The sequence below is a fragment of the Diplotaxodon limnothrissa genome, linkage group LG23 (genome assembly GCF_057381915.1).
Source record: "Diplotaxodon limnothrissa isolate DT_005_m linkage group LG23, D_limnothrissa_male_GT1.1, whole genome shotgun sequence".
Classification (NCBI taxonomy): domain Eukaryota; kingdom Metazoa; phylum Chordata; class Actinopteri; order Cichliformes; family Cichlidae; genus Diplotaxodon; species Diplotaxodon limnothrissa.
In genome coordinates, this window is record NC_140617.1 from 49,308,766 (window position 1) to 49,452,944 (window position 144,179).

The 144,179-nt window shown below is 43.1% G+C and overlaps 2 protein-coding genes and 2 pseudogenes across 2 annotated transcripts; 2 read left to right on the plus strand and 2 right to left on the minus strand.

Moving 5' to 3' along the window:
* Positions 1-16,618: 16,618 nt before the first annotated feature.
* On the minus strand, positions 16,619-18,928 carry LOC146609008 (uncharacterized; annotated as a pseudogene).
* A 5,169-nt stretch (positions 18,929-24,097) lies between these two features.
* LOC146609009 (uncharacterized) lies at positions 24,098-43,547 on the plus strand. The gene is made up of 7 exons (XM_085348702.1): positions 24,098-24,166; positions 24,760-24,840; positions 25,462-27,311; positions 41,655-41,963; positions 42,005-42,092; positions 42,662-42,871; positions 42,975-43,547. Exons 1-7 carry the CDS (start codon positions 24,122-24,124, stop codon positions 43,545-43,547), a joined length of 3,156 nt encoding a protein of 1,051 aa, XP_085204828.1. The 5' UTR covers positions 24,098-24,121.
* LOC146609010 (uncharacterized) lies at positions 43,544-94,026 on the minus strand. The gene is made up of 4 exons (XM_085348703.1): positions 93,958-94,026; positions 93,284-93,364; positions 90,814-92,663; positions 43,544-43,829 (listed from the first exon to the last, which is right to left on the minus strand). Exons 1-4 carry the CDS (start codon positions 94,000-94,002, stop codon positions 43,544-43,546), a joined length of 2,262 nt encoding a protein of 753 aa, XP_085204829.1. The 5' UTR covers positions 94,003-94,026.
* A 2,318-nt stretch (positions 94,027-96,344) lies between these two features.
* On the plus strand, positions 96,345-98,891 carry LOC146609011 (uncharacterized; annotated as a pseudogene).
* Positions 98,892-144,179: the final 45,288 nt, after the last annotated feature.

A 144,179-nucleotide genomic window follows, 5' to 3' on the forward strand; every position in this document is an offset into this window, starting at 1 on the left:
TGTAAAAATATAATATAAGCTCTGGCGGACTTGGTTCTATGGTAGGTCTTAAAGGGTTAATGTAACACTCATAGGGGTTTTCTCAATCACTCTTTGTCTGTCCCCTCACCTAGGACCAATTTGCAGTGGGACAAATTTGTCAGCCTCCCTGACAACATAGACCCTGGCATCCCCAAGACAAACAAATCCCTCCCACATGATAAGGTGGCAACTCACGGAAGGGCATCAGAAAACAGACAAAGAAAACAGTTATAATCTGAGAACATAGCACCAACAACTGTATAGTCCAGTAAAGTAAATGGTAAATGGCCTGCATTTGTATATTCACTGCACAGTGTGGGTTAGATGTTACGGTATCCCTGTTATGTGATGTCTTCTCTTTGCAGGGAGCTAACGTCTTGCAGTACAATATTTCCCATGCCTTTGAACTACATTGATATAAAAATGTCATTCATGCCTCTGTTCTCTTTAAATAAAAATGAGGACTGAGAGTATAGAGACGAGGTGACACCTTTTCTGGTGCAAAGGGAATAATGTCTGCTAAGGTCTTTCAATATGGAAATGAACTTGTTATGGGATGCTGCTCATGTTGTGTTGAAAAAGGAGCAGGAAACAGAGTTATTAAGACTTGCTGGATGTCACAAATTATCCAAAATACAGGAAAGCATTGTTGTCAGCACCACCTCTCCTTTCCATGTTCTTCTGACTCTTGCCTATAGCAAAATGAGCAGCAGCTCAGCTCTAGCATCCAGGTGATGTTATGCTGCAGTTGGGGAAGGGGGCACAGATAAGACTTGTATCTGATGCTGATGATTCTGCTTGTGATTGCCACCTTACCATGAGCCCATTAGTACTCTGGCATGCCTGTTGTTATTTGGCTGTAGCTGGTTGTTTAAAGCAATAAGCTGCCTTTGCCAGAACAGGTGCTGAAACAATTTCTCCTGGCCTGTAGCCTGAAATGTGCTCAGTTAGATTTGACTGCGCAGAGTAACTGTTTGATCAGCAGATGTCCATTATTTCTGAACATACCACACACTTACTACTGTTTCTTATTATATCCACATTTGAACAGTGATGGGATGGCGTTACAAGTAACGGTGTTACTAATGGTGTTACTTTTTTCAGTAACAAGTAATCTAACTAATTACTATTCCTATCGTTACAACGCCGTTACCGTTACTAACAAGAAAATGCGGCGCGGTCGCATTACTATTTTTCAACAAACAGACGGTTGAAGCTGTGTTCAGTTTACCGCAGCTTATATCAGCTGCACGGAAGTAGCTGTAAGTAATCTGGGCGCTACAGCTTTAAGCAGCTGCACGCTCCCGCAGACAGCAATCACTTTCTAGCACAACATCTGGAGCTAAGGGAGCAAAACAATCGCATGAGTGCTGCTGTTTGACTGAGGAAGAATAAAGTAGTCGTGGTAAGACAATCACATGACCACTTCAAGATGACAAAGCAACAAGGTGACATATACCCGTTTATAGATTGTGTTGATAGGCCAGTAAAACCAAAGTGATATATGATAAACATATACGCGCCGTTTTTTCCTCAACAGTTTCGCCACGTTGGCTGTCTAAGGACAGCGCAGCGAGACCTCTCTGCTTATGAGCGAAAAAAATAAATAAAAAATACAGCCCTTTTGTGTTGATGGAAAAATGCACCATGTTGACCAATCAAAAAATTATATGGCAACATGACATTTGGTTGTTTAGGAAGAGGGGGAAGATTTAGGAGTGACGGTGAGAGAGAGAGAGAGCAAGAGAGAGACAGCAGAAAAAGAGAGAGCGAGTTTTGAGATGTGTGAGATTTGTGACGTTTAGCGTGTTTGGAGTGTGTAGTTACTGTGCTGTCTTGTGTAGTTAGTGTGTAGTGTTGTGGCTAGTGTTGTGTTGTGTGTCAGAACAATGAGGCGACTGCTGTCTCCAGGTAGAAACAGCAGCGACACACCTGCTGCTGTCAGACCTGCAGGTATCAGGCTGTGATGTTTCCTTTATAGTGGACAGAAATATTTGCAGTGGCACAAATAATTTGTAGCATCTTATTGAAGAACAGCTGATTGTTCTGTAAACAGTTTGAAATGGTTATTTTAAAAGGGTAAAAGGTAAATGGCTGCAAATAACTTTGTTGTTTGCAAAACTTGTGCATAAGATTTTAAAATTGACAATTTATATTTGCATTTAAAGTTATGAAATATGATTCAATAAACATGTTTGTGGTTGTTACAGTAAAACTATCACTTTTTCTACTCGGATTTTATGTTCTGATTTTCGATCAATTGTGTTAATACAGTTTGTCAAAATGAAAACATGACTATAAATTCAGACACGTGAGGCTGTGCTGAAAAGAATGAGACCAAACAAGGCAAATAAATAGTTTTTAAAGGTAAAATGTAGAGGAAACATCAAAAGTCATTAAAAATGGCCAATTATACCCTGGACCCCAGAGGGTTCAACATTTTTTTTATAGTAACGCAATAGTTACTTTTCAAGTAATTAGTTACTTTTAATCTTGTAACTCAGTTACTAACTCAGTTACTTTTTTGAAGAAGTAACTAGTAACTATAATTAATTACTTTTTCAAAATAACTTGCCCAACAGTGCATTTGAATGTTTACCCTGACATTGTTAAATAAATTTTAAAGCGCAAAGTTAAGTAAATTGCTATCTGTCCCTAACACGCGCTTGCTCTGGGTGCTTTATTACCACAGGGACCATTGTTACCTTCAATCTCCACTTCTTCTCGAGCTCCTCTCTGTCCTTGGTACTTCTTGATCTTCTCATGTTCTTTTTTCCTGATGTTGCTGTCACTCACTATAGCTACATCTATCAGTATGGCCATCTTCTTCACTCATGGATGTTTGTCTCATCATGGACAGTGGCTCTGACACTGACTAGTCCTTGGCCACCTTCATTCCACTTCATCTACATGTCACGGGTGTATGCTAGAAGAGAAACCCTTCTAAATGGGAAGAGCAGCAGGGGATGATCACCGAAACAGAAAGACGTAAAAACCCAATTAAAATAGTGAATAAAAAATATATATACTGTAACCGACTGGGTTACAAGTTAGTTTGACTATTGTGTTATCAGTGTTTCAGAATTGCCACTCACTTATGACATAGTTGAACCACACTGGCACCAATTTGATTTATTGAGTGTCCTTGAATGTGTAGTAGTCTAGAGGCCGTTTGGCCTGTCAGTCAGATCAGGTACCTATGACAAAGAGTCAGGAGGAGAGCATGTGTGTGGTTGGCTTAGAGTATTTGGGGGGGGAGGGCGGGTATTAGAGAGTCTTGTTGTTTGTGTGTGGGGGGGAAAGGAGTGCGTGTTGAGAGTTTGTTTTGATTCAGGAGAGCGCATTTTCCCTATTGTTTTGATGTTGGCTATGGCCCACAGTAGCCTGTGTTACTGTTCTTCATAAACATCCAGCAACCGGAATACCGTGATGATCCACCAAATCGGCTGTAGATGCTGGCAATTGCCCTGGGACTTTTCGGGATGTTTCCAATGGATACTCCAAGATTAAGCGGGAACCCCCAGTGGATGCTCACGGACACCACTATGCCGCTGGAAACCAGAGGTTTGCAGAGCACAGAGACTGGGTGAGACAATGGGGATGATGAGAGGGACATGTCGATGTATAGAAACACTTTCTGTGCTTCCATGAACACCCCCAGGTATGATGGCAAGGCTGACTGGGAAACTATTCATGCGCAATTTGAACTGTTGGCCAGGGCTGGTTGGTGGTCTGCTTTAGAAGAAGTCCCTACAGCTAGCTATGTGCCTTACTGGGACAATTATGATGCTTTGGTCAGGGCTCTGAAGAGGTGGTTCAGTTCTTGCTCTGCTACTCCCGAGCCTACTCCACTCCGAACTGTGCAGCCGCCGCTGTCCGGGGGAGCACATTAGGGATCTGGCTAATGACATTGAGAGGCTGGTCCACCGCACCTATGCCCACATGCCCCCCGCCATCCAGGGCAAATTAGCTCGGGACCACTTCCTCCAGGCCCTGCTTCCAGATGAGCTGCAGATCCAGACACTGTCAGCCTATCGTAAGTCCCTTCAGGAGGCCCTGGAGCTGGCTACAGGGAGAGAGAGTTACTGTGTGCTGGGACTGCTAAACCCCTGACTCAGCTCACTGGGCCACTGCAAACGGGGGCTACAAGTGGGACTGGACCGGACGCCACTGAACCCGCATGGGTGGAGGTATTGACCCAGTCGGTGAGAGCTATCACGCTGCGTGGGGAACAAAGACCAAGAAGGGGGCCGAGGGTCTGCTGGGGATGTGGACGGTCGGGCGACCTAGCCCGAGATTGTTTCCACGCCGGCAGGGATCAGGGAAACGACATGGTGTCCGCCTAACCGGGACAATGCGGGACCATGGGCCTGTGTCCCGACCTCCTTTACATGTAGGGACAACCCAGCTCGGGGACCACGGGGGTGCACAGCACCCCTGCAGAGCTGTGGATGGACAAGTGGAGCGGTTTGTTTTATTGGGCAGGACTTGGGTTGGGAGCTGCTGGTATGCCCCATTAGTCATGAATGGACTGTGCTACTCAGCCCTGGTGGATACCGGGTCTTAAGCGACAGCTTTAAGACCTGATGTGGTGGGAAGGGGGATACCATCCTCCCTACCATGGTGAAGCTGCAAACTGTCAGGGGAGAGCGGGCCCCTATGCTAGGGGAAGCGGTGCTCACCCTGAGTGTGGGGAGGAAATCAGTCTGCTGCTTGGCATGGGTTGCAAACCTGGAAGACTGCATACTGGGGCTGGATGTCCTTAGGGCACTGGACTGCTTATTGACAAAAAGGGGGGGACGCTTTTGTTCCCTGATGGGTGTGTTATTCAGATGTTGAGGCGGCCACCTCAATCTACGCCCACGCCATTACTGGACTCATTGAACCATCCACCAGCCCCTGGGCATCCCTGGTCATTATGGTTCCAAAGGAAGTGAAGGATGACTGGCAGTTATGCATAGATTTCCAGCCTTTGAATAAGGTGACAAAGAAGGACCCATATCCTCTCCCACGTATAGATGAGACGCTTGACAAAGTGGCGGGATCCTCATGGTTCTCCTCCCTAGACCTACGCAGCGCCCTCGCACCAGAGGCCAGACCAAGGACTAAATTACCATAAGTCTCTGCTGGTAATCAATGCAAAGTTCTTCCTTTCGGCCTCTGCAATGCCCGTGCCACGTTTGAGATACTCATGGATAAGGTACTCATTGGAATTCACCACAGAGACTGTGGTGTCACTCTGGCACAGCTGGCTGCCAGCGGAGCTCACGGGCGCGTCACTGCAACTCCCCCTGGCGTCTGCTCCGCGGCTGCTGAGTGAGCCCTCATCTGGGACTCTCTTTCTGGGACAGTGGCGCGGCTGCCCCTCTGTTGGTCTTCCTTGGTCTCTTGTGTTCTGGGGGCCTCTGGATGTCTGGAGTTTTGATCTCCTCCATACCTGCTTCATGCCCTGGAGGACGGGGCTGTGGCCCCCCCACACCCTCTAGCAGATTATTACATGAAGGAACCTTTTAAATACAAGCGCGTCCATGCTCACAGGTGTACACACGGGTGATCACACCCACAAACTACACCCTTTTTGGCTCCTACCTCAAAGCACACTGTGCGCTGTCGATCTTACGTGATGCACAATAATGTTTAATATTGAGTATTTACTGTTATATTTCCATAGATCATCGCGATGATGTTGTTTATTATATTGCTCTTTTTTTCTGCTTGTTTTCTCTTTTTTCTTTCTAAACAAGTGATCCAGGTGATTGACAGATGTATTTTTCATCTGCTTATATTGTTGGCTTTTGTTTTTTTGCCCTTTATCACCATTCCTCTTCCCCGCTGTTTTTCTTTCCCTCTTTCTTTCTCCCCTTCCTTTTCCCCAGTCAAGTCTGTCCCGTATTTAGCAGGTTAAAATAAAATAAACAATAAAAGGTGAATCAAATGGACCATTACGGCAAGCCTGGGTTGGTCGATTTGGTAAAGTAAATCCGTTGGGCATCTTTCTTTGCCTTTAGACAACAATTCTGATGGCAAAAGAGCCAAACGGGACAGGCAAAAAAAAAAGAGAAAAGAAATGCTGCTTCATGTGACATGAGGTCACGTTCCCGGGCCACGGACTGGGGGCAGGTGGCGTTGGCACCATGGAGGATAAGATCCAAGCTGTGAAGACTGGCCCACCCCAAATCAGTGCAGTGCTTGGCATCCTACTACAGAGGTTTTGTAAGGGGTTTCTTCTGCATAGGCACGCCACTGTTCCACCTGCTGTAACAGGGTGTTACCTTCCAGTGGACAGTGGGCTTTCAGGGAGCTTTCACCTCACTGCAGGAAGCCCTAGTGGGGGCCCCAGTGCTCTCTCCGCCTGACCCCACACTGCCCTTTGTCCTTGACACAGATGCCAGCAGTGTCAGATCTGGTGCAGTGCCAGCCTAGATGATACCCGGCGGGGAGAAAGTGGCTGCATACCATAGTCGGCCTTCAACAAAGCTGACCGCCGCTTTTGTGTCACGAGGCGGGAGCTGCTTGCTGAGGTATGTGCCACACGCCACTGTAAGTACTACCTCGGGGGCCTCCACTTTATGGTCAGAACTGAACATGCTGCCTTGCAGTGGCTCATGTCTTGTAAGGAGCCAGAGGGGCAGCTAGCACGCTGGATCGAGGAGCTGCATGCTTATAATTTTGAAGTTGTACACAGACCTGGGGCCCAGCACAGAAATGCAGATGCGCTCTCCCGCAGACCCTGTGCCCAAGACAGATGCCACTACTGTGAGAGACAGGAAGCTCAGGAGGCGCCCAATTGGTGCCCAACTTACATTGTGCTGTGATGGGGGTAGAGGAACAGCCACCCAGTCAGAGGCTGGTTGCTGTGGATGCAGCAGAGTGGAGACATCAACAGGAGGATGATGCTGATATCAAACCAGTGCTTGGGTGGACTGAGGAACAGCGACAACCCCAACAGGAGGAAATAGCCATGTTGTCTCAGGCCACAAAGGGACTCTGGTCCATGTTTAATGCCCTGCGGCAGTACAATGGAGTGCTGCAAAGGGGCTGGAAGGAACCAGCTACGGACAAGATGAGGTGGCAGTTGGTGGTCCCGCGGGCCCTGCAAGAGATGGTGCTTCACGCAGTGCATGGAGCCCCAGGGTCTGGCCACTTTGGTGTCACTAAAGCCCTCTGCCGCCTCCAGCAGCGATGCTATTGGGCCCGTTATAGAGGACTTTTGCTGCTGCTGTAACAGCTGTACAGCACGGAAGGGGCCCACAGCAAAATCCCATGCCCAACTCCAACAGTTTCTGGCAGAGTACCATATGGAGAGGGTGGGGATGGACATCCTGGGTCCTTTCCCTCGCATAGAAAGGGGAAACTGCTATATCCTCAACACTATGGACTATTTCAAAAAGTGGCCAGAGGCTTAAAGTTTTCCTGACCAAGAGGCCGAGACGATTGTGGATGCTCTGGTGGAGGGGATGTTCAGCAGATTTGGGGTGCCTGAAGTAATTCACACAGAGCAGGGCAGGAACTTTGAGTCCTGTGCGTTTGCGGCCATGTGCGAGAAACTAGGCTCCCATAAGATCCATACAACACCCTTCCAACCACAGAGTGAGGGACTCGTTGAGAGATTTAACCGTACACTGGCAGAGCAACTGGCGCTAGTGACAGCTAAACATCAACGTGACTGGGACACTCATGTTCCCCTGGTCCTCATGGCATATCGTTCGGCGGTCCAGGACTCCACCTCGTGCTCCCCTGCCCTCTTGATATTTGCCAGGGAGATCCATACTTCAGCGGAGATGAAGATGGGCTGACCCCCTGACGCTGATGACGATCAACCAGAACGTGACTATGCGCGGAAGCTCCAGGATCGCATGGAGTCTGCTCATGACTTTGTTAACAGAAAACTGACAAGTGCGGGGGTGGGGCAGAAGAGGAACTACGACATCCATTCCAGAGGCTGACATTTTGACGCCGGAGAACTGGTCTGGGTTTACAACCCCCAGAGGAAAAAGGGCAGATTCCCCAAGCTGGACAGTGACTGGGTTGGACCCTGTAAGGTCCTGGAACGCCTGAGGGAAGTGGCGTACAGGGTACAACTACCCCCATGGGAAGGAGGGTCACCCTGCACTGGGACAGACTGAGCCCCTATCGGGGCACGGCCACCTTACTGGGACAATACTGTGGGCCACGAACAGACCTGGACTCCACCCCTACAGATTCTTCCATCACCACTGTGACTCCCCCGGCTGTGAGCCCTGTGAGTCCTGGGCCTGTGGTCGCTTTGGATGCAGCTCCTTCCACGCCTGCTTCCAGGCGCCTTTGCCCAAGGAGGCACCATAGACCACCAGGCCACCTGAGAGACTTTATCCACCCTTGGGACTTTGAGGGGACGGGGTTGTGTAACAGACTGGGTTACAAGTTAGTTTGACTGTTGTGTTAGCAGTGTTTTGTGTTCAGAATTGCCACTCACTTATGGCATTGTTGCACCGCAATGGGATTTACTGAGTGTTCTTGAATGTGTAGTAGTCGAGAGGACATTTGAACCTTGTGCTATATTAAAATAATATTAAAATAACATCAGTAGATATACAAACTTTAGTCTAAGTTTGTAAAATGAATGAGTGAAATATGTCCAGTCAGGAGGTAACATGGATTCAGCAGGTTGGGGAACTCTTAAATTGGTTGTAATGTCTCAGTGTGGGGACAAGAATAGTATCTCACAATAATTTCTGTTCAGAGCTCCAGTAGATTTGTTTTAGTGTTGCTCTCTGTGGATGTACGCAGCTGAATTCAACCAGATGTGAGCAGATGTTTCATAAGCGGTCCTGGCTGATTTCATCCTTTACACTGACTGTTTACGCTGTCTTTATATTAGACACTATACAGTTGGTGTGAAGGTGGAATTCAGTCAATGGATCTCAGCATCATCAGCTACAATGTATATGAATCTCTGCTACACTTGATGTAACCTAACGATGAAACCACAGCCACTGTGCACCAGTCACACACTGTCCTTTACTTTAAATCCATCACAGTGCAGCAAACTAACCTGTTTGTCCTGCACTAACCTGCAGAGGATTTTCATGCAGCCTTTACAAAACTGTTATTCTGCCTCAGTTTGTTTAGCAGCAGGTTTCACAATATGAAAAAACATAATGTCACATGTACAGACCCAAGAGCTGATTTAAAAACATGACAACTTACATGTGAGCTTTACATTTCTCCTGATCATCCTTCCCTTTAAATCTAAGCTCTCTTCTTCCTCTCCTGTCTTTCTTATCTTTCTCCATCTCTGAGTGAGGTTAGCTCTTTCTTTTCTCTCCCTGTGAAATAAGCAGCTGGACACAAACAGTTTGTGTGTTTGCTGATGTTTGTTGAACTCATAGAAACATTACATTTGAAATTACCTGACAGCAAATGTTACTCCCTTTATGCTCACTCCTCTTCAGCAGAGCTAGCTAGATGCTGAAGTACTGCAACCGTGCCTAACAGACACCTGCAGTCGCTCTGGTGTTGTGGCAAAAACAGTAAAACAGTGTCCCACTTTAACCTCTGACTTTGACATGATCTCTTTTTATGTGACATCCGCTGGTAATTAATAAACAAACAGGACTGCCTTTCATGTGATTATGTATAGTGTTACACCCCGGCCTAGGCAACCGGAGTGCAACACGAAAAAAGTAAATATAAAGAAGAAAAAAAACCCCACAGAAAAAAACCCACTAAGGCTCTCCACCAAAATCCCAAAACGAAAGTATCGACAAATCTATTTACAGCTATTTACAACAAACTATTTATTTACAACAAAACACCAAACTATTTACAACACGGGGGAGATCACAACCATGACACACTGAAACACAGGGTTTAAATACCTAGAGGGAGCAATCAGGAAAATGGACAACAAGAGGGAAACAGCTGGGGCAACTCAGAACTGACGAGACAGGGAAACGTAAACTGAAAACACTAAGATAACACAGACTTTCAAAGTAAAACAGGAAACACATAACAGTCACGCCAAAAACAACACACTGACAACACCGAAACGTAACAATAGGCTCAAATCAGTTTGATGTTTGAATCCTTGCGGTCATGAAATGTGTGCTCTCCTTGAGTATTAGTGCTCCCTGGTTTCCATATGTTTTGGTTTCAGTTTTGTACTCCCTGAGTTCCAGAGTAATGTAGCAATAAAGATTGTAGACAGGTTATTATTGCTCAGTGTTACTTTGATTTCTAAAAATTTCCCCTTCTATAACTGAACTGGAGTATGGATTTCTAAACCTGAACATTCTTTTACTGTATATTATTTTAAGTATAGTCTCATTTTATCTATGCATTATAACTATGGCCTAATATAGCCTTACCGGACTAAAGGTTAATGTCCCTGCACTTGTATTTGGCTTTGTTTTGTGCTAATAGTGAATGAAAGACAGCAGCCTGCTTCAGCCTTGATGTGTTTCTCCCCTCTCCTCTGCTGCAGCTCATCAGAGGAGTGCAATTCAGAAAAGTCTCCAGTCAAAACAATAACACTTTCTGAGGCTGCAGCCTGAATGATGTAACCATTTATGTGATTGCATCAATGGAGGACAAACCAGTTTCCAATCCAGAGCCCAGCAGTGTAAAATGAAGCCATTATAGTCATTGTTAGCTCCCACGTTTGGATCTAAAGGACAGAATGTGTTGATAGTGAATATTATGTTTTCAGCATTTTGTGTAACCTCACCTCATTTAAAACTCAATAACTCAAAAGTAAACTGAGAGTGGGAGTTATTACAGAGTGTCTTAGTCTCTCTGTTGGCAATGTAAAATGCAGGCTTTTAAACATGCTATCAACAGTGGTCAGGAAAGTAACTCTTTGCTCTGTTTTTATTATATCATTTTACCGGGGATTTTGTTGTTGTTGATTTTTGGTGGTGGTGGTGGGGAGGGGTTAATCTTAATTTTTATAGGTAGAAAAACTTACTGAGAAGGTATTTAAGAATTGAATTTAAATATATTGTAACAATGTCAGATCAGGTGCTAGCTGTGTGCTAGTCACTTGTTTTTTACTTGAAATGTACTACTTGTCAGAAACTTGGGATCATTACGGTACATCATGTAATTCAAAACCAGTTTTATCCATTTTGCAAACAATATAATATAAGATCTATAATTCAATTCAATTCAATTCAATTCAATTTTATTTATATAGCGCCAAATCACAACAAAAGTCGCCTCAAGGCGCTTCATAGATACAGAGAAAAACCCAACAATCATATGACCCCCTATGAGCAAGCACTTTGGCGACAGTGGGAAGGAAAAACTCCCTTTTAACAGGAAGAAACCTCCGGCAGAACCAGGCTCAGGGAGGGGCGGCCATCTGCTGCGACCGGTTGGGGTGAGAGAAGGAAGACAGGATAAAGACATGCTGTGGAAGAGAGACAGAGGTTAATAACAGATATGATTCAATGCAGAGAGGTCTGTTAATACATAGTGAGTGAGAAAGGTGACTGGAAAGGAAAAACTCAATGCATCATGGGAATCCCCCGGCAGCCTACGTCTATTGCAGCATAACTAAGGGAGGATTCAGGGTCACCTGGTCCAGCCCTAACTATATGCTTTAGCAAAAAGGAAAGTTTTAAGCCTAATCTTGAAAGTAGAGATAGTGTCTGTCTCCTGAATCCAAACTGGAAGCTGGTTCCACAGAAGAGGGGCCTGAAAACTGAAGGCTCTGCCTCCCATTCTACTTTTAAATACTCTAGGAACAACAAGTAAGCCTGCAGAGCGAGAGCGAAGTGCTCTAATAGGGTGATATGGTACTACAAGGTCATTAAGATAAGATGGGGCCTGATTATTTAAGACCTTGTATGTGAGGAGCAGGATTTTGAATTCAATTCTGGATTTAACAGGAAGCCAAAACAGGAGAAATATGCTCTCTCTTTCTAGTCCCTGTCAGGACTCTTGCTGCAGCATTTTGGATCAGCTGAAGGCTTTTCAGGGAGTTTTTTGGACATCCTGATAATAATGAATTACAGTCGTCCAGCCTGGAAGTAATAAATGCATGAACTAGTTTTTCAGCGTCACTCTGAGACAGGATATTTCTAATTTTAGAGATGTTGCACAAATGGAAGAAAGCAGTCTTACATATTTGTTTAATATGTGCATTGAAGGACATGTCCTGGTCAAAAATGACTCCAAGGTTCCTCACAGTGTTACTGGAGGCCAAGGTAATGCCATCCAGAGTAAGAATCTGCTTAGATACCATATTTCTAAGATTTTCAGGGCCGAGTACAATAACCTCAGTTTTATCTGAATTAAGAAGCAGAAAGTTAGCGGCCATCCAGGTCTTTATGTCTTTAAGACATTCCTGCAGTCTAACTAATTGGTGTGTGTTATCTGGCTTCATGGACAGATAGAGCTGGGTGTCATCGGCATAACAGTGAAAATGTATGCTATGTCTTCTAATGATGCTGCCTAACGGAAGCATGTATAATGTAAACAGAATTGGTCCTAGCACTGAACCCTGTGGAACTCCATAATTAACCTCAGTGTGTGAAGAGGACTCTCCATTTACATGCACAAACTGGAGTCTATTAGATAGATATGATACAAACCACTGCAGTGCAGTACCTGTAATACCTACAGCATGTTCTAATCGCTCTAATAGGATATTATGGTCGACAGTATGGAACGCTGCACTGAGGTCTAGCAGGACAAGCACAGAGATGAGTCCACTGTCAGAGGCCATAAGAAGATCATTTGTAACCTTCACTAAAGCTGTTTCTGTGCTGTGATGAGCTCTGAAACCTGACTGAAACTCTTCAAATAAACCTCTGCAGATGATCTGTTAGCTGTTTGACAACTACTCTTTCAAGGATGTTTGATATGAAAGGAAGGTTGGAGATTGGCCTATAATTAGCTAAGACTGCTGGGTCTAGAGATGCTTTTTGAGTAAAGGTTTAACTACAGCCAGCTTGAAGGCCTGTGGTACATAGCTGATTATTAGAGATAGGTTGATCATATTTAAGATCGAAGAATTAATTAATGGCAGGACTTCTTTGAGCAGTTTTGTAGGAATGGGGTCTAAAAGACACGTTGATGGTTTGGAGGAAGTAATTATTGAAGTTAACTCAGAAAGATCAATTGGAGAAAAAGAGTCTAACTTAACATCAATGGTACTAAGAGTAGCTGTAGATAATATTACATCTGTGGGATGATTACTGGTAATTTTTTCTCTAATGATAAAAATTTTATTTGTGAAGAAGTTCATGAAGTCATTACTAGTTAACGTTAAAGGGATGGTTGGCTCAAAAGAGCTCTGACTTTTTGTCAGCCTGGCTACAGTGCTGAAGAGAAACCTGGGGTTGTTCTTATTTTCTTCAATCAGTGATGAATAGTAAGATGTTCTGGCTTTGCGGAGGGCTTTCTTATAAAGCAGCAAACTATTTCTCCAGGCTAAATGATGATCCTCTAAATTTGTGACACGCCATTTCCTCTCCAGATTACGAGTCATCTGCTTTAGGCTACGTGTTTGAGAATTATACCACGGAGTCAGGTACTTCTGATTAGAGACCTTAGTTTTCACAGGAGCTACAGTATCCAGAGTCGTACGTAGTGAGGAGGTGAAATTATTAACAAGATAATCGACCTCTGTTGGGGTAGCGTTCAGATAGCTGCTCTGCTCTGTGTTGGTACAGGGCATTGAACATGATAACATAAGATCTATATTTTTTGCATGAAGCATTAAAGTGTTGAGTAGAGGACAAGAAGACAAATATCTGAGAGCATGTTGTTTAAAATCAGCATCAACAGTGAAGAGGCAACTTTGGGATGCTGGAATTCTGGAATGGCAAATTTGAAGAGAAAAAGCCATATCAGACTGGACAATAAAAACTGACATTGGACATTGGAAGACAGCTTTTTGGACAGATGAGTCAAACAGAATTTGTAAGACAAAGAACAGATAAAAGGATGCAAGAACAGTGCTTAATACCATCAGTAAAGCATGGTGTACCGGTCTAGGGGAGCTCTGGAGGTGGTAAAATAAGACATTTGGGATAGTGGATGGGACCTTAAGAAAGGAAAGCTATTAAAAGGTTTTGCAGCACCATGGACCATCCTATGGATAGCAGGTTAAACACACCTCCAAAATGTGTCTACAATATTTAAAGAATAAGCAGTCATTTCTTCACTTATTCCCGACACACTTGCATTTAAATCCGGCACCCCGTCTCTGTCTACCTGGCCTGTACCACTACATGTGCTTTCCTCTGAACGTCTGCCCCCCTTCCAAGACTTGGATCACATCTTTATTTTGATGGTGTGCCCATGAAAATAAAGTCCCACACCTGCCTGCATGGATTCTCAGCAGGGTTGAAGATTCAGCTCCCACAAACCGACAGGCCATTAATAATTGACATATGAAATTGTCTCGCGGCCCAGATGTGTCACTTTGGTCACAGATGCAAGAGAAGCTGGTTTCAAAGTTTGAAAGACCAGAGGTAATCCTAAGGTGTTATTTAACACTTGTAGTGAGATCGTTTTTGTTTTGGGTTTTTTTTTCGTTTTGGTCACGGTCCCTGTGAGTTCAGTATAATCATATTACTGGTCTTTGATAAAGTCCTTGCTTATTTTTAAGAATGATGTCATACAAACCAATCTCAGTTACTATTTATTGTTAATATTTTAGAAAAGCTTGGTCGTTTTGCTGTTTGTATTTTGGTTCCTGTAGAACAGGAAGATAGCTGAGGACAAATGTGATAGTTAAGTCTTAATAGCTGCCATCTTGACTGTATTCAGTCAGAGTTGTTATCAGACTGACAGCAGTCTGACTCCGTCTCATGGCAATAGTCACATAACTTTATCTTATTGCATAAAACTGATACTGACAAAGTTCAAATTTGAGGATATGATTTGCAGTTGAAAAAAGGTGAAAATCATAGTACATGTTATTATTGTGCTCAGTATATTACAAAAATTGTAAGAGTGTGTATTGCTGAGTGTCTGCTGATTCCTACCTCGGCTGTCCACGTTCCTGAAATGAGATTTAAAAGCAAATTTGTTTTTAAAACCCCCCCTAAAGATTTCATTTAAGTTGTTTTTGTTTGAAATGTAGGAGTCACATACACACTTTTGTAAGAGTACAAAGGAACAGGAGTTTATGGTAAATGGACTGATTCTTATATAGCGCTTTTCTAGAATAGAATAGAATTAGAATAGAATTCAACTTTATTGTCATTGCACATGCACAGGTACAGGGCAACGAAACGCAGTTTGCATCCATCCAGAAGTGCTTTAGTGATATAGATATATTACAATATATATTAGCAATAATATAGATATGTGAGTATATTACAGAAATGGGTCTATTATGGTATGTTATAATGTACACGGTATGAAGTATGTTGTGAATATTCTATAACTATAAGTATGTACAGGCTGTAGTGAGTACAAGCTATGTACAGGCTATGAACAGGATATAAATATGAAAAACTATACAGAATATGAAATAAATAACTTTACAGAAATCTGAGATATACAGCTATACAGAAATGGGAACTATGCAAGTTGTAAACAGTTGTAGGATTAAAGATTATCGAATGTACAGAATGATTATTTACACAGAGCTATACAGTAGTGCAGTTAAGATAAGTAAGGGTGTAGATAGTTTCTACAGAGGCTATATAAAGTGCTGGTGGTTGTGAGTGGTGGTTCAGTCCATGTTATTATTGCGTGTTTGAGGGTACAGTTGTCCATTGTGGGTGTGTGTATGTTCAGTCCATGAGTTATACACTGCAAAAACCCACCTCCTTAATACTAGAAAAATACACTTATTTTTGGTGAAGATTTGCTTAAAACAAGTGAAATTATCTGCCCATGGGGTAAGTGATTTTTTCTTAATAAGATTTCTTGAAATAAGAACAATATCTAGATTTAAATAAAGCTAAAAATAAGTATTTTACACTCATTCCAGGGAACAAATTAGAACAATTGAAACTTAAAATAAGCTTTAACCACTGATTGTAGGCCACAAATAAAGATAATAAAGCTAAAAATAAGTATTTTACACTTATTCCAGGCAACCAATCATGGCTTGAAACCTAAAATAAGCTTTAACCACTTGTTCTAAGTAAAATGTTGAAGAAATTAAATCTGAAAATAGGCATAAAACACTTATTCTAACAAACAAATCAAGGCAAATAATCTAAAAACTAGTACATTAAATCATTTTAAAGATATTTCTTCTTTTTAAATTTAGCTAAACACTACTTTAAAATTATATTGCTGATTAAGGACAAAACAAAACTGAAACAGAGTAAAAGTGTCCATCTTTATTTGTCCACTTTAACAATAACCTGCAGATAATAAAGATACAATTGAACAGTACAGGTCCAACATTATGAGTTTGTTTAAGTGGTTTCAACATTTCAACAGCCTTAGAGGTTTCGCCATTGCCCCATTAAAATTGACGAGTGACATAGGAAGACCACAAAGATTCTAATTTCTTCCGAATGACACCAAATACCACAAAACTTGTCTGGGTGAGTAAATGAACATTTTCCATTTTAGAAATAAGACCCAGATTGAAAAAAAAAACAAAAACAAAACAGAAGTGCCCTCTCCTAATCTTATCTGAAATTTACACACTACTTTCCAATAAATGCATGCCATTCTGCCAGGGCTTTTCTGTAAGATGATGTAGTGTCATGCTCATGAATGGCATCCTGGAGAACTTCTGTCTGAATGACAGACAGCAGGGTTGCCACGCATTTGGGGTAAGTCAGATGGAGTGCATAAAAGTATGCCATCACATATATCATAGCCTCACCAATTTTTTCTTTGTCAAATGTTGTAACTGGTAAATTACCAACAGCAATGACACACTTGCAGCCATCGAACATCACTACTGGACATGACAAGCTTCGTTTCTGGAGGACAGCATCTGGATCTTCTGTAGGCTGCAAGACACAAAAGACATGACAGTCAACATCTTATGTTAATTGTATGTTTTTTTGCTGGGATTTGGTCATAACGTTGGAGATGTCATTATCCTGTTCTTTGTTGGTTACACACATTTTATAGTAGTTTTGACTTGTGGTTTATCAAGCGACTCCTTATGTGACCACACTCGTGTACATTAAATACGTTATAAATTAATGAAAACAATAAATTATAGATTTAAGTCTTTCGGCTGAAACTGAAAAAGCATTTTTGAGTCATGTTTGACCGAAATATTTTGTTTGCCAAATTTTCTGTAGATCTCTATAAGCAAATTTTATAAAACTTACCTTCAGGACATGTAGAAATGCTTCAGAAGCATTCCCCATCTTTTTTGGTGGATGGGCAGGTGTGGGAAAGAGGAAGAGCCTTCATCAGTGCAAGGTGGGCTTCAGCTGGACAAAGCAGAAACAAACCTTCATAAACATAAATTTTAAAGGATGAGAACTTTGTATTCAAATGGTAAAACTTACTTTTGTCCATGGTCATTGGTGGATTCATTGCCTTCTTTGACACACCGTAGAACTCTACCCTGGAGCAGAATTCTTCCCATCTCAGTTTTACTTGACTGATGAACTTGTTGTTGTGGGGATCCAAAATTCTGTGAAGCTCACCCAACGCCTACAATAGGTTTAAAAAAATAAGTAGACAAATAAAATCAAAATAACTTTACTACCACACCAAATATATTTGAAATTAAAGTGATTATTTATTAACTCTTCCAAAAACTTACATGATGCAATTCTTTAAAGCATGGATATGCATCCAAGATGAGGCAAGCTCTGTTCTCCTCTTTCATGGTGTCTGAGTCAATGAAGGATCTTCTGGCTTCAAACTCGAGGTCTAATAGCTGGGACACATCTTCTTGGTTTGGTTTTGCCTTCTTACACATTTCTTGTAATGTTTTGTAATGTCTTGCTTGTATTTGCCGACTATCCTTGTCAGCTAAGATAGAGAGAAGTACAAGAGCATTTTGGTTTTTCATTGTTACTGAAGTAGACTTCCACAAAACATTAGCTACTACTGGCTGTGTGTTGATAACCATTTTACAAAATTACTAGTATGTACTCACATGAAGTGGAGGCATTGTCAGAATTTCTGACAGGTGATAACAGAGTAGATGCACCACTGGAAGAACTGCGATCAGCATCTTCATCATCAGCTTCTTCATCCCTTGGGTAGAGGTCAGTGAGCCTTCTCTTGGGCCGTCCCCTCTCCGGTGTTGGTCCTTGCCTTTTTACTGGTGTTTTCATATTTTGCAGCCTTTTCTCCTGGTGAAAATACATATATATCATGCCCCCTGAACAAAACAAAATGATTTATATATGAGACACAAATACAAGAACTTACGTGTTTTACGCTTGCATCATTATCCTGCAGCATAGGATAATATTCCACAACTTTTTTAGCCATTGCAGTGATTTCGGTCTTAGAGGGGGATTGCTCCATTTGGCCTTGGCTTGCTCTCAAAAGGGACACCATACTTGTGATTGTATTTCTCACCAATCTGCATCTCAGTTCTTTTGACATGACGCATGCCTGTTCCCTGCCGGAGCAGGCCAACTCCAGGTAACTCTTTCGGCATTGCTCCAACTCACTGTCGGTGTACAGAACATATTCCGGAGGACTGGGGAGCTGCAAGGTTTTCAGCTGGCTTACATTAGCATCAGCAGTTGGAGGGCCTGTTGCAACTACCCTGGGTGAAGAAGTTGTTTCAGGTTTCTGTGGTAGCGGATGGTCTTCCTGGTTTAGGGTGAGAAAATAAAAATGTCAAGTACTGCTAAAATAAAAGCATACTTTCTGGAGATTAGTTGAACTAAATATTTTTTACATAATACCTCAGGATGAATTATTGACCACACATGTTTTCTTCTGAGAAAGTGCTCAGGCCCAGAAAAAAGGTCCCTCAGATCATCACGGGTCAATGTTAAAAGCATGCGCTCGTCAATGCTTGCAGCTAACAAAAAGACAAACACCAGTTAAACTGTGCAAGCACATAACTGCACAAACATAACTGTTTTTTTAATATGTCTATATATATATATATATATATATATATATATATAAAAAACACCCAGCACGCCCCTGCGGGCGGTTTATCCTTCAAGCTCGGGTCCTCTACCAGAGGCCTGGGAGCTTGAGGGTCCTGCGCAGTATCTTAGCTGTTCCCAGGACTGCGCTCTTCTGGACAGAGATCTCCGATGTTGTTCCTGGGATCTGCTGGAGCCACTCGCCTAGCTTGGGAGTCACCGCACCTAGTGCTCCGATTACCACGGGGACCACCGTTACCTTCACCCTCCACATCCTCTCGAGCTCTTCTCTGAGCCCTTGGTATTTCTCCAGCTTCTCGTGTTCCTTCTTCCTGATATTGCTGTCATTCGGAACCGCTACATCGATCACTACGGCCATCTTCTTCTGTTTGTCTACCACCACTATGTCCGGTTGGTTAGCCACCACCATTTTGTCCGTCTGTATCTGGAAGTCCCACAGGATCTTAGCTCGGTCATTCTCCACCACCCTTGGGGGCATCTCCCATTTTGACCTCGGGACTTCCAGGTTATACTCGGCACAGATGTTCCTGTACACTATGCCGGCCACTTGGTTATGGCGTTCCATGTATGCCTTGCCTGCTAGCATCTTGCACCCTGCTGTTATGTGCTGGATTGTCTCTGGGGCATCTTTACACAGCCTGCACCTGGGGTCTTGCCTGGTGTGATAGACCCCAGCCTCTATGGATCTTGTGCTCAGAGCTTGTTCTTGTGCTGCCATGATTAGTGCCTCTGTGCTGTCTTTCAGTCCAGCTTTGTCCAGCCACTGGTAGGATTTCTGGATATCAGCCACCTCCTCTATCTGCCGGTGGTACATACCGTGCAGGGGCCTGTCCTTCCATGATGGTTCCTCGTCTCCCTCCTCTTTCTTGGGTTTCTGCTGCCTGAGGTATTCACTGAGCACTCGGTCAGTTGGGGCCATCTTCCTAATGTATTCTTGGATGTTCGTTGTCTCATCCTGGACTGTGGTGCTGACACTCACCAGTCCCCGGCCCCCTTCCTTCCGCTTAGCGTACAGCCTCAGGGTGCTGGATTTGGGGTGAAACCCTCCATGCATGGTAAGGAGCTTTCTTGTCTTTATGTCAGTGGCTTCTATCTCCTCCTTTGGCCAGCCTATTACCCCAGCAGGGTACCTGATCACGGGCAGGGCGTACGTGTTGATGGCCCGGATCTTGTTCTTACCATTCAGCTGACTCCTCAGGACTTGCCTGACCCTCTGCAGGTACTTGGTGGTTGCAGCTTTTCTAGCGGCCTCTTCATGGTTCCCATTCGCCTGTGGGATCCCCAAGTACTTGTAACTGTCCTCTATGTCTGCAATGTTGCCTTCTGGTAGTTCAATCCCCTCAGTTCTGACTACCTTCCCTCTCTTTGTTACCATCCGACTACACTTCTCCAGTCCGAACGACATTCCAATGTCATTGCTGTATAGCCTGGTAGTGTGGATCAGTGAATCGATGTCTCGTTCACTCTTGGCATACAGCTTGATGTCATCCATGTACAGGAGGTGGCTGACAACTGCTCCGTTCTGTAGTCGGTATCCGTAGCCAGTCTTGTTAATGATCTCACTGAGGGGGTTCAGGCCTATGCAGAACAGCAGTGGGGACAGAGCATCTCCTTGGTAGATCCCGCACTTGATGGTGACTTGTGCTATGGGCTTGGAGTTGGCCTCTAGTGTTGTACGCCACATCCCCATTGAGTTCCTGATGAAGGCTCTTAGGGTCCCATTGATCTTGTACAATTCTAGGCATTCCAGTATCCAGCTGTGGGGCATTGAGTCATAGGCCTTCTTGTAATCAATCCAGGCAGTGCACAGGTTGGTCAGTCTGGTCTTGCAGTCTCGGCTGATTGTTCTGTCTACCAGTAGCTGGTGTTTTGCGCCTCTGGTATTCTTGCCAATTCCTTTCTGTGTCCCGCTCATGTATTGACCCATGTGCCTGTTCATCTTAGCCGATATGATGCCTGACAGGAGCTTCCATGTAGTACTGAGGCAGGTTATTGGTCGGTAGTTGGAGGGGACCGGTCCCTTCTTGGGGTCCTTGGGGATCAGGACCGTCCGGCCTTCAGTTAGCCATTCCGGGTGTCTCTCGTTAACTAGCAGCTGGTTCATTTGTGCTGCCAGACGCTCGTGGAGTGCAGTCAGCTTCTTCAGCCAGTAGGCGTGAACCATGTCGGGCCCTGGTGCTGTCCAACTCTTCATACTGGAGACCCTTTCTTGGATATCTGCCACTGTGATGGTTACTGGACCCTGTTCAGGGAGGTCGCTGTGGTCAGCCCTCAGATCCTCTAGCCACTGAGGATTGCCGTTATGGGTTGCATCCTTCTCCCATATGCTCTTCCAGTATTGCTCCGTCTCCAGCCTTGGTGGTGCTGTTCTCTTATTGTTCCCTTGCCACTGAGAGTACACCTTTGCTGGTTCTGTGGAGAACAGCTGGTTTATTCTCCTGCCTTCTATCTCTCTGGTGTACCTCCTCAAGCGGCTGGCCAAGGCTGTGAGTCTTTGCTTGGCAGTTTCCAAGGCCTCAGGTATGGACAGCTTGCTGTATATATATATATATATATATATATATATATATATACATACACACATATATATATATATATATATATATATATATATATATATATATATATATATATATATATATACATATATATATACACACACACACACACACACACACACACACACACATATTATCAAATATAACCTTTAAGGACAGATACTGTAACATAATCCAGCTTCTCCATTGCTCAGTCACCTGCAAGACAAATGTTTACAATTAGTGTTATGTTAAAAACATTTGAAAAGTTGAATCTTAATTGAGTCCCATGAGAATCAAATTGATTCACGTCAAAGAATCGTTTTGATTGTTCAACATTTTTACCCTTTTTAAAGCTATTATAGAAAATAAATGTCCAGACAGCCCGGCTGAGGTCTGAAAGGGTTATACAATATTGCCCGGTGAACTTTTACTCACCCAGATTTGTGTCATTGAATTTCATCAATAAGATTATGCTGACTAGGGCTGCCAGATCATGCATCCATTGGACGTAAAATGTACAGCTTATTGCACCAGCAGTATCTGCTCTTACATAACGATCATTAGCTTATAGCTTTAAGTGTTTAAGGTATGTGCTAACTAAAAATAAAGGCAAGATGATAGTTTATTACATTTTAAAGAAATTTGCAGATTGCTCATTGCTATCTAAAATATAAAAGGACACCGGAGTATATTCTCCAGCATCTCACACTTCTGATAATCAGTTGTCTGCTTGACGTTTATTCAGCTGTGTAAAAACTATAACTTTAATCTCAGCCAAACCGATTTACTCAGGAACAAATAAAATACTGAAAAAAACCAAACAATAACATTTTTAAGTTATTTAAGTGACTTATATATCATGTTTCACCTGAGTAGTGAAAGACGGCGGTGGATTTGAAAATGGTTCGCCCGGAGTCCGGTGTTCTCACGGCTCTAGTGAGCGTTAAACCCCGGCTAGCTATCGAGCTAGTGGGTAACAGACGTCTCCGAAAACGTCGGAGCGCTTTTGAAAATATGTGGTGTCTTGATAAACTGTCCAGATATTTGAAGTTTACACGGCTACATTCTCGCCTGAAAATATGCTAAACGTTTATTTTGTGACCTAGAAAGAGTAATAAGAGAAATTTTAAAACTAACTAGCTTCCGCCATTTTTGGAAACTGAGCTAGGCCGCGCTATGAATTCTGGGATACAGCTTCTTCTTCGGGGTTTAACGGCAGCTGGCATCCTTGTACATACAGTGCTGCCATCTTCTGTTTCAATTTTGAATCGATACACAGCGCTACTTGTTTTACCAACCAGCCTGATTCTTGAATAACACTGTTTTGAGCCCACTTTAATAAATCCAATTAATATCAAAATATTAATTTAAACCCACACCTTGTGAGGGAATTCAAGCAGCTAGTAAATCAGTCAAAGACAATTGGAAAACCCTGAATGTGGTTAATTAGCTCTCTTGCTAATTGAAAGAAATTCTCAGTGTGCCTATTAACTTAAGTTAATACAAACGGCTAATACTGCCCCTTATAAATAGCATAGCTAGGAATTCTCACAACATTACAGTAGATACTTCACTAAATAATGTTCTCTGAACCACATGCGAGGGCTGCTAAGCTAATGCTAGCATCCGTTAGCATGCTACATTACTCCTTCCCGCGCTCAAATTAAATTTATTATTCTGTCCGCTTGACTTTAAAACAGTGATTAGACTACACACTACTTACATTCGAAAAATTAAAATTGCTTACCTCTCTTTCTTGACGAAGTTTTCTCTTACAGTTTTTCTTTCAATGCTCAGGTGCAGAAGATTCCTGTGACTCCAAATTCAAACGGAGTTGGGTAACAACTAACATGGAACACGAAGGGGGTGCACATCTCAATTTTTGCTTCTATATACAATTTGGTGGTTTGTACGTTCATAAAACACAGTCAGTATGATAGGTAAATTTCTTCTTCATTGATTTAAAATAAACTCTTATAGGTGTTATTTCATTTTACCTTATTTGTGACCATTTTTTGTTTTTACAGCTCCAGTTTGTAATACCCCCCTCCCCCCATGAACTTGGTATTTCCCAAACTAGCGCGGCAACAGCTCCACACTGCAACATATTTTTTGCTTGACTTTAGTCTAATACAATGGCCTGTTGGAGGTGTGTGATTTGCTTCGTCTTTGTGGCGTTAACATTGAAGTCTCTCTTAAGTCACATTAATACTGCACACAGTCGCAGTCCAGATTTCCGTGTCATTTGTGGAGTCGATGGATGCGCCGAGGATTACCGTGTTTTCAACTCGTTTTACCACCATCTCAGACGCACACATCCACAATACATCTCCACTGGGAACCCGCCTACAGGATGGCTGACAGCCTCATCCGATGCAAATGTATTAGGAGGCGAAAATTTTGGTACAGCCATTTTTGCCGACTATACTGCCGAACCCAGACAAACTGTTAGCAATGGCAATGGCACTGAAGTAGAGCCACCACCACTAGACCCCCCCAGTAACATCGGAGGTGTTGGAGGAGGAGCGACAGGAAAGTCAGAACGTGATGGAGCAAGACGCGGCTGAGCTTCAAACACCTCGTCAGAATCAGGTAATGTACTTTATGTGTTTCTGTGTGTACGCGCGCGAATTTTTAAATGTATGTGTGTTGTTTAACCTTAACCAAGCACAGTTACCCCAATTCAGAAATGTACTCAGTTCAAGTGACAATTATAGTTTTAAAGTTATGTGTTTTCTAAGATAAACTACTTGATTAGAATATTTTAATAGGTATGAAGGCCAGTGCTGAATTTCAAATGCATGAATCCGCTGAAATTCAGGCTTGCACAACAATGTAGGCTTAGTTACCATACTTAAACATAATAAATAAACTTATTTACCAGTGTTGTGTACCTGCCTTGGTTGTTGTTAGATGCTCCATGAACCAAGCAGCTTTCAAATTTTTCTTTCAGTTAACTTCAGAGTAGATTCCATAAAGATTGGTTAAGTTTCATTAAATAACTCTTAAATTGTTCATAACATTTGCAGCTTCATTAGCTATCCATTGTAGTATGAATCTTTTAATAGCAAAAATGTACAACAGTTTGGAATATTTCTTTGTTTTGTTTTGCATCTGGTGGAATTTGAAACACATTCTGAGTGAGTCATTTTTCTTACACAATTGTTTTTCTTTTTGTCCTGTAGGGTAAAAGAGAAACTGTTGATCTTGCCAGATGTGCAGCTGCATTTGCTATTGGTGTGCGGGAGCAATGCCACCTATCACAGGTACTGCTTCATCTGATATTATGGGGGTGTCATTGTTAACTTGTTAATAAGTCTGGTTCAATGTAAGGCTGCAACTAATGATTTTTTTTTCATAATCTGTCCACTATCTTTGCAATTAATTGATTGTTTTTCATCGCTGGTTTTATTCAGCTATTACTTTCACCTATATAAGTTATTAAGAACAAATGTACATTACGAAGAAGTTAAGCACAAGAGTTGTGCAGTTCACTGCAATGTATGTAACTCTGGGCACACTCAACAGTTTAAAATAGGCTTAACAGTGTAAAATGTGTTCACTTTTAGGCATAAAAGACAAATGAAGTAGAATTACATAAAAAAAATAAATGAGGCAATCATTTGTTCACTTTTTCTGTTGTAACCTTTCATGCTCCTCCATCTTGCTCGGTGCAATGTGTTTGTGCCACGTGAGTCATGCATGTGGCATGTCATGCAAAACAATGCCAATTATTGGCTGATTTCTTCTTCTACTGCTCCACTGGTAAATTACAACATTCAGTGGCTCATTAATTTGAGCTAAAGAAATAGAGTTGCATTTTGCTTCTGTTATATTTTCTATTTACGCTTTCATGTCTCTGATGTGTTTTTTTTTCCCCCCATCAGAGGAGTGTCAACAACATTGTCCTTGGTGTCCAACAGTATCAAACAGCTCTTCTGACGTCCTTGAGGGGAAAAATAAAGACCATCCTTGAAAGGCAACCTGACAGCAATGGACCTTTACAACAAGAAGTTCTTTCAACACTGGACAACTTTCAGGATCCCTTTCCCATATGTGCAGCTTCAAACCTACAGGACCGTGTAACACAGATGCATTTCAACCCTGTCACACCTGAGGAGATCATCATTTCCAATTATGCCTGTAGAGTTAAAAAGGGAGAATCGAGAGTTCTTGAAATCAAAAACAAGTCTTTCTACTACATTCCTTTGATTGAAAGTTTGAAACAGCTTTTATCCAATTCAAGACTATTTGACATGCTCAGTGCTGGACCTCAGAGTTGCCCCAACGCCAGTTTTTTGTATGACATTAATGATGGAATTATTTTCAAAACCCACCCACTGTTTTCAAAGAAGAACTCTGCTTTACAACTGATACTCTATTCTGATGAGATAGAAATGTGTAACCCCCTAGGGTCACGTGCGAGTGTAAATAAAATACTAATGTTTTATTACACCTTAGGCAACATAGACCCTAAGTTTAGATCAAAGTTGGCTTCCATCAGACTTCTCGCAATTGCAAAGTCTAGGGACATAGATGAGTGTGGGGTAGATATAATACTGCGGAGAATCAATGAGGACTTGAAGTTACTGTACGATGGTGTTATGATTAACACTGTCAATGGGGAATTTTATTTAAACGGAGCAGTTGTTGCTGTGTGTGGAGACACTCTTGCCCAGCATGAGCTTGCAGGATTTAAGGAAGGAGTTGGTTTTGCGTATAGCAAATGTCGTCATTGTGAGTGTACTTTTGATGAAATGCAAGAAAATTTCAATGAACATAGTTTCACCAGACGGACATTGGACGGACACATTAGGCAGTGCATTGAAATAGAAAGGGCAACTACCGAATTTTTGAAATCCTCGCTCAAAACGACTTTTGGCATAAATAGACAAAGCAAATTAGTTGATTTCCCAGGTTTTAATCTCATAGAGCAGATGCCACAGGATATTATGCATGTAATTCTTGAAGGAGTGGCACCAATGGAAATTAAGTGTGTGTTGAAATACCTTGTTTTATCTGGAAATTTGGATTTGGACTTGTTTAATTCTGCCATGCAGAACTTTCCTTTTTCATCAGTGGACATACGTGACAAGCCTTCACCAATTAGTATTGCTACTTTAGCTTCAAGTGACAACAGACTCAAACAATCCTCTGGACAAATGCTTATATTGATCAAGATTTTGCCATTCTTATTGTACAGTGTTGTAGAGAAAAATCCCTTTATCCAGTTTATTTTGGATTTAATTGAAATTGTTAAAATACTTTTTGCCCCAGTTGTGTCTTTACAAACTGTGTCCAAACTAAAAAAAATGATAGAAGATCATCTTAAACAATTCAGGCAACTATTCCCAGAAAAAAATGTAATACCAAAGCAACATTACATGCTGCATCTTCCCTCTCAAATTATTGCCCTGGGACCTGTAATACGTCATATGTGCATGAGATTCGAGTCTAAACACAGTTTTTTTAAACAATGGTCATCCAAATTAAACTTTAAGAATGTGTGCAAGTCTCTTGTAAACCACAATCAGCTGCTGGAGTGTTGCCAAAGTGAAGCAGGAACTGAGCATCCGATATTTGTAAATGAGAAAGAACTAGGTCCTGTATCAGAGGTTGCTAATATGGACCATTTGCAATCAAAGGTTGTAGATTTTTGGGGGATTGAAGATGCTATACATCATGCCGTTAGAGTAAAATGGCTTATTTTACATGGAAACAAATACATCTGTGACAGGTCTCTTATACTCATTTCAGCAAATGGTTTAAACCCTATCTTTGGACTTGTAAAAAACATTTTTATTGTTAATAGTGTACTTTATTGTTTTGAATACCAGGTGTATGAAACCTTGGGTTTCAACAAAGACTTTCTTGCCTATGAAATTGCAATTCCCAACCTTGCCCAAGCAACTGAACTGACTGATGTTGAAGACCTACTTGATTTTACGTCATATTACCCAGTCAATTTCAGAAACAGTGTCTATGTTATGACAAAATATAACCTTGAAGATGTCCTTTCTTTAAAAACCTGAAATAAATACCTTCCAATGAGTGACTTTCTTATTTCAAGGAAAAAGGTGAATGTTTCTTATTTTGAGATAATTTTTGTTTTACACTCTATCTAAAAGCTATTTTTGCTTGAAATAAATGTAAAATGGTTCATTTTTAGATATACAGACTAAATAAGGGAAAAAAGTAATATATACTTGAAACAAGTCTAATCATCTAACACATGAGACTGGAAACTAGCTTGTAATGTTCAAAACAAGATGGACAAGATAATCTGGCTAAAATTAAGACAATAAATCTTGTCAAGCTACAAGGAATTTGCAGTGTAACGTGGGTCAGATGTCAGGAGGCAGAGTTCAGGAGTCTGACAGCTGTGGGGAAGAAGCTGTTCCGGTACCTGGTGGTCTTAGTCCGGAGGCTCCTGTAGCGCCTCCCAGAGGGCATGAGGGTGAAGAGTCCATGTGATGGGTGACTGGGGTCTTTGATGATTTTCCCAGCCCTTTTCAGACACCGCTTCCTGTAGATGTCTTTTATGGCAGGAAGTGGTGCTCCGGCGATGCGCTGGGCAGTTTTCACAACCCTCTGCAACGCCTTCCGGTCCGAGGCAGAGCAGTTCCCGTACCAGACTGTTATACAGTTGGTCAGGATGCTCTCGATGGTGCAACTCTCTCGGACTAGTCAAAGCGCTCTATACAACATGCCACATTCACCCAGTCACACCCATTCTCACGAGCACTTTCTCTGTATTTAGTACTAACGACATTCACACTCCGATGGATGCATCGGAGAGCAACTTGGGGTTAGTATCTTGCCCAAGGATACTTGACATGCAGACTGGAGGAGCCAGGGACTGAACCACCAACCTTCCGATCAGTCAGGATCGGAGCCATTGCCATAGCTCCTTTTTCCAAGAAGTGGCTATTGTTATTAGCTATTACTATTGACACAACACAGACTTCTGCAAACTTAAGTGAATCACGTCCGCTCCTTCCTGACCTCTTCTGTTGAAACGAATGTACTAGTGTCCACAGGTTATCTTTGACATTAGAGATCAATAGGTATGAAATCACTTTTGTGAAGCCTAAAGGTCTTTTAAGAGTGTTGGAAGCTGTTGGATTTTTGACTTTGATTAGCATACTTTGTAAAAGGTGGGTACAAAAATGTTTGTTTCTGTTGTTGTTATGTTGCTTCATCTTTTCTGTGAGCCCTTTCCTTTTGTTGTTACAATTGTTGTTGTTTATACAGCCCCGAATCACAACACACACACAGAAAACACACGCACAGCTTTAGATCTCTTTCTTCATTTCTTTTCCAAATGCATCATTGAACACTAGAAAAACCTGATAAGAATTCAAACTTTTCTTCTTAAAAAAAAACATATTTAACAATGTAATGATCATCAGCTATTGAACTGCATATTAATATAACACTAAGTAATCAGCATCTTCAAACTGTGGAAATTATGGTGTACCGAACACTGTATTTTAAGGCAGTAATTTTTGTTTTAATGCTTCAGAAAGGGATAATGCAATTTAAAAGCCTAGGTTAAAATGTTATGCTTAAAAATGACCCAGCTTCGAGGTGAGAGTTTCATCAGAACCCAGCTCAAGCTTCCGGAGGACACCGTGAAGAACATCAGCTTTGATCGAGTGCATTGTCTCAGAGACGACAGTCAAGCAGTAGGAATGGATTCACCGCTGACATCAGCTGAACTCCATGAAGCCCTGATAATTATACCCAGCATTAAGGCTCCAGGTCCAGACGGCTTTCCCGCAGAATTCTGGACAATTCTGGCACCAGTTAACCACAGAGCGTTGCAGGAAATCAAGGAAAATGGCAGACTACCACCAAATATGAATTCTGCCAACACTCCTGCTAAAACCAGGCAAAGACCCTGTATTTACCACCAGCTATCGTCCTTATTAATATTGACCTTAAAATAATCTGTAAAGCTCATAATACATCTTGACCAAAAGTGTCAAAAAAAGGTACAAATACACAGAGCTGTTGAACGGGTCTCCAGCTTCAAGTTCTTGGGGACCCACATCTCTGAGAATCTGTCCTGGCCAACTAACATCTCTAGCCTGGCTAAGAAAGCCCATCGGCGCCTCTTTTTCTTGAGGACACTGAAGAAGAACCACTTGTCTACTGACATACTGGGTAACTTCTAGTGCTGTGCAGTAGAGAGCATCGTGACCAACTGTGTCACAGTCTGGCATGGGAACTGCTCTGTTACTGAGGCTGGAGCTGGAGGCTGCCGACGGAAAGACGGTGTGAAGATTTGCGGTAATCTGTTGACATGGAGAGAAACTCATTTGGCAATAAATCTAATAAATAAATACGGCCTGTTACCACCATGAGTAGCTGACGGATTGGCGTAGGAAAGTTGAGCGCTTTGCTTTAACTACGGCAGATATATTCATAGCACTCTGTAGATCTGTTTACCACACATCAATACATCTGTGTATATGTGTCACATCTCTAATAATAATGTAATAACAATAATATTATAACAATAATAATAATAATAATAATAACAATAACAATAATAATAATAATAATAATGGATTGCATTTTTATAGTGTTTTTCGAGACCCTCAAAGCGCTTTACAATGCCACTATTCATTCACTCTCACATTCACACACTGGTGGAGGCAGCTACAGTTGTAGCCACAGCTGCCCTGGAGCAGACTGACAGAGGCGAGGCTGCCATATCGCGCCATCGGCCCCTCTGGCCAACACCAGTAGGCGGCAGGTGAAGTGTCTTGCCCAAGGACACAACGACCAAGACAGACAGAGCTGGGGATCGAACCCGCAACCTTCCGGTTACAAGATGAGCTTCCCAATCCCCCTAAACCACAGTCGCCCCTAACATAATCTGTCATAACTATTCCACCATTATTCTACCCTTATCTGTATATAATCTGCTCTTATTGCACTTACTGTTCTTTGCACTTCTGATTAGATGCAAACTGTATTTCGTTACGCTGCATTCACACATGTGTAATGACAATAAAGATGAATCCTAATCCTAATGTGGCTTTGATTCCAAATATACTGTTATACTTCATTGGTTTGTGCAAGCATATCTACGAGATTATGTGGATCTATGAAGCAAGCCAAAAAGGAGGTAAATGGTGGCCAATGTTTGCAGGTGGCACTTCACTTCTTCTTTAGCTTTATCCAGGGATTGTCAGGGCTCTGTGTGTGGGCAGGCGGGGAGGAGGATCCAAGCGCAGGACTCGAACACAGAATTGTAAATCAGAACCTCAGCTTTATTGCTGACATGAAAACCAAACGTGAAGTGACGTGAATACAGAAACCAAAGAAACACTGATAGGTTTGTAGCTTGAACCTATCCGCTGGAACGTTGAGGACAATATAATTACACAGCAAAGCAAGACACGAGTAGGCAAAGTTCTTCATGTTACTCATGCATGAGGGAGGCCTGCCTGGAGCCAAGTGTCGTTCCACCACTTGACCTCCGTCAGACTCTCAGCCAGGCTCCCCATAGCACTCCTTTTATTGTGGTTACATGAATATGCATAGGGTCATTAACATATGACATCTTACATAGGTATACATGTGAACAAAGAATACTGTGTGTGTGTGTATGTGTGTGTATGTGTGAGGTCAAGATGTGACCCTGTGAAGACTCCCCAAAGGCTGGTGCCAGGAGTCTGGGGCTCCATCTGAACAAAAGGCTCTTATACTTAAACAGATATACGTGTGTTTGCTAAACCATATATCAGCAAGAGAAGATACGACCTCTCCTAGGAGGTGTGTGATCTATGCCAGAACAATCTGTAGAGGAGTGAACGCACTCCCCTCTTTATGCTACACAGAGTTGTTACAGACCTCCTAGGATGAGACATTCTTTCAATCTACAAATGATTATACACCTCTAAGCATATATGGTTAAATATTTCTAAGCATAAATGACAATCAACAATACAAAACCTAACAAACACACAGGCATAATCTGAGGGTATGACGCGACACAGAGCATGGGAAAACACAGGGCTTAAATACACAGGGTAGTAATGAGGGAATGGGCAACAGAAAGGAGACACAGCTGGGGGAGATCAGGGCTAACGAGACGGGGGAGCTAAGCTGCACACACACTAACATAAGACAAAGACTTCCACAATAAAACAGGAAACAAGAATTACTAAACCAGATGCAGACATGACACTGAACAGAAACTGTAATACACATGAGAACCCAAAACCTAAAAACTGATCCCTCACCAAGAATAACAGAAACAGATCCATAATGATAATAATAAACAAAGCACCAGAACATCAGAAAACAATCCATAATGCAAAAATAAACCAAAACATAATAAACTCAAAATACTGGGTCCAACGGACCCAGAACCGTGACAGGGATGAAATAGAAAGTGCAGTCTGCCACCTACTGGCAGCCGACTCTTTGCAGCAGTGCCTAGTTTTGAAGGGGAAGATTAAAGCTCTGTCAGTCAGTAATTAATTATGGATTTAGATGAAACTAAGTTAATTAGGACGATCGTGCATCACTTCAAATTGCCAGTTTAAGTTTGCTTTAATGATTGTTATTAAACAGAAACAGGGAGTTTTGCATTTTGCAGCTCTGTTTCCTCCATATTGCACAGAAACTGACACGGGTAATTGAGTGTTAATGAAATTGAAATTACTACACTACTGGATTCTTGTTTCTGGCTTCCTACACTACTATTACTACTTTATTACCCAACCATAATAGAAAGTGCCACCGTTTTCTTTTATTTAATGTTAGTGAGTCTATGCAGTGTTGAGATAAGGAATATGAATGAGTCTGCCTCCTGTACTGATGTTTCAGCTCCCCTCAGTGTCCATAGACGAGCTGTAACCTTGAACAACCTTGTTGCTGGATGCTGTCTCCCCACTGATGAAAGTAAACAAGGCAAAGCTGACAGAATCCAAATGTTTCTCTGTAGTGGTCTGTAAGCATCTCACACTGATAACACTGTTTACATAATTAATCATCTTACAAAATTAATCTCCCGCAGGTGAAATTTAGAAACATTATCTGTCAACTTAATGCCAGATATCTGGCATCGACAGTAGCCCTTTTTTCCTGGCCTTTAACAACGTTCTGTGTTCCAGTGCTGATTTCTGATTTCTGGGTCATTCATTTTCATTTCTGTTCTTACACATGTGTTGCGATGGCCCTCTTTCTCCTGAATGTCAAAGCTGGCTGGCAAAAAAATACATCAATAAATAAAAATAAAAGAACGAAAACCTGAGTGCATAAAAGCAAGGGAGCTTGGAAGTGGGAATTCCAAAGGGATCTCTGACTGTTTCAATTAAATGGATGAGACAAATATTCACAACATTTAATACGCTCATATGGCACAGAGGCTATTTTCCCTCTAGGTTTATGGATAATTGCTTGCCCAGTGGAGATGTAAAAAGCTTATGAGAGGGAATGTAATGAAGGGAGATATAAAAGAAGGCATCAAAAGGAATACTTTTTTAAGTTTTAAGTTTACAGAATATAACATGTGGTAAGACGACGAGTTTTACTTCTCACTGTCCGTGTTATGTGTATCTATTTATCATGTATGCTACTTTGCTCTGTGGACTGTAAAATGTTTCATTGTGTTCATGAAATAAACCAGACTTTCACTGTCTGCATCTTTTACTGTTTTTCTGCTTTTGTTCACTCCAAGTTAACAAAACCCACAGACATCCAGAGTTAACTCACCAACAGCGTGGAGCAGTCTCAGTGTATTTAGCTGCTTTTTCCCTGAACACAACCAACTGAGAGAAACGCCTGCAGTCATCCACTTGAATGTTGAAGGAGATTTGTTTCATAGACACTGTATACTAGTGTTTCCTGCACTTAATCTATCACTACTATGTTCTATTTAAATCCAGATTCCTTTTATAGTTTGCAGTGAAATTTGTTAAACTGTTGCTTAACAGCACAGAAGTACAAGTCACTCTTTACTAACACATTGTAGATGAGTTTATTGATGAACTACACAGCTAGCAGTCTCACACACTCTTTAGGTTTTTGAAGTTTTGTGTGTAACGGTTTAGTCTATCAAACCTTACCAGTTTCTCCCCAGCATCACAACAGTATGACTCCCAAAGTACGGCTCAGTAAACAAACAATGACTCTAAAGCCAGAACAGAAAGATACAGTTGGAAGATGAATGATTGCGTTTTTATGATTGTTACATCCCCCAGGAGGATGTCTCTTCTCCCTATTAACCCTTTGTTTTGTCCAGGCTCCACCTCCTCTGTCCTGATTGGATGTTGCGCAGAGTCCGGCTAATTGGTAATCAGCAGAGCACTATTTAAGGCCTGTGGAGCTGTGCTTCTGTGCCCTCTGGCCATTTTGGTTGCCATACTTGTGCAGGCTTGCATGCCTTTGTATTTTGTGTGAGCATTGTTGTTTCATGTTCAGACTGCTTGTAGGGGAGAGCTGCCTTTTGTTTTGACACCCTGTTTTCTCCTGTTTATGTGTTGTTAGGTAGGTTATGGTTATAGGTTGTATATTTTGTTTCTTTGGAGTTAGGTAAGTTTCTTTTATTTCAACATCAGGGATGTTTTGTTTGTTATGTTGGCCTTGGCTCTCCCTGACGTTATACCTCAATCTGATCCCATCACCAGTATTAAATAAACCTTCTGAAATTACCATCTTGGCTCCTCCTTCTCTATCCACCTTTATGTTCGTCCCTTCAACCCCCTAGACTAGCCAGGGGACGTAACAATGATGCATAGTAAAACTAACACACACAGATAACACACACCAATGAGTTAAACTGCAGGAATGTCTTAAAGACATAAAGACCTGGATGGCCGCTAACTTTCTGCTTCTTAATTCAGATCAAACTGAGGTTATTGTACTCGGCCCTGAAAATCTTAGAAATATGGTATCTAAGCAGATTCTTACTCTGGATGGCATTACCTTGGCCTCCAGTAACGCGGTGAGGAACCTTGGAGTCATTTTTGACCAGGACATGTCCTTCAACGCACATATTAAACAAATATGTAAGACTGCGTTCTTCCATTTGTGCAACATCTCTAAAATTAGAAATATCCTGTCTCAGAGTGACGCTGAAAAACTAGTTCATGCATTTATTACTTCCAGGCTGGACGACTGTAATTCATTATTATCAGGAAGTCCAAAAAACTCACTGAAAAGCCTTCAGCTGATCCAAAATGCTGCAGCAAGAGTCCTGACAGGGACTAGAAAGAGAGAGCAGATTTCTCCTGTTTTGGCTTCCCTTCATTGGCTTCCTGTTAAATCCAGAATTGAATTCAAAATCCTGCTCCTCACATACAAGGTCTTAAATAATCAGGCCCCATCTTATCTCAATGACCTTGTAGTACCATATCACCCTATTAGAGCACTTCGCTCTCGCTCTGCAGGCCTACTTGTTGTTCCTAGAGTATTTAAAAGTAGAATGGGAGGCAGAGCCTTCAGTTTTCAGGCCCCTCTTCTGTGGAACCAGCTTCCAGTTTGGATTCAGGAGACAGACACTATCTCTACTTTCAAGATTAGGCTTCAAACTTTCCTTTTTGCTAAAGCATATAGTTAGGGCTGGACCAGGTGACCCTGAATCCTCCCTTAGTTATGCTGCAATAGACATAGGCTGCCGGGGGATTCCCATGATGCATTGAGTTTTTCCTTTCCAGTCACCTTTCTCACTCACTATGTATTAACAGACCTCTCTGCATTGAATCATATCTGTTATTAATCTCTGTCTCTCTTCCACAGCATGTCTTTATCCTGTCTTCCTTCTCTCACCCCAACCAATCACAGCAGATGGCCCCGCCCCTCCCTGAGCCTGGTTCTGCCAGAGGTTTCTTCCTGTTAAAAGGGAGTTTTTCCTTCCCACTGTTGCCAAAGTGCTTGCTCATAGGGGGTCATATGATTGTTGGGTTTTTCTCTGTATCTATGAAGCGCCTTGAGGCGACTTATATTGTGATTTGGCGCTATATAAATAAAATTGAATTGAATTGATTTGAATAGATGTAACTTCTACTTATTTCTTAAGAAGTTAAGCATCTTTATTAAGCTCTTGTTTATAAATGTCTACACAATAATAGACACCGTGTGCTCTGTGACATTATAGTCTTCTACTTCTGCTTTCATTGGTTTGCATTTTAAACTCCCAGCATCTCAGGTTGTTATGAACGACTTATATTTCTAACATTGTGTGATATAACAGTGAACCATGTGGCTGTTTTTATTTTCTGTATGATGGGATGACTTAAGACACGAGTTATTTAAACAATTCTAAATGACAGTGTGATGGCCGTGGTACTTTATGTGACCAAATATGTTAAGGAGAATGTTTATCAATGCAAAATTGCAAAGAACATTTGGATTGGATATAACATCTTACCTCAGAACCTGTACTGTCAGATCTATGTATGTAAGGTTAAACTTTCCACAGTACTTCCACTTATGTAAGTAACTAAACACATAAAGTCACCCTTACCAATAATCCAATTCAATTCAATTTTATTTATATAGCGCCAAATCACAACATAAGTCGCCTCAAGGCGCTTCATAGATACAGAGAAAAAAACTGCTCTTTGAAAAAGTAGCACAAACAGACAACTGACTGAGCAATGCTAAGTAGAGCTACCCGAGGCCGATACTCAAGCAGAAGAAAATTAAAAGTTGTTTTTTTATGGCTAGAAAGATTAAGGAAAAATATGTTTAATAATTCAACAAGACCCGCACCTTCAACACATGTACATTCAAATTTTGGAGCAGACTAACATTGCTGTTGTTCAATAGTTTTTAGCTGTTTGAAACAGTCATTGTATGACCTTTATGTTTCCAGCTGATAAGGACAATTACTGCATTTCAAATGTGCGTCCAAAGGCTTTAAACATCCGCTTTTGTCTGTAACGACAGTATCAAACTACAGAATATTGTTTTTACTAAAATTCAACATTTTCAGATGAAAATTTGGCTAGTTTTTTTTTCACTGTAACATTTTATTACAGCTATTATTAAATGGAGAGTCCTCTTCACTCACACTGAGGTTAATTCTGCTTCTAAGTTCAGATAAAACTGAGGTTATTGTAACGGGGCGTAAAATCTTAGAAACACTGTGGCTAAGATCCTTACTCTGGACGGCATTGCCTTGAGCCGCCTGTTGTAGTGATTTGGCACATTATAAATAAAATTGAAGCACACAATCCCGTCGCACAACATCAACATTTATTTATATACAAAAATAAAAATGCTTTTTTACAGAAAAGAATTGTAGAATTGTAACTTCACAATTCATCACCATACAGGACCGAATCTTTGGTCCTGTATGGACCCGCTGTGTCTCACTCACGCCACAGTCCACCTGGAGGGCAGCAATGGCTCTTGTTGCATCATGTCAAATAATTTTGAAAAATTGCGAAAACAGGAAGATGATCGCTTATTTCAGTTATAAGGAGTCCACGTACTATTTCATAGTCAATTTTATTTGTGAATATATTATCTATCAATGTAGCTGTATCAATTGTTATTCTACTTGGTTTTGTAATTACAGCGAAAAGGCAGTTACTCTACATTGTATGGATAAAATCTGTTTTTCTGATGTCCATTTGGGTTTAGCAAATCTATATTAAAATCACCACAAATTATTTGCACTTTTTTTATCATTTAGGTTGCTAAACATAGCAGCACGTTTTTCATTGAATGCATCACGGCATGATCCTGGTGTCCTATAGATGCAACTTATAATTATATTGCTAGCTTTTTCAACATGAATTTCAATAGTAACACATTCCAATACATGATCTATGGTGCTTAACATACATTCAATCACACTACATTTCAAAACTTTTGTTGGGTCTGCGCTTCCAAAAGCCCCGCTGGTTTAGAGACTTATTCCCGTTAACGAAGCAAGACGAACAGCAAGCGATCGATTTTACTTGCTAGCAAGGGAGGCTGGTTGGAACCAGGCTCTTGGAGCTGAACGCTCCTCACCCGTTTCCTATGTGTGTGTATGCATGTGCGAGAATGTATGTGTGTGTGTGTAGGTGCCTGTGAGTGTGTGTGTTTGTGTTTGGGGGTGCATTTGTGTGACCTCCTGCTCACCAAAGGGTCATAAATGCAGGACGTTACTAAACAAGAAAACAGAACCTTCACATAGGATGTGCCTATAATAAAACACTACAGCCTCCCCCACCATTCAACAGGCTGGGGAGGGGGTCAGAAACAAAGGAATGTCTTTGATCATACAGTTTGAACCAAGACTTACAAATTTAAGTACAATAATGGCAACATTTAACAATTTGACTCCAACAACTTTATCTACATGTAAAGCAACACTGCCTCCTTTTTTATTCACCCTGTTCATTGTAAATAATTCGTATCCTTCCAGTCCCATTTCACTAACTTTCTCATTATCAAGCCATGTTTCTGATATTGCAATTATATTAAACTTTTTGAACTTACTTAAACATTCTGTAATTTTAGAAACATTTTATACAGGCTTCTACTATTGAAATGTATGACTGACAATGCATTTTCCATTTTAATATTCATATTGAATTGGTCGTCTGTATAGTACTCACAAGTGTTATTGTTGTTATTGTAGAAGTGGTTATCTGGGTCAGTGTTACTTTCAGGGCCATGCATGTTGGGCTCTGCATAGTTAAACGTTTTGAGGTTCGTTTTCTCAAAGTGTGTGGTAAAATAACCACCTCGGCAGTCCTTTTCATAATCAGTCTTCCTCTTCAATATCTCTGTGTTTCTAATAAAACCTTAATAACTTTGCTGAGCTTCACTTCAGCAGCACCAGGTAATGTTCACATGGTGTCATGGTTTTCTTCAGTTCTTGTTCTACTGCAGAATATTTTAAGGTTATCTGCTATAAAAAGCCAGGACAGGAAAATCTGCTTCATGTTTTTCTGTTTTATCCTCAGTTACTTTGACACAAAGACATCTGCTGTGATGCTCACACCTCTTTTTTTTTTTTTTTTTTTTTTTTAAATGACATCAGAAACAGCAGTATGCGACATTACGTGATGGCAGAGCTTCAGTTCATCCTTTGTCTTTTTTTTTTTTTTTTTTTAATAAATAGGACAGGGGGAATGAATGAGAGAAAGAAAGAAAACCAAAGGGGAGAAGAGACGGTGAGAAGGGGGGGGAAGAGAGAGAGAAAAAAAAAAGAACTCCTGGGTCACCTGTATGGAGAAAAAAAAAAACAAACAAAAAAAAACAAACAGAGGAGACAGCAAACAACAAAGAGCAACATAATAATAGAGAAAACAAAGCACCATCACAATAAACTAGCTAGTCATAGATATCAATATTTACTAAATAATAAACGATATTGTGCAGCACGCAAGATAGACAGCGCACAGTGTGCTTTGAGGCAGCAGCCAAGAAAGCTTTAGTCCGCGTCTGTGAATACCCATGTGTGCATACCTGTGTGGATCAGCATGCTTGCATTCCAAAGGTTTCTCCATGTAATGATCTGCTAGGGAGTGTGGGGGGGCCACAGCCCCGTCCTCCAGGGTGTGAAGCGGGTATGGAGGAGATCAAAACTCCAGACATCCAGAGGCCCCCAGAACACAAGAGACCATGGAAGACCAACAGAGGGGCAGCCGCGCCACTGTTCCAGTAAGAGCTGAGGAGAGTCCCAGATGAGGGCTCGCCCAGCAGCCGCGGAGCAGAAGTCAGGGGGAGTTGCAGTGACGCGCCCGTGAGCTCCGCCGGCCCCCAGCTGTGCCTGAGTGACCGAGCCCCAGGCCGAGAGGCCGGGGGCACCCCACCTCCAAAGGGGCCCGAGCGAGCCCCAGGCCCCAGGCCCCGACAAGCGGCCGCCAAGGAGTGAGCCGGTGTGTACCCGGACGCCCACCCCCAGACACAAAGAACCACCAACACACCGACACCTGAGGGAGTCCGCCACCGGCAGGGGAAGTGGTGGTGGGTGGAGATAGGCCTCCAAACCTTGGAGGGCCTGAGGTGTCCCCAGAGAGGTGGCGTCTGATACCCAACCTGACATATAGACACAGACATACAGGCACACACAGACACAAATATCCATTCCCACCCTCATGCTCTCATATGCACTCACTCCACACTCAACCAACGTGGAGACAGACATAAAGAGACGCTGTACACACAATCACACTCCCCAAGCGTACTCTACAAACCGGGTCTAGGTACCCTTGCCCCTGGAGGGGGGAATTGCACCCAGACCCAGGTGGTGTTACCCTTTTCCCTGCGGTGGGGAGAGGCAGACCACCCCGACTCCGCAGCAGCAGGGAGGCCCCACACCCCAGACCGCAGTCGGACGGCCAACTCCTCCTACTAGCCCTCCCGCTCCAGCAGGCCGCAGAGAATGGGGGTGGGAGAAGACTCCAAACCTCCCTCCACCCGCTCATTGTAGTGTTGATGCATATGTGTTCTAAGGTGCAATTAAAACCCAGGAGGGCATGGAGCTACCTGCCAAGGAGCAGCAGGTAAGCGCATAGTCCCTCCTGCTAGCCCTCAATGACTAAGTGTATTTAAAATTGAGAGGTGGGCAACGACGATGCTCACACCTCTGATGAAGTCTCACAGTGTCAGCTTTGTTTCATACACAGATATAAAAATGTGGATATGTACTGATGATCACAATTATAATGTCTCTGACTGTCTGATTTCAAACTGAATCGGAGACTGAATTGAAAATCAGCATCAATCGATTATAGAAATCAGTGATGATACCCAGGCCTAGCTAGAGGTGTCTGGCTCGTTCCTGAAGTACCCTTGTAATAATGAAGGACTCAATGACCACATGATTGCAGTTTGTTAAGTGTTTTTTTTATCTACAGCATAAAAACCTCACCCTGCCACATACCTCCTTCACCTAACTTAGGCCAGGGAGCTGTCCACCGTAGCCCCACCCTCCTGCAAGTGGGAGAGGAAATCAGCCATGACCAGAGTGAAAGGGCACCTAAAGGTAATAACGAAGAGAGTCGACCGCCCAATATTATCCTATTATTATAGGATAGTGATCCCTGCCTAGTGCTGTATCTTTAACTACCTGCCATGTACTCAGTCCTTGTACCTGTCCCATCATTTAGACCTATACGGTTTTTATTGTTCATTAATTCTTCAATTACTGTTCCACTGCGATCATTATTAATACCCCATAATGAACTATATGCATTACAATTGCCACACCAAAATACTTTTCCATTTAAATGATGTCATGACCATGATCGTGTGTGTGTGTGTTTGACTCCTACCACCAGAGGATGCTTGTGGGTTTCTCTCTCTCTCTCTCTCCTCCCTCTCATGTGTGGACATGGGTGTGTCTTAATGGAGACCAGTGCCTGCTGAGTGGTTGGATTGAATTCATTCGTGTTCCAGGATTGGATAATTGGTTGAACAGCAAGTTCTTAACCACCAGATGACAGCCACTCCGCCCCTCTCTCCTGGCCACCACCCACATTTCACATATCTTGTTGCGTTCAATTTACCCTTATGTCACGGTCCTGGGTCTTGTGACCCCGCGGTTTCAGTTTCTTGTGTTTTGTCATTTTGTATTATGGTTGGAGTCCACTTTGGTAGTTTGAAGTTTAGTCCTAGTCCCCAGGTTTTTATGTTTAGCTTTTGGTTGTTAGATCCTCCCCGTGTCTTTGCTCCTGTGCCTCCCTCTGTTTCCCTTCATGTTTTATTCAATGTTTTCCTCAGTCCGTTATGTCTGCACTCCCTCCGTGCTCTCTCCTCCTCCTCTCTGTGTCTCTGTGTTCTTCCTGTATTACGTTTAAGGTCTGCGTTTTGGGTCAGTATTTTCAGTTCTTCCCTGTCTTGTTAGGCGTAATTGTCCTCAGCTGTGCTTCCCATGTGTTCCCACGTCCCTCATTACCTTCTGTGTATTTATGTCGGAATCTCCCTCTGTTCCGTGTCGCGTCCTCCCTCATGGTCGTGTGCATTTCCTCGTGTCTTCCCTGTGCCTCAGCTTTAGTTTCTCCCAGTGTCGTTTTGTATCGCTCCTTGTGTTCCTGCTAAATAAAGCCGTGCCTTTTGAGTTTATCCCCGTGTGTCGTGAGTCGTGCGTTTGAGTCCTGCCTACACACAGCCGCTTCCTGACAGAACAACGCGACCATAACATGGACTCAGCAGACTCCGCCCTGGAGAGTGACTTCTCCCGCATCCTCCGTTTGATAGAATGGACAAAACGCACAGTGGATACCAGGGTGATGACCATTGGAATAAATGCCATCCAGGCGATCTTTGAGGGAAATCCTCTCTATCGCCACTTCAGCCTGGCCAGCTGGAGGATTCGCAACCCGGCTGGTCTCCTCCCTCTTCCGAAAGAAAACGGCGTTCACGCCGCCGACACCTTTCTCCACAGTCGAATACCAGAACCTCAAAGCAGCCGGCTGTGGTGAGCGGTAAAGACACTTTTGCTGTTCCTCTTATGGTCAGTTCTGTGTACTCTGGACCGGGGCTTTGTGGGGAGACTGAAAAATACTGTTTTGCTCCTCCCGAGCCAGAGAAAACCTTCACAGACACAGTTCCCTGTTATTATAGTAATTCCGTCTACTTAGATGGTAAATGGTAAATGGCCTGTATTTGTATAGCGCTTTACTAGGACCCCAAAGCGCTTTAAACATCCAGTCATCCACCCATTCACACACACATTCACACACTGGTGATGAAGCTACATTGTAGCCACAGCCACCCTGGGGCGCACTGACAGAGACGAGGCTGCCGGACACTGGCGCCACCGGGCCCTCTGACCACCACCAGTAGGCAACGGGTGAAGTGTCTTGCCCAAGGACACAACGACCGAGACTTCCGATTACAAGGAGAACTCTTGAGCCACGATCGCCCCGCAAACTTAGATCTGGTAAACTCCAAATGTGTTAACCCTGAGTTTTGCCTCCCCACTGTAAACCTAGAAACTGAACATTCGAGGACTGTTTTTTCAGAGGCCACATCTTCCGGCCTTATAGATAATAAGGACTCCTTTCGTTCTACGCCTCCTGAGTCTAGTGAGATTTGTATGACTGTTTTTCACCTGCCCACTCTGAGCAGCAAATTAACCCTGTTAAGACTGTTTCCTCTGAGCCTGCCCCTCAGATTCCTGGTGCCCAAGTTCGCAGGACAGCTGCGGTCCAACACCCCCCTGCACCTGTCTCAGTTTCCCAGATGAGGGGGGTTGGGGCCCAGTTGGTCCCTGCTCCAGTTTCCGGGCTGGCTGAGGCTCTGCTGGTTCCTGCACCCATATCAGCTCCTCGGGTGGGGACAGCACCTACCCAGTTGCTGCCAAAACCTGCACCGACCCCCGAGGTGAGGCCCGCCAGGACACAGCTAACCTTCCCACCCGTACCCACTCCTTGGGTGGGAGTGGCTGAGGTCCAGCAGGTGCCTGCACCCTTCATCCTCATTGGAGGCTCAGGAGAACCAACACCACCACCTGTCCTACATCCACTCCAACCATCACTACAGCCTGCCATCTACTCAACCACCAACTCTCACCACGACCGCCACTACAGCCCCGCTACCTGTAGCTCAGTCTTCAGCCCCGCTACCTGTAGTTCAGCCATTAGCTCTGTCATCAGCAGCTCCGTTTGCACCTGAACCATTAGCTCAGTCACCCTCAGTTCAGTCCCCTGTAGCTGGTCAGAATCCCGGAGCAGTTCAGTGTCCTGGTCAGATAATGGGCCAGGGGTCCCAATACCCTCTGGCCCTGCATCAGCTCCTGCTGGAAGCTCGGGTGAGCCCATCCAGCACTTCACAGCTCCCACGCCACCACCTGCCTCATCCGCTAGGGGTTCTGGAGAGCCTGGCCAGCACTTCCTCGTGTCTGCTGGAAGATCCAAGGGGCCCGTTCAGCAACCGCCGTTGCCTGCAGCGCCTCCGCCTCTGGCTTCCATGCCGTCACCTACCTCATCTGGTCCTGACTCATCTGGTCCTGACTCATCTGGTCCTGTGGTTGCCACGCCACTTCCTCGTCCATGCCTAGTATGGCCAGCTTTTCATCTCCTCAACATCACTGGCCACTTTCCTGGCCACTGACTGGGCATCATCGCCATCGTGGGTGGCCTCCGGACCTGCTTCGTCAGCATCGCCACCGCTGCCTTCAGCGTGGCCGGCCTCCAGACCAGCTCTGTCATTGCTGCCGCTGCCTTCTGCGCGGCCGGCCTCCGGATCTCCTTCGCCTGTGTCGCTGCCGCCCGCACGGTTAGCGTCTGGATTTCCTTCGCCTGCGTTGCCGCCGCTGCCTGCCAATCTTCTTTTAAGCAACCTGGATAAAGATATCAGACTAAGTTGGATGCTGTCATCGTCTTCTCTTAACAATCCTTTTGCAGACTACAGGGGTCCCTTCATCCGAACTGTTTTCTTTTAGAGTTCATTTACTATTCTGTGTCCCAAACTTTCATTCTCTCGACAGTTTCACTTCTTCTTCGACCTCTTTTATTAACTGCTTGAGTCCAATCATTCAAACCCATGTCATCATCTCCCGATCATTCAAATCCATGTCATCATCTTCCGCTACCTGAGTGGCCATTGCAGTCCAGTCACGAACCAGTTCGTGCTGAACTGCTGCCCGAGCCCTGTATTTTGTGGTCAAATTTTTTTTAAATTACTTCCTGTTTTATTTTAGCAGCATTTGTCTCTTGTGCTTTTTATTCAGTTTTAATTCTCCTTTGTCTCATTATCTTAACTCTGTTCACCTCTGCCCTATTTTTTCCCAAGCTGTGTGTCTGTTCCTGGTGACTTAATGTGTCTATGTAAATCCTCAGTCTACTTGTATTTGTTGCTTGGTCATACTGTTTGTTGCCTGAGTTTTCTTCGTGTATCTCCTTGTTTGGCTTTATGAATTTTCTTTAGTCCTTAAGTGTTTTTTTAAAGGTTAACTTTGATCTTTAACTGTGTTCCATTAATGTGCATTTTAGGTCCACATTTTTAACTCAACACATAAAAATACATCATGTTAGCATGAAATAATATTGATTGCAAGGTACCGTCCCTACACACTGCTCCCCGGGCGCCTGCTTAGTGGGCTGCCCACTGCTTCACTGAGTGAATGGGTCAAATGCAGAGAAAAACAAGTAATTTCCCCATGGGGATCAATAAAGTATCCATTATTATTATTATTATTATTATTATTATTGTCCACTGGGGGGGGAAAACCCATAGTTACAGGCAGCATACTGGGGGCATACAAGTAAACTCACCCCCATCCACTGTCTTTCACTGCAAGTACAACTGCAGAGAGGCATAGATTCGATGTACATCTAGTCAGTACTTTTTACCCTCCAACTTAGACTTCTTCCCCAACAGACTGAATACATTACATGTTTATATAGCCAGTTTTTGTTACCGGGGTTCGGGTTATGTAATATGAGTGATGTTTACTTAGAAATATGAAAAATATGAATACTTCCATGATTGTGTGCTTTATATGGCCTCCGTGAACTCATACAAAATGATATTTGATGCATTAACACACTAGAAACAAGATAAATAGAAAAAGACTATATATTTTAAGGTAGTTAAGTACCTGAATTACAACGTTTTTTAAGGATGCAAGACGGTGTAGTTGTTAGCGCCTGTCTGGATTCTTTTTATGTACAGCTTGTTCTCACTGTGTTTTCTGATGCTGTGTTCTATCCAAGTATCCAAGCCATGTTCATTAGATCAGTTTGTGATTTTAAGATGGTTGTAAATAAAGATGTGAAGGTGAAAGCTAGAGCCCCTGTGTAATTTGACAAAAACTATACTTTCAGGGTTTCTCTACACTGTTGTGAAGCAACCCAGATGTTATTTAAGCTTTAAAATGGACTTTAGATTGTAGTAGTGCTTGGCAGTCCCCTCACTGATGGCCTTGTTTGCCTATTACCAATATCACAGAATTGATATGGAAATCTGAGCTCATTCCAGGAGGGTGAGATTGACATCGATGACAGAAGAACTTCCAATATTTGTCTGTCTTTGCTCAAAAGCTTGCAGAATGATCCATCTCTTTCTACTGCACGTTAAGCAAAGTGATATGCAAATCTCTTGGCACTAATGTGAACTGCAACCAGGCATTATAGACTTGTTTTTCACATTTTTCCATACACCCCCTTCACTGTTCAGTGCCCCAACCATGCAAATACTGGGCCAGTGGAAATTCTAACTCATTTGTGGACTGCCTGAACCGCCCAGCAGACCATGAAATGAGTTCATTTCACCAAGGTGAAATGCAAATGGATAGTGCTACAATAATATCGCACATGTCATAATCAGTTATGCATTTTGAAAAGGGAGGAAAGGTGTCGCTTATGTCGCTTCCTCTCTATTGTTGCCCATTTGAATGGACGTTGTCTTCCAAGACAAATGCATGAAAAGGTTTGGCGACATAAACACATATTGTGCTCAGTTCTTCCTCGCTGACTTTACATGGATTTTCATTTTGCTATCAAAGGCTAATGTGTAATTGCTACACTTTGCTTGTTCCACTCATTTCCTCTGTTCTAGTCCATTCAATATCGTACATAAAAATTTGTGATACTTTCTAACACACAGCCCATCATTGCCAGTGACTGCTGGGCTGTTTAATTTAGTCCATTTGACAATGAAATCCTTCTTTCTAACATCAGACAAGTGAACAAACTGAGGATTTGATTGATGGGATGTCACTTGTGTGAACTTTAACATGGAATAAAAGCCATATATGTCCCATCCTGCTCACAGAGGAATATGAAATGTACCTAATTATTTTCACAGTGCAATAACCAATTACTTGTAAATGAATTAGAATAGAATAGAATAGAATAGAATAGAATAGAATTCAACTTTATTGTCATTGCACATGCACAGGTACAGGGCAACGAAATGCAGTTTGCATCCATCCAGAAGTGCTTAGTGATATAGATATATTACAATATATATTAGCAATAATATAGATATGTAAGTATATTACAGAAATGGGTCTATTATGTTATAATGTACACGGTATGAAGTATGTTGTGAATATTCTATAACTATAAGTATGTACAGGCTGTAGTGAGTACGAGCTATGTACAGGATATGGACAGGATATAAATATGAAAAACTATACAGAATATGAAATAAATAACTTTACAGGAATCTGAGATATACAGCTATACAGAAATGGGAACTATGCAAGTGGGTGGGGCCAGGTTTCACAATGAACTCACCCAAAACCCTGGCTGATTGTGACCCACACCCAGTTTCACACCTTGGCTCAGGCGATTAGAGGATCATCAGGGGGTCCTTTTGTTCCTCTGTGGGGGGAAACTCCCACTAGGTTTATATCTGGGACTCTCCACCATTTGACTTTAGAACTGAAGCTTCTCGGATGAGAGGTGAAACGTCTTCAAGCAACTTAAAGAAGTCCAGACGCTTTTCTTTGCAAGCTCCTTTGACTACGATGACCTGGATGACTGAGAACCTTCACAGTTCTATTTCGATAGTTATGCACTCCATTATGTTATCCAGTGCTAGTGACAGTTCACTGATGATTCTACATTTGTAATTATTATCAGTATACAAGGCAACACTCCCTCCCCCATTTTTTTTTTAAATTCTATTGATGTAATACATGTCATAGCCACCAATCTTCACTAAGTTTTGATCCCCATCTAACCAAGTCTCTCAAACTGCAATGACAGTGAATTTCCTAGAAAACTGTGCCAGACAGTCCAGGATTTTTGAATGATTTGAATTGAGGCTTCTACTATTAAAATGTATGATTGCTATTACATTATCCATTATTATATTTCTATACATTATACAAACTGCTCATTTGTATAATACTCACATTTCTGATCATGCTTATGGGTATATAAATTGTTTTCATGGTCTGTGATCAGCATACTCAAAGAGTTTCAGTCCCAAATCCTTATATACAACGTTCACATATGGGTAAGGTTCATTTCACCTTACTAAGAAAAGTGATTATTATCACAGTTTTGTCATGTCATATGATTTATTCCTATAGTTAGTGTCTCGGTTTTTAACATTTAATTAATTACTATATATCCAGTTCTGAAAGTTCTTTAATGACCACACCTTTTTGTTCTTCTGGTGTTCCTTTGAGCTTGATGAAGACTTTGCCGTTTAGGAGATTGACTCTCATTTTGTCTTCTCAGTATCCGTGCTTGTTGTGCTATGTCAGCATTTTTCTTTGTCAAATGCTCGTTTATGTAGACATTGGTTCCTCTCAGCTTGTCTTAGCAGCTCCTTTTTTGATTTTCTATTGACGAAGCGTATTATTATAGATGGTTTTCCACTATTATTTTTTTCGAGGCAGAGGATGGCAAGCTTCAGTATCTTTACTATTAATGGTAATTCCCTTGCCACTAAAGAAATTGACAATTTGTTGCTCCAAAGTGGGCTCACTGGCTTCCTCTGCCACTACAGCTCTGGCATACGTTCTGTGTTTGGTCTCCAATCCACTTACTATTAAGTCATTCATACGGGTACACTGCTCTAGATCTGCCACTCAGGACTCAAGTAGGGCTATTTTTTTTTTACCTTTTCTTCATTTAGTTTTTGCAGGTCTTTAATCTGTCCCATCATATCCAAAAGTAATTTCTGTTGTTTGGAGATATTAAAAAGCTCTCCTGACATGTAATTTAGAGATTTCTTAATCTCCTCCATCTCATCCTCAGAGACTGCACCTTTTTTGGTGGCATTTTGTAGGCGGCTCAAATAAGATGCAAACACACCTGTTTAGTTGTTGATGCCTGCTGGTGGATCCTGGGCCTGGTGGCTGCTGGAGGATCCTGGGCCTGGTGGCTGCTGGAGGATCCTGGGCCTGGTGGCTGCTGGTGGAGCCTGGGCCTGGTGGCTGCTGGTGGATCCTGGGCCTGGTGGCTGCTGGAGGAGCCTGGGCCTGGTGGCTGCTGGAGGATCCTGGGCCTGGTGGCTGCTGGCGTAGCCTGGGCCTGGTGGCTGCTGGTGGATCCTGGGCCTGGTGGCTGCTGGCGTAGCCTGGGCCTGGTGACTGCTGGCGTAGCCTGGGCCTGGTGGCTGCTGGTGGATCCTGGGCCTGGTGGCTGCTGGCGTAGCCTGGGCCTGGTGGCTGCTGGAGGATCCTGGGCCTGGTGGCTGCTGGAGGAGCCTGGGCCTGGTGGCTGCTGGAGGATCCTGGGCCTGGTGGCTGCTGGAGGAGCCTGGGCCTGGTGGCTGCTGGAGGATCCTGGGCCTGGTGACTGCTGGTGGATCCTGGGCCTGGTGGCTGCTGGCGTAGCCTGGGCCTGGTGGCTGCTGGAGGATCCTGGGCCTGGTGGCTGCTGGTGGATCCTGGGCCTGGTGGCTGCTGGCGTAGCCTGGGCCTGGTGGCTGCTGGAGGATCCTGGGCCTGGTGGCTGCTGGCGTAGCCTGGGCCTGGTGGCTGTTGGAGGATCCTGGGCCTGGTGGCTGCTGGAGGATCCTGGGCCTGGTGGCTGCTGGAGGATCCTGGGCCTGGTGGCTGCTGGTGGATCCTGGGCCTGGTGACTGCTGGTGGATCCTGGGCCTGGTGGTTGCTAGAGGAGCCTGGACTTGATGTCCAAAATGTGTGCGTTGTGATGAAGAGACATCTACTGAAGCAGAGCCGGAGCCAGGCAGTGAATTGGCCGCTGTGAGCCATGTGTATTTTAACTCTCCTTCTGCGCTCTGCACATCTCAGATAAATCACTGCAGTCATTTTACAGACAGATAAGAGAGCCCAGACTGGATTTGACTTACTAGCTGACCGTTCAAATAGCTTTTCTCAGTTTAGTGCTTGTTGTTCAGCTGCATATCATCACCTCTTAATGATGTGAAATAAGAGGCCTCTACAGAGCAGACCCCCATCTCTGTCTGGGAAACTATCTTAGTGAAAGTCAGTGATGCGTTTTGTCCTTTCAGAAAATTTATCACAAAAGATTTTTAGATTTTTACATTACTGTGAAAATATGCACCACCACATGTTACTCAAACTGGTGTTAATAAATCTGCAAAGTTTGTGACATCATGTTGAGTTTAGAGCAGAGTGTAACTTATGTAGAGGTAATTTTTACTTGATGGAATGATCTAACAAGACAGAACAGTTTAATTTATTTATGTCCGCTCAGTCCACAAACAGTTTTCAGAACAGAAAACTCAGACATCAGATCATCCATCTTGGGGCAACTGTGAGAGCGTGTTCTGTCCCCTTGAAACAAACTGTAGGTTTCAACAGAAAAAAAAATTGAATATCAAGTTGGAAAACCTTAAATGTTAAATCGGCTGCATTTTTAGGTAGTATTCTACTGTCCCGTTTTTGGGAAGGCACGATGGGGTTGCTTGTTTCCCAAGACCCATCTCAGCCCCCATAAAACGCAGTTCAAACAGCTAATAAGTTACACACCCATGCACATCCATCAAGTTCAAACTGGTCTAATACATTTTAATTTAGCTTGAAAAAAGTACCTCTAAAGTACAAGGACAGGACTGAAAATAATTTAAAAAACTGCCAGTGCCCAAAGAAACACCTTCATAAAACCTGCAGAGCCTCTTTTATGCAAAATATAGACAAATTATGAGTTGCTCAAGTCTTTTGCACGGTATAAGAGTTTAAAGAAATCTAAAGAATAATTCAAAATATTATGTTGCAACCTCAATATTTTGATTATAGAAAGTAGAAAAATGAAGGACATGCTGATAATTCAAACAGAGGTCTGAACAATCCAGCAAACCATAGGCTAAATGAAAAATTAAAGCTCCAGCGGTCAGGTTTGGGATCTATGAGGAAGCTATGAGGAGCTCAGCGGCTGACTGTCATCTGGCTGACCTCCAGCCAAAAGCTGCAAGACGGCCATAGGGGTAGATGTAGCTATACAAAGTGATAGCAACATCAATAACACAAGAAGTTAAGAAGTACCAAGATCTGAGGACCTGGAGAAGATGTGAAAGGTGAAGATAATGGTCCTCGTAGTAATCTAAGCATTCAGAACAGTGACCCCCAGACTGTGCGACTGGTTCCAGCAGATCCCATTAATGGCATCAGACATCTCTGCTCAAAACAGCACAGTCCTGGTATTAGCAAGCTCCCTGGACCAAAGCTTGAATGACAAAGACTGAATGAAGGGGCAGTGGACATTTATTTTTTTATCTCACATAAAAAATTGTCACACACCCCAGACATAGGGATGATTTCTAATCACAATTTGATTGAACAAATTATTTTACTGCTACAATATAATCTCCAGCATTAACATTGCATTAACAATATAACAGAGAGCTTTAAGATGTTTAGACATACAGGCACCATATTAACCTTTATTCCAGGTGCAATTATAACTATTTTTATACACACCCTGCAGTTTGTGCCTTTTAAAGAGTTGAAGCTCAGTCAGTTAATTGAAGGTCAGAAGCTTCGTCCGGCGCTATGTCCAGACTATGACCATCTATTGTGTAAGTGACTTAGAGCTATGGAAGGATTGCCTACACGCTTACAAAACATACATGCCATGTTATTCATTATTATCTTTTATTCGTTTATATCCTTTTTATTAAGCTTTGAGTAGTGGCATTTGATTAAAGCATTTATTCAATATATTCCGTATATAGTTTCAGTTAGGTTGTTACACATATGAGAGTGGCTTCTGTCTGGTAAGAGGTTATGAGTTTAGTTGGCGAGGTGAGACAGAGTGCATTTGAGGTCGAGACACACACACAATAGGTAGACTCATATTCTAGGTAAGAGTTCAGACATATTTTGCAAGCTTGTAGCTGCATTTTGTGCCTGCATAAGTGACAGTTTGTTGCAGGACGTGCGTCTGATGTTCCAGAGATAAGCGAGAGCAAGACGAGCTACAGGAAGCAGCTGGCGTGGAGACGGAGAAAATCTTCTTTTCAAATGTGTCAGAAGTCGTTAACAGAACGTTTGTGGTTTTGAAACTTATGCATGTATTGTATCTGCTTGACGCAAGAGGGGGCGTAATAATACCCTGATGTTATAAAACAACTGCTTGTGTATTGTTAGGAGGAGATCGAAGCTGATTGTTTGACAGCGTTCATCTCCCCACGCGTGTGTTCATTAAAATCATTGTTTGACCCAACCCCTCTGGACCAGTGTTGCTTTGTATCCCTCCTCAATATCTGAAACCGTAACAATCGTCATTGTTGTCATCTGAGGAGGCAGCAGTCTCATTTTGTACAGAATAAATGTCTCTTGACCCATGAAGGCCTCTTTTTTGTGAATGTGCACAGAGTCTAAGGCAGAACGCTGGTCTTTACAGTGAAAGTTGATAAGACTGTTGTGATTTGCATTCTCTAGCTGTGGTTTAAAGTTCGGATGATTTAGACTGGAACACTGGGCTTCGTTCACTGATAGTGTACCCCTCTGAGGACTGTTTGAAAAACGGAGACACTATTAAACGTCCCATTATTGAAAAAGGTTAGTATTTCAAGAAAAATGGCTGTTCATAGAAGTCAGTCAAGTGTTTGACCTTAGCAACTATGTTGAATCAGTGCCTATAATATCAGAAGATGTTGTTTTTAACATATACATGAATCTGAACTGGGAGAGGGCCCAACCCTCATTTTAGTGAAATAGTTTTGTTAACAAGGAAATTGATTAACAACTTCATGTGAGTCCTACAATAGACACAGAATATTTGTTTGGCCTATGTTTAACTTTGTCTCTTAGAGTATGCCAGTGATTTTTTAAATAATGTTCTCCAGTCTCAGTTTCTCTTGTTGATGAATCTTTCAGCAGTCTTTGCACATTTTTGGTTGTGTGCAAAGACTTATGGGCTCAAAATGTGGTCATAAATATTTTGTACTTGTAAAAAACATTTGTGTGTGGACTTAGAAAAAAAACCCCTGCAAGTTACAAGTACGGATTTTGACCCTATTTTTCTTCCTTTCATCTGATTGGTCAATGTCATGTCAATCACAAATGTAACAATCCAATCAGAGAACAGATGGGTTTGGCTGTCGGAGGGGCGCTTTTTTGAACTGCAGGTCCTTGAAGGGAATAAATGCCCTTTTACATGCCAACCCAGCGTTTTCCTTCATCACCACGAAGGAAAACAGTCTGTGGTCGTCCGAGTTTGGTGATTTTTGTGTCACAGGTCTACGTGTTTAATACAGGGACTTCCACAGCCTTTTCAACAGCGCTACGGACCGCGGGGTGGGGGCGGGCAGTGTTTTGGAAATGACAGTCTTCATTACAAAGCTTTCTTCGTTATGAATTAGCATGAATTAGCATGTAGCCCTGACCCCCATCGTAAGCAAATGCTTCGAGAAGCTGGTCAGGGACTTCATCTGCTCTGCACTACCCGACTCACTGGACCCTCTACAGTCCGCATACCGCCACAACAGGTCCACTGATGATGCCATAGCCCTGACACTACACACTGCCCTGTCACACCTGGAGAAGAGAGACATGTATGTGAGGATGCTGTTTGTAGATTACAGCTCAGCATTCAATACCATCGTTCCCTCGAAGCTGGACAGGAAACTGCAGGATCTAGGACTGAGCAGCTCCCTCTGCAGCTGGATCCTTAGCTTCCTGTCTGACAGACGCCAAGTGGTCAGACTGGGCAGCATCACCTCATCCCCCGTCACACTGAACACTGGTGCTCCACAGGGGTGTGTACTGAGCCCTCTCCTGTACTCACTCTACACCTACGACTGCACAGCCACTAACTGCTCCAACATCATTGTGAAGTTTGCGGACGACACTACAGTGGTGGGTCTTATCACCAACGGTGATGAGACGGCTTACAGGGAGGAGGTCAGCGCCCTGACCCACTGGTGTCAAGACAACCATCTCACCCTCAACGTCGCAAAGACAAAGGAGTTGATAGTGGACTTCTGGAGGTGCAGAGAAGTACACACCCCCATCACCATCAACGGCGCTGCTGTGGAGAGAGTGAGCAGCTTCCGCTTCCTTGGTGTACATCTGGCTGAGGATCTTACGTGGTCAGTACACACAAACAAAACAGTGAAGAAGGCGCAGCAGCGCCTCTTCTTTCTCAGGAGACTGAAAAGATTCGGCATGAGCCCCCGCATCCTCAGGACCTTCTATTACTGTGCCATTGAGAGCATCCTCACTGGATGCATCACCACCTGGTATGGCAACAGCACCGCCTACAACTGCAAAGCTCTCCAGCGAGTAGTGCGGTGCTCTGAACGGATAATTGGAGGTGAGCTTCCCTCCCTCCAAGACATCTACAGGAAGCGGTGCCTGAGGAAAGCGGGGAGGATCATCAAGGACTCCAGTCACCCCAGCCATAAACTGTTCAGACTGCTTCCATCAGGAAGGAGGTTCTGCAGCATCCGGTCCCGTACCAGCAGACTGAGAGACAGCTTTTTTCATCAGGCCATCAGACTGCTGAACACGTCATAGACACCTCAGCTTCACTACTGGAACTTTAACATTATGCACTCCATACTGTACAGTAATGCCACTGTTTTGCACATGTCTCACTCTGTATATTTTTATATATTTTATTTATTGTTTACTCTATTTAATTTGTAAAATATGTGTACACACACACACACACACGTAGAAAAATATTTAGTATACACATCCAGAAATGCATATACTATTATATATTGTACATATATTTATTAGTTTCAGATGTAGCCATTCTTGTATTTTGCTTGTTTACGTTATTGTATTTTGCACAACTCTGTTGCTTGTGAAGCTCGCACACAAGAATTTCACTCACATGTGCTGTACCAGTGTACCTGCACATGTGATGTGACAATAAAAGTGATTTGATTTGATTTTACATGTTTTTATTGAACATTTGAAGAACCAGCAAAAAAAACAAACTCTTGTAGAGGACATAAAGTCAGAGATAGAAAAGACAAGGAGCAGGTGCATCTAGTACAGGCAGAGCTGCTGCAAAAACCCACAGAGCCCAGCAGCCAACAACAAATTCTGGATCCTTTGCTTTTAGTTAGCAGTTAGCATTAGCAGCACATCCTGCATCCGATGTGAAAGGACTTTTATGCTGCGCGCTGTGACTCACAGCAATGGTCCCGGGTCAGCCCTGACTTTGTGTTAAACTTATCCTAAAGTAATAATAGTATTTCTAACCACTGATATACCACAACTTTGATTGTGACCTACACCCATTTTCACACCTTGGCTCAGGCGATTAAGTAGAGGATGAACCCTCTTTGGGGGTGGGCACTCCCACAGGGCTTAAAATCTGGTACTCTCTACCAATTGCTCTTAGAACTGAAGAAGCTTCTCGGATGAACACTTAAAGAAATCCAGACACTTTTATTTCCAAGTTCCTTAGACAGCACTCAAGTAAATAAAATAGTAACCCGTTATCTATGCCCCAAAATTGATTCTGTATAGATGAATGTAGTGGGAGAAACGTTTCGTCCCTCATCCAAGTGACTTCTTCAGTCTCAGCTGACTGCAGGTTTCCACAAATCTTATAAACAGTACAAGGTTGGGGAAACCTTATCTATGTTAATCTTTAATCTTGAACACACGTACGAATTGTGTGAGACAATAGCACCTGCTTCACAGCAGGGAGAATTGACCCACATTGTTAAAGAGCGTTCATATAATTTCAAGATCTTGTTTTAAAACTGATCAGTTCATTTACAAAAAATGTCACAACAAGAAAGCAGAGGACCAGGCTTGGACTTGGATATGTCTTCTGGAGTGCTGCCATAGCCCCATAGCTGACTGTCTGTTATCTGCTGCACTGCACATCATGTCAGTGCAAAGTACCCCTTTAGATAGGCACTATCTACAACAAGCACTTGGTTGAAGTGATAAAGCTCCTTGCTGCTCCATTTTCCCAGATAGGAAACATTATTTGTGTCTAAATGGACTTTTTAACTTTTTCTTCCACAGGAAAATGAAAAATGTGCTTTCTCCTCAATAACCTTGTCCTGTTGGGAAGCAAAAAATTAAACTGCTGCACCCGACAACACAAAAAATTGCATTAAAATGGCATTAGCTAATACTTTGTAGTTATGAACCTTGTTTCAACAGCAGTTTTTTGTGAAAAGGTTGTCATAAAGTGCACATGCTCTACACTAAACAGCACACAGACACAGTGAAAGACTGGATCCACAGGACATGGAGTGTTTGTCTGTTTTAAACCGTTCATTTAAAACTCCATCATCACATATGTCTGGAGCTGGCCATCTGGTCAGGGTCTGGGCTGGTGGGCCTCCCCGCTGCTATGGGTCTGCTTTTTCCACCTCAGAGTAAAGGGGACCATCTCCTGGGCCTGGGGGTAGATTCCCCTTCAAGGGCTGCTGTAGAGTCTGTTTGAGCAGTGTGAGTGTGTGTAATGTGCTCAGTACTGTGTGTTTCCATGTTGAGTGAGTGCTGAGTATTTGCATATGTGTGCATGAGGGTGGGAATGCACGTTTGTGTCTGTGTGTGCCTGTTTGTTTTTCCACTTGATAAAAGTCAACGTGAGGGTTCCTGATGGTTAGAGACAAATGCAATCGCATGGCAGGATGCTGTAAACGGACCAAGCTTCAGTCAGGAGAACAACTGAGACAGGGTTCATACGCCTTTTTCAGGGTCAAATTCAAGCATTTTTTAAGCACTTTCAAGGTCCCTTTTCAAACTTTTCCAGCACAGGCCTCAGTGTGAGCTTGAAGACATTTATAATGTTTAAGTAGTTTAATGTGTCGGTGCTGACGATAAACACAGTTTGAATGAAAGCCGGGAAACTTTGGTAGCACAGAAACAAGTGGCTATTCTTTGTGACCATATGGATCAGTCATATTACCATTATTTCACCCAAAGGCACCAAGTTAATACTCAAAAAAGCTGCAGGAATACACACAAATATAAACAGTACTTTTAGCCTTTAACCCTCTGGGGTCCAGGGTATAACTGGCCGTTTTTGACTACTGGCCTCATATTTCACCTTTAAAACCTGTTTGTCTCATTTTGACAAACTGTATCAGCACAATTTATCTAAATTCAGACAAAATTTAAAATATCAGTAGAAAGTGATATTTTTGACTGTACAAACCACAGGCACGTTTAACGAATCATTTTCATAACTTGAAATGCAAATAGAAATTGTACATTTTTAAAAAATATGCACAAGTTTTGCAAACAACAAAGTTATTTGGTACTATTTACCTAAAAATGCAGCCAAGGCTCAGACGTTTTTCATATAACCATTTAAACAGAACAATCAGATGTTCTGCGTCAAATAAGAAGACACAAAAATGATTTATGCAACTCCAAAAATAGTTTGTGTCACTATAACAGATGAGAACAGCACAGGGATAAACCTGCAGGTCTGACAGCAGCTGTGTCAGCGTTTACACTGCAACCTGCCTTTGGTGGCTTTAAGGCAGCAACTGTGACCATCACTAGTGGAACTGACACACAAAACAAAGACAGCACACTAACTACACAAGACAGCACACTAACTTGAGACTCCAAACACGGCAAACGTCACAAACCTCTCACGTATCAAAACTCTCTCTCTCTTTCGCTCACTCCTAAAACTTCCCTCTCTTCGCAAACGACCAGATGTCACATGTTGCCATATCATTTTTTGATTGGTCCACACGGTACATTTTTCCACCAATAGGGAAAGTGCTTTTTCTTTTTTCACTCACAATCAAAGCATGTTTGTTGGCGCTCTCCTTAGAGAACACAGTTTTTACCGTTTCTTCCCGGAGTAAACGCCACTGTTGTATTCAGAAAAAAAACATCGGTTTTACGTGGCCTATCAACACAATTTAAACACTGGTACATAGTTTGAAGTCCGCTCGTTCGACCCAAGTTGAAATGGAGACTGTGGGTCTGTCGACCCCAGAGGGTTAACCAGAAAGGCTTAAGCAGCGGATTCACTTCCTCTGTGTCCTCAGGGAGAATAACCTGTACTGGAAGATGCAACTGGCCTTCTACGACTCCTCAATGGAAAGCGTTCTCTCCTACTGCTATGGTGTTTGGTACACAGGGGTCAAACACTATCAGCAAACACTTTCCTCGCAAAACCCACCCCTGCCCACCCACCTCATCAATATGAGCCATGGTCTGAGTAACTCTCATCACTAAGGCCAATCACACACAGACTCTACTCAGACCAAGTCCTTTGCTCTACTTTCAAGCACTTTGCAACCTTTTCTCCAACGTGTTCCTTTTCTATTGTTTTTAATAGATTCGTCTTGATTGTATATATTTCTCCTGTTTGTTAATTATACCTGCTGTCTTACTATTTATATTTTATTTATCCACAGTTGGTGTGGAGCACCCATAATTTAATTTTACATGTGCAATGGAAATAAAGGGCAATTCAATTCAATTCTTATTACGACACTTAAAACAGAGCAAAGTGGCTTAATGCTTCCCACAACGTCTACTTTTTAAATTTAAATGTAAAATTCTAAATTTTAAAAGTAAGTAGACAATGATTTAATTGATTTCAGAATTTTCTTCTCAATCAATCAATCAATCAATCAATCAATCAATCAATCAATCAATCAATGTTTATTTCTATAGCACATTTAAAAAGGACCAGTGTCCACAAAAGTGCTTCACACAAGTGCCGGAATGCAGGTTACAACAAAAGACAACAAAAACAATTACAGTTATGTAGCACAAATGCAGACCAGGTGGAAGTCCGAACTAATGTGCTTAAAAGGCTAGATTAAACAAGTGAGTTTTTAAGCGCGATTTAAGTCTAACTCTAGTCTTTCGGCGGAGCCTTGGTTGCACTAAGAGCAGTTGGTTAGAGGATCTAAATGCTCTTATGGGGCTATACAAGTCGATGAGGTCAGTTAGGTAACTTGGTGCCAGGTTATTTAAAATTCTAAAAGTATACAAAAGGATTTTAAAAACGATATGGTATTTGATGGGGAGCCAGTGTAGATTGGCTAGAACAGGGGTGATGTGATCATGCCTTCTGGAGCCAGTTAAGAGGTGTGCTGCGGCATTTTGAACTAATTGCAAGTGTTGGAGGAGAGAGAATTGGAGGCCGAAATATAGCGAGTTGCAATAGTCCAATCTAGAACTAATGAAGGCGTGGATAAGCTTTTCAAAGTCTTAATGTGGAATATAGGGCTTTGCCTTGGAAATTTGGCATAGCTGGTAAAAACTCATTTTTGCAACTGTGGGCACTCACTCGTGCCCACAGTTGACTAGCTTTTCTAACTGGAAAACATTCTTATCACTATACTCCGCTGAGTTTAATAAAATAAAGAGAGGGCCTTGACATCATATTATTTTTAAGTGATTATTTCTCATCCATTAAATGTATCAATGAAAATATTAGAATAACACAAGGGATACCATGAAAGATTTGCTAATAGTCTTAGTTTGGAAATTAATATTCAATTCAATTTTATTTATATAGCGCCAAATCACAGCAACAGTCACCTAAAGGTGTTTTATATTGCACAGTAGATCGTACACTAATAGATACAGAGAAAAACCCAACAATCATATGACCCCCTATGAGCAAGCACTTTGGCGACAGTGGGGAGGACAAACTTCCTTTTAACAGGAAGAAACCTCCAGCAGAACCAGGCTCAGGGAGGGGCGGGGCCATCTGCTGTGATTGGTTGGGGTGAGAGAAGGAAGACAGGATAAAGACATGCTGTGGAAGAGAGACAGAGGTTAATAACAGATATGATTCAATGCAGAGAGGTCTGTTAACACATAGTGAGTGAGAAAGGTGACTGGAAAGGAAAAACTCAATGCATCATGGGAATCCCCCGGCAGCCTACGTCTATTGCAGCATAACTAAGGGAGGATTCAGGGTCACCTGGTCCAGCTCTAACTATATGCTTTAGCAAAAAGGAAAGTTTGAAGCCTAATCTTGAAAGCAGAGATAGTGTCTGTCTCCTGAATCCAAACTGGAAGCTGGTTCCACAGAAGAGGGGCCTGAAAACTGAAGGCTCTGCCTCCCATTCTACTTTTAAATACTCTAGGAACAACAAGTAGGCCTGCAGAGCGAGAGCGAAGTGCTCTAATAGGGTGATATGGTACTACAAGGTCATTAAGATAAGATATTATGAAAATGTTTCCTCCTTAATTTAAATATTTCTTTTTAGTGTTAGATTAAATTCAAAGTCAGCTGTTTAAATAAGAACAGAACATTTTTCATCAGGGGATTTGACGTGAAAATATCTTAAAAATTTATTTTGTGACCCAGAAAGAGTAATATTTCAAACTCCGCCACTCTGCGTTCCTCCGCAACTGCCTTGTTTAAGTTTTGGACAAAATGCATTCTGGGATATTTGCCTGGGTTTGGCTACAGTAGCTTGCGAGCTGTAAATGTATGTCTTCTAATGATGCTGCCTAAGGGAAGCATGTATAATGTAAATAGGATTGGTCCTGAACCCTGTGGAACTCCATAATTAACCTCAGGCTGGCTGAAACTCTTCAAATAAACCATTCCTCTGCAGATGATCTGTTAGCTGTTTGACAACTACTCTTTCAAGGATGTATGAAAGGAAGGTTGGAGATTGGCCTATAATTAGCTAAGACTGCTGGGTCTAGAGATGCTTTTTGAGTAAAGGTTTAACTACAGCCAGCTTGAAGGCCTGTGGTACATAGCTGATTATTAGAGATAGGTTGATCATATTTAAGATTGAAGCAATACAGTTTTTTCTGAATGCTTAAACCCTAACTGTGATTCTTATAGCACAATTCCTAAAACTATTAATACTTATAGCAAAACCACTCACTGAGTTTGCAAAACTAAAAGCACAAACACTGCTTTGCACTCAGCTTCCAAATGATCAACACACTCCTAGCAAAACTATACACATTTATGGCTGTTATTTACAGTATTTTGCCAACTGTCTGGCACACTGTCTCATGTGAAAACTGTGTTAGATAATTAGTTCACTTTGCAATCAGCCAACGCACTATAAATAAGCTACAGGTAAGCTGTGCGTGTGGAGTACAATGGAGGGAGCAGGAAGAGTGAGAAGAGTGAGAATTAGAGGAGGCCGAGGAAGAGGACGTGGAGGTGAAGAAGTAGGACGAAGAGGATGACAAGGACAAGGAGGTGAAGTTAGAGGACAAGGACAAGGATGAGGAGGGGGAAGAGGAAGGGTAAGAAGAGTAAGAAATAGAATTACTGATGACATCAGAGCTACAATAGTGGACCATGTAATCAACCGTGGAGTGAGTTCCATTTACCACAGCAGGTTTTCCAGGTCCTGGCAGGCAGCAAAAGAGCCCCAGACCAACACACTACCACCACCATATTTTACTGTTGGTATGATGTTCATTTTCTGAAATGCTGTGTTACTTTTACACTGGATGTCGATATGGGACACACACCTTCCAAAAAGTTAAACTTTTGTCTCGTCAGCTCAGAGTATATTCCCAAAGGACTTGGGGATCATCAAGATATTTTCAGGCATAACTGAGATGAGTCTTTGTGCTCCTTTTGCTCAGCAGTGGTTTTTGAACTCTGTCATGAAGGATCTCTTTCTCATGGTGGAGTCACGAACACTGACCTCAACCAAGCGAGGCATTCGGGTCTTTGGATGTTTCTCTTGGGTCTTTCTAACATCTTCATCGCTGTACTAGATTTTGAGGATCTTTTGGCATACTCTACTTTGTCAGACAGATCCTATTTAAGTGATTTCTTGATTGAGAACAGGTGGTGGCAGTAATCAGGTCTCGGTGTGGCTAGAGAAATTGAACTCGGCTTTCCAAAGATATAATACACCACCATTAATTTAAGTTATAACAGGGGGTTGCAATGATTTTTTCACACAGGATCCTGTCAGAAAGTCAGTAGAAGCAATCCAGAATCCAGAATGTGTGAATAAAAGGCAGACGGGGTCAAGTGAGTGTAGGCAGGGTTGTCTGGGTGGAGAGAAGTGTTAGGGATGATGTGTGACACAGGGATAGCAGCAAGAGTGAAAGGGAAGGTGTACAAGATCATAGTGAGACAGACTGTGATGTATGGTTTGGAAAAAGTGGCACTGACAAAAAGACAGGATGGTAAGCCGGAGGTGGCAGAGTTGACAATGATAACATTTTCATTTAAAAAAAATGAGTGTATTAGAGGGATAGTTCATGTAGAGGAGTTTGGAGACAAAGTTAGAGAAGCAAGGTTGAAATGGTTTGTGCAGAGGAGAGATGGTGGATATATTAGACAAAGGATTATGATTATGGATCTGCTTGGAAGGGGGAACACAGGAAGACCTCAGAGGAAGTTCAGGGATGTAGTGACGGACATATAAAGGGTTGGTGTGACAGTGGAGGATACTAAAAATAAAGTGACACGGAGGCAGATGATCCACTGTAGGAGCAATCGAAGGAAGAAGAAGAAGAAGAAGAAGATGAAGGATATATTCATGGCCATTGTATTTTTTACCTTTCTGTGAACCAGAACAGAATCAATAATAAAGGAAAGATTGTATTTGTCCTTGTTCTTCAGGGCTCTGAATCGTGGCTGCCGATGTGTTGAAGTAGACTGCTGGGATGGTGCCAATGGAGAGCCCATTGTATATCATGGACACACTTTCACCTCCAAGATACTTTTCAAGGATGTGGTTAGTGCAGTTGGAAACTATGCCTTCAAGGTAGGATCACCTGAGTGGGTTATTTTACACTTTTATAAGGGAATAGCAGTGTTTCGGTTGATAGCTGTCCTACAGCTTAAGCAGAATGCTTTGCCTAAAACCTCTGCTCCCTGAGAAACAGAACAACGTACAATGTATTTAGTATAGGATATCACACCCCCATGTGTCCTGGCTGAAGAAACATCTACTCACACCTTTAAAGCAGATGACCTGTAATGGCACATGTGAGGCCCTGCCTGCACATATACATCCCCGTCATCACAGTCATAAACCAACCTCTTTTTTTTATTCCAGACCACTCACATGGCTTTACTCCTTACTAATATTCATTACCTCCCTGTCCTTTGGATATTAGAGAGACATCCCTCCGTGCTGAAAGAGAGAGCTGCACAGTAAGCTACATGGAGAATGTAACCCATGGTGACTCTGAACCCATTAAGAGGCTGCAGTGGGCTGTCTGTGGGAGCCACTCCACAATCACTGGCGCACACCCCACTTTGCAGTTATTTATTTGTAAAAATGTTTGGAATCATGTCTGATTTTCGTTCCACTTCTCACGTGTGCACCACTTTGTGTTGGTCTTTCACCTGGAATTCCAATAAAACTGATTCATGTTTGTGGCTGTAATGTGACAACATGTGGGAAAAGTTCAAGGGGGCCGAATACTTTTCAAGCCACTGTATGTTATACTGTATAACAGATTAATGGGACAGCAGTGCAGTGGCTTCAGAACTTGCCTTAGAAGCCTCTGGTTTAAAATATTTCTTCAACAGTAAAGTAACCCAGTGACAGTTGTCAGTATTTCCACTACTGCACAGCAAACAATAATTGTTAATAGTTCATTTGGCAAATCTCATTTTTCAAATTGTAAACAAATACAGTTTAAAAGATGGTTTCTGTTGCTGCCACAGTATAATTCAGTTTAATGTAACCTGAAATGTCTATAATAGTGGCCAATCATATTAGACCTCGTCTTCCTTTGGGCTCTGCCTCCAGACAGTCAAAAGTAAGTTTATTCATACAAGCAGAAGGTGCAGAGAGCTATCTGTGAGAGCCTAAGAGTATAGCAGCGTGTGCAAAGCAGACACTGTCCCAGGCATGATGGCTTCTTTGTATGCAAGGCTGCTGAATTCTATACGCATGGGTTGTTGAATTGACATGAAAGGAATCTAATTCCAAATTTCATATTTGTTGGAAACTCAATATTGCCCATCCATCTGCTGGTCTTACAGCCAGTCAGGCACAACCCGAGATGATGTGCAGACATTTAAGTTTTCTGTTATCATACAGTGGTGTGAAAAAGTGTCTTTCCAATTCCTGATTTCCAATTTTTTTACATGCTTGTCATATTTAAATGTTTTAGATAATCAAGTAAATTTAAATTTTAGATAAAGATAACACAAGTACACACAAACTGTAGTTTCTAAATGAGGGTGTTTATTATTAAAAGGAAAGAAAACAAATCTGCGTGGCCCTGTGTGAAAATGACTGACCCTCCCTCGTTTTAACATAAACTGACATCTTTGGAGAGCTGAGTTCAGTTTCTCTACGCAGACCTGATTACTGCCAACACCTGTTCTTATTCAAGAAATCACTATACAGGACCTGCCTGACAAAGTGGGGTAGACCAATAGAACCTTTAAAAGCCAGACATCATGCTGTGATCCAAGGAAATTCAGGAATTAATATGAAACACATTTATGGAGATCTCTCAGTCTGGAAAACCATTATATGGCTTTATTATGGCCTTATAAGGCCATTTTTAAAGCTGTGGGAGTACAGTGAACCACAGTGAGAGCCATTGTCCACAAATGGCGAAGAGGTCACAAAGACCCCAGAACAACATCCAAACAAGGCCTCAGCTGCCTCAGTTAAGGTCAGTGTTCATGACTCCACCATAAGAAAGAGACTGAGCAAAAATGGCATGCATGGCAGAGTGTCATGGTCCTGGGTTTTGACCCAGTGTTTTGCATTTGAAGACTTTTGAATCTTGGTTATTCATTATTGTCGTATTCCTAGGGTAACTTATATTTCCTAGTTCAGTTTTCTTATGTGTTTGAGATTTTCTGATTGTGTTTATCCCTTGTGGTTCTGGTCTAGTTCCCTGAGTGTTTTCCTTTCCCTTTGTTTCCTGTGTATGTCAGTCTTGTTCTCATTTCCCACAGTCTTTGTCTCTGTGTTCTGTCTTTACTCCTTAGTCTCCCTGGCCTGTTGTGTCTCTCGCTCCCTCTCTCTTTGTTTCTTAGCCATGTCTCTGTTTCGTCTCCCTTACCTGTTCCCATGTTACTCTCCTTATATTTCTTCCTTTGTCTCCTCTGTCTGTTATGACCTGTGTTACCACCTGTTGCCCATCCTCTCGTTATCCAGTGTATTTAAGTCCCCAGTTTGTATTTGCTCCCCCTCACATCATCAGTCTTCAGGTAGTCCTCCGGTCATGTTACCCCTGTGCTGTGTGCTCCATGCTTTGCTTTCTAGTGTCTAGCTACTATGCCAAGAGTTTAGTGTTTTGTATTTTTAGTTTGTAGTTATCGGCAATAAAGCTGCTTAAGTTCAGGTTTTGTCTCCAGAGTCCTGCATTTGGGTCCTCATCCTGGCTGCCACACAGCCAGACCTTGACACAGAGTTCCAAGACCAAAACCACTGCTGAGCAAAAGGAACTTAAAGGCTAGTCTCAGGTTTCCCAGAAAACATCTTGATGATGCCCAAGACTTCTGGGAAAATATTCTGAGGAATAACGAGAAGAAAAGTTGAACTTATTGGAAGGCATGTGCCCCATTACATCTGGCATAAAAGTAACACAGCTGTAAACACATTGTCAGAAAAGGAACATCATACCAACAGTAAAATATGGTGGTGGTAGTGTGTTGGTCTGGGGCTGTTTCCCTGCCTCAGGACCTGGAAAACCTGCTGTGGTAAATGGAACCATGAATTCTGCTGTGTAGCAAAACATCCTGAAGGAGAATGTCCATCCATCTGTTTGTGACCTGAAGCTAATGTGCACTTGGGTTTGGCTCTGGATTCAAAATGGACAAGCAAATCTACCTGAATGGCTTAGAAAAAACAAATGAAGATATTGGAGTAGCCTAGTCAAAGTCCTGACCTGAATCCAACTGTCATGTTCTGGCTTGACCTTAAAAATACAGTTCATGCTTGAAAACTCTCCAATGTTAATGAAATCCAACAATTCTGCAAAGATGAGTGGGAAAAAATTCCTCCACAGTGCTGTAAAAGACTTCCAGTTATGACAAATGCTTGATTGCAGTTGTTGCTGCTAAGATGCTAAGCTGGCCAACCAGTTAGTAGGTTTGGGGTCCAGTCACTTTTACACAGGGCCTGTCTTTATAATAAACGACTTCATTTTGAAACTGCATTTTGTGTTAACTTGTGTTATAATATTTTAATTGGTTTGATCTGAAATATTTAAGTTTGCCAAACATACAAATATAGAAAATCAGGAAGGGTGCAAACACTTTTTCACACCACTGTAGGGGCGATCGTGGCTCAAGAGTTGGGAGTTCGCCTTGTAATTGGAAGGTTGCCGGTTCGACCCCCGGCTTGGACAGTCTCGGTCGTTGTGTCCTTGGGCAAGACACTTCACCCGTTGCCTACTGGTGGTGGTCAGAGGGCCCGGTGGCGCCAGTGTCCGGCAGCCTCGCCTCTGTCAGTGCGCCCCAGGGTGGCTGTGGCTACAATGTAGCTGCCATCACCAGTGTGTGAATGTGTGTGTGAATGGGTGGATGACTGGATATGTAAAGTGCTTTGGAGTCCTTAGGGACTAGTAAAGCGCTACATAAATACAGGCCATTCACCATTATTTCTCTATCTGAGAAGAAAACTATTCAATCAGTTATTTGTGGTGAATGAAATACAGTTACACTTTCAAGCACTTTTAAGCACCACATCTGAAATTCAAGCACTTTTCAAACCTTGAAAAGACAACATTAAAATTCAAGCATTTTCAAGGATTTCAAGCACCCGTACGAACCCTGCTGAGATAATCCATCCACAATACGAGGTTAGTCTTTAATATACTGCTGCATGGGCTGGTCTGTAGTTACACTGTAAGAAGCCGACAGTGATCACTGCCTGTTTTTAGGGGCTTTTTCAGATTAAATAGAACAAGATACAAAGCACTAAAGCATGTTAAATACACAACAGCCTTGTTAAACACAGAGTAGTTTGGGCCTGGAAGAAGGGTTCATACGTCATCACTTAAAGACTTGATATATATGTTAGGGTAAAAAAAGAAAACTTCTGGCCAATTTGGGCCCAAAAATGTGTGGGTTGTTTTTTTGGTTTTTTTTTCAAGTATTAAAAAAAATAAAGCAAGGAAAAAATAAATAAAATTCATCTTTAAGTTACCAAACCATAATGTTCTGCGTTCATTTTAATTCCATTATATAGGATTTTTAGTTTTGTGGTTTCTGGTGTTTTTTACTTTGAAATGTTTCCCCCTATATCTAGCAAAATCAGACTTCCATTCTGAAGTGGAGTTACGTAAGAAAACATGCCGTGTGCAAATCAGAGGCATGGCAAATGTAACTGTGTTCTTCTGTTTACTATCACACACCCACATAAATACTGTGACTGCTATTGCTTTTGAACATTTGGTAGGAACTGTTGATACATTTGTTCTCTCTCCTCTGCATTCGCTCTTAAAAAGCAATTTTGAAGTTGAGCAAAAGACCCACAGGCTGAAAATGACTTCCACTCCAGCTCCGATACTTCACACTGTTTTTATTTTTGTTTTTTACCCAGTTCTTTCTCTGAATGTCCAATGATCCTTTTTCTTTGGCTTTTTTTCTACCCTTGCTGTGTTGTGAGATACGTATTAAGTCAAATTCAGCCGTAGTTGTTACATTTTGTATGGTGATGCACTGTGCTGACAGTGTTGGGCAGGGTTTTTTCCCTCATCTTCTTTTCTCTCTCTTTCGTAGGCAGTTTTGTAGCGCTTCGCTATCGAGAAAAAGCAGATACTGAAGCAGGCACTCTCGAAATTTGTAAAGGCATGCCTATTCAAATATGAGTTAGTGGTATTTTCTAGCAGGATCGTAAAGACCTGGGGCCTGTTCTTCGTACCGCGCTAAGTGAGTTAGCTGGATGAGATTGTTGACGATTTCGCGTGATCCTGGATCGTTCGGTTCCCCGAAGCCCATCCGGGACTTGCTGTCATAGCAACAGAGCCGTAAGCGTAAACCTGCTGGGGAGCAGGTTTACTTTATGTAAACAGGATTAGATCGCGGCCACGCAGGTATGTCCGCGTCATTCATACGAAAGCAACAGCGATATTCCACCACTGTTTCACCATAAATAAATAACATCACTGTAACTAAAGATAATGCAGCACTTGATCCATTTATTGATTTCATACAGATACATACAGGTCATTTCCTTAAAAAGGGAAATGAACTATTAACATTCTATTACATGTATGTGATTATTACAGATGTAATTCATATTTCAGAGTAGTAATTGTAAATTACTTCGTGTAATCAAGATGAGAGACCACGGCTATAAAAGCGAAGGTGGATTTGGGAAGTCTGTCGCAGCCATGTCCTGTCCGTTTACGCGAGCAACCCATTGCGGAAGGTGCAAGATTGATAAGGAGAGTCCTCAGAATTCAGCGTATATTGCGGGACAGACAGGATCCTTTAGCTCAGCGCGACAGTGTGCTCATAGAGAGATATCGATATTCCCGTGAGGATATTATTTACTTAACCAACTTGTTGACGAGGGGGTGCAGGACCACCACCTGTCTTTTGTTGCTCTGCCCTTTTCTTGGTTGCTGTTATAAACAAACAGATTATTTCAGGGTCTCTTTCCAAGAGACTAAAAGCAATATAAGAGATAAATATTACCATTCTGTAGCATATTCTTATATTTCACTTTTACTTGTTCCCATGTTCTAGTGGGTCCTGTCGTGGCTCTAATGTGAAAGAGGATAAAATATAACATATTATAATATAATGTAATATAATATTGGATAATATAGTGTAATATAATAAATCTACCCTACCGCCTACTGGTGTTGGCCAGAGGGGCCGATGGCGCAATATGGCAGCCTGGCTTCTGTCAGTCTGCCCCAGGGCAGCTGTGGCTACAACTGTAGCTGCCTCAACCAGTGTGTGAATGTGAGAGTGACTGAATAGTGGCATTGTAAAGCACTTTGGGTGCCTTGAAAAGCACTATATAAATCCACTCCATTATTATTGTTATTATTGAATTACTTACGAGTTTGATTTGTCAGCAACTTCCTGCCAGCCCTCGCTCCTTGCTTTTGCAGCCTTTGCAGTGTTCCCTTGCGTTCTGATTAAACTCTGAAACTCCTGAAATCCCTCACTCAAGAGTTCTTGCTCTGCTGCCGAAAAATACCGAGCCGAGCGCGCTCCGTCGACATTTTCGCCGACCAATCAGAGGGTTGCCGATCAATGTTTCTACTATCGATGCGTAGCCCCTTTTACGACACCCAGTGATGTCACATTACTGCGTCCAGCTGTACTAATCGTCAACAGCAGGTGTGTTCGGGGAACCGGATTAGCGCGCTCACGGTTAGCGCGATGGTTTGGTCTTGGATGTTTCATTTGATCTTGGATGTAGTAAGCGACGTACGAAGCACAGGCCCCTGGTTTCTAACTAATGAAAACAAACAGCATTCCTGGAAATCTCTAATATCACCTGCTCAGCCAGCCAGTTTGCTCTCAGCTCACATCATACCAACACATCACAACTCCTTGGGTTGTCATTTTTCGGTGTCTTCATAGTTTAGTGGCGGTTTAACGTGGACATACCTGATTAAAGGCCAGGAGGACATATAAAGGAAGAGGAAGAGGAGTAAGAAAAAAAATCTGCCAAATCAATCCTGTGGATCTGCTGTGGGACCCCTTGTACTGTTGTGGATGTTATTATGACATATATACCTGTATACACTAGACATGTGTAATCATATATACTCATATGTGCTATGCCCACTCACAGTGGAGTATTTTATATGGTGGAGTCACTGTGTTAAGCATTTAACCTGCATGTTCGAATCACACGACCCATATATTTAGGTCAAATATATGTACCATCATATTTATGAAAAAGTTTGAGCCACTTGTTGATCAATACTGTTTGAAATTGCAGTAATTAGGATCAATAAGTAACCTTTGATTGTGTTATAGCCGACGGTGACTAGTCCAATATAGGGATAATGCAGCTTGGCACTGCTAAAGTTTGCACATACTGTAGGATCCTTTGTCAGCGTTCATCTGTGTTTATCTGTACCATCCCACCGTGTGTACAGCCTGTACGGTAAACAAACCTGGCCCCGCTGGGCATGCCCCTGAGATTCTGCTCCTTGCCTCAGTCACCTGAAGGAGAGAAAAACCCTTACTTAGCATAGATAGCCATTTATGTCTGGCATGCGCACCCAACAAAATTGTCAAATTGATTAACTGTTAACTGCCGTTTTGCAGACTTTCTGACTCACTTTGGCCATAAAACTGACAAAGGGACCCAATTCAATGATGGATGTAAGACTGGTTCTCGAGAAGTTATGGGGTAGTTCAAAAAGTATGTATTATAGGTGGAAGATGAAATGAAAGAACAAAGGATGAAAGGGTACCCAACGGCAGGAGGGGGGATCACTGTCCCTACAGGGAGTGCAGAATTATTAGGCAAATGAGTATTTTGTCCACATCATCCTCTTCATGCATGTTGTCTTACTCCAAGCTGTATAGGCTCGAAAGCCTACTACCAATTAAGCATATTAGGTGATGTGCATCTCTGTAATGAGAAGGGGTGTGGTCTAATGACATCAACACCCTATATCAGGTGTGCATAATTATTAGGCAACGTCCTTTCCTTTGGCAAAATGGGTCAAAAGAAGGACTTGACAGGCTCAGAAAAGTCAAAAATAGTGAGATATCTTGCAGAGGGATGCAGCAGTCTCAAAATTGCAAAGCTTCTGAAGCGTGATCATCGAACAATCAAGCGTTTCATTCAAAATAGTCAACAGGGTCGCAAGAAGCGTGTGGAAAAACCAAGGCGCAAAATAACTGCCCATGAACTGAGAAAAGTCAAGCGTGCAGCTGCCAAGATGCCACTTGCCACCAGTTTGGCCATATTTCAGAGCTGCAACATCACTGGAGTGCCCAAAAGCACAAGGTGTGCAATACTCAGAGACATGGCCAAGGTAAGAAAGGCTGAAAGACGACCACCACTGAACAAGACACACAAGCTGAAACGTCAAGACTGGGCCAAGAAATATCTCAAGACTGGTTTTTCTAAGGTTTTATGGACTGATGAAATGAGAGTGAGTCTTGATGGGCCAGATGGATGGGCCCGTGGCTGGATTGGTAAAGGGCAGAGAGCTCCAGTCCCACTCAGACGCCAGCAAGGTGGAGGTGGAGTACTGGTTTGGGCTGGTATCATCAAAGATGAGCTTGTGGGGCCTTTTCGGGTTGAGGATGGAGTCAAGCTCAACTCCCAGTCCTACTGCCAGTTTCTGGAAGACACCTTCTTCAAGCAGTGGTACAGGAAGAAGTCTGCATCCTTCAAGAAAAACATGATTTTCATGCAGGACAATGCTCCATCACACGCGTCCAAGTACTCCACAGCGTGGCTGCAAGAAAGGGTATAAAAGAAGAAAAACTAATGACATGGCCTCCTTGTTCACCTGATCTGAACCCCATTGGGAACCTGTGGTCCATCATCAAATGTGAGATTTACAAGGAGGGAAAACAGTACACCTCTCTGAACAGTGTCTGGGAGGCTGTGGTTGCTGCTGCACGCAACGTTGATGGTGAACAGATCAAAACACTGACAGAATCCATGGATGGCAGGCTTTTGAGTGTCCTTGCAAAGAAAGGTGGCTATATTGGTCGCTGATTTGTTTTTGTTTTGTTTTTGAATGTCAGAAATGTATATTTGTGAATGTGGAGATGTTATATTGGTTTCACTGGTAAAAATAAATAATTGAAATGGGTATATATTTGTTTTTTGTTAAGTTGCCTAATAATTATGCACAGTAATAGTCACCTGCACACACAGATATCCCCCTAAAATAGCTGAAACTAAAAACAAACTAAAAACTACTTCCAAAAACATTCAGCTTTGATATTAATGAGTTTTTTGGGTTCATTGAGAACATGGTTGTTGTTCAATAATAAAATTATTCCTCAAAAATACAACTTGCCTAATAATTCTGCACTCCCTGTATATAAGACGAGTCAGATATGCATTGGGATACAGATATGCTTTTGTCTGCTGTTGTTTGTTTTGTGTTGGTTTCTGATCTGCATGTGCTCACGGCGAACGCCGCGGGGGAGCTTTTCCTTTTTCCTTTGTTTTGCTAAACGTGATTGTTCAATAAAACAACTGGCATAGAGCTCTGCTCTTCTCCTGTTTTTGTGTGTTTGATTTTAATTGGCATCTGGACACAGAAATAAACTTCCTTCTTACCTGAGTGGCGGTTGAACCATCTCTCAAATTTGCAACTCAACAGTACATAAGGAAGCGGCCAAAAGAAAGAAGCTACTGTAATCAAGCTCTTGTGCTGTCTATACTGTATTTTGGACTGGTCAAGTTGTTTTGTTACCTATGCCCAAATTAAGAGCAACATAAATCTCGAAATAGTGCCGCTACATCTCCATCTGTTCAGCATTCTTGGATGGGCTGCATATACTACCTTACTTGATAAGATGCTGATGATTCTGAATCACTAACTTATCCATTCAAAAATGTATACTAATTGGTACTCATTATATTCAAATGAGACCTGGCCAGTTAGTACAGTCATGGTAAAAAGAAAGAACACTCTCTTTCAGTGATTCAGTGTCCTTGGCTTTTACAACCCTTTAAATGCAACATTAACTAAAAACATGAGCTGTTACACATTGTAACAGCTTGATCTTTTTCAGCCATTCTGTAGATTCTCTGCAATTCTTAGGATCACTGCCTGTTAAATGGCACACGTTTGGCCAGGATTTAGCTCGCGGACAGATATCCTTACACCTGACTCTAGAATTCTTCACTATACAGCAGAGTTTATAGTCAACTCAATGAATGCAAGGTGCCCAGGTCCTTCAAAGCAAATAATCAGGTATGAGGTGTTTGTGCTGATATGCTGTATTTAGTGTTCTACATACACTGAACAAAAATATAAACGCAACACCTTTGTTACTGCTCCCATTCCCCATGGGATGGACGTAGAGACCTAAAATTCATTCCAGATACACAATATAACCATCCCTCCCAAACAGTGGTCATAAATCAGTCCAAATGTGTGGTAGTGGGCACATCTGCCATATTGAGATAATCCATCCCACCTCACAGGTGTGCCACATCAGGATGCTGATCTGACATCATGAGTAGTGCACAGGTGTACCTCAGACTGCCCACAACAAAAGGCCACCCTGGAATGTGCAGTTTTGTCTCACAGCAAAATGCCACAGATGCCACAAGCAATGAGGGAGCGTGCAATTGGCATGCTGACAGCAGGAATGTCAACCAGATCTGTCGCCCGTGCATTGAATGTTCTTTTCTCAACCATAAGCCGTCTCCACAGGCGTTTCAGAGAATATGGCAGCACAACCAACCGGCCTCACAACCGCAGACCTCGTGTAACCACACCAGCCCAGGACCTCCACATCCAGCAGGTTCACCTCCAAGATCGTCTGAGACCAGCCACCCAGACAGCTGCTGGAACAATTGGTTTGCACAACCAAACAATTTCTGCACAAACTGTCAGAAACCGTCTCAGGGACGCTCAACTGCATGCCCGTCGTCCTCATCGGGGTCTTGACCTGACTCCAGCTCGTCGCCGTAACAGACTTGTGTGGGCAAATGCTCACATTCGATGAGCGTCTGGCACGTTGGAGAGGTGTGCGCTTCACGGATGAATCATGGTTCACATTGTTCAGGGCAGATGGCAGCTGAGAATGTCCCAGTTCTTGCATGGCCAGCATACTCACCGGACATGTCACCCATTGAGCATGTTCGGGATGTGCTTGACCGGCGTATACGACAGCGTGTACCAGTTCCCACGAATATCCAACAACCTCGCACAGCCATTGAAGTGGAGTGGACCAACATTCCACAGGCCACAATTGACAATCTGATAGACTCCATGCGACGATGTGTTGCACTGCATGAGGCAAATGGTGGTCACACCAGATACTGACCGGTTCTGGGTCCCCAGACCCCCAATAGCGCAAAAAACTGCACATTCCAGGGTGGCCTTTTGTTGTGGGCAGTCTGAGGTACACCTGTGCACTACTCATGATGTCAGATCAGCATCCTGATGTGGCACACCTGTGAGGTGGGATGGATTATCTCAATATGGCAGATGTGCCCACTACCACACATTTGGACTGATTTGTGACCACTGTTTGGGAGGGATGGTTATATTGTGTATCTGGAATGAATTTTAGGTCTCTACGTCCATCCCATGGGGAATGGGAGCAGTAACAAAGGTGTTGCGTTTATATTTTTGTTGAGTGTACATGTTGTTGTACATCACAGCCCGATCTTCACTTTGGTCTCATCTGTCCAAATCATTTGCTCAGTAAGTCTTGTGATTTATTTAAATGCAAGTTTTAGATCGTAAGCTTTCTGTCATGTTATTTTTAGAGGCAACAGGCTTCCTACTGACAACCCTTCAAACAAGCCATACCTATTCATTCTTGTTCTTTTCTATTTCTCTATTGTTTTGTCACAAACTAACATTTAAATGTAACTCAGTAGCTTGGAGGAATGTTTATTTTCCATGCACAAGTAATATCACATCTATTGTGCAACTTTCAAAAAATTGAAAGGCTGTCATGTTATGATAAAATAAAAGGAAGAAAATAAACATGTGCGAACAGAAATAGGTGCCAACATACAGTACCAGAAGTACCAGGATCTCCAGCACGTTAGCCTTAATTTCAACAGTAGATAATTCAATATGGACTCACAACTAAAGTGCTTTAAGCACTTTGTTACAAAATGTACTTTGTGTTCGATGTAAAACACACTAAAAGCCAGACTCTGTATTTTCATCATAGACTTGCATGAGTATAACCAGGAACCTCACACCAATTTTCCAGCACACTAATGTAACGTCATCTCATAGCAAAGGTTTTAGGTTTAAACCTGCTGGCCATCTCGGGCCTTTATATTTGGAGTTTGCAAGTTCTCCTTATCCCTGTGTGGGTTTCCTGTAGGCACTCTGGCTTACTCCCACACCTGTAAGAGGTGTTAGGTCAGCTGGGGATTCTAAATCGACGATAAATGTTAGACTGTGGTTGTAATGTAATGTATTCACATTTATATACTGTAAAGAGACCTTACTGTCTCTCTGTGTTTTCCCTGCGATAGATAACCAACATTTATATGGCAACAAATTTTGACATATGGAGTACATGGCAGGTTATCCAGTCTGTCACAAACTACAAGAAGAACACTGACAGCTCAGAGATGCTGCCCCGAACAGTTTCTATGCAAGTTTCCAGCTCAACACCATGGGGAGCACAGCAGGTGACCCCCATAAGGTTCTGACAAAGTGTCACCAATATTCTAAAGGCCTGAGCTGAACAGTTAGGATGTGTATACATAGACAACTCCAATCAGTCTCTAAGAGTCGCAGAAGTCCCACATGCATTAAAAGAATCCATCATCACTCCTTTGTCATCGTTCCCAAAAACAAACAGACTCATCCACCCTGCAATGACGGGCCGTGAAGGGCTTTGTTGACCCAGACACTGTTGACCCTCAACATTTAAGCAAACAGTAACAGTAAGGATGAGTCCACATACAGGGACATTATGTCCCTAGCAGTTCCCAGGTAATTGTCCTATACAAACATCAGAAAAAGTGTACCCATTCCCTTAAAATATTCCAATGACTAATTTAGAATTCCTGATTAATCTTGACCATAATCATCAACCACAACCTAAATCTAATCTTACCCTAAAATTGAACCAGTTCTTCAAAGATGTAAATTATGGGGATTTTTTTCCACAAAACGGAGGCTGGTCACTGCACTGACCAGGAGCAATACAAGTCAGCATGTTTTTCACTTTTTGTTTTCTCTTAAAGCAATAATGTATAAAGCATTGGACAAAAGTGTTTATTATTACGGTTCTCTAGTACAACACTGAACATTTAAATAGCACTTCTGTGTTCTGGTGGCCATGCTTAGTAGGCAAAGAAATAGTCTTTGGTCTCATCAGCCAAAGCCCTACACACATCACAGTGCTTCACAGTGGAAACTACGTGGAAATCATTTCCATAAATTCTCTGTTAAAGACAGCTAAAACCAAAAATCTCTTTGGCTCAATGGACTGGTGTTTTTTGCAACTGCACATACTGAAAAATAAATGTTCCCGACTGATCTTTTCTTGTAGTTGTTATGGTTTGTGATGGACTGAGCAGTAAAGGACAGTCAGGCAATAAGGCTCTAAATCTTGGCCAATAAAAGAGGTCAGAGTAACAGAGTTTTACTCAAAAACTGGCACCAAAACAACACTGACTCAAACAAGCTGACCTTTCAAAATTAGACAAAGGGGAAACTTAAATACTGGCTGATCAGCCCACAAAGACACTAACATAGCAAATCTTATTTTCCCCCATGATCCAGAGTTGTGGTATGACAACAGGTCTCCATGTAGGCTTGCTCCACCCTTTTCCCCCGCCTTAGCTCATCAGCCAAGAAGCAGCTGCCAGTGAGGTAACTCAGAAAACAAAGAAAAAGATTAACTCAAGTTATACATATAACAGTGTTAACTAAAATGCAATTATTTTAGAATACAGTATTATGAGATTGTATAAATAAATTAATTCTACACCAAAAATAATTCTCTATTACTGTGGAAATTAAATCCTTTATTTAAAGAAAGCTAAATATACAGTTTTAGAACACCGCAATTTTTCCAGGTTTTTTATTGAAAATGATGCAGTTTAATGTCTCATTGTACAAAAAAGCAATTGGAGTTAAAAATAAATCATGGAATCAATTTATGGACCAAAATGAACCAAAACTTTGACTCATCAGGAGCCCCCTTTGGCAGATATAACAGCTGAACACACCCGTGGCTTCTTTCTACAATAGAAATCAAATCTGTAGCAGAAGTTCCCATAAATGTGGACCTTGTAGGTTGCTTTGCTTTCACTCTTCTGTCCAGTTCATCCCAAACCAGCTCGATGGGGTTTCAGTCTGGAGGCTGTGCTGGACTCCATGTTTTCAAGCTCACCATCTTGTTCTTTTTCCTGAGGTAGTTCTGGCACAGCTTGGACTGATGTTTTGGGTCATTATCTTGCTGTAGGAACCAACTAGGAATAACTAGCCTCATACCAGAGGGTGCTGCATGCAGAATGCTGTGGTAGCTGTTTTGTTTCAGGAAGCAATGTTCCCTCTAAGATGCGCGCGTGCGCAATTGTGCACTGCTGGCACGTCTCTGCAAACAGAAAATCTGCGTTGCGCCCAAAAAAAATCTAACCTGAATTGAAATTAAAATTAAAACTTTAACAATTCAGTTCTGCAGTGTTAGTCAGTGACTGGCTGCTCCAGTATGGGATCAGAACGATGCCAGAACGATGCCACCATAGTCCAGCCAATGATGCAATTCACATTCGTGCAGCTGATCCACATCGCTGACAGGCTATGACAGCGTCCTTATGTGCCGACACCGGTGTTTTAGCAAAGCGGCTGATGTGGAGTGAAGCCACGTTAATGACAACGTGTACAACCATTGTAGACGTGAGCAGGACAGACGGAACAACTGACGGGAAAGTGTGGACTTTATACCAGTTTTTAAATCGTGTTGATCGGCCACGTAAAACCAGAGTCATGATAAAATATCTGCAATGTGATGAGGGCGATGCGTCAGTGAGTGCTTATCAGTATCAGTATATGTATGTGTGTGCGTGTCCAGAGTTCAGCTGAGACAGTGTCCTTCGCCCTGCCAGGCTAAGTAAACAGTCTTCCAGCCAACCCAGGTGGCCTTGCAGGGATGGGAAGAACAGACTCAACACAGTCGTTATCAGGGAGTTGTTGTTCAGCTCCAGCCTTGAGCCCACAGCTGGCGCCGAAGGGGTAGCCAGGTTATGATGGTGATTTTTCTTTTGCGACAACTCATGAGAATTTCAAGCTGTTTTCAACACTCCGACACCGACACTGGTCTCTCAATCTCCCGTTGGAGAACCGCAAGCTTCCCCACGATGGTATCAAACTTGCTGGTGTTTTCATTCTTTCGCCCAAACAGCCGATTCTGAGAACTCACAACTGCAGTGACCACCACACTTCCTCCTCCATGTTTGACAGTTGATGCCACACACTGTGGAACTGTCCTTTCCCCCACTCGACGGCGTACAAAGATCCTGCGTGATGAACCGAAGGTTTCAGATTTTGATCCATCAGTCCATAAAACCTTCTTGCAGTCTTCAGTAGTCCAGTGTCGGTGTTTCATGGCCCCGACGAGCCTCTTTGTCTTATTCGGGCTTTCTTGCTGCAACTCGTCCTGTCAAACCTGCAGCTTGAAGTTTTCTCTTCACAGCTGAAACTGAGACTTTCTCACTACGACCAGTATGAAGCTGCTTGAAGCTGTTGTCCTGTGAGCTGCTGATCACACAGCTGTTAACTCTCAGAAACTCGTCCTCTGAGTCAGTCGTGTCTTTGGGTCTGCAGACCTCCTGCTGTCACAGTTTCTGAGCCTTTGATGCTGAAGGAAACTGGACTCACTGACACCTTGACTTGCAGTTTCTCTGTAGGACAGACCGACATTTATAAGTGTTATGATGGTCTGTGTCTCTTCCACTGTTAATTGCCTCTTTCTCACCATGTTTGTAGCAACACATTACTTTCTGCAGGACAATATTGTTCAGCTGATGCTCACGAGGGTACATCAGTGTGTCCCAGCACTGCTTTTATGCAGACAGAGGGGGAAGTAATCCAGAAAGGTTGGAACAGCTGTAGGAATTAGTAGCAGCAGCTTTCAAGGCTTGATCAACCTCCATTGCTGCAGAACAGCTTTAAACTGTTAACCCATGTTGTCCCTGAAAAAGGCCTTTTTGTATAATTCTGAAATGCACATTATTCTTCAGTTTTGGCCAACCTTACCTTTTTTCACAACTTACCTTTGTATCATTCAAGCTATTTATTGGACTTGAATGATTTGAATTGGAATAAATAATTGGAAATATTGGGGTGTTCAAAACTTGATCACTAGTGTAAGTGTAGTGCTATGCATAAGTCTCTATTGTTGCACTGTGATGTTTGGTAGATATTACCTAATATGTGTGGCTGTAACTGCAGCCATCACATGACTTTAGCTTTCCTTTCAGGCACCATATGCTTCTTTTTTAAATCACCTTTCTCCTTTTACTTTACTTACCTGTACATTTGACATTAAGGTCCCTTTGTCTTTTGCCATGCTTGTGTCTGATCGGTAAATCAGATCAGTTTTCACAAGGTCATATTGACACATACACATACTGCATCTAAGCATGCAAAGGTTACACAAAAATCATACAGTGAAGTTCTAACACCTAAGTCTGAATGTTAGCTTTGAAAACTAGAATTTTGCCATTACAGCTGAGTCCTTGAAATTGTGTCTGAGCCTTGTCAGTTATCTGTTGGTCTTCCATGGTCTCTTGTGTTCTGGGGGCCTCTGGATGTCTGGAGTTTTGATCTCCTCCATACCCGCTTCACACCCTGGAGGACGGGGCTGTGGCCCCCCCACACTCCCTAGCAGATCATTACATGGAGAAACCTTTGGAATGCAAGCATGCTGATCCACACAGGTATGCACACATGGGTATTCACAGACGCGGACTAAAGCTTTCTTGGCTGCTGCCTCAAAGCACACTGTGCGCTGTCTATCTTGCGTGCTGCACAATATCGTTTATTATTTAGTAAATATTGATATCTATGGCTAGCTAGTTTATTGTGATGGTGCTTTGTTTTCTCTATTATTATGTTGCTCTTTGTTGTTTGCTGTCTCCTCTGTTTGTTTTTTTTGTTTGTTTTTTTTCTTCCCCCCCCTTCTTACCGTCTCTTCTCCCCTTTGGTTTTCTTTCTTTCTCTCCCCCTCTTTCTCTCGTTCATTCCCCCTGTCCTATTTATTTAAAAAAAAAAAAAAAAAAAAAAAAAAAAAAAGAAGTCAAAGCCGGCATGATGGATGCTGGTGTTTATAGTAAATAATGTGGAATAAAAAGAAATCCCACATTTTGACATGCACTCACTGAACACTTTGTTAGAGACATTCTGCTGGTACCATGTTGAACCCCTTCTGCCTTAAGAACCACCCTGATTCTTTGTGGCCTAGATTCAATAAGGTGTTGGTTCCACCCCATCCCAAATAGGGTGATGAATGACCACTGAGCAACAAGACTCTAATCATTGCAGCTCTGTGGAGCCTCTACCAACAGAAAAGCAAACAAAACGCTTTAATTCTGCAGCTGGCTGCACTTTATACCTGGTGCTGATAAGACGCACCCTGCTCATAACCTGCCATGGGTGTTCAAACACTTTTCCAAAAAGACAATTAGCCATGTAAACATTTAATTTAAATAGTTAAAAGTTGAAATGTGAATAGTTGGTTTTGTATTATATGATTTATTTATTACATTTTATGTGGAGTGAATAAATAAAAGTATATTTACGGCGGTCCATAGAGACAAAGCACGTACAAACTCCAAAACACAACGGAAGTGCTCCAGGATGGACAAGGAACAAGCCAGCAAGTACCAACGACCGGATTTGGTGTGTGGTAGTAACAGGTAAATGCAATTTTTTTTTTTATTATTTGAATATATATGAGTGCTTGTGTATAAATACACAAACAATACACACATGCTTTCAACTGTGCAATTTAAGTGATCTAGGTAGCTCTGTTTGGAAGTTCAGTTAACGCTAGAAATGTGCTTTGGAGTTCGTACATGTTTTGTCTCTAGGGGCCACCGTATATATTTATATATAAACGTATATAAATAAACCACGTTTTTTTTACATTAGTAATTCCTTTTGTGCATAATTTTATATTGTTTTTGATAATAAATTAATTAAAGCAACAAAACAACCTGAAGAGCCGGTTCTCTAAAAAGAGCCGGAATTCCCATCACTAAGATTTATACAGTTCTGTGGATGGCAGCCACCTTAAACAGAGGAAATAGTGAGGAGAGTGAAAGAAGGCACAGACACACAGCTCTCGTCTGTACTGAGTGAAGGAGGAGACGGACAAATCCACCTACTGCAGCCCCGAGGCATTACCAATGGATCGACGCACAATCAACCCAGGCAAAACTTTCACTACTTATCCCCCCTCCCCCCTAACTCCCACTGCATATCACATAAAGCAAAACAGTCAAAACAACAAATAAAACAATAATTAAGACATGAGACGAAATATAGGGAACAGAGATGTACAACTCCAAAACGAATCAAATTTATGATCCACCACATTTACATGCCTAAATGCACTCACTACACAGCAAAACGACCAGTGTTAGATTAACTCCCACAGTCATTTTCAACACTTTTTCAGGGTTTATATAGCTCCACACTCTTTAGAGTTTTTTTGAAATAACTATTTTTGAAATAGTTAAAATATTTAACACTGTTTTAACTCTCAAAACAGAGTTAAAATAACACTTTAGAGACTGAATAATAATAAATTAAATTCTGAGAAAGAATTACATTGCACACAATACATTTTCCCAAATGGACATTTATTATGTCATAAAAAATTTTTTAAGAGGGTACAATGTACACTGTCTAATCTGAAACACTGTATGACCTTTGCATATCAAAAGGTTTATAAAACTTTAGATGTGACATTTTCACTATGCATCTCTCCTTGGTATGTACAACTCTGAATGCATATAGATGGTTATCAAAACACTCTGTAAGCAACTTGTTTTCCATAAACAAAATGTCATCTTCAACCAAAAGTAAATCACTTGTTTGGCAAAAGACAGACATGTCTTCTTCCACTGCACTGCAAATAACAACTTCAGCTTTATATTATCTTGGGACAAATTAAACACAAAATGTGCTTTTAAAAGTTCATCAAATGCCCCAAGTGAGGGGCTTGCCTGGCATGGACGAGATGCTCATCCATGGTGATGTAGAAGGTGTCAGTCTTGCTCTTCTGATGCCTGACAGCGAGGAGGTATGGTTGCCGACCTTGTTGTATTATATTCTAAGAGCAAAAACTAGAAAGAAACTAGTTACTCCCTTGAGTCTAATTTCTTGAGAATATTTCAAGGATAAAAGATCTGATGTCTCAACAGGACCTGGAAAAACTAGTCCATGCATTCATCTTTAGTAGGCTTGATTACTGTAACAGCATCTTTACAGGTCTACCTAAAAAATCAGTCAGACAACTACAGCTCATTCAGAACTCTGCTGCTCGAGTCCTCACTAAGACCAAAAAAGTGGACCACATCAGTCCAGCTCTGAGGTCTTTACACTGGCTGCCTGTCCGTCAGAGGATAGACTTTAAAGTTCTGATGCTGGCCTATAAAGCTCTGAATGGTTTAGGACCAAAATACATCAATGACCTCCTGACCCAGTATGAACCTTCCAGATCCCTCAGGTCATCTGGATCCGGTCTTTTATCAGTTCCCAGAGTCAGAACCAGACACGGAGAAGCTGCATTCAGCTTTTATGCTCCTTATATCTGGAACAAACTCCCAGAAAGCCTCAGATCAGCTGAAACACTCAGTTTATTTAAATCCAGGTTGAAGACTCACCTGTTCTCAGCTGCATTTGAATAAAGCACCAAATCCACACTTTTAAGCTTTCAAAACTTACATTAACTACTGATTTTATCTACTGTTTTTTTAATCAATTTTAAATCATGCTTCTTATTTGTTTTTGTTTTTTAATGTCTCTGTAAAGCACCTTGAATCACCTTGTTGTTGAATTGTGCTCTATAAATAAACTTGCCTTGTGTTCCCTCTGTGTATTATTTCATCTCTAGCCTTTGCTTCTTAGAGTTCTCTGCCTTATGGTTTATGTCCCTGTTTTTTTTTTTTAGTTGCTCTGTCTCCACCGTGTCCAGTCCGTGTCTCAGTGTTATACTTCCTGTTTTACTTTGAAGGTCTGTGTCTCATGTGAGTGTATCCTCCTTTGCTTCCTTGTATTGTCAGTTCTGATAACCCCCAGCTGTGCTCTCCTTCTGTGTCTCATTCCCTCGTTATTCCCCAGCGTATTTAAGCCCCGTGTTTCTCTGTGTCAGTGTCACGTTGTCCCTCATGGCTGTGTTTTGCTGTGTGTTTTCCCCGTGAGTTTAGTTTTTGTGTCGCATGCGTTTTCCTGGCCAGCCAATGAAGCTGTGATTTTCAGTTCATCCCTCGTGTCTGAGAGCCTGCATTTTGCGTCCAACTCCTGCCTGCACACAGCCGAAACCTGCCAGAAACAAATTCATATTTGCCCCTGAATGCAGCTTTAACCTTTAATATACAAAAAATACAACTCACTTGTAGAATCATCTCGATGATTTTCTGGGTGACCTTCTGCTGACTGCACCAAGCGAAGCAACTCTGCTGTTGACGTGAGCTTCTTAACCTCTTTTATGACATTTGGCCTGAAGAATGTTTTCCATTTCTGAAGCAACCTGGAGGATGTGTCGTCATCGAACAGGAGAGTGAAGTCTTGCTCCACCTTTGAGAAAGAAAATTGTACTTGAAACAACTGCTAGCTGCAAATTCTATTTAAAACAAATCAGTTCTAACTTACCAGTCCTTTTATATCCAGGAGTCTTGGAAAAGTGGATAGGATATCAACACTTCTGCTTGGGTCATTAATAAGCGTCTGACGCTGCTGAAATGTGTCTTTCATCTTCTGGAAACTCACAGAGTTGTCTGTAGTATGTTTGAGCAAAGACATGGCCTCCTTGCAAGAATCCCCATCAAGCTGGTGTACAACACTCACAGTCCTTTGGAGATTTGGGTCACCTGAAGAACTGTCTGTAAACTAGTGATGGGCAGATGAAGCTTCATGAAGCAAAGCGTCTTGAAGCTTCATTTGCTCTAGCAGGACACCTACTGGACGTAAAAATATTAGTTGGCATGAATTTGAAGAGTGTGGCCTTTTGCACACAGCCTGTAAATGTCAACAACAAAAGGAGTGTGTAAAACATGTCTATTGTAATGATGCAGTATACTGTGTATATTTATACTGGCAGTATGGAAAATGATCATTTCCTGTGAGGTGAGGTGTGGTTGGGGCGTGGACAGTGGTTGTGCTTTTGTAACATTGAGGTATGGACAGCTACAGACCTGCCTGTTCACATTTTATTCTGTAAAAACTACATTTTCACTGCTTTTATGACCTTTTTAGTGGGGAGAACATAGCTAGGATTGAATGATTTAACAAATCTTTTGAATCCTTTGTCCTCCACAATGCTAAATGGCTGGGAGTCCTCAATCACCATGCTAACCAGGTCTTCATCTATTGGAGATTGTTCTCCTGAGGAAAGACAATAAAGATAAAGCACAAATATAAATATCACACACGTAACTTATAACAGTTGTATAATATTGTTATATCATTTAGTAACATTACTGCATGCTATATTATCATTGCATTTGATGGCTCACCTGGTCTTGCTCCACAATCGGTGTTCCCCTTATTCTCATGCAAAGCTCTGTAGTGCCTAAGCATGGATGAGGTGTTGTTGTTATATCCCAGCTCCCTGGCACATAGCAAACACTTCACCTTGTACAAAAGTAAAGCTGCTTAACATAAGTTTTATTGCACCATCAGCATTATGAAAATACATCTTCTGTAGAAATTTACATACCTTGTTGGGAGGAATAAGATCAAAATGTTCCCACACAGGGGAGGACATCCTCCTCTTCTTAGCTGGCTCCATTCTCTCCTGACTTTCTCTCCTCACTCTCATAAACCTCCAAACTGTCTCCAAACTCTCACTAACTGCAGCTCTCCATCAAACACCCACATTTTGATTGAAGTCTGAGGGTTTATATCGCTGTCATAGCTCGCGGCAAAGTTCGAACCACTTCATGAATCAGTCACGTGGTACAGCCGGGCAGCGTCATCATTTTCAGCTCCTCCCATTTTTCCAGCAAACAGTTTGAAATATCCATCCATCCATTCGCTACCGCTTATCCTTTTCAGGGTCGCGGGGGGTGCTGGAGCCAATCCCAGCTGTCATAGGGCGAGAGGCGGGGTACACCCTGGACAGGTCGCCAGTCTGTCGCAAGGCTAACACACAAGGACAGACAACCATTCACTCGCACATTCACTCACAGATTCACACCTAGTGGCAATTTGGATTATCCAATTAACCTATCCCCACAAACTGCATGTCTTTGGATGGTGGGAGGAAGCCGGAGTACCCGGAGGGAACCCACGCAGACACGGGGAGAACATGCAAACTCCACACAGAAAGACCCCGGCCTGATGGTGGAATTGAACTCAGGACCTTCTTGCTGTGTAGCAACAGTGCTAACCACCGTGCCACCGTGCTGCCCCAGTTTGAAATATGACAAATTTAACCCAGAGGAGTTTTAAACATAGTAAATCTAACGCCGCATTTATGTCCTTTTTTCAGCAGAACCAGCCTTTCCTGTTTTGACAATTTGGCGATTGCCCTGTTAACAGCATTAATTATGCATTAATGTCATTTATCTTTAGCCCCATCAGGTGCCTCAGGACTAAACACACTTCTGTGTTAAACTATCCATAATGAAGGACTCATGAATACACATAGGACCTCCTGATTATAAGATGTAAACAAGTATAATTAACTCTGCAATTATCAACTTTAGTGGAATTAATTACTTTAGATGTGTGAACATTCCAAATATCAGTTTAAGACCTTGTTAAGAAAATCAGTGAAGCTGCATCCTGCGTGGTAGGAAAACTACACAGATTTCTGTAGAGCTCCCTGTTAGCGTGAGCAAAATGACTAAATGTTGTTTTGCTGGCTCACAACAATAGATAATAAAATAATAACTTAATTAACTGTAACACTGTCACCAGCACAAGCCTCTAATCACAGGTATATGGATGGTTTCACCTGCAGTGTGATCAGCAACTCCTATTCAATTCAATTTTATTTGCATAGCACCAAATCCCTATAACAGTTGTCCTAACTAGGGATGGGTATCGTTTAGGTTTTATCCGATACCAGTACCAAACCGGTACTTTTGAAACGGTGCCGGTGCTCAAACGGTGCTTAGAGAATGGAGAACACAGACTTTGTCCAAAAAGCCTCTCATGTTCAGCTGTTTTCCACTTTTTCTTTGGTCATTTTAGCCTTTTTGGCCAGGGTGAAGGGAGTATCTGCCATCAAACAAGAGGACAGCCGCATGTAGCTATGATGATGTTTGCTAGTTCACCTTACATGCATTAATGTAATAACGTGGTTAGCCTACTCAACGTAAATTACACACGAACAACATTAAGCTACTCACGCAGAGAAGAACGGCTGCTGCTGCATCATCATCCTCATCATTTCTGCTACACTGGCAGGGCTAGGGGCCAGGACTCTATTCTTCGGGTTTTTGGGGGATGTTGCTAACTCCGGGTCTGATAACTGGCACCACACCCGCAGTAGATGTGCTCGGTGTGAGGTCTCGCAGCAAGCTATCAAATACGGCGCATTTCTCGGCTTTTAAAAAAACGCTATGCGTCGCCATGTGTTTCATTGGATTCTTGGTGTTACCTCCTTTGACAGTATCACAGTATCAGCTTAAAGCACTTGTTGCTGCTGAGTTTGCATCTTTTGCTGTGAAGTACAGCCAGACTTTTGACCGCTTCGCCTTGGGCATTTTTAATCTGTAGCTCTGCTCTAAAAGAACGTACGTACCTGGACCCGCCTACTACACTTGCAAAGATAAAATGATTGGTTGGAATCTAAAGTGTATGACATCTCAGGAAAAAAAATATAGCACCGAAATAAAGCACTGAAATGTGCGCTGCTTTTCGGTCTGGTTACTACCGTTTATGTCAGAACCGGTGCCATAATAGCACCGGATACCGGTACCCATCCCTAGTCTTAACCCTCTCAAGCCAGACGTTGCCGATTTGCAACAGTTAAAAACTAACAACCTGATCACCCCACATACATATTTCATGAGTTTTTTTTTACTCAGAAGTACCACTGCAGGACTTGGTTGTGCATTAGCAACAAAAAACTTAATTTGATCCTGAGAGGGTTAATGTGTTTTATATTGTAAGGTTAACACCCTACAATAATACTGAGGAAACAGCCGAAACCCCAACAGTCATATGATCCCCAATGAGCAAGCCCTTTGGCAACAGTAGGAAAGAAAAACTCCCTTTTAACAAGAAGAAACATAAGGCAGGACCAGTCTTAGGGAGGGGCAATTTGCCGCGACTGGGGGAGAGGGGAGGAAGACAGGTCAAAGACACCATAAATTTATAACTAATGATTAAATGCACAGTGATGAATAGAAACATATCACAACAGTCAAGATGAAAACATGTTACACTGTACATTAATGTATAGTAGTATACATATAATGACATGGCTTCTCCTGTGAATGCTTGCATAAGAAAAAGATCACATGATGCTCAAAAGGCATTATTTTCAAAGTGTGCCGTCTGTTACTTATGTTTGTACAGCAACAGTTAAAATGGACCTAGAGCTTTCACAGCAATCTTGAAAACAAATGATCAAAAACCAGCAAATTAAAATAACTAATAACCAAGCTAGGAGTAGGTTATGAGGAGAAATTATTAGAAAGTATTGGTTGTTATTATTTTCATATAGCTGGAAATGGCAGTTAATGGGAATGGTGAATAGTGTTGCTCTGTTCTACTGTACAGTCAAACCTGCATGTTAATAGTTGTGGTTGTTTGTTTGTTTTTTTGTTTTTGTGGCTTTAACAAGCAAGGATATGTTTAGAAGAAATGGTACAGGACAGGGGGAGATTAACTGCTTTGGGTTGTGCATATAAGGGGTGCAGATGTGGACTTGGCTGTAACACAGCCTGTAGAAGGAAAATTTGATTCTCTGAAACAGAAATAAGTTGTAGATCATGACATCATGGAGCTGGTGGATGTTAGAGACTTTGCACTCCTCAACCTTCCATTTGAGGATGCCCACAGATGCTCAATAGGGTTTAAGTCTGGAGACATGGTTGGCCAGTCAAGTACCTTTACCCTCAGTTTATTTAGCAAGGCACTGGTCTGTTTGGAGGTGTGTTTGGGGTTGTTATCATGTTGGAATACTGTCCTGTGGCCCAGTGTCTGAAGGGAGGGGATCGTGCTCTGCTTCAGTATGTCACAGTACATGTTGCCATTCATTCATTCAAGAAAAAAGCATGTTGAAGGTTGCTGAATAACATTTGAACAAGCCTGTCAAATTCTGGGAGAATTTAGTTTGGTTAGACAAGACCAATACGGAACTCCTTGGATGCCATAATACAGACCATGCTTGGAGGTTCAAAAGGTACTGCACATCAACCCGAAAATACTATATGAACAATGAGGTTTGGAGGTGGGAACATCATGTTGTTTATCATCATATAGCACTTGCATGTTTCAAATAATTGAAGTAGGAATGAATAGAAATAAGCACTGAGACATTCTTGATAAATATCTGCAGGCATCTACCAGGATGATGAAGATGAAACAAAGGTGGACTTTTCAGCAAGACAAGGAACCCAAAAACAACAAAGTAAGCTCTTAACTGGTTTCAGATAAATAAAATAAAGCTGCTAGAATAGCTCAGGCCTGACTTTAATCAAAGTGTGTGGAGGAATGGGCCAAAATCACACCTCAGCAACTAGTTTCTCCGTGCTGGAGGCGTCTTGAAGCTGTCTTCATCAAGAGCTAAATTTCAGTAAGCTACTTTTTCCCTGTGCCATTTCTCATTATTACTCATAACTTAATTTATGGGCATCTATGGTTTGATTTCTTTGCATGTGTGGATTTAAAGGGTTGTTACCAACTTCTGGTGAGAATTCGTTGTCAGAAGCACATTTAGAAATTTATTTGCGTAGAAAAATGGTGACTTACTTTACACGCTGTGCATATTCATGATCAATCCTCATATATATACTGCACTTTGAGTGCTCAGAGTAGAAAAGCGCTATATAAGAACCGGTCCATTTACCATACTGTAGTAACTAGCTTACCATGCCTTATTTAATCTTGAACTTTATTCCAACATTTTTGCTCTCAGTGCCATTGCACCCTAAATATGCTATAGTGTTGTTATTGTCTGTGTCATGCTGTCTGTGTTATATTGTCAGTATTTTTGTTGTTGTCTGCTCTGTACATTGAAAGCAGGTATGTGTACACATACGACAGTAAACCTGACACAGATTTTGATTCTTGATTTTAAAACCACAGGTGATCATGCTCTTGAGGTTCTAGAGCCTAAACTTTGACTGGCAGAATCAGTAGTTTCCGTTAAACAACTGCTGATAACTAATTTTTATCAGCTATTTTTCTTGTAATTTTTCTCCCATTATCTCTGGTCATAGTTTATCACTGTGAGTGCGTGATGGAAAGAATATAAGACAGTTTGTTTGACCTTGTGGTGGAACATGCATTCTTATTGTTAGTGTGGTTTTCTTCAAATCTAAGGCACTTTACAACTGTTTTAAAAACACTATTTAATAATATGATAATGATATACATATTAATACCTTCCAACATCCCTGTTACTACACAACGGTGCAGTTTTCTGTGGACAAGAAATCTCTTAAGTTCATCATAACTCTCAAACCATGCATTGATGTCGATAAGCTAGGTTCTTTGCAGTTTTGAAATGTTCTGTTTCTCAACCACAAGAGTTTGTTCCACATAAACAAAACTGATTCACTGGTAAAACCCCAAGTGGCTTCTTGAAGGTTACTGCTAATTGGAGCTATTTATCAACACACTCCAGTCAATAGTGACAAGTACATGCTATTTTCCCTGTTTCTCATTACCACTATCTATAATGATGAAGAATATATCTTCAAATTTACATACAAGGGGAGACGAATGAAGAGGGAATGTGGACATTTGGGGATTGTGTCAGTAATACAGTAAGTGATTGGGTATTTCTAAAATCGTGACAGTGACTTCTACTTAAACTTCTACTTACTTGGGGCGATCGTGGCTCAAGAGTTGGGAGTTCGCCTTGTAATCAGAAGGTTGCCGGTTCGAGCCCCGGCTTGGACAGTCTCGGTTGTTGTGTCCTTGGGCAAGACACTTCACCCGTTGCCTACTGGTGGTGGTCAGAGGGCCCGGTGGCGCCAGTGTCCGGCAGCCTCGCCTCTGTCAGTGCGCCCCAGGGTGGCTGTGGCTACAATGTAGCTGCCATCACCAGTGTGTGAATGTGTGTGTGAATGGGTGGATGATTGGATATGTAAAGCGCTTTGGGGTCCTTAGGGACTAATAAAGCGCTATATAAATACAGGCTATTTACCATTTTTAAACTGTAAAAATGAATCATCTGACTCTGATGCCTATGAATTAGAGAGCTCATCAGCGAAAACATCTTTGAATACTGCAACAATATCCTTTGTTTTATTAGCAGACTTTTTGATTTGTCCTAGTTATATTAAGCATCTGAGTAATCTCAGTTCTGTTCAAGGTCAAATAAGGTCAAGCTTTCATTGGGGTCAAAGTTTCTTAAATTGCCTTTTTATCTTAAAACTACACTTAAAATTCCACTGTCGTTGTTTGTTCTGGCAACATTTAGGAAATGATACATGTGTATATGGAAAATCACATTATATTTTATAAATGGTGCATTTCACGTCTGATTTCTCTTTTAGATTTAACATTTAAAAGTAACCTCTGCCTTAACTTCAAGTTAACGCCAAAACTGTATTATTGTTACTGCACTACAAAGTTCTTAAAGTATGTAAAATCAAAAAACCAAATATGAATATATACAACACACAATACTACTCCCTTCAAAGTAAATACTGCCCAGAAAGTGAGCTGCCCGTGAGAACGGTTGTTGTAATTAAATAACACTTTCTCTTCCTGCTATGGCATGTTCAAAATCTACTTTTTAGAAGTTGTGTCAGGGTATGAACTGGTGTTCACATTAAGCTGAGAATTTAGTGTACCCTTTCACCTTGTTAGCTAAAATGTCTTTTTATTAGAAACATAACTGGTTTTATTCACTGTCATCTAAATAGCATGTACTGTACTTGCAGTACTATATTGCTTTGTATGAGTGTAATTATACACTGCAAATTCCTTGTAGCTTGACAAGATTTATTGTCTTAATTTTAGCCAGATTATCTTGTCCATCTTGTTTTGAACATTACAAGCTAGTTTCCAGTCTCATGTGTTAGATGATTAGACTTGTTTCAAGTATATATTACTTTTTTCCCTTATTTAGTCTGTATATCTAAAAATGAACCATTTTACATTTATTTCAAGCAAAAATAGCTTTTAGATAGAGTGTAAAACAAAAATTATCTCAAAATAAGAAACATTCACCTTTTTCCTTGAAATAAGAAAGTCACTCATTGGAAGGTATTTATTTCAGGTTTTTAAAGAAAGGACATCTTCAAGGTTATATTTTGTCATAACATAGACACTGTTTCTGAAATTGACTGGGTAATATGACGTAAAATCAAGTAGGTCTTCAACATCAGTCAGTTCAGTTGCTTGGGCAAGGTTGGGAATTGCAATTTCATAGGCAAGAAAGTCTTTGTTGAAACCCAAGGTTTCATACACCTGGTATTCAAAACAATAAAGTACACTATTAACAATAAAAATGTTTTTTACAAGTCCAAAGATAGGGTTTAAACCATTTGCTGAAATGAGTATAAGAGACCTGTCACAGATGTATTTGTTTCCATGTAAAATAAGCCATTTTACTCTAACGGCATGATGTATAGCATCTTCAATCCCCCAAAAATCTACAACCTTTGATTGCAAATGGTCCATATTAGCAACCTCTGATACAGGACCTAGTTCTTTCTCATTTACAAATATCGGATGCTCAGTTCCTGCTTCACTTTGGCAACACTCCAGCAGCTGATTGTGGTTTACAAGAGACTTGCACACATTCTTAAAGTTTAATTTGGATGACCATTGTTTAAAAAAACTGTGTTTAGACTCGAATCTCATGCACATATGACGTATTACAGGTCCCAGGGCAATAATTTGAGAGGGAAGATGCAGCATGTAATGTTGCTTTGGTATTACATTTTTTTCTGGGAATAGTTGCCTGAATTGTTTAAGATGATCTTCTATCATTTTTTTTAGTTTGGACACAGTTTGTAAAGACACAACTGGGGCAAAAAGTATTTTAACAATTTCAATTAAATCCAAAATAAACTGGATAAAGGGATTTTTCTCTACAACACTGTACAATAAGAATGGCAAAATCTTGATCAATATAAGCATTTGTCCAGAGGATTGTTTGAGTCTGTTGTCACTTGAAGCTAAAGTAGCAATACTAATTGGTGAAGGCTTGTCACGTATGTCCACTGATGAAAAAGGAAAGTTCTGCATGGCAGAATTAAACAAGTCCAAATCCAAATTTCCAGATAAAACAAGGTATTTCAACACACACTTAATTTCCATTGGTGCCACTCCTTCAAGAATTACATGCATAATATCCTGTGGCATCTGCTCTATGAGATTAAAACCTGGGAAATCAACTAATTTGCTTTGTCTATTTATGCCAAAAGTCGTTTTGAGCGAGGATTTCAAAAATTCGGTAGTTGCCCTTTCTATTTCAATGCACTGCCTAATGTGTCCGTCCAATGTCCGTCTGGTGAAACTATGTTCATTGAAATTTTCTTGCATTTCATCAAAAGTACACTCACAATGACGACATTTGCTATACGCAAAACCAACTCCTTCCTTAAATCCTGCAAGCTCATGCTGGGCAAGAGTGTCTCCACACACAGCAACAACTGCTCCGTTTAAATAAAATTCCCCATTGACAGTGTTAATCATAACACCATCGTACAGTAACTTCAAGTCCTCATTGATTCTCCGCAGTATTATATCTACCCCACACTCATCTATGTCCCTAGACTTTGCAATTGCGAGAAGTCTGATGGAAGCCAACTTTGATCTAAACTTAGGGTCTATGTTGCCTAAGGTGTAATAAAACATTAGTATTTTATTTACACTCGCACGTGACCCTAGGGGGTTACACATTTCTATCTCATCAGAATAGAGTATCAGTTGTAAAGCAGAGTTCTTTTTTGAAAACAGTGGGTGGGTTTTGAAAATAATTCCATCATTAATGTCATACAAAAAACTGGCGTTGGGGCAACTCTGAGGTCCAGCACTGAGCATGTCAAATAGTCTTGAATTGGATAAAAGCTGTTTCAAACTTTCAATCAAAGGAATGTAGTAGAAAGACTTGTTTTTGATTGCAAGAACTCTCGATTCTCCCTTTTTAACTCTACAGGCATAATTGGAAATGATGATCTCCTCAGGTGTGACAGGGTTGAAATGCATCTGTGTTACACGGTCCTGTAGGTTTGAAGCTGCACATATGGGAAAGGGATCCTGAAAGTTGTCCAGTGTTGAAAGAACTTCTTGTTGTAAAGGTCCATTGCTGTCAGGTTGCCTTTCAAGGATGGTCTTTATTTTTCCCCTCAAGGACGTCAGAAGAGCTGTTTGATACTGTTGGACACCAAGGACAATGTTGTTGACACTCCTCTGATGGGGGAAAAAAAAACACATCAGAGACATGAAAGCGTAAATAGAAAATATAACAGAAGCAAAATGCAACTCTATTTCTTTAGCTCAAATTAATGAGCCACTGAATGTTGTAATTTACCAGTGGAGCAGTAGAAGAAGAAATCAGCCAATAATTGGCATTGTTTTGCATGACATGCCACATGCATGACTCACGTGGCACAAACACATTGCACCGAGCAAGATGGAGGAGCATGAAAGGTTACAACAGAAAAAGTGAACAAATGATTGCCTCATTTATTTTTTTTATGTAATTCTACTTCATTTGTCTTTTATGCCTAAAAGTGAACACATTTTACACTGTTAAGCCTATTTTAAACTGTTGAGTGTGCCCAGAGTTACATACATTGCAGTGAACTGCACAACTCTTGTGCTTAACTTCTTCGTAATGTACATTTGTTCTTAATAACTTATATAGGTGAAAGTAATAGCTGAATAAAACCAGCGATGAAAAACAATCAATTAATTGCAAAGATAGTGGACAGATTATGAAAAAAAAATCATTAGTTGCAGCCTTACATTGAACCAGACTTATTAACAAGTTAACAATGACACCCCCATAATATCAGATGAAGCAGTACCTGTGATAGGTGGCATTGCTCCCGCACACCAATAGCAAATGCAGCTGCACATCTGGCAAGATCAACAGTTTCTCTTTTACCCTACAGGACAAAAAGAAAAACAATTGTGTAAGAAAAATGACTCACTCAGAATGTGTTTCAAATTCCACCAGATGCAAAACAAAACAAAGAAATATTCCAAACTGTTGTACATTTTTGCTATTAAAAGATTCATACTACAATGGATAGCTAATGAAGCTGCAAATGTTATGAACAATTTAAGAGTTATTTAATGAAACTTAACCAATCTTTATGGAATCTACTCTGAAGTTAACTGAAAGAAAAATTTGAAAGCTGCTTGGTTCATGGAGCATCTAACAACAACCAAGGCAGGTACACAACACTGGTAAATAAGTTTATTTATTATGTTTAAGTATGGTAACTAAGCCTACATTGTTGTGCAAGCCTGAATTTCAGCGGATTCATGCATTTGAAATTCAGCACTGGCCTTCATACCTATTAAAATATTCTAATCAAGTAGTTTATCTTAGAAAACACATAACTTTAAAACTATAATTGTCACTTGAACTGAGTACATTTCTGAATTGGGGTAACTGTGCTTGGTTAAGGTTAAACAACACACATACATTTAAAAATTCGCGCGCGTACACACAGAAACACATAAAGTACATTACCTGATTCTGACGAGGTGTTTGAAGCTCAGCCGCGTCTTGCTCCATCACGTTCTGACTTTCCTGTCGCTCCTCCTCCAACACCTCCGATGTTACTGGGGGGGTCTAGTGGTGGTGGCTCTACTTCAGTGCCATTGCCATTGCTAACAGTTTGTCTGGGTTCGGCAGTATAGTCGGCAAAAATGGCTGTACCAAAATTTTCGCCTCCTAATACATTTGCATCGGATGAGGCTGTCAGCCATCCTGTAGGCGGGTTCCCAGTGGAGATGTATTGTGGATGTGTGCGTCTGAGATGGTGGTAAAACGAGTTGAAAACACGGTAATCCTCGGCGCATCCATCGACTCCACAAATGACACGGAAATCTGGACTGCGACTGTGTGCAGTATTAATGTGACTTAAGAGAGACTTCAATGTTAACGCCACAAAGACGAAGCAAATCACACACCTCCAACAGGCCATTGTATTAGACTAAAGTCAAGCAAAAAATATGTTGCAGTGTGGAGCTGTTGCCGCGCTAGTTTGGGAAATACCAAGTTCATGGGGGGAGGGGGGTATTACAAACTGGAGCTGTAAAAACAAAAAATGGTCACAAATAAGGTAAAATGAAATAACACCTATAAGAGTTTATTTTAAATCAATGAAGAAGAAATTTACCTATCATACTGACTGTGTTTTATGAACGTACAAACCACCAAATTGTATATAGAAGCAAAAATTGAGATGTGCACCCCCTTCGTGTTCCATGTTAGTTGTTACCCAACTCCGTTTGAATTTGGAGTCACAGGAATCTTCTGCACCTGAGCATTGAAAGAAAAACTGTAAGAGAAAACTTCGTCAAGAAAGAGAGGTAAGCAATTTTAATTTTTCGAATGTAAGTAGTGTGTAGTCTAATCACTGTTTTAAAGTCAAGCGGACAGAATAATAAATTTAATTTGAGCGCGGGAAGGAGTAATGTAGCATGCTAACGGATGCTAGCATTAGCTTAGCAGCCCTCGCATGTGGTTCAGAGAACATTATTTAGTGAAGTATCTACTGTAATGTTGTGAGAATTCCTAGCTATGCTATTTATAAGGGGCAGTATTAGCCGCTTGTATTAACTTAAGTTAATAGGCACACTGAGAATTTCTTTCAATTAGCAAGAGAGCTAATTAACCACATTCAGGGTTTTCCAATTGTCTTTGACTGATTTACTAGCTGCTTGAATTCCCTCACAAGGTGTGGGTTTAAATTAATATTTTGATATTAATTGGATTTATTAAAGTGGGCTCAAAACAGTGTTATTCAAGAATCAGGCTGGTTGGTAAAACAAGTAGCGCTGTGTATCGATTCAAAATTGAAACAGAAGATGGCAGCACTGTATGTACAAGGATGCCAGCTGCCGTTAAACCCCGAAGAAGAAGCTGTATCCCAGAATTCATAGCGCGGCCTAGCTCAGTTTCCAAAAATGGCGGAAGCTAGTTAGTTTTAAAATTTCTCTTATTACTCTTTCTAGGTCACAAAATAAACGTTTAGCATATTTTCAGGCGAGAATGTAGCCGTGTAAACTTCAAATATCTGGACAGTTTATCAAGACACCACATATTTTCAAAAGCGCTCCGACGTTTTCGGAGACGTCTGTTACCCACTAGCTCGATAGCTAGCCGGGGTTTAACGCTCACTAGAGCCGTGAGAACACCGGACTCCGGGCGAACCATTTTCAAATCCACCGCCGTCTTTCACTACTCAGGTGAAACATGATATATAAGTCACTTAAATAACTTAAAAATGTTATTGTTTGGTTTTTTTCAGTATTTTATTTGTTCCTGAGTAAATCGGTTTGGCTGAGATTAAAGTTATAGTTTTTACACAGCTGAATAAACGTCAAGCAGACAGCTGATTATCAGAAGTGTGAGATGCTGGAGAATATACTCCGGTGTCCTTTTATATTTTAGATAGCAATGAGCAATCTGCAAATTTCTTTAAAATGTAATAAACTATCATCTTGCCTTTATTTTTAGTTAGCACATACCTTAAACACTTAAAGCTATAAGCTAATGATCGTTATGTAAGAGCAGATACTGCTGGTGCAATAAGCTGTACATTTTACGTCCAATGGATGCATGATCTGGCAGCCCTAGTCAGCATAATCTTATTGATGAAATTCAATGACACAAATCTGGGTGAGTAAAAGTTCACCGGGCAATATTGTATAACCCTTTCAGACCTCAGCCGGGCTGTCTGGACATTTCTTTTCTATAATAGCTTTAAAAAGGGTAAAAATGTTGAACAATCAAAACGATTCTTTGACGTGAATCAATTTGATTCTCATGGGACTCAATTAAGATTCAACTTTTCAAATGTTTTTAACATAACACTAATTGTAAACATTTGTCTTGCAGGTGACTGAGCAATGGAGAAGCTGGATGATGTTACAGTATCTGTCCTTAAAGGTTATATTTGATAATATGTGTGTGTGTGTGTGTGTGTGTGTGTGTGTGTATATATATATATATATATATATATATATATATATATATATATATATATATATATATATATAGACATATTTAAAAAACAGTTATGTTTGTGCAGTTATGTGCTTGCACAGTTTAACTGGTGTTTGTCTTTTTGTTAGCTGCAAGCATTGACGAGCGCATGCTTTTAACATTGACCCGTGATGATCTGAGGGACCTTTTTTCTGGGCCTGAGCACTTTCTCAGAAGAAAACATGTGTGGTCAATAATTCATCCTGAGGTATTATGTAAAAAATATTTAGTTCAACTAATCTCCAGAAAGTATGCTTTTATTTTAGCAGTACTTGACATTTTTATTTTCTCACCCTAAACCAGGAAGACCATCCGCTACCACAGAAACCTGAAACAACTTCTTCACCCAGGGTAGTTGCAACAGGCCCTCCAACTGCTGATGCTAATGTAAGCCAGCTGAAAACCTTGCAGCTCCCCAGTCCTCTGGAATATGTTCTGTACACCGACAGTGAGTTGGAGCAATGCCGAAAGAGTTACCTGGAGTTGGCCTGCTCCGGCAGGGAACAGGCATGCGTCATGTCAAAAGAACTGAGATGCAGATTGGTGAGAAATACAATCACAAGTATGGTGTCCCTTTTGAGAGCAAGCCAAGGCCAAATGGAGCAATCCCCCTCTAAGACCGAAATCACTGCAATGGCTAAAAAAGTTGTGGAATATTATCCTATGCTGCAGGATAATGATGCAAGCGTAAAACACGTAAGTTCTTGTATTTGTGTCTCATATATAAATCATTTTGTTTTGTTCAGGGGGCATGATATATATGTATTTTCACCAGGAGAAAAGGCTGCAAAATATGAAAACACCAGTAAAAAGGCAAGGACCAACACCGGAGAGGGGACGGCCCAAGAGAAGGCTCACTGACCTCTACCCAAGGGATGAAGAAGCTGATGATGAAGATGCTGATCGCAGTTCTTCCAGTGGTGCATCTACTCTGTTATCACCTGTCAGAAATTCTGACAATGCCTCCACTTCATGTGAGTACATACTAGTAATTTTGTAAAATGGTTATCAACACACAGCCAGTAGTAGCTAATGTTTTGTGGAAGTCTACTTCAGTAACAATGAAAAACCAAAATGCTCTTGTACTTCTCTCTATCTTAGCTGACAAGGATAGTCGGCAAATACAAGCAAGACATTACAAAACATTACAAGAAATGTGTAAGAAGGCAAAACCAAACCAAGAAGATGTGTCCCAGCTATTAGACCTCGAGTTTGAAGCCAGAAGATCCTTCATTGACTCAGACACCATGAAAGAGGAGAACAGAGCTTGCCTCATCTTGGATGCATATCCATGCTTTAAAGAATTGCATCATGTAAGTTTTTGGAAGAGTTAATAAATAATCACTTTAATTTCAAATATATTTGGTGTGGTAGTAAAGTTATTTTGATTTTATTTGTCTACTTATTTTTTTAAACCTATTGTAGGCGTTGGGTGAGCTTCGCAGAATTTTGGATCCCCACAACAACAAGTTCATCAGTCAAGTAAAACTGAGATGGGAAGAATTCTGCTCCAGGGTAGAGTTCTACGGTGTGTCAAAGAAGGCAATGAATCCACCAATGACCATGGACAAAAGTAAGTTTTACCATTTGAATACAAAGTTCTCATCCTTTAAAATTTATGTTTATGAAGGTTTGTTTCTGCTTTGTCCAGCTGAAGCCCACCTTGCACTGATGAAGGCTCTTCCTCTTTCCCACACCTGCCCATCCACCAAAAAAGATGGGGAATGCTTCTGAAGCATTTCTACATGTCCTGAAGGTAAGTTTTATAAAATTTGCTTATAGAGATCTACAGAAAATTTGGCAAACAAAATATTTCGGTCAAACATGACTCAAAAATGCTTTTTCAGTTTCAGCCGAAAGACTTAAATCTATAATTTATTGTTTTCATTAATTTATAACGTATTTAATGTACACGAGTGTGGTCACATAAGGAGTCGCTTGATAAACCATAAGTCAAAACTACTATAAAATGTGTGTAACCAACAAAGAACAGGATAATGACATCTCCAACGTTATGACCAAATCCCAGCAAAAAAACATACAATTAACATAAGATGTTGACTGTCATGTCTTTTGTGTCTTGCAGCCTACAGAAGATCCAGATGCTGTCCTCCAGAAACGAAGCTTGTCATGTCCAGTAGTGATGTTCGATGGCTGCAAGTGTGTCATTGCTGTTGGTAATTTACCAGTTACAACATTTGACAAAGAAAAAATTGGTGAGGCTATGATATATGTGATGGCATACTTTTATGCACTCCATCTGACTTACCCCAAATGCGTGGCAACCCTGCTGTCTGTCATTCAGACAGAAGTTCTCCAGGATGCCATTCATGAGCATGACACTACATCATCTTACAGAAAAGCCCTGGCAGAATGGCATGCATTTATTGGAAAGTAGTGTGTAAATTTCAGATAAGATTAGGAGAGGGCACTTCTGTTTTGTTTTTGTTTTTTTTTTCAATCTGGGTCTTATTTCTAAAATGGAAAATGTTCATTTACTCACCCAGACAAGTTTTGTGGTATTTGGTGTCATTCGGAAGAAATTAGAATCTTTGTGGTCTTCCTATGTCACTCGTCAATTTTAATGGGGCAATGGCGAAACCTCTAAGGCTGTTGAAATGTTGAAACCACTTAAACAAACTCATAATGTTGGACCTGTACTGTTCAATTGTATCTTTATTATCTGCAGGTTATTGTTAAAGTGGACAAATAAAGATGGACACTTTTACTCTGTTTCAGTTTTGTTTTGTCCTTAATCAGCAATATAATTTTAAAGTAGTGTTTAGCTAAATTTAAAAAGAAGAAATATCTTTAAAATGATTTAATGTACTAGTTTTTAGATTATTTGCCTTGATTTGTTTGTTAGAATAAGTGTTTTATGCCTATTTTCAGATTTAATTTCTTCAACATTTTACTTAGAACAAGTGGTTAAAGCTTATTTTAGGTTTCAAGCCATGATTGGTTGCCTGGAATAAGTGTAAAAGACTTATTTTTAGCTTTATTATCTTTATTTGTGGCCTACAATCAGTGGTTAAAGCTTATTTTAAGTTTCAATTGTTCTAATTTGTTCCCTGGAATGAGTGTAAAATACTTATTTTTAGCTTTATTTAAATCTAGATATTGTTCTTATTTCAAGAAATCTTATTAAGAAAAAATCACTTACCCCATGGGCAGATAATTTCACTTGTTTTAAGCAAATCTTCACCAAAAATAAGTGTATTTTTCTAGTATTAAGGAGGTGGGTTTTTGCAGTGTAGTTTTGATTCTCAACAAGATAAATCACACTTTTCATATTGATCTAATTAATGATTTTTTGTTTGTGTGCTTGTTTTTTTAATAGGAGGTTACCATGCAGCTGTCATAGCATAAAAGGAAGGACTGAAGAATTTCAGTACCCAACCTGAGTCTGATGAAAGTTAAGAACTGATTAAATGCTATATTGTTTTTTGCATGAACCTCTGTTTGTTTGATTCAGAATTTCATTCCTATGAACAATATGTATTTTTCCTCTGGTTTCATTCCAGTTTATTTCCGTTTGATTTATACAGCACCAATTCACAGCAACAGTCAATTCAAAATGCTTTATATACTAAGGTAAGACCCCACAATATTAGGAAGAAACCCCCAAATGACCTGCTATGAGCAAGCACTTGGCAAAAGTGGGAAGGAAAAAACCTCCTATTTAACAGGAAGAAACCCCTGGCAGAACCAGGCTTGGGGAAGGGCAGCCATCTGCCATGATCAGTTGGAACTGAGGGCAAATAAAAGGGAGCAGAGACAGAAAGTACATGAGATACACAATGGGAGTCAGAGTTTAATTACTAAAAGTTAAATGTAGTAGTGGTGTATAAACACACAGGGAACAAAAGGAAATGAGTGAAGAAGTGCTCAGTGCATCTTTAGGAGCCAGCAGAATGGGAAGAACAAGATCCAGGCAATTAACACCTACGCTCTGCTGGTCGTCAGATACACTGCTGACATAATAAGCTGGCCAAAGAAGGACATGGAAGCCAGTGACATAAAGACAAGCAAGCTAGTGATGCGCGAATCATGAACGAATCGTTCAGTACTCGAGAATCACTTTACTTACTCATGAATCATGATTCACACGCCCAACTGACTCACTGACTCATTCCTGTTGCTGTTAGCAACAATGTATCTAGCTTATAATTAAAATTGTGGAGAAAAACACAACATCGTAACAAAAAAATTCTGCTCTGAACTGGAAGAAAAAATTCATAATTTTTATGGACAGGATTTCTAGGCGCAGCCAAGTGGCGGAGGGCTTTCGCTTTGGTGGCCTCAGAATCTCATCTCTGATTTCTGCGGATGATGTGGTTCTGTTGGCTTCATCGGGTGAGGGCCTCCAGCTCGCACTGGAGCGGTTCGCAGCCGAGTGTGAAGCAGCGGGAATGAGGATCAGCACCTCCAAATCTGAGGCCATGGTTCTCAGCCGGAAAAGGGTGGAGTGCCCACTCCGGGTCGGGGATGAGTTCCTGCCCCAAGTGGAGGAGTTCAAGTATCTCGGGGTCTTGTTCGCGAGTGATGGGAGAAGGGAGCCGGAGATCGACAGACGGATTGGGGCTGCAGCTGCAGTAATGCGGATGCTGCACCGGTCTGTCGTAGTGAAGAGGGAGCTGAGTGTAAAAGCGAAGCTCTCAATTTACCGGTCGATCTACGTCCCTACCCTCACCTATGGCCACGAGCTGTGGGTAGTGACCGAAAGAACGAGATCGCGGATACAAGCGGCAGAAATGAGCTTCCTCCGAAGGGTGGCTGGCCTCTCCCTTAGAGATAGGGTGAGAAGTTCGGCCATCCGGGAGGGGCTCAGAGTAGAGCAGCTGCTGCTCCACATTGAAAGGAGCCAGCTGAGGTGGTTCGGGCATCTGACAAGGATGCCCCCTGGGCGCCTCCTGGGTGAGGTGTTCCAGGCATGTCCCACCGGGAGGAGGCCCCGGGGCAGACCCAGGACACGCTGGAGAGATTATATCTCTCGGCTGGCCTGGGAACGCCTTGGTATTCCCCCGGATAAGCTGGAGGAGGTGGCTGGGGAGAGGGAGGTCTGGGCCTCTTTGCTTAGGCTGCTGCCCCCGCGACCCGGCCCCGGATAAAGCGGATGAAGATGGATGGATGGATGGACTGGAAGAAAAAACCCTGAGTAGAAGCTCACATCAAGAAAATAGCTCCTCGGTTCACAGTAGCATCGCTCTGCTAACATGCTAACAGCACATTTGAGTTACTCACCCCCTCCCTCCTGTGCTGAATCGTAAGCGAATTGACTATGTGCACGTTAGCATATGCTACTTCCGGTGCGGAAACTCGTGTGGGGAGCTTTGTTTCCGGTGTCGTATTCACGCCCTGTTTACGGTCCAAAACAAGTTAAGCAAATGATTGAATCAAGCGGCGATTTACATTTCTATAGATGTCTCGGGCATTTACCCAATATATCTGTAAATGATGTTCATCGACTTGTCGATATTTTTCCCCCGCGCCTCAGAGCAAAAGAGAAAATGGATTCAAATGTTATATTTCTCAGCTGTCCCTCGTTTATCGCGGGTGTTATGTTCTAAAAATAACCAGCGAGAGGTGAAATCAAGGAGCCAATTTTATTTTTTGACGGTGCAAAGCGTTTGGTGGACATCGTGGACATACAGCACTGCACTTCAGAGTCACACTGCTAGCATCGATGCAGCGATTCTGTACTGTACAGGAGAGACGGAGGAGATCGTCTGCAGCGATCAGGACGCAGGACACAATGTGACGTAAAAAAATAAGCATGCTTGCACTAAAGAATCTGCGAAACAGCGAGGTGAAAGGTGAACCGCGTTATATCGAGGGACCGCTGTAATTTTGAAGGTAAGTCACAACATACCCTTTCTTTCCGTTTTCGAGTTTTGGACATGATTTTGGAGGATATCTTCGCAGTAGCGATTGACCGCAAAGTAAAGCTACCGGAAATGTACAACCCCACATCCCGTCTCAAACCAGGAAGTTAGCATTTTCTCGTGCACAGGGTCAATCACTCAGGACTCGCTCACCCCCTCCCTTCCTGTGCTGAATCGTAAGCGAATCACTCAGGACTCGCTCACTCACTCACTCGCTCACCCCCTCCCTCCTGGCTCACAGCTTCTTCTTCTTGGTTGGCAACCAATGTTAACGCGCATTACCGCCCCCTGGCTCACAGCTCAGTGGACATTTAGATGAGAAAATATATATTTAACACATTTAAGGAAAATACTAATAAAATAAAAAATAAAAATATGTTTAAATAAAATAAAATAAAATAAAGGTTTATTAAGCAATTTTGATAGGAAATTGCTTAATTTTAGAAATGTTTTTGCTCTTTTTTGCTCTATGAAATAGTTGATTTCGTTTAGAATCACTCGTCTTAGCAGTAGGATTTACATGAAAAGAGAAACAAATTAAGTTTGAGTGAAAATGTACATTTTTTGGTCGACTGACTCAGTGAATCAAATGACTCAAAAAATCCGATTCACTTTGGTGAGTGACTTATTAAAACTCGATTCAGTAAAAAGAATCAAATTTACCATCACTAAAGCAAGCTCTTTACCATGCATGGAGGATTTCACCCAGCAGCCTGAGACTGTACCACCCACAGGGAGCATGGCACGTTTTTATTTTTATATGACAAGACAACATAAATTTAAATACCCCAAAGTAAAGCGATCCCTCTTCTTTCGTCCCAGACAGCGCTCTCAGAAAGCTCCTCGCCCATCAATTGATATGTGCATCCACCCTTTACATTACTGCCATCTTTTGGCAGTAATAGCTTTTTGTCACTGAAAGTTGGGATTATTCGATAAGTCTTACTGGATCTAGTTTCTGGTGGTTGTTTTCTGGACGTGTCATGCAACGCCAATGCCAAGAACTTCGGGGACTTGAAATCAACCACAGAACATTCCCAGAGCAAGAGCCAGTCAAAATCAGAAAGGCAGATATCCAACAACCACACTCTGGAATTAAGAACTTCACAGCACCAGGACCTGATCCACACCTACTGGCTGAAGAAGCAAAAGGCACTCCATGATCCCCTGGCAGCACAAATTCGGAGGATGCTAAGAGCTAATACAAGGGAGAACATGAAGGACCCCCACAAGGGTATGACACCATCAAGCTGCTGGCTGATTACCTGCCTCTCCGCAATATGGAGGCTCTTCTTAGGCATCATGCCAACAAAGCTGAGTAAGCACATGAATCAGTAAATGACCACAGCTGAGAAAGACATTGAAACAGCAAAAGACGGACAAAGCATCAGCTAATGATTGCTGGAGCAGTACACCAGGACAAAGGAGCCTTTTTTCCATTAATACCTACTCGGTTTTCAGGGTTTTTCATTAGATGACAGTACCTGGTACCAGGTACTAAAATAATACCTGCTCAGCAGAAGTTCCAAGCAAATCCGAGCAGGTACTAAAATGTGACATTGTTAGACTGGATGCCACCGATTGGCTGGTCAGTATCGTCATTCAAGGAGTCATGAGACCGTCGCGTTCATAAAAATCAAAACCACAAGTTCTGAAATCCGTAAATGAGGGAACTGCCCAGACTTACAAAAAGAAAGCCCACAGCTTGATGTTCCACACAAAGAAACTTGTGGTCTTAAAGGTTCACAGTGCACTAAAAACATTCATCAGGAACTCATTGGAGTTGCCATCAAGTGCAGAATATATCATAGCGATGCACTTCATAGACCTCAACTTCACTAAGCATGGATGCAAATATAGATCCAGGAGTGTCATAACCATCAGCCATCTCCTGTGCATGGATGACATCAGACTGTATGGCAGGAGTGTGTGAGACATATCGATTTACCAATCCAATCCAATCCAATACATATCTGTTTTCTTCTGTTTTCTTTATTCCATTTGGTATTTGTTATTTGAGAATAAGGTGAGTGAAGGCAACATCTCCTCTTGAATCCAAATGTGGCATGCAGTATGCTCTCCAGGTGACATGTAAATTGTCACAAGATGAGCAGACAGGAACATCTTGGTCTGGGATTATTCCCGCTCTTCTCTGCTCAGACAGTCTCAGTGTATTATCATCCATATAAATTTTTTTATGTTGTTGTTTGTTTGTGTGTTTGTTTCGTTTTGTTTTTTGTTTTTTTTTTGTTTTTTGTAGTTGTGGTGCTTTGTTTTCCTTTTGTGTAAGGCGGATATGTGAAGCTAGCTCATACTCACGTAATATAACGTATGTGCCTTTATTTTGGTAACTTCCGGTGTGACCGGAAGTGAATGATGTAACGGTAACCAACTTGATGTACAAAAAAGACGGAAGAAAACGGTAAACTATTGCTAACGGAGAAAAAGGAGAGAAAATATGGTTAAATTGTACAAAAACGAATGGTTCTAGTTACAGTCGACAGGGAAACAAGGTTTGTAATGTACATGATTTAATTTGAGCAGCAAGGACAGCCACAGAGCGCTTGCACGAGAGTGAGGGCTCCGGGACTCTGCCACTGCCCTGATCTTTATTTATATACAACAGTAGTTGCGTTCGTTTATTACATTGGAATGTGGATGTGTGTGTGTGCGTGTGCGTGTGTGTGTGTGTGTGTGCGTGTGTGTGTGTGTGTGTGTGTGTGTGTGTGTGTGTGTGCGTGTGTGCGTGTGTGTGTGTGTGTGTGTGCGTGTGCCAGGAGAGGCTCCTCTACCTGGTACGAAGTGAACCTGCTTGTTCAGCTCTTATCTATCACTAGCAGGATCTGCTCCTTCCCTGCATAACGGGTCACAGTGAACTATAAACAACAATCTGACACATAAAGAGGTCATCATGCAGTATTCTATCATTTGCAGACTTATATTATTAAAAGATTACACTGACTTCTAAGTGCAATTTTCTATCGACACCTTCAGAACAGAATTACCTCAACATGTTGTTTGTCCTTCAAGCCATTGGTATGCAGAGGCTGCACTGCTTCTCAGCATGCTTGACAAGTCTTATCTTCAGTAGTTGTCCACAGGTGTTCCATATCACAGGAGCGTGATCAAAATACTGTGCAGATACCAGGCTGCAGCCAAACAGTGTTTACTCACCACATTATAGGAAGGTCACTGGGTCCCTATGGATAAATAATTGCCACATGCACCTTTACTCTGAATGATTATAATACCCAGCAGCTCCAATTTGTAAACAAGCAACTGAAAATGTTCATTTCACAGACTTTAAGGGGTCACATAAGACAATTATTCACTTTGGTAAAAGCAGAGGCAGCGTGACAGTTTAGACGGTATTACAGCACATGAATCTTTGATTGCTTTGGTGCATCCTTATTAGTGTTAATGTAGTTCTCAAATCAGTAATTCATTTCCTCACCAACAACAGCCTTTTCCATTCTTTTTATACATACTTCTACATACACATAGATCTATTTAGATCTCACCCTGGGTCAACACACCTGAATCAACTGATTAGTTCATTACCAGGCCTCTTGAGAACTTCAAGACATGTTGAGGAAGTGATTTAGCCATTTAAATCAAGCCAAATTACTTTAAAAAAAATATGTGCTGGTATTAAATATATATATATTATACAGGCTGAATGATGCTCTAACTTCAAGTCATAGTTCACACATCACTATCTCTTATCTCAGCCCATCTCTCTCTGTATATACAGAGAGAGATGGGCTGAGTGAAATAGTTCTGGATGATGAAGCTGTGGTAGGCCCTTTTATTATTACTATTATTATTACTATTATTATTAATATTATTATTATCATTATTATTATTATTATATTTGGTTAAAACTGTACCTTTTTGCAGGCATCACTCCATTTGTATGTGCGCAGCATATCTGGTTATAATGGCACTTAAATGAGTTGTAATTCTGTCAGCATATCACAATTGCAAGATTAAAGATAGGACTTTGGATTGCTTGACTATTAAAATAATTTTACAAGATAAAATGATGGTTGAGTGTTCACATGTTTCAAAAGTATGACAATAATTATAAAAAATAAAGATGTAAGGAATATGAATTACAGTTATTTCCATCTATAGGCTAATTTCAGATTCATACTGGTGTTGAATGCTGGAATCCACTCCTGGTGACAGAGCCCCTAAGCATGAGAAGGCGTCACTTTGTTGGATCACTTGTGACATTTTGGGGCTGTTGTTTTGACAGCTCATAAGGTGCCTAAATCAAGATTTGGCATTTCACACCTGTAGTTGTAGCAAAATGCATGCATTCACTACACTGTTTGTAAGAGTGCCGGTCACAGAGGAGCGTGGTGTCCACTGGAGTAAATAAAACACAAAGTGTGAGACTAAATAACAAATATAGTCCACTGAAGTTTGCCATAATGCAGGATTAGAAAGAAGTGATAATGTGTTCACAAGCACTTTTCAGTACTGCTGATTCAGAGGTCACAGTTAAGTTACTGTATAAGAAAAAGTGCTTGCATAGTTCCCCAGACTGCACACTGTGAAGTGTATCAGGATCTGTAGATTAAACAGTAGGGGTCAGGGAAAATAGGCAAAAACCTGAACACACAAACATATATCAGTATCATAGTTTGTTTGCCACCATCTGATGGGTAGTGCAGCGAGACCTTAAATATACTCATTTTCATTGTTTCTTTCTCTTTTTAGCATCTCAAAGCAGCAGTTTAATATTTTGAATTTAATTTACATTTTATTACATTACTACAATATTACATAATTGTATTACATTGTTTCTTCTACTAACAAGGTTTTAAATATAGATATGACTAGCCTGACTTAGGACATTTGCATAAGAAATACAAAATAAGAGTTTTTTAATAGACTGTTCAAAATTGTCCAATTGGCCTTAAGTATTAATGTGAGCATTAATGCTTGTTTGTACATCTTAGCCCTGCGACAGACTAAGGAGCTATGCAGGCTGTACCCTGCTTTTTTATTGGAATAGCTTCCATTTGATAGATGCATGGATGGTTGAAAAAAAAACATTTTAAAATATGAAAACATTACTTTGAGGAGCTGATGGATAAAGAAAATGAGAGAGAGGAGAACAGAGGGAGGAAAGTTAGCGAATCAGGAAGTGCAGATGAATTACAAAGCCAGTAGGTAGAGCAGCTATGAAGAGCATGAAGAGTGGAAAGCCAGCTATTCCAGATGTGTGGTGGTGTGGAAATGTTGAAGAGAGAAGAGAACAGTGGACTTTTGAAAGTGAGAGGATGCCTGAAGAATGGAGAACTAGTTTGATATATGTACATACATATACATATGATATATGTGAATATAACAGTAAATACTAAATATTAAACATTATTGTGCAGCACGTAAGATCGACAGCGCACAATGTGCTTTGAGGTAGGAGCCAAAAAGGGTGTAGTTTGTGGGTGTGATCACCCGTGTGTACACCTGTGAGCATGGACGCGCTTGTTTTTAAAAGGTTCCTTCATGTAACGATCTGCTAGAGGGTGTGGGGGGGCCACAGCCCCGTCCTCCAGGGTATGAAGCAGGTATGGAGGAGATCCAGACTCCAGACATCCAGAGGCCCCCAGAACACAAGAGACCAAGGAAGACCAACAGAGGGGCAGCCGCGCCACTGTCCCAGAAAGAGCTGAGGAGAGTCCCAGATGAGGGCTCACTCAGCAGCCGCGGAGCAGAAGCCAGGGGGGGTTGCAGTGACGCGCCCGTGAGCTCTGCCGGCAGCCAGCTGTGCCTGAGTGACCGAGCCCCAGGCCGAGAGGCCGAGGGCACCCCCCCGAAGTGGCCCGAGCGAGCCCCAGGCTCCAGGCCCCGACAAGCAGCCACCAAGGAGTGAGCTGGTGTGTACCTGGACGCCCATCCCGGACACAAAGAACCACCAACGCACCGACGTCTGAGGGAGTCCGCCACTGGCAGGGGAAGTGGTGGTGGGGGGAGATAGGCCTCCAAACCTTGGAGGGCCTGAGATGTCCCCAGAGAGGTGGCGCCTGACACCCAACCTGACATATAGACACAGACATACAGGCACACACATATACAAACATCCATTCCCACCCTCATGCTCTCATATACACTTACTCCACACTCAACCAACGTGGAGACAGACATAAAGAGATGCTGTACACACGATCATACTCCCCAAGCGTACTCTACGAACCGGGTCTAGGTACCCTTGCCCCTGGAGGGGGGAACTGCACCCAGACCCAGGTGGTGTTACCCTTTTCCCTGCGGTGGGGGGAGGCAGACCGCCCCGACTCCGCAGCAGAAGGGAGGCCCCACACTCCAGACCCCAGTCGGACGGCCAACTCCTCCTCCGCTCCAGCAGGCCACAGAGAATGGGGGTGAGAGAAGACTCCAAACCTCCCTCCACCCGCTCATTGTAGTGTTGATGCATGTGTGTTCTAAGGTGCATTTAAAACCCAGGAGGGCTTGGAGCTACCTGCCAGAGAGCAGCAGGTAAGCGCATAGCCCCCCCGATAGCCCTCAATGTCTACGTGTATTTAACATTGAGAGGTGGACAACGACCCCAGGGGTGAGGTGTACACCCTGATGGTCTTTTGGACTCCGTGTAGCGTGCCCACCCCCAAGATCCTATATGTATGTGTAATGAGAGTGTGAGTGATGTGAATGTCTAAGTTGTGGGATAAAATTGAGGCAGAGGCAGCCAGAAGGGGACAGAGGGGGGGGGGGGGGGGTAGCCTCCTCTGCACCCTGGTGACATACCCCTACTCCAAGGCCCTGCATGTGTGGGTGGTTGTGGTGGAGCGGGAAGAGGGTGTCACGGTTCTCATCCCACTCGCCGTGACAGAGGGAGGCAGCTGGAGATGGGGAGGGAAGGAAGGGAGGCGCAAGTGACCCCCCCCCTGGGGCCAGCTCCCCCGCTGACCCCAGTAGGCACCCCCATACTCTGCAACCCGCCAGGGAAAGGGGGCCCAGGCCCATCTAGACCGGGGCCCAGTTCAGCAGCGCCGTCTGGCCCCACAGAGCCCGGGACAGTCCACCTGACCTCTTCCTAACCACACAAGTCAAGGTGTGAAAACGGGTGTGGGCCACAATCAGCCAAGGTTTCGGGTGAATTCACTGTGTAACCTAGCCCCACCATATCATGTGATTCTCGGATGAGCAGTGAGACTTAAATAAGTCCAGATGCTTTTCTTTCCAAGCTCCTCAGAATACGATGACCTGGATGACTGAGGAACTTTCACAGACACGTTGTGTCTTTTACTTACATTGTTAGGATGCCTGGGTCGTCGACCCAGGGTTTTTGAGTTTATGATATTATTTATACTGTCTAGTTTTTGGTTTCTTTGAGTTCTGTCTTATGGCTTAGGTCTCTGTCTTCTTTAGTTGCTCTGTCTCCCCTATCACCTGCATCCCCTTGTCTAGTTCGCGTCTATGTGTATCTTAAGTTCCTATATCCCCGTGTTCAGTCAGTGTTTGTGTCTGCCCTGTTCCCACGTCTCTGTTCCCTCTGTAGTGCCTGCATGTGAGTCTGTGCCTTTGTTCAGTCTGTGTTATGTGTTTCCTGTTTTACTTTGAAGGTCTCTGTCTTTTCTCAGTGTGTTCAGTTTACGCTTCTTTGGTCTCGTCAGTTCTGATTTGTCCCAGCTGTGTTTCCCTCCTGTTACTCATTCCCTGATTGCTCCCTCTGTGTATTTAAGCCCTGTGTTTCTCTGTGTCCGTGTCGCGATCTACCGTTTTCTTAGCTGTGTGTTCTGTCATTCCTCTAGTTTAAGTTTGTTTTGAGTTTTTTTTTAGTTTTGTTATATTTTGAGTATTAAATTAAAGCCTTTTTTGAGTTCACGTCTGTCTCCGGAGTCTGCACCTTGGGTCCTATTCCTGCCTGCACACAGCCACACCTAACAGAAGATCGCGACCATACTATGGACCCAGCAGACTTTGAACTCCAGGAGCGACGCCGAGCAGCCTTTGCCCAGCTGGAGGAGGAACTCCGCTGGAAGCCATGGCTCACCCCTGACGTCGGGCGCATTTTCCATGGCACTCGGCTGGCTCTCGGCGGTCCCCGGAGCTGCCAGAAGTCTCCACCTGTTGCTCCGCTAGCACGCAAGATGCGGCCGTTTCAGTTGGGAGTCCTCCGCGTGGCTTCAGGCACTCACGCTCCGGCCTCAGCGTCACCATTCTGTGCACCGGAGGCTCAGTTGCTCACGCCGCCAGCTACCTCTGCCCGAAGGAAACGGCGCTCACGTCGCCGTCATATGGACACGTCTGAGCAACCTCAGGTGGTGAGTCAAAAGGACTACACTTTCCAAACTCCACCTGAGCCGTTGAACAGTAAAGACTATGAACTCACCTCAGACACTTTTGGGATTTCTTTTCTCGACGAGGATTTGGATTGGGAGGCCAGTTTTGGTTTGAATCTTCCCACGCTAGTTCATCGCAATAAGCATTCGTCTGAGATTTTTAGTTTGAGGTCTGCTCGTTGGGGTCGGAACAAATTAAAACCTGAGTTTGCCGAGTCTGTTTTTTCTGAGACTGTGAACACTACTAAACCTAAGACTGTACAGACTGTTAAACGTGGTGGGAAAGGGTCGTCACCTGTTTTTGATGAGCCAGTTTTCAGTGAGCCTGCTCCTTTGCCTTCCGGTGCTCCTTCGCCCAGGGCAGCTGCGGTCCAGCCGTCTCCTGCACCTGTATCAGTTCCTCAGGTGAGGGGGGCTAGGGCCCAGTTTGTCCCTGCTCCAGCTTCCAGGCCAGCTGAGGCTCCGCTAGTCTCTGCGCCCGTGCCTATTCCGCGGGTGGGAGCGGCTACTGCCCAGCAGGCCACTGCACTGGTTTCTGTCCTCGCTGGAGGCTCGGGTGAGCCCGTCCAGCAGTTTTCCGTAGGCTCTGAAGACATAGCTCAGCTTAGTGCTCATCCACCACCTCACCCACCATTACTACCATCTTTACAACAGTCGATACATATTAGACTTCTCTCCATAGCTCAGACATTAGCTCACCTATCGGCTCAGTCACCTGTTCAGCCACCTGTCTCCGCTGGAGGGTCCGAGGAATCGCTTCAGCCGTCTCTTCCTGCTGGAGGATCCGAGGGGCCCGTTCAGCCACCTGTCTCCGCTGGACGGTCCGAGGGGCCCGTTCAGCCTCTTGCCTCGTCAGCTGGGGGTCCGGGAGGACCCAGCCAGCACGTCCCAGTGTCTGCTGATGGTTCTGGCGAGGCCGTTCAACCACCACCGGCTCCACTGCCTGGTCCGGCCTCCGAGTCTGCAGCTCCATCTGGTCCGGCCTCCGAGTCTGCAGCTCCGCCTGGTCCGGCCTCTGCAGCTCCGCCTGGTCCGGCCTCTGCAGCTTCGCCTGGTCCAGTCTCCGAGTGTTCAGCTTCGTCTGCTCCTGAGGTCTCCATGCTGTCTGTTCCTGCACGTCCTGCCCGTCCTGCCCGGCCTGCTCGTCCTGCCCGTCCTGCCCGGCCTGCTCGTCCTGCCCGGCATGCTCGGCCTGCTCGTCCTGCTCGTCCTGCACGTCCTGTCCGGCCTGCTCGTCCTGCACGTCCTGTCCGGCCTGCTCGTCCTGTCCGGCCTGCTCGTTCTGTCCGGCCTGCACGTCCTGTCCGGCCTGCTCGTCCTGCACGTCCTGTCCGGTTGATGACTGGACGTCGTTGCCGTCATGGACAGCCCTCTGGACTACGCCGCCGTCATGGATGGCCCCCTGAACCACGCCGCTGCCTCCCGCCCGGCCGGCCTCCTGACCTGCTCGGTCGCAGTCGGTGCCTTCCGCCTGGCCGGCCTCCTGAACTGTTTTCTGGGCTCTTGGACCATCAGCCCCCGGGCCGCCCCCCTGAACTGCCCGGGTTTGGACTATCGTGCTGTCAGCCTCCGGGCCGGCCCCCTGCCCTTTTTTGATACTATTGCCTGGGCCTCTGCGCTTTTCGTGAGCTCTTTTGTTTGTTTGCTTTTGGACTTTGCCTGGGCCTTGGTGCTGTTGTTTTGGACTTTGTTCCTGTTTTTTGTTCTGTTGCTTTCCGGGCTCCAGTGTTTGCATTTTTTTTGTTTTGTTGTTTCTGGCTCCTTGTTTGGTTTGTTTCGGGCCCTCCGTCCTGTTTCCCCCGCCGCCCGCCCTGGTTGGGTTGTTTTTTTTTTTTTTTTTTTGATTTTGGTGTTTTGGTTTGGGCTGTCTGGAAGCCAGCCCTTAAGGGGGGGGTACTGTTAGGATGCCTGGGTCGTCGACCCAGGGTTTTTGAGTTTATGATATTATTTATACTGTCTAGTCTTTGGTTTCTTTGAGTTCTGTCTTATGGCTTAGGTCTCTGTCTTCTTTAGTTGCTCTGTCTCCCCTATCACTTGCATCCCCTTGTCTAGTTCGCGTCTATGTGTATCTTAAGTTCCTATATCCCCGTGTCCAGTCAGTGTTTGTGTCTGCCCTGTTCCCACGTCTCTGTTCCCTCTGTAGTGCCTGCATGTGAGTCTGTGTCTTTGTTCAGTCTGTGTTATGTGTTTCCTGTTTTACTTTGAAGGTCTCTGTCTTTTCTCAGTGTGTTCAGTTTACGCTTCTTTGGTCTCGTCAGTTCTGATTTGTCCCAGCTGTGTTTCCCTCCTGTTACTCATTCCCTGATTGCTCCCTCTGTGTATTTAAGCCCTGTGTTTCTCTGTGTCCGTGTCACGATCTACCGTTTTCTTAGCTGTGTGTTCTGTCATTTCTCTAGTTTAAGTTTGTTTTGAGTTTTTTTTAGTTTTGTTATATTTTGAGTATTAAATTAAAGCCTTTTTTGAGTTCACGTCTGTCTTTGGAGTCTGCACCTTGGGTCCTATTCCTGCCTGCACACAGCCACACCTAACATACATGAAGTGTAAGATCCCTCGCCCTAGAGGCCCTGCTGACTCACCGTGACGGCAGCTGGTGAGCATTCAGACACAAACTGGCACGACGCCACGGCAAATCCTGTTCCACTAAAACGACAAGCAACCTCTGTGATGGGTGCCTAGAGGCACACCAACATTATCATAATGATGCAGCAAAAGCAAATGAAAATGAAGGGAAAAACCAAACAAACAAAAAAATCTTCTCCTGTCATTCATGGAAGCTGATGTCACACATGACTGGCTCACACGCCAAACTATCAGCTCAGACACTGAAACGCCATGCATATTTCATTTGTGTTGCACTGCCACACACTGCTAGAGAGGTGTATTCTTTCTTCCTGAAGCAGAAGAGATGAGGGCCATCAGTGTTTGCTGTCCTGGAAATGCATTCCCTTCAGAAATCCTCAACATGAGACAAACAAACTTCCTCCCCATGATACATTAGCTATTCAGTAACATTTGCATGGTGATGTCTGATGCTGCCAAGACTCACTCTCTAAGAAATGCTAATCAATCCCTACAGTGGCTGGATAAGACCATTGCACCCTCCCTTTGAGTGCGAGCCAACACTAATATGAATGACTCATTTGCAATGTAAAACATTGTAGACAACAGTAATCCAGGAAAGAGGGTGCATACATCCACCCCTTAACTTAAAATATGAAAACATGTTTCTTGAAATGATGGGCTGTTGTGGTGTCTAACAGGATTACACAGCTCTTCAAGGGCTACAACATTGTGAGGCTGTAAAGAAGTCTGCTTTCTTGTTAAAAAAAAAAGGCACACAATGGCTGGTGACTCTAAAAATCTTTCAAAGCCACCGTAGACCTTTGATTCAGGGAATTTATTGAGGTCATTGCATTTATGTTCAATTCAGGTTATTCTGAACACCTTGTGGCTTGTGTTGGGAAGGGTACTTTTAAAATGTATCCCACTACAGATTACAGAATACATGGCCCAAAATGTATTTTGTAACATATTCTGAAACGTTACTCAATGAGAGTAACGTATTCTGAATACTTTGGATTACTAAATATATTGTTATGATTTTTACAATGACATGAATGTAGTATTACTGTGTGATTTATTACTGTTACTGAAGGCTACTCACCATCCCCAATACCAACTAGAATCTTAACATATCAGTAATATGCTTTCTTTTTGTCTGTTATTAATCATGTGGAACTGCACATGATTATTTGCAGCTAGCAGATCGTTAATGTTATCCATCGAGTCCAACAACAGCATGTTAATAATCCTGAAGGCTGCTCCAAAAATCATATTGTTATTGTATTTTATATTTTTATATTATTATAAAATTACGTGAAGTACCCTCAGAAGGTCTGCTAGATGATGTTAATGTAGCACTACGGGCAATACCTACAACCACGATTACCGACACTAACAAGCTGATCTACAATACGGCAGCAGTGATCAGTGAGATGCTTGGCTACAAGTTGAACAGCGACAAGGGGCAGTACCCACCATGGAGAAGGAGGCTAGAGGGCAAGATCAAAGTAGCACGGAGGGAGGTTAGCCAACTAACGGAGTTGCAGAAAGGTGCGACAAATAAGGTGCCTAAGAAATACAGCAAGCTGTCCATACCTGAGGCCTTGGAAACTGCCAAGAAAAGACTCACAGCCTTGGCCAGCCGCTTGAGGAGGTACACCAGAGAGATAGAAGGCAGGAGAATAAACCAGCTGTTCTCCACAGAACCAGCAAAGGTGTACTCTCAGTGGCAAGGGAACAATAAGAGAACAGCACCACCAAGGCTGGAGACGGAGCAATACTGGAAGAGCATATGGGAGAAGGATGCAACCCATAACGGCAATGCTCAGTGGCTAGAGGACCTGAGGGCAGACCACAGCGACCTCCCTGAACAGGGTCCAGTAACCATCACAGTGGCAGATATCCAAGAAAGGGTCTCCAGTATGAAGAGTTGGACAGCACCAGGGCCCGACATGGTTCACGCCTACTGGCTGAAGAAGCTGACTGCACTCCACGAGCGTCTGGCAGCACAAATGAACCAGCTGCTAGTTAACGAGAGACACCCGGAATGGCTAACCGAAGGCCGGACGGTCCTGATCCCCAAGGACCCCAAGAAGGGACCGGTCCCCTCCAACTACCGACCAATAACCTGCCTCAGTACTACATGGAAGCTCCTGTCAGGCATCATATCGGCTAAGATGAACAGGCACATGGGTCAATACATGAGCGGGACACAGAAAGGAATTGGCAAGAATACCAGAGGCGCAAAACACCAGCTACTGGTAGACAGAACAATCAGCCGAGACTGCAAGACCAGACTGACCAACCTGTGCACTGCCTGGATTGATTACAAGAAGGCCTATGACTCAATGCCCCACAGCTGGATACTGGAATGCCTAGAATTGTACAAGATCAATGGGACCCTAAGAGCCTTCATCAGGAACTCAATGGGGATGTGGCGTACAACACTAGAGGCCAACTCCAAGCCCATAGCACAAGTCACCATCAAGTGCGGGATCTACCAAGGAGATGCTCTGTCCCCACTGCTGTTCTGCATAGGCCTGAACCCCCTCAGTGAGATCATTAACAAGACTGGCTACGGATACCGACTACGGAACGGAGCAGTTGTCAGCCACCTCCTGTACATGGATGACATCAAGCTGTATGCCAAGAGTGAACGAGACATCGATTCACTGATCCATACTACCAGGCTATACAGCAATGACATTGGAATGTCGTTCGGACTGGAGAAGTGTAGTCGGATGGTAACAAAGAGAGGGAAGGTAGTCAGAACTGAGGGGATTGAACTACCAGAAGGCAACATTGCAGACATAGAGGACAGTTACAAGTACTTGGGGATCCCACAGGCGAATGGGAACCATGAAGAGGCCGCTAGAAAAGCTGCAACCACCAAGTACCTGCAGAGGGTCAGGCAAGTCCTGAGGAGTCAGCTGAATGGTAAGAACAAGATCCGGGCCATCAACACGTACGCCCTGCCCGTGATCAGGTACCCTGCTGGGGTAATAGGCTGGCCAAAGGAGGAGATAGAAGCCACTGACATAAAGACAAGAAAGCTCCTTACCATGCATGGAGGGTTTCACCCCAAGTCCAGCACCCTGAGGCTGTACGCTAAGCGGAGTGTCAGCACCACAGTCCAGGATGAGACAAGGAACATCCAAGAATACATTGGGAAGATGGCCCCAACTGACCGAGTGCTCAGTGAATACCTCAGGCAGCAGAAACCCAAGAAAGAGGAGGGAGACGAGGAACCATCATGGAAGGACAGGCCCCTGCACGGTATGTACCACCGGCAGATAGAGGAGGTGGCTGATATCCAGAAATCCTACCAGTAGCTGGACAAAGCTGGACTGAAAGACAGCACAGAGGCACTAATCATGGCAGCACAAGAACAAGCTCTGAGCACAAGATCCATAGAGGCTGGGGTCTATCACACCAGGCAAGACCCCAGGTGCAGGCTGTGTAAAGATGCCCCAGAGACAATCCAGCACATAACAGCAGGGTGCAAGATGCTAGCAGGCAAGGCATACATGGAACGCCATAACCAAGTGGCCGGCATAGTGTACAGGAACATCTGTGCCGAGTATAACCTGGAAGTCCCGAGGTCAAAATGGGAGATGCCCCCAAGGGTGGTGGAGAATGACCGAGCTAAGATCCTGTGGGACTTCCAGATACAGACGGACAAAATGGTGGTGGCTAACCAACCGGACATAGTGGTGGTAGACAAACAGAAGAAGACGGCCGTAGTGATCGATGTAGCGGTTCCGAATGACAGCAATATCAGGAAGAAGGAACACGAGAAGCTGGAGAAATACCAAGGGCTCAGAGAAGAGCTCGAGAGGATGTGGAGGGTGAAGGTGACGGTGGTCCCCGTGGTAATCGGAGCACTAGGTGCGGTGACTCCCAAGCTAGGCGAGTGGCTCCAGCAGATCCCGGGAACAACATCGGAGATCTCTGTCCAGAAGAGCGCAGTCCTGGGAACAGCTAAGATACTGCGCAGGACCCTCAAGCTCCCAGGCCTCTGGTAGAGGACCCGAGCTTGAAGGATAAACCGCCCGCAGGGGCGTGCTGGGTGTTTTTTTATATATATATATATATATATATATATATATATATATATATATATATATATATATATATATATATATATATATTTTTTTTTTTTTTTTTTTTTTTTTATATATTTTTTTTTTATAGTTTATATTTGTTCAGTTCAAATGAGGTCAAACTATTTTTTTTCTTAAAGAAATCTACAACATCATGTATGTTTTTTTTTTTTCATGTGTCATTCTCATTACAAATATTAATCCCAGTTAAATTAAGAGGGGATGGCAGTAAAAACTCTGGAGCTGTGATGTCATCATGCACTGCGTTCTCGACACGGACTCGCGTACTTGAGTACTGAGAAACAGCCTAACAATCTGCAGTCTATGAACTAACCTCAGCTAAGGCCAGCTAACGATGTTAGCTCGTTGGCGAGTAGCCTTCATTACAAGTCATAAAAATCACACAACAATAGTACATTGAAGATACTGAAGTTTCGCCCATCCCATTTCCAAGTAAGAAAAGGATTCCTGCCCGTGCACTGTTGGCTCTGTTGCGCTGACTCTGGGTCCATTGTTTAACTGACGCCACCAACATTAACAGGACACTTACATTAGAGCCTTTATTGTGAATCAGAATCAGAGAAACTTTATTAATCTCAGATGGAAATTTAGTAAAAAAAACTAAAAATAAACAAAACAAAAGGAGGGAACGTGTCGTACTCGACCAGGGCTGGCCGCTATCTGCCATGCGATATATGAGGCATGCTCATCCAACTGAGCTAAACCTGCGCCTGACCACGCTTAATCGCCAAAAATGGAGAAGTCATAGAGCGGGGATAGCCTAACATATGGAACCAGAAATGACCCCAGAAATGCCCCCGCAAGGCAGCAGGACCAGACATGGCATGTGCCAATGAGCTGGCGGAGGTTCTTACCTCCATCTTTAACCTCTCCCTCAGCCAGAACACAGGCTTCAAGACCACAACCATCATCCCTCTCCCCAAGAGAAGTCCAGCCACCTGTCTGAACAACTAATGACCAGTTGCACTCACTCCAATCATTGCGAATTGTTTTGAGAGAGTGGTGCTGGCCTACATCCAGAGCAACATCACAGACACTCTGGACCCCCTGCAGTGTGCCTACCGGTCCAATAGGTCCACGTCAGACACCATCGCTGCTGCCCTTCACTGTTCACTCTCCCACGTGGAAAACAAAGACTCACACATCAGGGTACTTTTTGTTGATTACAGCTCCGCTTTCAATACTGCCATCCCTCACAAACTCACTCACAAGCTGGCAGCACTCAGCCTGCACACCACCCTATGTGACTGGTTACAGGACTTTTTGACTGGCAGGCCCCAGTCTGTCAGGATTGGCAACAGGACTTCAGCCAGCTTTATTACAAACACTGGTGTCCCACAAGGTTGCGTCCTCAGCCCCATCCTCTACAGCAGGGGTCGGCAACCCTGGGCACGTGTGCCACAGCTGGCACGCGAAGGGTTAACTGCTGGCACGACCATAGCTGGACTGGCCATCGGGTATTTGCCCGGTGGGTCGATGGTGATTTTTCGTTTTTATGGGCCAATGATTTTTTTTTTCTTGTAACGGTATAAACAATGAGAGGTGGTGGATTGGCCAGATACTGGTCGATGTGTAAAAATAACTCAGTTGTTTGGTGGTGGCTGTGGCGGAGTTTCCACAGATAAGGTAAGAAGGTAAGAAGTTATGACCTGCAGTCTATCTGGGTCAGATATGAACCAAGTTTAGGTGGAGTTTATTTTCGTTGTGCTGACTTTTTACAGTCAGTTACAATAACTCATACTGCTACTAGCTAGCATGACGGAGTTTCTATACAGCTGGGTGGTGCTATGATGTTACTGATAGTGAACTTTATTTAATTCATAAGGTTAGTTAGTAGAGTTGCCCAACCGTCCCGTAAAAAACTGAATCGTCCCGCATTCAGAGAAAATATTACGCGTTTCGTATTGAAGTGAAAAGGAACAGTTTGTCCCGTAATTCAGCTACAATGAAAAAGACACAAAGCTGGAGTTATTCTGTGTTTACGCTGCACAGCTGCCTCTTCTTCTTTCATTCTCTCCCCCTCCCTCTCCTGTTGCTACTTCAATCATGAAACTGATCAATGATCAGCTGATCGTCTCTCTTGTTTGTTTATCGACCACTTTGCGCCAGAAAGAGGAAACCAGCAGATGTCGCGCTAAACAACAGCAGCAGGTTTAAGCTTGATCAGCTGTTGTTAGAATTTATTTAATATTAATTTCTAGTATCAGCTGATGTTTGCTGGAGCCACAGCTGTAAAGCTGCTGGTCATGATGTTGGTTTGGATATGTGATGAGAGGGAAACATGAAGATGAAACCAGGAGATGTCCTTACTGGATCATCAGAGCTGAACAGGTGATGGAGAAACAGGTTTACCTTTTAGGTGACATGGATGAGTTGAAGTTATGAACTGTTTCTGAGAGACAAATAACCCCAGGATCCTTTTCTAAGCAGCTGACAGCTGGTAACTGTGCAGGGGCGGGTCTAGCAAAGTGTTGCCAGGGGGCCAGGTAGGGCATTAACAGGGAGAGGGGGGCACAAAGAAATACTTTTCTTTCTTATTCTCATTTAAAATGTCTCACTTTAATAAATAATTATCTGAATCTTACAACCAAAGTTTTTATCTGACATAAAATGTATAGAAATCACACATATATACCAACAAGACTGTACATCACTGTCACAACAGCATTTGTTTTCATTCAAAGGCTTTATGGCTTTAATACCTGGGGGGCCGGTCTCTAGTCAAAATGCCCGGGCCGATTTTTTGTCCCAGTCCAGCCCTGCGCACGACACGCAGTGAGTTAATCTGAGCAGGTGCATTAAAAAATAAATGGCCGCGCCAGCGTTGTGCATCGCAAACTAGCTTGCATAGTTGTGCCGCTTCTTAATGACAGTATCTTAGCTAACAACCCCAACTACCAGATTCAACTTGTAATTGGCTAAAAATAACTTAGCTACCGGTGAGAGGGACGTTGCTAGCTGGCAGTTTTATCAAGCGATGTTGAAATTTCCATATTCTGACACTTCAAAAGCTTCAGCAGCTGTCTGCTCAGCGCAGCATCAGCACCACGGAGATACACGGATACATCCGTAGACTCGAGACAGAATTCACAATGTGTTTTTGGGACTGTCAGGTGTTTGGACCAATGTTTTATTTTCTGATCAAATCAGAAAGCTTTAATGATCAGCTGGTTTGTCTCACATTAACTGGCTGAGTTAATGCCAGTTAATGTGACATGGAAATGCAGCTGACTGAACTGAAAAGCTCGACTCTGTGGGGTCAAAGTTTGCAGAACTACGAACGCAGCTGGAATCCACAGCTGTGCGTGTTCATGGAGCTGCATGTTCACCTGCTGGACATCACTACCTGACAGGTTTAACTGTCTTCAGAACATTCAGAGGCCTTATTGACAGTATTTGGCTCTAATATCTGTGTGAGCAGATTTTCTCTCACATGAGTCCTCAGGTAGCCTCTGAATGCTGGACACTCGGAGACCTGTGTCTCTGAGTGGGAGACCAGAGATCACATTAACATGTGTGTCTCTGTATTAACAATGGCACTCATCATCAGAAAGGTTGTCTACCCCTGCTCTACACCCTGTACACCCACGACTGTGTCACCTCCAACAAAGATAACATCATTTTGAAGTTCGCGGACGACACTGCAGTGATCGGTCACATCACTGGAGGAGACGAGGCCACTTACAGGAGAGACAATGCCGGTCTGGTGTCACGGTGTGAGGACAACAACCTCACCCTCAACACTGACAAGACAAAGGAGATGATAGTGGACACGAGGAAGAAGAGAAGACCTCACGAATCGCTGTCTATCCGGGGCCTTGAAGTGGAGAGGGTGAGCAGCTTTAGATACCTGGGCATCTACATCTCTGAGGACCTCACTCAACCTCTCACTGAACACCATGCAGCCAGTCAAGAAGGCTCAGCAGCGGCTGTGTTTCCTGAGGAGGCTGAGGAAATGTGGTATGTCAGCTAAGATCCTCAGCAGGTTCTACAGCTGCATTGTGGAGAGCACCCTGACCAGCTGCATTACTGCATGATACGGCAGCTCTATGGCTATGGACCGCAAAAGCCTGAAGAGAGTGATAACAACTGTGGAGAAGATAACCAGGACCCCGCTGCCCTCTCTGCAGAGCAGCTACCATCGCAGTCCAGAGGAGAGCTGCCTCCATCCTCAAAGACCCCACACCCCCCCAACGCGGACTGTTCACACTTCTGCCCTCGAGACGAAGGTTTAGAAGTGTGAAATCCAGAACATCCAGACTCATTAACTCCTTCTTCCCCACTGCCATCAGACTCTTGAACAGCTGACCTATTTTGAACAGTAATAATTTTGTTTTTGCACATCAGGTCATCTTACATATTAAGCCAGCATATTAAGCTATAGCTCTTTTGCACGCATCTGTTTCAAATCTCCATATTTTGGCACCTTTTCTGTCTTCCTTTATTTATTTGTATTTATATGTTCTATTTCTATTGTATATATTAATCAGCATCTGTGGGTGGACAGCAAAGAAAGAATTTCATTCCACAGAGAAATGCCTTTTCTCAATATCACCCTTTTTAACTGAGTAGTCAAAATCAGTCAAATCCACAGTAATCTGTCATCCAAAGTCAAGTAAAAACACATATCTGAGAATCTACTCTTGTTGGGTTCAGTTAGGATCGTGAGGAGACTGGCAGTGGTAACTCAACTTAAAGAAGGAAAAACCCTCCACTCAGAATGAGACACTGACAACAACTTAAAGGAAAAAAGTGATTTGAGTGTATTCAACATTTAAATGGTCCAAAAACATAGACAAACAAAACATTTAAATCATTTCAAACATGTAATCTTCAACAATGTCCAATATATCACTTCAAGTGTCCATAAATGTATTAGGTAGGCTGTCCATTTCAGTTCAGTGCACTTCGTATTCAGCATTAGGTGTTCAAGTTATTTGAGTTATCTTTAGTCACAGTTTTGCTTTTAGATGCATCAGTTTTTGTGTTAAGGGGAATCAGATCTGACCCAAAAAGGAAAAGTTGCAACATAAAGTGTCCTGAGGTCTCAGTTAAAAACATTAATCCTTAAAAAAAGAATTGCAAATCGTTGTATCCTACCACCCTCCAAGGGAACAGGTGGCTTTCAGATTGAGAGCGTCCTTCCAAGGCACCTCCAGTGGCATCCGGTCCTTAGATGGCACCACTCGGCCCTTGCAGCAGACTTCTACCACATTAAAAAAAAAAAAAAAACAGCCAGGATATTCTTCAAAGAAAACATTATTTCCGTAGTTACACGTTACAGGACTGAATCTTCACACAGCTTTGCGCATCTAGCTCCGTGCAGGCAGATGCAGTGAAAGAAAGTCACCACGCACAGTGCTATGGTGCATTCATGGTACATGGGAAAACTCAACACTTAACAAAACAGTAACACTTAAAATGTGAATAAAAATAGAATACCATTTGTAATGAAATAACCATGGGCAAAGAGAAAAGGCACTTTTCAAGCAAAGAAGCATAAAATGAGTATCACATAGGACGCAGGGTTTGAGGATCTCATTTGCGGGACTTTGCATCTCTTGTTGCAGATGAACAAGGAGCCTTATCTGTCATGGTTGTTAAAGAGTGGACTCAGGCGCGGAGCTCAGAAATAATGACAGTGCATTTATTTACAGTGCAGCAAGGTGACAACAGTTCAAATGTGCAACAATGGTGATAGTGCGTCCCTCCTTCCGTGTAAGCCCGTGCGTGGTAGTGAGTGCCCGTCTCTCCTCCAAGTGCTTCCTTAGTGTCCGTAAATCCTCCGTCAATCCCTGGGTGAACACACACACACACACACGACAGCAGAATGAGTACAAAGATCAGACAGCACTTCAATAACGTTAGCGACTCGAAAACACTACCAGGCTTAGTGCAATACTCCAGCGCTGTCTGTCGCTCAGCCACACCATTAAGTAGCCCTGCTGAAGATGGTAGTTGATTGGCAGCAGCTGGTGGATTGACTGCAGGTGCGGCAGCTCCGGGTGACAGCACTTCCGGGTCGGAGGTAGCCTGTTGCTAGGTTACCTCCTAACACATCACAGCGGAGCCGGAGGGGAAGACAGGGCGATAGGAGAGACACATACACACAGATATACACACACTGGCAGGTCGACCGGTCAGGGCGCCGTCAGATCCTGACATTATCTTTCATTTCTCCAGTGGCACTTATCAAAATCAATGCTACTACTGAGTGTCAGTAATGTTCCCTCTTTTGATTTCACTGTCCGGTCATCTAAGTGTGTATCAATGGAGGGAAAAAGCCATATCTTTAAGTTCTAGTGATGTGTCGGTCGCGAACGAAATGGCTCTTAGAGCCGGGTCTTTGACGTGAACGATGCGAGCCGGCTCCTTATCGCGAGCCGTGATTCTCTCTCTCTCTCTCTCTCTCTCTCTCTCGCACTTTTTCCCGCTTCACTCGGCACGCGAGCCTTGTGCTTTGCTGGGCAGAGGGGGGAGGGGCGGTAGTTACACTCAGTAGCACAGGAACAGAGCGGGAGGGAGAGAGAGAGAAAGAGAGCCAGGGACAACAACGTCACATTAGAAAGGTATAGTAATCACCCACAACTATTTTCAGTTGCAGATTACACAGGTAGGATGCTCTGTTTCTTCACCTTCCAAAAACTGCTTCTTAAATAGTAAAACCATGCGACTGTTTTGGTGATCGGCCCGAGTTTCGCCTTCATCGTGTGTCGTGCATCGTGTAGAAGCGATAAGCACCTCACGACCAGCTCCCGATCATCGGTCGCTTGGTTGTAAGAAAATCAAACCTGTTTGAAATCCTGCATCGTGACCTACGAACTTCTAACCCCTGCGAGTCAATCGTGCAGTTTGAGCAGGAGCTGAATAACGTGACTGAAAAAATCACACAGTGTCTGCCCAGCTTAATAAGGAATCTTCCAAACCATAAATGTATGTTACTTTTTATCTAGCCTCCAATACACTAATAAAAATACAGGCCAAGGTTAACGAACCCCTGCCTCCATTACATTGTGTGTGAGCTCCCACTCAGCTGCTTCGTGAGCAACCACATCCACTCTGGTATTCCCTATAAAAATTGGGTCAGGGTTGTTACTGTGAGCTTGACAATGAAATACGAAGAACCCCAAAGAGAACAAGATCACGGTTACGCAAAGGTGTCTCAGAGTAACAGGGGTGAGGAGAATATGCTTCATTTAGCACAACAACACAATTATGCTCTTCCCCTTCTCGAGCAATAGGCAACAGATCATTGTCCCCTCCATGACCCTGCAACAAAACAGAAGTTATGCACACATTTTTCTTATCCCTTTCTGTGAAAGGTCTGGTGGGCTCATGTAGACCTAAGGTGGGTACAGGCTGGAAAGCGAGCAAAAAAAAGCATCTATCACATCTGTCACTTTAATGTTTTGATAGTGGCACGTGTTGGGCAGAGTGTAAAACATCAACTGTGCCACAGTGTGTACATCTTAACTCCACATTTTTTTTCAACTAGAGCAAGTATGTTTGGGTCAAAGGGCCTCATTTTTAAATTCATCCTTGAAACACTAAATCGCTATCCAAACCCACAGAGAAATGTCAGATGCTGTGTAGAGAGTGCATTTTCTTTTCTCCTCCAAAAGTAGGTCACTTATGCTACCAGCTGCCAGTCTCCACTGATAAGACTATACGACTTGATCAGGTCCTAAAAGTGTCAGGTTCAAACCCTATTCACTTTTAGAAAGCAAGCAGTTTGTTTGCCACATACTACCAATTCATACTGAGGCATTTTACGAAATGTAGAGGGTCTAAATTTATTTTTCAGATTTGAAATATGAGGGTGTAAATTTATATTCAAAATAAAAAAAATATCACAGGATATGTGCAATGTTTAGTCCAACAATGGCCCTGATTATACAGGAAACAGGACATTTCCATCATATCATCCTGTTCTCAGCCACCTCTCCCCTTGCCCCTGTGATTGCATCCTCTGGTGCTTAGATGACCACTCCCTCCTGCGGGACCTTGATACATGGTTAGGCTTTCCATGTAGAGCTCATTTTCCATTTTCTCCTTTTTCTTTGTCTGCTCGGCTTTTAGGTCATTCCCAAAATGATCATCCAACTTTTCCTAGTCTGGGCCCAGGAAATATAGTTTCTCAATTTCTCATGGGGTGGCTGTGGCTCAGGTGGTAGAGCAGATCAGCTACTGACTGGAAAGTTGGTGGTTCGATCCTTGGGCTCGATACTAACCCCAAGTTGCTCTCCGATGCATCCATCGAAGTGTGAATGTGTGTGAATGCTTAGATTGCACTTAAGTACAGAAGGAAGCGCTTGTATGAGTGGGTGTGAATGGGTGAATGAGGCATGTTGTATGCAGCGCTTTGAGTACTCTGGGGGAGTAGAAAAGCACTGTATAAGAATCAGTCCATTTACCATAACCCCTGCTGCTATCACCTCCTGGAGCCATAGATGAAGCTGCTTTTCAGATCATCTTCCCAGTGTTATATTCTTTCTGACACAAGAAGAAAGAAGCCTCCAGATGTTTCCTGTCGACTTATTCATGGCATGCTTATCTTTAACACCTTCTGCATCACTAGTTGCTATGCAAGCATACAGCAACATATGTTTCACCTTTACCCTAGGAATAAACCTATGTCATGTCTGTGTCTAAGCGTGCTATGCATTCATTCACTGCGCTCCAAGTCATTCCTACAATATATCAGTTCAGACGCTCACGCTGAACTTCTGATTTTCACAGCACTGAGTTCTTAACTCTTTCATGAGCACATATGCAATGTTTGTAATAACATTATTAAAACTATATGTTTAATACCAGGCAGTGATCTAATTAGCAATTCGGTAATGCTCAGCAGTGCATTTGAGAGTCAGCTGGAGGTTCTCCACGTGGCTGTCAGGTGTGATAGTCTATGGAAGAAAAGTTGACTCAGGAATCGGCTTTTTGCTGTGAAACCTCCAATGATTAATGAACGTTCTGTGGTTGTTACTGAGTCGCTAGAAGACTCTGCCCGTGCCACATGCTATCCGTTTCTTTTGTATGGTGACAATGAAGGTGGAAGCAGCCACTGGACGGGCGGCGTCGAGGTTGTGATCCACTCTGACACACTGAGGCTCTAAGGAAAGACACACAATAGAGTTTCTGTCCGAACATTTATCTGTTTCACACTTCTTTTTTTCTTGAGCATTTTCCTTAATGCTTTTCCTGTCCTTGTATTCTACCTTATACTTCCACACCTTGAATGCTTTCGTGTGATTTTCCATTTCAACAAAAATATTTATTTTTGGTCATGGCGTTTATCTCCCTGAAATCAATGAAAAAGACCAGAGACTCAATAGTAAATTGAAATCTGGAGTGAATAAAATTAAATAGACTGTAACTGTGTTGGTATAACAAGACATACTTTGTGATTCTGGTATTAATATTCTTCCTTCAGAACAGCAGTTTCCTTTGTTTTGAAAGGGTAGGCTAGGCTGTCCTTGAGGAGCATCAATTCTTTTTTGCTGATCAAATGTACTTTGGTAACTATTAAAATGAAGGAACTTAACACCATGGTGACTAAAACTACATGTGCTCCTCCATCTGCAGAACAAATTTGCCAACATTGTTGACTACAACTTTATTGAACATCTCAGCTAAGTTACTAAATTAGCCGAACAATGTAAAGGTAAAAGTCTGAAATGTCAGTGATTGTGTCTGCTTGTTTTTCTTCATTATCAGCAAATGCAGAATGATATTTTAGTGGAATCATGTCTTCAGAGCTGTTTGCTGATCCATCCTGAGATCCTGTCTCATGTTACTAAGCTACCAAACATGTTTTGATGAAAGTTGCTAAAAAGGTGCAGGAAAAATATTCTGTCATCATCTCCCAGTCCTCCCTGCGTTCCTACCAAAGTTGGTTTCTTTTCTCAATAAAATACAATTTTATTTATACAGCATGTTTAAACCCCGGGGGTACACCAAAGTGCTTCACAGTAAGGAATAAACAGTAAAATGATTACACTGAACAGTAAGTCATTAAACCAAGGTAAAATAGAGAAACAAACAAAGGCATTAGTAAGTAGGGATAGGGAGAAATCATGATAATCCAGAGACATGAGTAACAATACAGCAATTAATGAGCAGTGAGAATTAGCAAGTCGGAAAAGCAAGGTTGAATGGGTAAGTTTTCAAGCGTGCTTTAAAGGACTGAATGGAGTCAGAGGCACGAATGGTATCAGGAAGACTATTCCAGAGGTTTGGTGTGTTAACCCTGATTCTTTTGTCCCCGTGATAGAACAGAGAAAACCGACTCATAGTGTGTTAAAACATTTATATTTCTTTTTATTCAATCATCTCCTGGAAGAGAGAGACCCCTGCATAGCCCAAACACCAGTTGCAGGATCTCTAACATTAGAATCATAAACTGTGCCTCATATAGGTGTTATTTTGGTACTTTACACGTCACAGTTTCAATACAAACATTGCTTATATGGCAAAGTTCCTCTTTTCTGTCTTGCTTCCTGTATTTATTAATATACTGTTCAGCTCTACACTTCCTGTTTTCAGTCTAGCTGAGCGCTTAGTTTATGAGTCAAAAGTGGCCTTGCTCTACAAACCTTCATTATTAAAGTACATAAAACAATATAATAAGAAAATAAGGATACTAAGGATATTAATTACATGACAGGTGCTACGGAGGTTTAGAGATTGGCCTATAATTAAGGACTTAATGCTAATATTAAGCATATGGCCTTTTACATGGATCGGTGCACTTACCCATTGTGTAAGGTTAAAAGAGTCAGTTAACACAAGGAAATTCTTGGCTAAATTCGGATATAAAAGACTTATTGTATGTGGTTGGCCGATAAATCACAGAACAGAGAGTCATGGGGGGGCCAGTCAGTTTATTTTTAAAATGGCTATGCCTCCACCCTTCCTTGAAAGACTCTGTGAGCTGAAAAAAACACAGTCAGGGGGAGGAGTTCAGAGGAGAAAAGCTCACCGGGGCGAATCCAAGTTTCCGTTAGGAACAAAGCATCCAGGGGCAGGGTGAGAAAAAGATCATTTAGGATGAAGGCTTTATTCACCAGCGATCTTGTGTTTAACAATGCCATCCAGCTCTTAGTCACCTCGTTCCAGACAGAGGAGCGTCTCAGCTTGCTTAGGTGCCTGTGTTGAGCACGAGTCCCACAGGTCCCAGTCCAGGTCCGAAGCAGCGAGCATACCACTGGAAAGGTCAGATAAAAGCGATGGCTGAGCAGTTTGAAGGATGACCGGTGGTAGGAGGTGAATGGAAATTGCAGAAAGCCCGGGATGGGAGAGGAGTTAGCCGCAGCATGTACCTTAAGTAAGGCTTTAAGGCGAACCCGAAGTCCACTCCGCTTACCACATTTCCTGGAGCGCCTCTCAAACAGGGAAGGTGGAGGCAGGCAGAAAGAAAGATGGGCAGGTACGCAGCAGCATAGCGTCTCCTAAGTCCCAAGGTGGCCCTGGCTCATGGAAGAGAGGTGGCCGGACATTTAGCAGAGTTAGCCGATCATATGTGATTAAAGCAGTGTTCTCAACGAGGCACGAATCCAAGATATGAATAAAAAGCAAACAAAAGTCTAAATAAAAAGGACGAAAACAGATCTCTGACTGTAGCTCCTCTGTTTTGTTTGTGAGAATCTGGTGTTGGCGAGGAAGATAGATGGAAATGGATGTTTGTGCTGTTGTTTTCGCAGCTGGATGCAATAGCTAGCTTTGCCTCCCTGCTTTTGTTTTCTCTCCCGTCGCTTGCTGTTCCCGACAATAACCCATGAAGCACCCAGTGGTCTTGCAGTCTTGGGTGGGATACTGTGGGTCCAATCAGAAGTAAAGTCTGGGTTCAGGCTGAGTCTATCAGTTTCTGACAACTGACGGCTTTTGTTCCCATATCAGACCAAGACTTTGATTGGTAGTGTGGAGATCAGGGAAATTATTTTGCTGCTATTGTCCAGATTAATAATATAATCTACAGTATTGATATTGCATTCAGATGTTTAAACAGTGTGTGTCTTTCAGAAAGACTAAGTTGCAGGCTGACAGGAAATTGCAGGTTTGCAGAGTGTGTCTTTTGCAGAAGTGAAATTGAAAACAGAGTCTAAGTGCAGGTTATTCTGAGGATTACATGTAAGGATGAGCCTCTGTTCTGGTGAAAGGTCAGAAGTGCAACGGGTGAGATGAGAGAGCATTTAAGGATGACACATCCACACACACACACACACACACACACTCAGTTAGAGAGAATCATTGATAGGTGAGAGGTTAATCATGTTTGCTTGTAACTGTGGGTTTGGAGAAGCGGCAGTCAAAAGCTTGACGGGAAACATCTGCCGTGAAGACGAAGACAATGTTCTTTTCAAACTGTGTTAAAAGTCATTGTGGTTTTGAATTGACGTATGCATATATTGTATCTGATGACGCATGAGGGGGCGTCATTAAATTCAAACCCTGATGGTATAAAATATCTGCTTATGCTTTGAGTAGTCGAAGATCAATTGCTGTCTGCGTACGGCTGGTCTTCCCACGCGTGTATTTCATTAAAATCTATTGTTTGACCAAGCTCTTCTGGACCATGGTTGTTTTTACTCTCCTTCCTCAATATTTGAACCTTAACAGTAGCTGTTGCGTCAGCTTCCAGATAGAGCTCTTTGAGCCGGTTTGCACAGTCATAAGGAGAAAATGCATCAAGAACTTCAGAGCTGTTCGATGCTACTTTGTGTAGAGAAAGGTTAGATGTGGTGAGCATTTACTGTGCTTGACTGGATGTGGGCCTTGATATGACCGCATCATCAACATAGAACTCCCTCTCAAAAGTGTCATGCTGTCATGGTCCTGCGGCCATGACTCAGTGACTTTGTGTTTGTGTTCCTTATTGTTATTATTCTCTTTATTATTCTTGGGCTGTTTTGGGATGGTTTGTGTTTTGGGATTTTAGATACTGGGTTTTGGGTTTGTGCTCCCTCTATTGGTCCCTGGTGTTAGTGTTCCCCTGTCTCGTCAGGTTAATCAGGTCCAGCTGTTTCCCCCACCTGTGTGTGATTTCCCAGTGTCTCTCTGTGTACTTATAGTGTGTGTTTGCCTCTGTTCCTCGTTGCGTCGTCTGTATTCATACCTTGTGAAATCCCCTGCGTGCTCTCCCTGCTCTTCTCCCTTCATGTTCAGGTTTGCCACTTCTTTGTGTAGTTTATCCCAGTTTAGTTCGTCCTTAGTTCTGTTTGCCATCTCCACTTTATGTCTGGTATTGTTAATAAATCACCCTTCCTGCTGCTGCGGAGTCGGGGCGGTCTGCCTCCCCCCACCGCAGGGAAAAGGGAAACACCACCTGGGTCTGGGTGCAGTTCCCCCCTCCAGGGGCGGGGGCACCTAGACCCGGTTTGTAGAGTACGCTTGGGGAGTGTGATCGTGTGTACAACGTCTCTTTATGTCTGTCTCCACGTTGGTTGAGTGTGGAGTAAGTGCATATGAGAGCATGAGGGTGGGAATGGATGTTTGTATCTGTGTGTGCCTGTATGTCTGTGTCTATATGTCAGGTTGGGTGTCAGGCGCCACCTCTCTGGGGACATCTCAGGCCCTCCAAGGTTTGGAGGCCTATCTCCCCCTACCACCACTTCCCCTGCCAGTGGCGGACCCCCTCAGACATCGGTGCGTTGGTGGTTCTTTGTGTCCGGGGATGGGCGTCCAGGTACACACCGGCTCACTCCTTGGCGGCCGCTTATCGGGGCCTGGAGCCTGGGGCTCGCTCGGGCCACTTCGGAGGTGGGGTGCCCCCGGCCTCTCGGCCTGGGGCTCGGTCACTCAGGCGCAGCTGGCTGCCGGCGGAGCTCACGGGCGCGTCACTGCAACTCCCCCTGGCTTCTGCTCCGCGGCTGCTGAGTGAGCCCTCATCTGGGACTCTCCTCAGCTCTTTCCGGGACAGTGGCGCAGCTGCCCCTCTGTTGGTCTTCCTTGGTCTCTTGTGTTCTGGGGGCCTCTGGATGTCTGGAGTTTTGATCTCCTCCACACCTGCTTCACGCCCTGGAGGACGGGGCTGTGGCCCCCCCCCACACCCTCTAGCAGATTATTACATGAAGGAACCTTTTAAAAAACAAAAAACAAGCGCGTCCATGCTCACAGGTGTACACACGGGTGATCACACCCACAAACTACACCCTTTTTGGCTCCTACCTCAAAGCACACTGTGTTCTGTTGATCTTATGTGCTGCACAATAATGTTTAACATTTAGTATTTACTGTCATATTCCCATATATCATTGTGATGTTGTTTATTCTATTACTCTTGTTCTCTTCTGCTTGCTTTCTTTTTTCTTTCTCAGCAGGTGATCCAGGTGATTGATATATGCATTTTTTTTTCTCTGCCCGTTCTGTTGGTTTTTGTCTTTTGCCCTTCTCCCCCGTCCCTCTTCTCAGCTGTTTCTCTTTCCCTCTTTCTTTCTCCCCTTCTTTCCCCCAGTCAAGTCTGTCCCGTATTCAGTAAGTGAAAATAAAATAAACAATAAAAGGTGAATCAAATGGACCATTACGGCAAGGCTGGGATGGTCAGTTTGGTAAAGTAAATCCGTTGGGCATCTTTCTTTGCCTTTAGACAACAATTCTGATGGCAAAAGAGCCAAACGGGACAGGCCAAAATAAATAAATAAATAAATAAATAAATCACCCTTCACGTCTGAATAAGTGCTGCATTTGAGTCCTCCTTCCACTCTTCACACGGCCGCTGACCCGAACCGTGACAGTACGACGCGACCACAAGATGGACCCAGTAGCGCTTAATCCATCCAGGGAGCTACGGGAGACGCTCATCGATGCCACACAGGAGCTGATCGACCTGTGGCTGGAAAGCCCGGGTGGCACGTCCCAGCGCGCTATAGAGAGGCGGCTACAGCGTCTGGTGACCGGTCTCCCATGGCTTCTGGACTCGCTCTGTTCGTGGGAGCGGGAGTTTCTCCTTTTGGACCTTGGACTTCACCCCCTGTCTGCATTTACTTTCGAGCAGCCCGAGGCGGTGAGTGAGCGGGATGCATTGGCTTCCCCAGATTCCGGGACTTTGTTTTCTGGGGCTATTCAGAGCGGGATGGGAGACTGTACGGGTCGCTTACCTACCTTCGTGGTAACGGATCCTTCCCAAGTGGGCGTGTACAAACCCTCTGTAAAACCGAGAGACTGTTTCTCTGCCGCCCCTTCTGAGCCAGGACTTTATCTCCATTCTCCGGCTCAGTTCTGTGTCCAGCCACAAGCTTCCAGGTCTTTAGCTCAACCGTTAGCCTCCCTACGGACACAATTACCTGTTCCGCCGCCGCTCCAGTTAGCCACTCAGCCACCACCACCGCTAGCATCGCTTCAACCCATAGTTCAGTTAATGGCTGAGTCACAATATACACACTGTTTTTCCACCGCTGTTTCTAAGCAGGGAGATGAACTGTTTTACAACGGACCTGTTCCTCAAAAGCTGGCAACATTAGAGACTGTTGCTCACTCCGGGGCTTCCCCAGAGGCTGGGTTACTGCCCTCAGCTGTGAACTGCACCGGGCTGTCACTGCCTGAGCAGGGTCAGTGCTCTGCGCAGCTGCAGCCCTCCGTACGTGCGCCAGAGGCCCACGTGCCTCCTAGTTTTGTTTCATGTGTGCCAGAGGCCCACGTGCCTCCTGGTTTTGTTTCGTGTGTGCCGGAGGCCCACGTGCCCGCTGGTTCTGCGGCTGTTTTCGCTGGGGGGCCCAAGGAGCCCGTCCAGCCTCCTGCTTCGCCTGCTGGGGGGCCCGAGGAGCCCGTCCGGCCTCCTGTTTCGCCTGCTGGGGGGCCCGAGGAGCCCGTCCGGCCTCCTGCTTCGCCTGCTGGGGGGCCCGAGGAGCCCGTCCTGCCTCCTGCTTCGCCTGCTGGGGGGCCCGAGGAGCCCGTCAAGCCTCATGCCACACCGGCTGCCACGTCGGCTGGGGGGCCCGAGGAGCCCGTCCTGCCTCCTGTTTTGCCTGCTGGGGGGCCCGAGGAGCCCGTCCAGCCTCATGCCATACCGGCTGCCACGTCGGCTGGGGGGCCCGAGGAGCCCGTCCGGCCTCCTGTGGCTGCTTCTCCTCCTGTGGCTGCTTCTCCACCTGTGGCTGCAGCACCGCCTCCTGCAGTACCACCACCGGCAGTGCTACCGCCTGCTACGGCCACACCTCAGCCTGAGGACGCATCCTCACCTGGCCCGGCTTCATCCACGCCTGGCCCGGCTTCATCCTCGCCTGGCCCGGCTTCATCCTCGCCTGGCCCGGCTTCATCCACGCCTGGCCCGGTTTCATCCACGCCTGGTCCAGCTTCATCCTCAGCTTCAGCCTCACCTGGCCCGGCTTCATCCACGCCTGGCCCAGCTTCATCCTCGCCTGGTCCAGCTTCAGCTTCATCCTCGCCTGGTCCAGCTTCAGCTTCATCCTCGCCTGGCCCAGCTTCAGCTTCAGCTTCTGCTTCAGCCTCACCCGGCCCGGCTTCGGCTACAGCTTCGTCCTCGCCCGGCCCAGCTTCACCCTCGTCTGGTCCAGCCTTCGTGTCTACATCCTCGTCTGGTCCAGCCTTCGTGTCTGCATCCTCGTCTGGTCCAGCCTTCGTGTCTGCATCCTCGTCTGGTCCAGCCTTCGTGTCTGCATCTTCGTCTGGTCCAGCCTTCGTGTCTGCATCTTCGTCTGCAGCAGCGTCTTCAGCATCCGCACCATCGCCTGCAGCAGCGTCTTCAGCATCCGCACCATCGCCTGCAGCAGCGTCTTCAGCATCCACATCATCGCCTGCAGCAGCGTCTTCAGCATCTTCGCCCGCTGCGGCCCCGGCTTCCGTGCCTTCAGCCTCGCCTGGCCCAGCCTCGTTTGGGTCTGGAGCTAGACGGCCGTTTTCTAGACCGCTGGCTAGGCTACTGGCCGGGCGCCGTCGCCTGACTGGCCGCCGTTGCCTTCCGCACGGCCGGACCCCGGACCGCCATCGCCTGACTGGCCGCCGTTGCCTTCCGCACGGCCGGCCCCCGAACCGCCATCGCCTGAGCGGCCACAGTTGCCTTCCGCACGGCCGGCCCCCTGAACTTTTTGCGCGCCGTCACGGCCTTCTTCATGGACGGCCTCCCGAACTCTTTACGCGCCGCCACGGCCTTCTTCGTGGCCGGCCGCCTGAACTGTGCTTCGGACTCGGCTCCCCTGTGAGTTTTGTGAACGTTTGTTTGGGACTCTGGGGCCTTCATTTTGGTCATGGCCCGGTCCCTCCGTCCTGGGCCCCCTGCCTCCCGCCCGGGTCTGGTGGTGTGTTTCTGTGGCTGTCAGGGGCCAGCCCTTGAGGTGACACATGCATCTGATTCAAATTCCTTTTCATCGTGATCTGCTGCATGTCGAAGGCCATATATAGCTACAGATAGGGAGGAACTATTGCCAAACACATGAACCGTCAAGCGATACTCACAGATGTCATGGTCCTCTCTTACAATGAAATTATGGAGCATCTGTTCTATGTCCGCAGTTAACTGCAACAATTTCATGTCAAAATCTCAACAAGACTCCCAACAAGTTGTTATTGAGGTCAGTTCCAGAGAGGAGGACACCACTGAAAGACATGTGGTGACACTGTGCCCTTGAGTCAAAAACAACTCTGATCTGTCCTGGCTTCTGTGGATGGTACACCCCAAAGGTCAAATCAAATCAAATCAAATCACTTTTATTGTCACATCACATGTGCAGGCACACTGGCACAGCACATGCGAGTGAAATTCTTGTGTGCGAGCCCCACAAGCAACAGAGATGTGCAAACACAACAACACAAACGAGCAAAATACAAGAATGGCCAACCTGAAACTAATAAATATATGTACAATATATAATAGTGTATGCATTTCTGGATGTGTATACTAAATATTTTCCTACGTGTGTGTGTGTGTGTGTGTGTGTGTGTGTGTGTGTGTGTGTGTGTGTGTGTGTATACACATTTTTACAAATTAAATAGTAAAATAATAATAATAATAATAATAATAATAATAAAATATATAAAATATACAGAGTTGAATATGTGCAAAATAAGTGGCATTTATATACAGTGTGGAGTGCATAATGTTGAAGTTCCAGTAGTGAAGCTGAGGTGTCTATGACGTGTTCAGCAGTCTGATGGCCTGATGGAAAAAGCTGTCTCTCAGTCTGCTGGTACGGGACCGGATGCTGCAGAACCTCCTTCCTGATGGAAGCAGTCTGAACAGTTTATGGCTGGGGTGACTGGAGTCCTTGATGATCCTCCCCGCTTTCCTCAGGCAGCGCTTCCTGTAGATGTCTTGGAGGGAGGGAAGCTCACCTCCAATTATCCGTTCAGAGCACCGCACTACTCGCTGGAGAGCTTTGCAGTTGTAGGCGGTGCTGTTGCCATACCAGGTGGTGATGCATCCAGTGAGGATGCTCTCAATGGCACAGTGATAGAAGGTCCTGAGGATGCGGGGGCTCATGCCGAATCTTTTCAGTCTCCTGAGAAAGAAGAGGCGCTGCTGCGCCTTCTTCACTGTTTTGTTTGTGTGTACTGACCACGTAAGATCCTCAGCCAGATGTACACCAAGGAACCGGAAGCTGCTCACTCTCTCCACAGCAGCGCCGTTGATGGTGATGGGGGTGTGTACTTCTCTGCACCTCCGGAAGTCCACTATCAACTCCTTTGTCTTTGCGACGTTGAGGGTGAGATGGTTGTCTTGACACCAGTGGGTCAGGGCGCTGACCTCCTCCCTGTAAGCCATCTCATCACCGTTGGTGATAAGACCCACCACTGTAGTGTCGTCCGCAAACTTCACAATGATGTTGGAGCTGTTAGTGGCTGTGCAGTCGTAGGTGTAGAGTGAGTACAGGAGAGGGCTCAGTACACACCCCTGTGGAGCACCAGTGTTCAGTGTGATGGGGGATGAGGTGATGCTGTGATGGTAGATAAATACCTCCGCTCCTTATCTACTTTAAGCGGAAGGGCCAGTTCAGCATGGTCACTATCAAATATATTCTGCATGAAGGTAAAGAAATGGTTCCTCATTTCAGGCCTTTTTTCAAGGGAGTGAAAAAGAAAGGATTTTTTAATTCAAGTTTATAAATAAAACCGAATTGAAATCACAACAACAGTCACCTCAACTCACTTTCACTCATCTCCCTCCTGCTTTAATGACTACCGTCCGGTTGCACTCACCTTCATCATTTTGAAGTGCTCAAGTCATCTCTTCCCCCCAGCCTGGATCCATTTCAGTTCGCATTCCAGTCAAACCACTCAACCGATGATGCAATTTCAACTGCTCTTCACTCAGCCCTCACACATCTGGACACCAGAGACTCATATGTTGGGATGTGAAGTTAACCATCTGTCTGAGTGGTGCATTGACAACAACCTGTCCCTGAATGTGGAGAAGACCAAGGAGATCATCACAGACTTCAGGAGAACTCACACGTGCACACCCGACTAACCATTGACGGTGGTGCTGTGGCGACAGTAAGCAGCACCAAGTTCGTGGGTGTGCACATCTCAGAAGATCTCTCCTGGTCAAAAACACAGCACCACTGATCAGTAAAGCCCAACAGCGACTCTACCTCCTCCGCAAACTGAGGAGAGCAAGAGCATCAACCCCCATTATGAGCACCTTCTTCAGAGGCATTGTGGAGAGCATCCTCAGCAGCTGCATCACTGTGTGGTATGGCTCCTGCACTGGGTCCTGCTGAAAAAAGTTACAACGGGTAGTGAGAGCAGTGGAGAGGATTGTGGGTACTTCCCTCCCTCCAGGACATCTACTGCACCCGCCTCTGCATTACAGGTGACTCCACTCATCCATCCAACAGCTTCTTCAGTTTGCTGCCAACAAGAAGGAGACTGAAGAGCCTCCAGGCCAGAACCGGCAGACTGAGAGACAGCTTCATCCATCAGGCTGTCAGGATGCTGAATTCACTCCCTGCGCTCACACACACCTACTCCAGACCTGCATCCCCTCTTCCCTCTGAACCCCCCCAAACATACAAACTCTAAACCGCTGCCTTTTCACTGACTGCTCCACTCCCACTTGCATATGAACTTGCCCACAGTCACTATGATTGTATTGGACACTGCTGTTTAAATAATTGTATAGTATTGTGTTGTGTTGTACATACGACTTTTATTTTTCATTTTTTATCTTTATATTTTTAGTGTATACTGGGGGCCATGGGAGCATTGCAATTTCAAATTCCTGTGTATGACTGTACATATGGTCTTTGACAATAAAGCCGACTTTGACTTTATATTATAAGGGAGACCCTACAAAGACACATACAGAGAAAATCCAACAATCATATGACCCCCTGTGAGCAAGCACTTTGGCAACAGCAGGAAGGAAAAACTCCCTTTTAACAGGAAGAAACCACCAGGTTGTGATTGCTGCAGAAACGGCAGGTCTTGGTGAGGTATCCTAAATGGAATTGGTGCCACCCAGCTGTTGGCCATGAACATCACCCTTTTCATGACCTCTAGGAAAACTGTCTTCAACAGAAAGCCCCATTTTGTTATCAAATTCCAAGAGTGTATGCATTAACTGTAAGCGTTTAAGTGATAGGGAAAGCTTCCCACTCAGACTTGAACCCACAATTTTCCTTTTAAACAAAGAGTACGTGGACATGGACTGAAATAGGATGGGAGGTTGTTTTCAAGCACATTAGTGCGATAACCTTCCACAGTTCCAGGATTGTGAACATCACCTAAACCTCACCGATGATGGCCCATCCCAAGTCCAGTTTCTGTGCACATGGGCACCGTGGAGACCATTTCTCTGCTGCCGCACCTTATGGACTCTGAGTAGGTCCCCCCGCCCCTAAAAAAATACACCATCGTCAGTCTTATCCTTATAACCCTGAGAGAGCAACTTTTCCTGGATATTGTTGATAACTTGTCTACAGTTAGAGTGACACCACATGCAGTTTCAAGATAGCTTAGGAGGATAGTCTAATGACTTGGCTGCTTCCACCTCTTGCAGTTTCACAGGATCCTTGCTACTGACCTACTGACTGAGATGGCACTGACCTTGTAATGGCTTTGCTTCTCATTATGAACAAGCAGGTTTCAACATATACTGTACTAAAGCTTTGTCTGGGAGGAGCTGCAGGCTTTAGTTTGTGAACAGTTCACACTCTAGGCTCTCTATCTGGTTTAACACTCTTTGAAGCTGAAGCAGACGGCGTGGAATGGAGAGAGTGTAGACCCAAATGCAGACGATGGAGACATAGTGAGGATATTAACAAAAAGCTAGCCTTTATTCAGTACTGCACAAAACATTACAAACAAAAGGCATGAAGGGAACTAACAAAACCTAAACTGGGAAAGCTGAACACAAAACACTACAAAAAAGAAGAAATCTGAAACATGGCACTTGAAACCTGGAAACCTGGAAACACGGGGCAAGAGCAGCAGACGAACTGACAGCTGGGGTGGCTGTAGCTCAGGCGGTAGAGCAGGTCATCTACTGATTGGAAGGCTGGTGGCTCGATTCCTGGCTTCCTCTAATCTGCATGCCAAATATGCTTGGGCAAGGTGCTAACCCCAAATTGTTCTCCGATGCATCCGTCGGAGTGTGAGTGTGTGTGTGAATGTTAGTTAGAAAGCACTAAGAAAATGTGCTTGTGTGAATGGGTGAATGCACAAGTTGTGTAAAGCGCTTTGAGTGCTCAGAAGAGTATAAGAAATACAAGTGACAATACCAGGAATAATGCTAAATCAAAGAAAATACAAAACCGAGAAACGCACAAACACTGGGTCGCACACCTTGACACCACAACACTCATCCTATGGAAAGCCAGCGCCAGCTTTCAAAGAGGAAGTACGTCCCAATGAGCAGCCGGTGGGTTGAGAAAAAGGAGGAAACGAAGATTATTCCACCAAAAAGAAGGAGTCAAAGATTGAACCCGAAGCTGAAAATACCACAGGGAGATCAGAAGGTTTTAGTGTGGGCTTGTGCTTATAGGAGGAGGCTCTAAAAAGGACCCTGTATCATTCCAGCTTCCACAGCTGTTTTGATGATGATATCCCGTTCCATGACATTTGTTTTGCCAGAGGAAATCACAGTGAGTACCCGAATAGTTAGAGAAGTCTCCACTGACCCCCTTGTCTGCCCCGTTCAGCCTACACTGCGTGGCAATCCCAAGAAAGAGTGACAGGTGAAGAGGCGTCCTCCTCCACCAGGCCGTGCCAACCACAACCAAAGTTTTGTGTGTGTCTGGAGGAATGATGGACGAAGATAAGAACTGTGTCACCAATTCATCATACACATAATCCTGAAACAGAAAAATAGCATTAAGTCTTCTAATAGTTAAACACAGAACCATGATTTATGTGCAGTTTTACTGCAGTTTTACACAGCTGCACAAACACAAGCGTGGCTTTACCAAGGGTTAATGTTACTCAGTTGCTCAATACTGGCATGTTGAATATAAATAAAATAAATAAAAATAAATGAATCCGACAGTGATTCAATGAGAGCCTGTACAGAGTGTGACCTTGGTGTGGGACGGGGGTGAAATCGATATACTGGAACCACTAATCTCAAAGAATGTCTGACTGAAAATGTATGATTTAATGAAAATAAGCTGCATAAAATGAATAAAATAAATAATTGACAAACACAGAGTTTTAAAAGATGAACAAAAGTATTCCTCTGTATTTGAATTAAGGGATTATTTTACAATAAATGCTCAAATGAAAATGTGCTAAAGACAAATAGAGTTTAAGTAGAATGACATAAACTCAATTTGTCTTCAGGACAATACGTGACTGAATGTTTACATGTGATGTGAATGTGAACTCTTTATGTTGAGAATAAAAAAATGAAATGATTTTAAAGTTTAAAAGTTGAAACTTTTTGTTAAATCTTGTAAGTCAGATAGAGAGAGAGAGATAAGCGTGTTTACACATCAGATTAAAATGAAGTTTGAGTATTATTCTTTATTGGTACAATAACTGTCACGGGTAACACAGTGCGTTTATTTACAGTGCCCAAAAACAGTCTCAAAACACAAAGTGAAGTGCAAAGTCCAACAGTGATCTTCTCCAAACTCCCAGTGGTGCGCAGGTGAGTTTCCAAAGTGATTATCCGAGTGCGTGTTCTCCTCCGAGAGCTTAATCCCGCGGGCTCCTTCTCTCCAACCTCCTGCTCCGTGTCTCTTCCTCCTATAAGCGAGCGACAACAACAGGTGAGAAGGCTAGCCGGCTAAAGCTAAGTTGGAAGTAATAAACACTCTTAACCACCGAGCTTCAAGTACAATCCAGCGTCGACTGCCGTCTGGACACGCAGTTAAATGCCTCAGCCCACGACGAAGGATGATTAGTGACAGCTGGGCGGCAAATTAGGTGCAGGTGTGTCAGCCGCTGGGTGGAGACAACAAGGGTGAGGCAGGTCGCCCGGGAAGGACCGTCCGACCATGACAATGACGGTGTGATTGAGACACTGCTCCACCACACTGGTCCACAAGATCGGTCCATGACACAGAGGCAAAGGCAAGTAGGAGTACCAAAACATCAAGCAAATGAGTGGAGAATCAACGTGATGTCATGTAATTAATATATTCTTAGTGCTTATTTTCTTATTATATTGTTTTATGTATGTTAGTGATAAAAGGCCACTTTTGACTCACAAATTAAGGGCTCAGCCAGGCTGAAAACAGGAAGTTAGTGTAGAGCTGTACAAGCAATAAAAACAGGAAGCCAGACAAAAAGATGAACTAGTAACATGAAACCATGTGTGACGTGTAAAGGACCAAAGTCACACCTATGTGAGACACATTTTTAAATTCTAATGTCAGAGTTTCTGCAGCTGGCTTTGGGCTGTGCAGGGCTCTCTCTTCCGGAAGATGATTGAATAAAGAAATATAAATGTTTCGACCACTCTGAGTCGGGTTTTCTCTGTTCTGTCACAGACATCAAAGACTCGGGATCTAATAGTGACCACCTTCCTCACTCACACAGCATGAGACCACGCTGTCACACAGTTTTGGTACTCAGTCTGGAGCTGAACCTCATATCAAAGCAGCGTCACCAGTACAGAAAACCATTAAGAACAGATCATTCAAGTCAAACAAAGTTTGGACTTCCATGCTGTTGATATCTGCAAGTGTTTTTTATCCTTTTTCTTTCATGTGTCACCGTGTGCCACATGATCACAGATTTTGCTGCGAGACACTGTGTGGCATTAAGCCACTGAAAGAGAGAGTCGGGGAAATGAGAGACACATCTGGTCAACTGCAGTCACGCGTCCCTCGGGACCTCCTACGACCATTTCCATCACCTCACACTATTCATGTTTGCTGTTCATTAGGCAGGTAGCTGGGGAGCCTCATTTGCAGGCCAGAGTTTCCACAAATTGTTTCATCCTCAGAGGCCCACAGTGTCAACCTGATCACCATAGCAATGCCATGCAAAACAGGTAGAAATGGTTATGTTGCCTGTTAATTTTGACTTGCTGAGGCATTTGCTGTCTCCGAAGGGATTGTTAAGATTTTCTCTGAGTAAAAACACCCACACACCCACAAACTACACCCTTTTTGGCTCCTACCTCAAAGCACACTGTGTTCTGTTGATCTTATGTGCTGCACAATAATGTTTAATATTTAGTATTTACTGTCATATTCCCATATATCATTGTGATGTTGTTTATTCTATTACTCTTGTTCTCTTCTGCTTGTTTTCTTTTTTCTTTCTCAGCAGGTGATCCAGGTGATTGATATATGCATTTTTTTTCCTGCTCATTCTGTTGGTTTTTGTTTTTTGCCCTTCTCCCCCGTCCCTCTTCTCAGCTGTTTCTCTTTCCCCCAGTCAAGTCTGTCCCGTATTCAGCAAGTGAAAATAAAATAAACAATAAAAGGTGAATCAAATGGACCATTGAGGCAAGGCTGGGATGGTCAGTTTGGTAAAGTAAATCCGTTGGGCATCTTTCTTTGCCTTTAGACAACAATTCTGATGCAAAAGAGCCAAACGGGACAGGCCAAAAAAAAAAAATCTCACAAACATTCATGTTTCATTGGCTCATCACACAGACGTGCAGTCACAGTACATCTCATCAATAAGTGTAGCATGGTGTCGGGTGGAGAGCAAGATGAAGTCCATCCATCCATTTTTCTTTCATCCATTTTTCCACTTATCCAGTTCAGGGATGCAGGTGGAGCCTATCCCTGTGCTAACACAGAGACAGCTGACTATTCGCACCAATGTCAATTTAGAATCACCAACTAACCTAGCCGCACTGACTGCATGTCTTTGGACTGTGGGAGGAAGTCGGAGTACTCCAGAGAGAACCCACGCAGACACAGGTAGAACTTCCAAAATCACCCTGAACCTGGGACAGCTTTGAGAAAATGCACAACATTCATCACTGCTGTCGTGCATTTTTAACAAACCCCTCCAGGTGAATACTAGATGTCTAGTTTTAACATGTTTTATCTAATGATATGTACATGGCAGACTTCCATACTACTTTCTGAATTATATTTTACTATTTTGTGCCATTCATTCTGGTAAGTATTAAATGTATTATAAAACGAGAAAGCTGCATGTGCATAAGAACAGGGCAATGGTGTCAGAGCTGGTCGATGTGCTTATATGTGCTTGTTCAGTTAGGCACAGACTGTGGTGTGTCTGATTTAACTTCCAGTTCATATAGACCAGTAATTCATTCAGTAAGTCCAGTCAGACAGTTCACTGAGGACAGGGATAGCTTTTCATTTTGACCAGTACACCATCAGCCCTACTGAGTGAATGAGCTACATACAATACTAGGTCCAAGGTGTAGTGGAAATTAGGTTTACATAGAAAACTGTATTTACTGTAAAGGTTAATGGTTAGCATTAATAAATAACTTCAAAATGGGTCGTAATAAGCTGTTACACCCATGATCTGTGTGATCTTTATTTTTTTTCATCGGTGGACAATCTGAAGTCATTAGAAACAAACAATAAAGGTAAAAGGAGGGTGGTGTAATTGGAAAAAAGCAGGTTAAAATTAGTACAATCTTTCAACCAGGTCATTTCTCATAGATCCCGATCTGCAGTTATTTTATTATTATCACTTAATTATTGAGCCTGCACCTGTTCAGTTTGCCTGTTTTAATAAATCAGATGTGGTAGAAGCTGACATCCTATTTTGATCATCAAGGCTCTCCTTTAACAAGAAGCTATTACAAGCTTCTTCACACTGCACTCCACTCCACTGGTACAACATTACCTATGTTGGAGAAAGTGATTAGAAAGAGACACCTTATCTGTTAAGATGACATATCACTGAGTCCTCATTTTCTTCCTAAGGCTCTGTTATGTGCAGATTGTAACTGATCTATAGCAAGTATAGTCAGTGGCATCTTTTCTGGCTTGTCTGTTACTCCCACTTCAAAGACTACAGGTTTTTCCACAATAGACAAACAACCAAAAAACAAGTTGTTTGGCTGACAAACTCCATCCTTTATTCAGGACACAGACACAACCATGAAAACAACAGACAGCCAAAGTCAAATGCCCACCTGAAATAAGGCCAACGTGTTTGTAATAAGCAACTTTTAAAACTCTATCATGCAACCTGACCCTAAATGCAAGACAACACTGATCAAAAACAGGGATTCCATCAGTTTCCACAGTTCGACACAGTTTCATAGTCAGTGTGCATTAGGACTTTCACACACACAGCTTTGCCTTTGCAGTGAAGTACTTTTGTCCAGTACAGGCTTGCCATAGACATCTGTGTTTGTCGACCACTGCTGGAGTCGATGTGTGTACAAAATAGCATTCTTCTTTTTTTTTAAATGAGAGGAGCTGCCATTTGTTATCGGTTACGTGTGTTGTTACACTGAGGTAAATGTGGTT

Coding starts and splice junctions, on each gene's coding strand:
- LOC146609009 (XM_085348702.1), top strand. CDS start 24,122: ATGGAGCAAGACGCGGCTGAGCTTCAAACACCTCGTCAGAATCAG. Junction 24,167..24,759: donor AAACACCTCGTCAGAATCAG/GTAATGTACTTT, acceptor TTTGTCCTGTAG/GGTAAAAGAGAAACTGTTGA. Junction 24,841..25,461: donor AGCAATGCCACCTATCACAG/GTACTGCTTCAT, acceptor TCCCCCCATCAG/AGGAGTGTCAACAACATTGT.
- LOC146609010 (XM_085348703.1), bottom strand. CDS start 94,002: ATGGAGCAAGACGCGGCTGAGCTTCAAACACCTCGTCAGAATCAG. Junction 93,365..93,957: donor AAACACCTCGTCAGAATCAG/GTAATGTACTTT, acceptor TTTGTCCTGTAG/GGTAAAAGAGAAACTGTTGA. Junction 43,830..90,813: donor AACAAATACATCTGTGACAG/GTCTCTTATACT, acceptor ATCTTTATCCAG/GTTGCTTAAAAGAAGATTGG.